We start from the raw sequence: 144,179 nt of genomic DNA, 5'->3' as shown, positions 1-144,179 counted from the left end.
TACCCACAGCTCGTGACCATGGGGGAGGGTGGGGACGTAGATCAACCGGGAAATCGAAAGCTTAGTTTTTACGCTCAGCTCTCAGACTGGTGCAGCGGCTGCAGTGATGCAGTGATGCTCCCGCTCCCTTCTCCCGTCATTCGTGAACACTCGTGAGATATTTAAACTCCTCCACTTGGGGCAAGAACCTGACCCAGAGTGGGCACTCCACCCTTTTCTGGCTGAGGACCCTGGCCTCAGACTTGGAGGTGCTGATTCTCATTCTCACTGCTTCACACTCAGCTGTAAACTGCTGCAGAGCAGTTCCAGAAAAAAACACATTACATAAAAGTTTGCATTAATTTGCATGTTCTTTATGTCACTGACAGAAATCTGACTCCCACAGATTACAGTCAATCTGTCAGTTACTGATACTCATCTCTACCTGTTATAAAGCACATCTGGCCCAGATTCTGTTTCTTCCATTCCAGCTTCCACACCTTCCATAAAGTGAAGAAACCTTAAATTCTCCAGTATTTGTATACTTTTTTTTTTTTTTTACTTTAAATCAGCTGTTTTAATTAACACTTGTTTTAATTAACACTTGTTTTAATTAACACTTGTTTTAATTAACACTTGTTTTAATTAACACTTGTTTTACTGCTTCAGGAAGACAAGACTTTGTTTTTGAAGTGAGATATTTTTTAAGGAAAATTGAGACTCTGTAATTAATATACACTTTATCAGCTTTCATAATTTATGTCTCTTTGAAATGAAACAAATCTGAAAAAAGTTAACATATTTTCTTTGTTTGCTGGTGACACATCCCAAAGCCTCACGTCCACTTTGCACCAATGAGTGAGTTTCTACATTATTTATTTAAGTTTATGTTAAAATGTACTCACATGAAGATAAGAGCACACACACACACACACACACACACACACACACACACACACACACACACACACACACACACAGTTATCTTTGTATTGTTGTTGTATTTTGCACAAACAGGAAACACAACAAACCACAGAGAGGATCGCAGCTCGCTCCAGTTTAAGCAGCTCTGCTGATCTCAAACACTGATTACTGTTTTCTGCATGAAAGAATTATCTTTAGAATCAGCTGCATGTTACAGACATCTTAGGAGTCATGATTGAAAATAACAATTTAAATTAATTAAAATGTAAAAATGGTGCCGTGAACAATGCTGTTGACTCAGCAAGAAGGTCATGAGTTTAAATCGATGATGTTTGGAGTGACTGTCCCTGTGTGTTTACCCTGTAAGCTGTGTATGGTACACGCTGCCTTTAATCCTGTGGCAGCTGGAATTTCTCAAAGTCCATCACGTTTCAATGCAAAAAACAAAACAAAACCAGTTGAATTACCTATAATGTCCTGTTATTTGTTTAAATACTCAAATTTGTTTAATCAATACTAAATGCTGTGGGTTGCAAAGCAACATTATTCTCTCTTTTTACATTCTGTGTGTAGTACAGAGGGTAAACCTTTCACACTGATACATAATACAACTGAAATATTATTAATACGTCTTCAGTGTGTTCAGTGTGAATTGGGGGCAAAATTTCAATTGTTTTAATTTATTGATTCATTTTCAAAAAAAAAGTCTTCAGATCAATTCAACTTATTTGAATTGAACTTGAACTTGTAAGGTAACGATTCTATTAATACAGAGAAAAACCCAACAATCAGATGACTCTCCATGCACTTTGGTGACAGTGGGAAAAAAAGCTCCCTTTTAACAGAAAGAAACCTCCAGCAGAACCAGGCTCAGGGACGGTGTATGTGAGGAGCAGGATTTTGAATTCTGGATTTAACAGGAAGCCAAAACAGGAGAAATCTGCTCTCTCTTTCTAGTTCCTGTCAGGACTCTTGCTGCAGCATTTTGGATTAGCTGAAGGCTTTTCAGGGAGTTTTTAGGACTTCCTGATAATAATGAATTACAGTCGTCCAGCCTGGAAGTAATAAATGCATGAACTAGTTTTTCAGCGTCACTCTGAGACAGGATATTTCTAACTTTAGAGATGTTGCACAAATGGAAGAGGCCGTCCAGGTCTTTATGTCCATAACATGCAACTGTTTCAATTAGATTGATTGTCATTTTAACTGACTTTTTATTTTTATTTGAACTTTATTGAACTTTATTGAATTTTTTTGAATTTTATTTTATTTGTATTGTTTCATTTATTGTTGCATGTGTGTTGTTGCTGCCTGTGTTTGATTGAGTAATTTCTGTAACTGTGAGACCTGGCCAAGATAGGCAGCAGCCTATCAAGGTCTGCCTTGAAAATAGTTTTTTAATCTCAATGGGATCTTCCTGGTTAAATAAAGGTTAATAAAATAATGTCTTAGTCCCAGGATGCACAGAGTGTTTCTTCTTCACTCAGTCAGTAAAATTATAATTCAGATCAGCAGTAATGACAGACTGATTCAATATTGAATCGGTGTGCAACTTTGCCAAAACAATGTCGGACTCTGTAGTTTTCTCTGGTCCCCTCCCCAATCAGACCAGGAGTGACATGTTTAGCCGCATGTTCTCCTTAAATCGCTGGCTGTCTGAGTGGTGTCCCAGAAACGATGTGGGCTTCATAGATAATTGGCAAACCTTCTGGAGGAAACCTGGTCTTGTTAGGAGAGACGGCATCCATCCCACTTTGGATGGAGCAGCTCTCATTTCTAGAAATATGGACAAATTTATTAAACCCCCCAAAATATGACTATCCAGAGTTGGGACCAGGAAGCAGAGTTGCAGTCTTACACGCTTCTCTGCAGCTTCTCTCCTCCTGCTACCCCCCAAAAACCCATCTCCATAGAGACTGTGTCAGCTTCCAAAAAGACAAAAAACAAACTAAAAACCAGCAACAAACAACTTAAACATAAACAATCACAAAGAAAGAACAATACAGTATCCACATCTGAACCAAAGAGTAAAACAGTGAAATGTGGATTATTAAATATTAGGTCTCTCTCCTCCAAGTCTCTGTTAGTACATGACTTAATAATTGATCAACAAATTGATTTACTCTGCCTTACAGAAACCTGGTTGCAGCAGGATGATTATGTTAGTTTAAATGAATCAACACCCCCGAGTCATTCTAACTACCAGAAACCTCGAAGCACAGGCCGAGGGGGCGGTGTGGCAGCAATTTCTCACACCAGCCTATTAATCAACCAAAGACCCAGACAGACTTTTAATTCATTTGAAAGCCTGATGCTTAACATTGTCCACCCCAGCTGTAAAACTCAGAAACCAGTCTTACTTGTTATCATCTATCGTCCACCTGGGCCTTACACAGAGTTTCTGTCTGATTTCTCAGACTTTATATCTAATTTAGTTCTGAGCTCAGATAAAATAATTATTGTGGGTGATTTTAACATCCATGTAGATGCTAAAAATGACAGCCTCAACATGGCATTTAATCTGTTATTAAACTCAATTGGTTTCTCTCAAAATGTAAAAGAACCCACCCACCACTTTAATCACACTCTAGATCTTGTTTTAACATATGGCATCGAACCTGAACATTTAACAGTGTTTCCTGAAAACCCTCTCCTGTCTGATCATTTCCTGATAACATTTACATTTACAATAATTGATTACACAGCGGTGGAGAGTAGACTTTATCAAAGTAGATGTCTTTCTGAAAGCGCTGTAACTAAGTTTAAGAATATAATCCACCCACTGTTATCATCTTCAATGCCCTGTACCAACACAGAGCAGAGCAGCTATCTGAACGCTACCCCAACAGAGGTCGATTATCTTGTTAATAATTTCACCTCCTCACTACGTACGACTCTGGATACTGTAGCTCCTGTGAAAACTAAGGTCTCTAATCAGAAGTACCTGACTCCGTGGTATAATTCTCCATCACGTAGCCTTAAGCAGACGACTCGTAAGCTGGAGAGGAAATGGCGTGTCACAAATTTAGAGGATCATCATTTAGCCTGGAGAAATAGTTTGCTGATTTATAAGAAAGCCCTCCGCAAGGCCAGAACATCTTACTATTCATCACTGATTGAAGAATAAGAACAACCCCAGGTTTCTCTTCAGCTCTGTAGCCAGGCTGACAAACAGTCAGAGCTCTGTTGAGCCAACCATCCCTTTAACGTTAACTAGTAATGACTTCATGAACTTCTTCACAAATAAAAGTTTAATCATTAGAGAAAAAATCACCAGTAATCATCCCACAGATGTAATATTATCTACAGCTACTCTTAGTACCATTGATGTTAAGTTAGACTCTTTTTCTCCAATTGATCTTTCTGAGTTAACTTCAATAATTACTTCCTCCAAACCATCAACCTGTCTTTTAGACCCCATTCCTACAAAACTGCTCAAAGAAGTCCTGCCATTAATTAATTCTTTGATCTTAAATATGATCAACTATCTCTAATAATCAGCTATGTACCACAGGCCTTCAAGCTGGCTGTAGTTAAACCTTTACTCAAAAAGCATCTCTAGACCCAGCAGTCTTAGCTAATTATAGGCCAATCTCCAACCTTCCTTTCATATCAAAAATCCTTGAAAGAGTAGTTGTCAAACAGCTAACAGATCATCTGCAGAGGTTTATTTGAAGAGTTTCAGTCAGGTTTCAGAGCTCATCACAGCACAGAAACAGCTTTAGTGAAGGTTACAAATGATCTTCTTATGGCCTCTGACAGTGGACTCATCTCTGTGCTTGTCCTGCTAGACCTCAGTGCAGCGTTCGATACTGTCGACCATAATATCCTATTAGAGCGATTAGAACATGCTGTAGGTATTACAGGTACTGCACTGCAGTGGTTTGTATCATATCTATCTAATAGACTCCAGTTTGTGCATGTAAATGGAGAGTCCTCTTCACACACTGAGGTTAATTATGGAGTTCCACAGGGTTCAGTGCTAGGCCCAATTCTGTTTACATTCTGCTTCTTAATTCAGATCAAACTGAGGTTATTGTACTCGGCCCTGAAAAGCTTAGAAATATGGTATCTAACCAGATTCTTACTCTGGATGGCATTACCTCGGCCTCCAGTAACACTGTGAGGAACCTTGGAGTCATTTTTGACCAGGACATGTCCTTCAACTCACATATTAAACAAATATGTAAGACTGCGTTCTTCCATTTGTGCAACATCTCTAAAGTTAGAAACATCCTGCCTCAGAGTGATGCTGAAAAACTAGTTCATGCATTTATTACTTCCAGGCTGGACGACTGTAATTCATTATTATCAGGAAGTCCTAAAAACTCCCTGAAAAGCCTTCAGCTAATCCAAAATGCTGCAGCAAGAGTCCTGACAGGGACTAGAAAGAGAGAGCAGATTTCTCCTGTTTTGGCTTCCTGTTAAATCCAGAATTCAAAATCCTGCTCCTCACATACAAGGTCTTAAATAATCAGGCCCCATCTTATCTTAATGACCTTGTAGTACCATATCACCCTATTAGAGCACTTCGCTCTCGCTCTGCAGGCCTACTTGTTGTTCCTAGAGTATTTAAAAGTAGAATGGGAGGCAGAGCCTTCAGTTTTCAGGCCCCTCTTCTGTGGAACCAGCTTCCAGTTTGGATTCAGGAGACAGACACTATCTCTACTTTTAAGATTAGGCTTCAAACTTTCCTTTTTGCTAAAGCATATAGTTAGGGCTGGACCAGGTGACCCTGCATGAAATTATTCATCTCTGGCTCTCTTCTATAGTGAGTCTTTGTCCATTCTTCCTCCCCTGACCCTTTGACGGCCACAGCAGATGGTCACTCCTCCCTCTCCTGGTTCTGCTGGACGCTTATAGTTTGTCAATAATTGACTTGCTTGATCAAAATCTGACAGTATTGTTCATAACTTCATCAAGTTTGACAAGGTCCTCTAAACTACTCACAGCCCGACACCATGACACGGCCTAAACCTGACAGATTGTTGTATACACTTACTGTTGTACCTCTCTCAAGGACGCTTCTTACATAGTGATAAAGATTTAAATTTTTCACTCCATCAGACCTGTTGACACTGATTTAGAGCTGTTCCTGTGTAATTTTACATATCCTAGCCTTTTACAGGTTCTTTGGAAAGTCTTCTGTAAAATTATAGTTAAACATGTGACCTACAGTCTGACGTGCTGTGGTCAGTAAAAATAGAATCATGCTATATAAATGCAAATAATCCAGAATAAAAACAATCTCACTGTGTTTTTTTTTTCAGCTTTTATTACCACATCACACAAAGAAATGATTGAAAGGACAATCTGTTAAACATAACTGTGACATTTACATCATCAAGCGAGACAGAATTTAATTCATTCATAAAAAACATCAGTGACAATATGTAAAGATAACATAAAATCAAACTTTTTGGATCAATCAACAATGTATTAAAGGATAACTTCTATAGAGAGTTATTAACAGATGTATGATAAACAGGTAATATGATATTTATACATGATATACACGCTGAAGCTCAGTGAACTTCAAGTTTCATCCAGTCACACAGAAAGTTGTCCTCTTGGGATTTCTGTGAAGTTTCTGAAAGACAAAACATAAAAAAGAAATTTGATTCATGTGAACTGAACCTGCTTTAATACAAACAGTAAAAACAAACTTCACATGCTGCTGGTTTGAAACCTGACGTTTGTTATTGTCACAGTTTCTTTTCTATCCAGGAGATACAAGAAAAATGACACATTTACATATTATCTAAATATGAAAACTGACCAAAAATATTCCTGCTGTTTTAAAATAAAATGTAACTGTTGATTAAGACGTCAGGTAGCTCTCCTTTCTTTTACCTGGTCCTGTGAGAGAGTTTTCAGGAACCAACACCAACAGAATCATTTTCAAATGTAACAGTTTCTGTTGCATGTAGAAGAAATAAAAGAACAGCTTTTCATACAGACAGAGCTTTAAAGAGTATCAAAGAGAAACCCATGCACTGTTACTGAACCACGCGAGTCACAGGTGAGGACTCTGTAATATCCTCTGCTGCTTCCCACAGGGAATTTTTAACTCTGATAATCTCAAAGGCAAAACAAAAGATTTTATAAGATCACCCAACGTTCATGAGACAGAGTTTAGGAAGTTTGACATTCACCTTGGTTTTATCCACATCCCTGGATTAGACGATCAGGGAAAAAACAACTTTTCTATCTCGAGGTCGATGTATAAACTGGATCTTCGTGTGTCGTCTTGTATCATTTCCACTGAGGCAACACAGCTCCATGGACCGTATTTATCATTTTTTAGGATTTGTTTTGGTCAGTTAAAAATATTTCATCAAATTTTCATGTTTAAATATTGGAAATTATTATTATTTTTGTTTAAGAAGTCCAAACCGTTACCAAAATGATTTTATTGCCTCAACGTGACAGGATGTGGACTATGAACTCTGATCCAGAGCTTTGATTATCCAACAACTCCCAATGGACGTAAAGCAGATTTCCATTTCTAACATGCTCTAAGCTTGTATCACAGCTTGACTGATCCTGGGTTATTCTGCAGTCCTCAAATGTGGAAAATTGGCAAATGCAGGTAAAAGTTTCCCAAATGCAGGCTGCATATTAACTGTCAGTGGTCTGTGTACTAAAACGTTTTCTTCTCATTGGAAAATGAAGAAAAAGGTTCAATAAAGCTCAGAAAACATGTTTGTCTCTCTGTGTGTGATGGAGATAACAGTCGAACATCTCCGCAGTCACCAGGCCACAAACACAAACACGTTACATTTGTTTTGTACTCACACTGACTAATCCACAGCCGCAGAGTCATTATGATGTTAAAGATGATGGTCTTGATGAAGATCACTCTGAGAGCCAGGATGGTCAGAGACATGAGGTTCACCTTTGGATCTGCAAACAGCACAATCAGAAAAATGTCAGCCAACAAACACAAACAGCTTCTTTCAATCCACCTGTTTAATCAGATCTAATACATACCTGGCTCCAAAACATCAACACATTTGCTGTCACCACTGCCTGAAGCTGAAAAAAATCAAACAGATAAAAGTGGTAATTAGCTTCATTTCAAAGTAAATCTTCCTTTTGAGCAGGAATTTCAAATTTCACACTTATAGCAGAAACAACAAAATGTAGTCTGACAGTAAAATACATATATGTAGGTTTCTGTTAAGATTAAAGTGTTATGTACACACGATGTTCTTATGCAAAAGTAGATTCAGTGGATTGGGGAATTACGCATCAAAACAATCTGCTACTTAAATCCAAATGTGAATATCAAGCTTTTGATTGATGACACTTTTCTGAAGTATCAATGTTTTGGTTTTTTTTCCCAATTATGTCATTAATTATATGATGAAAAGAATTTGTATGAATTTCTTGATACTTACATTCACATTTCTCTGCATTTCCGCCTGGAAAAACCACCTGGTTGTACAGATCCAAGTTTGGTGATATTGCCACAGCTTTTGTCATATTGGGAGTCTTGAAATACACATGGCTGGATGTTGCATTGTGTCTGCTGAACCCAGTTGCCAGGCACGCCGCATCGTCGTCTTCTCCCACTCTGAAATAGGATGGCTCGTACTCTGTCCCTGAAAAACACAAACGAACAACTCATGAACAAACTGGAATAATGTGGAATTATCTGCATTTGTCTCAAAACCTCTGATCACTTGTTGACCAAAGAAACGAGGTTTAATCCAAAGAGACGAGTTCACTCACAGACACACTGTGATTCAGACATGGTCAAAAACATCTGAGCTGCCAAGATCAAACTCATCAAAAGGATAATCAGAATGATGCTGCACTGTGTAAAACACGGTTTCTAAACTTAGTAAAACTCTGCTGATGGTGTTTGTAGAGTTTTCCATGTTATTAACACGAGAACACTTTCACTTAATGGCCTTTCCACAGGAAGTTTCTCATGTGGATTTGTCTTCATTTGGTCCACAGCAGGAATTTACTACTTCATCACAACACAATTACAACTTCAGGAAGCAGCTGTTGTGACTCACACGAGTGGACATATATATGTTGAAATTATTTATCTAATATTTTAAGTTAAATATATATTTTTACCAGCGTTATAAAACATGTTACGTGACTCAGTCTTTCGTTTTAAAGTAACTTGTTTAAAGTGCATTCATGGTGTTTGGTGCAGTAGTTTCATAAAAACAAGTTATTTGTCTGTGTTGTAGTATTTAGTATTAAATAAATATAAATCTGTCCACAAATACTGTACTCAATTAAAATATTAAATTGGAGCTTTTCAGTTATGAGCGCCTGCTTGCTATGTATTTATACAAAAGTTTATTTAGTTTCAAAAATATTTCATACCGTGAGGTGACATAATGGTCAGATATTACTTTATATTACATTAAGTGCAAAGTATTTCCTATTGAGATCATATATTTAACTCACTTCTGAATTTAGGAAAATGAAAAACATTTAATAATTTCAGTTATATTTCAGGTTAATCAGACGATCCACTTACTTGAGGATGAAATTAGTGTGATTCCTGATCCAAATATGACTTTGTAATTATTGTTATTCACACTGCAGCTAAACCAGTTACAAAAACCAGTGCAGCTCTTAACCATGTATATGTAAATAATACTAGTTTAGTAAATGTCTGTCATATTGTTTTACTTTACTGTAATATATCAGTAACATTACAAGCATGTTTGAGTTTTTGTTAATTGCTAACAGGATACAATTCTGGTAATAAAAAGCAACCTAACATAAAGTTAATGATTCAGAGATTGTGTTTGCCTCTGAGGTGCACGTCAGGAAAAACAACTGAGACAATGTTTAAAATCATCTCGCTGACTCACTTTGTTTGACCAAAAATTTGGTTCCATCACCAAATATGAGTTTAGAGGCTTCAGATCGCTTCACACATTGTTGTGGTGTTGGACAATTACTGCTCTTCACCACATACAGTTTATTTATTCTTTAAATATGAATCATGATTAAGATCACTGTGTTTAATTTAGTGTAAGACTTTTGAAATGTGACAGAGGAAAAAGGTAAGAAATATAAGTTCAACATCAACACTGTCATTTGATGGGTGTGAAAACATTTGATTTAAAGAGTGTTTGGATCTAGTATGTTGCTTCTGTACACATCAGAGTCACATCATTAAGTTAAAGTATAAACTAACGTGCGCTTAAACGTCTCACCAATTATAATAATAGTACGTTTAATTTCAGATCCTACACGGAGCTCGAGCTGGATATTTTACTTGCTTCCTTTAAACAAGACGTCACCAACAGAGCATGTTTGGGACATGCAACGATAACAAATGTTCATGTTTGAAACTTACTCTTTCGTGATGAATCAGGATTTACGTTTGTTTACTGAGTTCTAATATTTTAGGATGTTCAAAAATGCTGAACGTGTGAACAGAAAAATAATTTACTGATGGAAACTAATTTACATTTAACGACCGCACTGATACGCCCACCCTAAACACTGCAGACAGATTATACGTAAACGCACTTACGTGACTGTACAGTAACTCTGACCCCAGAAGCAAAAACCAGCTTGTTGTTATTACTGTTCACACAGTGAATCAGTGGCATTCAAAAACTCAAACACTCCGTGTTTCACTCAGCTTCTGGTTCTTTTGCTAAATAAATAAACACATTTTTCTGTGTTATATAAAATGTTTTCCATCATTACAACCTAAATCAGAAATTCAGAAACAATAGTTTGGTTTACAGTTTGTGTTTTGCTGACCTGGAAGAGTTTGTTTGATTTAAGTAACATCATCTGTCCAAACAAAGACTGCTGCTCCTGTTCTTCCATCATCGCTCACTAAAATCACTCAGGTCCCATCAAATCCATTCAAGTTAAAAAGACTCAGTCTGGACTGTTTGGGAGTCAGAGCTGACGTTTCCTCTTTTTCTCCACATCACTACTTTATTTTGTTGCTGTAGAAGCTTTTTTCTGAATAACACTTTTTCACTCACTTGTTTGAACTCTCAGACGACTTCCTGAACCAAAAATCAGTTTCCAATTATTACTCTTCACACTATGAACGATCCAGCAACAAAAACCTGCGATTCACATGCAGCAGCAGTGGAGCCCAACAGACAACAAACTGATATTAACTGAGTCACTGATCATGTGTTTACATTTTCCCTTTTCCCCATAATCTCTACAATTTCCTTTTGTTAATTATGTATTTAATTAATCTAATTGGGTAAAAGATCCTTTGAGGTTTCAGGAAAAGTATCCAGTGTTTAAAAGAAAGAAGGAAAAATCAGCCAAATGAAACTGTGAGTAAGGTGAAGCTGATCGAAGCTTAACTGAGGTTAAATGTATTTGTGTAATAAAAAACATGAAATAATAAATAAGCATTAAAAGTCTCGACCATGTAGGAAAATCCCAGCAGGTTGACTCTGTTCATCTGAGTTATATTTGTTTTCAAAGACTTATTTTTCATTACATTCACAGATTTTTGTGTGTGTGTGTGTGTGTGTGTGTGTGTGTGTGTGTGTGTGTGTGTGTCACTAAATGTGATAACAGAATTATCTTTAGGAAATTATAGGATGTTTTTGCTCATGTCATTTAAATCTAACATTAAAAGCCGGACAGAATAATAATATTTACATTTTTAAAGTTGCAGATGCTGATAACGTCTCTTCTGTCAAACATGTGAGATTGGTGAAGTCGTGATTATTTAGAATTCTAACAGTGTGAGATTTACTAAACATCGAACGTTGATGTGCAGTTTTAATGAAGGGAAACTCTTACTCTGATGTATTTTCAGCTCAGTTCCTCGTCCAAAGATCAGCTTTCGTGCCGCATCATTCACACACTGACTTACTTCATCACAGAAACTGAACAGGTCAAAGTGTCACCTGCTGTTTATGGATCGAGGACATTTAAGTGCAGACGTAGTCAGAACCAGTGTCTCTGGCCTGCTTAAACCTTAAAACCAAACATTAAGCTGTCATGTGAATGAAAAGCATTATTTAAGGACATTAGTTCACTCACTCATACCTCGCACCCTTAAAGCTGCACTTTGTAACTTAAATGATTATATAGATATACAGTGTTTGGACTCTTAGAATGAATAATAACTATCAAATTAAAATCAAATTAATAACTAATAACTTCTAATAACGCCTCGTTTTTCTTCTTCTCTTGCAGTAAACACGACTCACTCACTGTCAGAGAGGATGAGTTTCATTCCAGATCCAAACTGTAGTTTTTCATCAGCTGATGAGAAGACTGATCAATAACTTATCTACACCTTACAGGACGTTTGTGTTCAGTGTCATTTTTCTCTTTGCATGTTTTTAGATAAATGATCTTATTTAAAAAATGATTATTTACTAAAAATCATATTCCAAATGTAAAATGAGAAGTGTTCAGTGATGTTTGTTTGTTTCATAAACCTACTTTTCTCTATTTTCAGCTCGGTTCCGTCTCCAAACACGAGTTTTCCCGTCCCATCGTTCACACAGTGAAACACTTCTTAACTTAAACTCAGTAATCAGCTGACATCTTCACAGTAACTAATAACATATATAATTATAAGAGTAATGATATTAACAGCTAAGCACGTTGGATCAGTTGTGTATTTACCTCAAATTTAACCTAAAAGACTGAAACTCAGTGATCATAATCTTATTCATCAACTTTGGTTTGCAGATGAAGCTGATCGTTTCAAGATTATTTTGGGTTGTTGAAATATTAACTTGTAAAATCTCTTAAGAATACAATAAATACAATTACTCCGTGTTGTGCTGACAAACTGTGGCTCTGTAACAGACGTATTAAAGTGTAATGATGTTCAAGAAGACGTCAGGACAAAAGAAAAACGGTTTCAAAGACAGAAAGGACCCATTTAGTTCTGAGTCATGATTAATAAATGATAAATGGCTCACGAGTTTGAATAATCAGCCTGGTTCCACCTCCAAAGTGGAGTTTTCTGCCTCCAGAGTCAGTCACACTGCACGCTGCTGCAAACCAAAAACCTGAACTACAAAACTGCATTTGGTGTAAACGGTTTGTTTGTGACAATAACTGCTGATAACTCAGTGAAGTGTTTCTTACATATAAACTCAAGTTTCATGCATTCAGTCATGAAATTATGAAATTTTGTCCAACAACTTTCTTGAACACATGAAACTATTGTGATGTTTCTTTTAAGTAACTGCAGGCACTTTACATTTACTGCTGAATTATGACTTTTTTCAATGGTTGGAGTTTAAAGCATGTTTTTGTGTGTAATGTTGTAGAGTTAATCTGAATGACTGTTCCGCTGTAATGTTGTGACTGATAACTTCTATACACCATCTTTGGATTATGAATAAAACGAGCTTACAGGCATCAACTGTGAGTTTGGTTTAAGAAAACAAAACCCCAACAAAGTAAATCACATCTGCATCTAATGACAATAATTCACCAGCTGATGTTACAATAACAGCTGACCTCACTTTTACTTAAGACTGAATATTAATGTAGTAAAACTACCTTCAGTCCCATCTACAGTTCAGACTTACTGGTTTCTACATGCAGAGCTGTTCCAGTGCTGAACAGGAGCTTAACGCCGTCATTCACACACTGAGAACAGACTCAGCAAAAACCAGTGAGGACTCAGCGAGGGGCGAAATACATGAAACCAGTTTAAGGCTGGACTTTTGTTCCTGTGTTTATAAAGGATTTAAAGCGACTGGAAATAAAAAACACATATTGTTACCATAAGGTAGACGTGGCAGACACAATGTAACTGTAATTACCAAGGTTACCAAACCTCCACGTACTGAACTACTCCTTTGGTTAAACAGATGGACTTACTGAAGCCTTCACCACAGGTGAGTTTCTAAAGCCCAGAGTCAGTCACACACTCAGAGACTGAAACAGCACCATGAAGTGTGATACATGTAGGGGCCCGGTGAAGAATAACCACAGAGACATGTTTCTGATGTCAGTCATAGTGATTTAGTTCATCATGTTTTTGAATTATATTATGTGATATTTATTCTCCTGTGAGAACGCCATCTGACCATGATGAGGTCAGACTTCATAAAAAACGTAAAGTTATTCCTTTTATTTTTACATGATTTCATTTTAGTTGTTTTGATGGCTCAGCAGGAGAACAGCGAAAGAAATTAGGATTTATTTTAAGTCTTCTTTCTCCAAACAAACAGACTGGTTCGTCTTACACACTTGACTCAATGTGTTTTGGAGTCAATTAATAAAAAAACTGTTTTTTATTAAAATGTTTTTGTTTTTAAATCTCAGAGTTAAACTGATTCTGTTAACAGCTGTTTAAATGTTCTGACGTGTGGCACGTTAAAACTACACGTGACTTTTATAAATCATTCTTTTCCAACTGAATCAAACTCCAACACTGTCATCAATAAACTGTATTATATATCTGGAATATTTGAATCCGACTCACTGCTGTTTACAGTCAGCTTAGTTCCTTTTCCAAGGAGAAGTTTCCAGTTTGCTCCTGAGGCAGTCGCACTGTAGAGCTGATCTCAGCATTAACTGGAGTCAGAATCAAATCACTGATGATGGGACAACTTTGGCGTTTTGAACACTTTGTTACTTTTAGTACGTTTTTTATCTGTGAGACAGTGAAGAGTAACAACATGCAGATGTTCTAGAAACAGACTTTGTGTCTACTTTTACTTCACAGATATCTGTGGACTGCTGGTATAAATGGGGATAGTTAGCTGAGAAACGTCCGCTGTATCATTTCTGTTCCCTAAATAAAAACAACTTACTTGATTCAGTTCTAACTTTTGTGCCCAAACCAAAGACGACTCTGGAGTTTCCGTAGCCACTCACACAACAAAAAACACAATCACACAAACTGACTTCAGTTAAATGCATTTCCTGAGTGCACATGCCCACAAACAACATATCAACTTATTCATAAAACATCTTTGGCTAATAATATTTTACTTTTTATTTTATTTTTTTTACCAAATCTCATTTGGCTTAAAATGAAATATTAATATATATAAAAATATAAGAGTAGCCAAAATCTACACGTGACAGTTATATGCAGGTCAGAGTGTGATGACGTGTATGTCAGGTAAAGATGAATAACATAAGTGATAATTACAGAACTGAAAGTTTAAAGTTTCTGTCCAAATAAGTAAAAGACAAACTCAGATGTTTACAAACACTCACCTGACTGAACTATGAGTTTACTACCAGAACCAAAGACCAGCTTGTTTCCATAGTTATTCACACAGTAACACTAACAGTGACATAAACCTAAGAGATAAGCTCTGACATAGAAACTAAAATTAGTGCTGATGAAATGTGGAATAATCCAAAATGCAGCAATAATTTTCCATGTTTGGACTAACCTGGTTTTTATTACTAACTGTGGTTTGATTTAACGAACTGCTGGTAATAATTCCACTTACTGTCCATCACCGTCATTTTTATGCCGTTCCCGAAAACTATTTTCCAGCTCCCCGTCCCAGTCACACAGTGTGTGTGCGCTCAGCAAAAACGACCTGAGAAGGTCGTCGTCTGTAAGAAGCTGTGCGCTAATCAGTAAAGAACTGCTAGATTATTGGTTTGTGGTAATTTATGTGTTATGTTTTTTATCTTTATAGCTAAAAACCTCAACATAACTAATTATAACATGAAGAATATCATTAAACTGCAAACACATACAGAGGCTGAACTGTGTTTGCACAGATGTGAACAGTTACAGTATTACAGCCATGCGCCTGCTGGGTTTCTCTCTGTGTGTGATTGTAGGGTCTGCCTTACAGTATGAAGCACCCTGAGGTGACTGTAGTTGTGATTTGATGCTGTATAAATAAAACTGAATTGAAAATTGAATCATTACAAGAACTGTGTTTGTGTCTAATAATAATAATAATAGTGTAACATTGTTTGAGATGTGAAAAAGGACTTACTGGAGCTAACTGTCAGTGTAATGCCAGAACCAAAGCTGAGTTTGGATGATCCAGAGAACGTCACACTGTGACTGCTGTCAGCACTTAAACCCAGAGCTGCAGGTGAGCGTGAGTGAACGTCTTCACCTTTAAAGGTGTTTAAATAAATCATGAACGTCTTGATTAATCGAACTGCAAAATGAGTAAAATCAGTTGATTTAAAGTCATTGTCGACAACGCCACATAAAGGACTCACTTGGTGTTTAGTTGTTGCAACACGTGTAACTACTTAGGTAACTAAAGTACATGAAAATTATTTTTAAGTCCAATACTTAATATTTACTAAAGTTACTCACTGGTTACTATGGTTACTTTGGTCGTCCCTCCAGCTCACACAGTGGAGGCAACATGAACGTTTACCCACAGCAACGATGGGCAGACAAGTGAAAACTTTGTCTGGACGTCATGTGTGTATTTTATATATTGTTGTTTTATTGCTGCTTCTCAAACAACTATTTAGCAAATTTGTTTAATCAAACTAACAGAACAGCAAAAATTTAAACTGCACTTACTGGAACTGACGGACAGTTTAATGCCAGAACCAAACAGGAGTCTGACGCCTCCAGTCACACTTGGAGAAATGCTACCACATAAACTCATAGCTGACACATGGAAGAGCAACAGGTAGTGAACACGTGCAGCATGTTTCTGAATCTGAAAATATTTCCAGTATTTGAAAAAGATTAAAACTTTAACACGGGTCCGTTTTGAGTTTGGCTGCAGTTCTTCCAGATAATGATTGAAACATCTAAACTGCTCTGCTTTTCTAACTGTGGTGTCATAGCTGAAGGTGATGTAATGGTCATTAGTGCTCTGATTAAGGACTTCATGTTAAGTATTGGTATTAAATCAAAAAGCTGTTTTTATTCACAAATCAACAAGTAGCTGTAACTGCTGTGGGCAGTGTTTCAGTCCTGCACTGAGCTCTCCTTCTCAGGATTTCACAGTTTCATCACTTTAACAAATGTACAGTATGTTACAGGAAACAGTAACTATATTGTTTATATATTATTTGAATTATTTGGATACTCACTGGCTTCAGTGATTAATTTAACACCAGCCCCAAAGAATAACCTCCAGCTTGCTCCAGTAGCAGTCACACAGTCGCTCCTCTCACACAAATAAGTGATCGACAGTGATGAACACTGAAGTCGTGATCTGTGAGCTGCATATATGGAAAAGCTCAACATGGACGCACAACATCACCAGTACAAGAGATACCAGTGTAAGTGCACCAGTATCACGTATCCAATGCTCAGATAGTAAATGTGTTTTTCCAAATGTCAGTTTTTAGGTTTGTGAGCAGCAGTCAGAGAGGATGTGCTCCAGGCTGTACGTGCACCACTGCTCTAACCCAAACTAACACTTTTATAATCTGTCATTTACTATAAAAGCACTTTGAGCTCTGCTGAAAAGCCCAAACAGAAACGACATCTTTGTGTGGACGCAACGGTTAAAAACAGCTGAATGCATCAAAGGGCTGACTCACAGGGAGCTCGTTTAGCATGTTATTATCTCATATTTCACACAGTGTCAAAGTACAAACTGACACTCACTGCTTTGTAGAGAAACTTTGGTTCCTTCTCCAAAGATCAGTTTGAAGTTTCCTGATCCAGAAGTCACACAGTGGATCTGAGCTCAACACAAACTGGCTGCCACTGCTCACATGTGTGTGACAACACAACAACAGCTAATCTATACGTGGTTTTTCTAAAAGTAAATGTGAACAAAGACTTGTAATGTCCACTTATACAGGACATGCTGCTGATTATCTGCTGGAATGCAAAATGAATTTACTCAACTATAAATTTGAGTTTTTACTTGAACTGTTCTTCCAATAACCATATTTTAGAGGAAAATATTGGTTTTATAGGAGCTTTAATTATTTTAAATCTAAAGATGCAAAATAAAAACAGTTGAACATGATGAAGTTTGTCTGTACAAAGAAGGAACGATGAGATTTTTCCACCTGACTGTCTTTTCAGAGTGACTGTGACTGCTTTACAGTCAGACTGAGCAACACTGTTGGAGGGTTTATTATTTGATTTTATGCACTTGATGTATAACAGAAATGATACTCACACATTTCAACAGTCAGCCGAGTTCCCTCGCCAAAAACTATTTTTCTGTTTCCACTTCCAGTCACACAGTGCGCCGACGCTCAACAACAACTACGAGCTCACAGTTTCATGTGTCAGGACACGTGTGTGTGTTTCCCCTGATGTCTGATACATTTAGTTGATATTTGGACTCTCACAAATAATTATTCACTGAATGATCAAACAGTTTGTTAACATGAAACACTGGAGCAGCTGATTGTCACGTTAACTCTAAATGTTTGACACAGCAGCTGTTTACCGCGCAGAGATACTCACTCGTTTCTACGATTAGTTTGGTTCCTGTGCCAAAGACCAGTTTGTAGCTTCCAGTCAGAGACGCACAGTGAAAGATATCAGCACAACTCCACGCAGAGACGGCTCAAACAGAGCCACAGTTGTCTGTGTAACATATATCGACATATAGACTTTAAAACTTTACTGACAGACTGAACAATTTTACTTGTTAAAATTTACCAGTGAAAATTCAGTTAATAAAAATGATAAAAGTAAAATATAAAACTTTCATTGTGTCCTTCACAGAACGTTGATTTTGTTATAGAAGTTTAAATCATTAGGATTGGACGTTAAAGTCACTGCGATTAACATTTATAAAAATTGTTGTTTCATTATTTGATTTTTATCAGCGTAAAGCGCATCGTCATTATAGTCAGTTTATTCTGATCGTGGTTTATTGTACTGGTCTTACTGGTTTCAGTGTTCAGTCTGATCCCTGCTCCAAAGACGAGCTTGTTGTTTCTGTTTTCCACACAATAAGAAACACAAACTCACGGTGACAGAGCTGCTGTCATCCAGCACACCAGATAACATAATAAATAAATAGAAAATATACGTTAAACCTTTGAATTTCACGATGGATCTTTTTATATCTTTGCAAATCTGCAGTTGAAGGTTTCGCATTTCTAATAAAAGACTTAACTGTTAAAAAAGATCAGAACTCTGGAGATTTCATTTCACTTAATAATAAATGAACTACTGAAATATTAAAGTGATATGTGTTGAATAAAGTGTATATTATGTGTGGCTGATGGAGTTTGGCCGGTCAGACTCACGTGTTTGACCCACAGAACAAAGACATCCATCATTGTTCTCATTCACATGCAGCGAACATGTTTGGAGCTCAAACCATTTAAACATCGTTTGTATTAAGTTTCTGTTTGTCTGAATCCTCAGGATTTCTTTTTCAGTGACGGAGTTTCACAAAAGCTGACTTTCCTCCTACTGTAAACATTTATATATGTGATATATTTAATCATATGGACACTAATGATACCAAGTAACCTTAAGATTAAAATGAATTCAACTTACTGGCAGCAACATGTAGCTTTGTGCCTCCTCCAAAAATCATCCTATTAACATTCACACAGTTCAAAGCGCCAGTGCTAAAACACCATCAGTGCAGAAACGCTGCTGAGATGGACTCCTGAAGCACAAATATATTTTTCAAATATTTCAATCAACTCTCATTAAATCATCATGTTAATCATTGTCTGTGCTTCTTTAAAAGAATCCCCATGGTAACGATGTTACTGATAAACGAACTGGACTTTTCTTTGGTTCCACAGAAAAGCTGAATTGCGGTCTGACTTTCTTTGTACCATTTTTCAGCCCCTGAATGTTGATTTGAATTCATATCATTACTTACAGGTTTCAACGACTAATCTGGTTCCTCCTCCAAACAACATCTTAAATCCAGCATTCACACAACATGAAGCTTCACAGCACAAACCTGGATCAGAGAACTTACTGCTTTCAATGGTTAATCTGGTTCCCTTTCCAAACATTATCTTAAATCCACCATCCTTCACACAACATGTCGACCCTCAACACAAACTCAGCACTGCTGTTTATTAGTTATGGTTTTACTTCTTCAGTGTTTCTGTCAGGCTGGTCTAATATTAACGTGCTGTGCTCGTATTTACTGATGTCAATGTTTAATCTGTTTATTTCTGTAGAACTAAAAGAGTTAAAATTCTCGTTTTTAGGATCTTTTGTTTCCACACGTATCTAAAGACTGACGATTTTCAAAATAAAAGTAGTACATAAGCCTGACATTTACTGAATCAGTTCCACATACGCACGTCTTTCATATGAAAACCACAGTGTGCTCTGTACTTACTGGGTTCTACAGTTAGTTTGGTTCCAGTTCCAAATATAAGCTTAACTCCACCAGCATCCTTCACACAACAGGAAGACCCACAACACAAACGCAGCACCGACTCTGAGTCCTCTCAGAAAGATAAAAACTCATATAATTGATGTGATTACAAGCTGGTTGTGTTTTTTATGTTAACAATTGATTATTGAGCCTTAATTGATTATTAATATTGAGACCAAATAACTGGAAATGTTTTTGTTTTTTTCTAAGAGCTTTTTACGTCTTGCATTTGTGACTTGCTGACACGAGTCGATCTTTGTTTGATACTCACTGCTCTCCACAGTCAGCTCGACTCCCTTTCCAAACATGATTTTCCAGTTTGAGGAAGTAGTCACACAGTTCAAATCATCTCAACAATAACTGGAGCTATAAAAGCATGCTTGTATAAATCTAGAAGAAATATACATATATATTCAATTAAAATGTATTATTAATCAGTTATAAATGTGTGACGTACAGTCAGACGGGTCCTGGATAATGAAACTAGAGGATTACAGTGAATCATACTCACACAAATCAACAGAAAGCCGAGTTCCCTCAGCAAAAAGTATTCTTTGGTTTCCAGTCACACAGTGCAGCTCCCCTCAACAATAACTCTGACACGGTTTCATTTCAGGATTTCAATTTGCATTTGTGTTAGTAGATATTTAAGTCTGAATTAGAAATATCCAATGAGAGGTGAAACAAGCAGTAATAAATGAGAGAACAGGGCGATAGAAACATGGCTCCTATTTTGTGTCATCCACCGGACTTATTATTAGAAAACAGGAAGCTGCTGCGTGAATAATCACATGTTTGAATATTTCGTTTTAGTTCATTTTGAATTCAAACTGGACTTACTGGCTTCAACGTTCAGCCTAGTTCCCGACCCAAAGATGAGCTTGTTTCCAGTATACACACAACAGGAAACACCTCTACACAAACTCTACACAACTAACAGTGCTGCCGCTCATATTATTAATTCATCTGACTCATCTGAATAAATAACACAGTTGTTGATATTGTAAAATAATGTAATTTAAGGCAGAAAGTTCATTATGAAGTTCCTGTGTGTAATTATTATGGAAGCATTTTCAGAAAAACTGAACTGTAAAAAAGTCTTTTTAAACTTTTACGCTCCAAAATTTAGAGAATCAGTGAGAACCAAACAGACTGAAGCTCCACAGCAAACATGGTTTCACACACAGTTCGTACTGTGACCAGTGAGCCAGAGCCAGGAGCCAAAAGCTGAACCTGGAGTTCAGACTAAATCACATTTGACTTTTTCTGGTTGTTTTGTGTGAAACAGCAAAGGTCGAACTTCAGCCTGACGTTTCTCAGAGTCTGTTTTATTATTTCATTGTTCGTTTGTATCCTAACATAGTGATGATTTGTTAAAAAACAACTTTACTTATATTACTTACTGGTTTCAATGGTTAATCTGGTTCCTTTTCCAAACATTAGCTTATATCCACCTCCTCCAGTCACACAATGAAGAACTTCATAACACAAACGTCTCCAATGATTCATGTTGAAAGATTAAATCACTGTTTGGCAGGATTGCAGGTTTCTGGCTACACACCATTCTTCTTAACTTATTCTTATTTTATGCCACTTTGATCTACTGTCTGCATATCATTGGCTTTCAAATGATAAATGATCTGCATCAGTTCCACATACGCACGTTTTTCATATGAAAACAACCGTGTGCTCTGTACTTACTGGGTTCCACAGTTAGTTTGGTTCCAGTTCCAAATATAAGCTTAAACACAGCAGCATCCTTCACACAACAGGAAGACCCACAACACAAACTCAGCACCGACTGGGTTCAATGGTTAATCAACATGTTTTGTATTATTTCCTTTTTGACTGAGTGATTTCTTTTCATGGGCCTTCAGAATAAATTGATAACATTGGCAACATATGTTTGTTTAATTATTAAATATTAATTAATAGTTAAAATTAAAATTATTAAAGTGATTAATTTCTTAAGAAAATGACCCATTAAATACTATATATGCTGTTTATATGCAAGTTTTACTCTGAGCTGTGTTTTTCTTTGGTTTCCAGCTGTTTAAAAATATTTCGTTCTCATTTCAACACTGATCATAATTAATATCATTACTCACTGGGTTCAATGGTTAATCTGCTTCCACTTCCAAATGTCACCTTAGCTGCAGCAAAAGTCACACAGCATGAAACTCCATAACACCAACCTGACACTGAGTCGTGCTGAACTTTGGAAAACATGAATTTCGTATTTGACAATTTTCTCTTTAAATAACTATTTTATGAGAAAAATGATCTGCTATGTTATTTTCATAGTATTAACATGGCATTGATTCATCCTTCGTACAGGTATCTATGTGATGAAATTAAAAGTATTACTGAATATTTCTTCACTCTATGATGGTTTAATGAGACTCAGATGAGGCAATAGAGCATCACTGCCATTGTCCATTTAAATTCACACATTTAATGTCTTATATTGCTTTTAATACTTACAGGATTCAACAATTAATCTGGTTCCACTTCCAAAGGTGATCTTATTCCCACCACTAACAGTCACACAGCACACAGCTCCATGCCACAAACCTCAGCTGTGATCATCTCAAACAAACTATCAGGTAAACACGAAGACACAAGCCAGCATCGCCAAACTAACCAGAACAGTTATTAACATAGAAATTCTGATGTTTAGTGTAAATCTGATATGCAGTACTGTGTTGTTTTCCATACTGAATACAGGAATTCTTAGTTAATGTCTTTGAATGACAAAGACAACATAGCAGTAGTTACATCGTTTCCCCTGATTTCTGTCAAACAGCCATATTTTATCAGTATTCACATATTCAGTCTATTCTGTCTGTTTGTGTTTCTTTTATTTGTCAGTTTTATAATCCCGTTCCTCATTTTCATCACTGTTCATCACACATTAATTAAATTAATGTGAACAACAATATTTGCTGCTACCGTTGCCTTATATGACCTTTATTTAAACACTTACTTGGATTAACGGTTAATCTGGTTCCCCGTCCAAAGATGATCTTATTAGCAACATTCACACAGCATGAAGCCCCATAACACAAACTAACACAAACTAACACAAACTAACACAAACTAACACAAACTAACACAAACTAACACAAACTAACACAAACTAACACAAACTAACACAAACTAACACAAACTAACACAAACACTGGGTAACTGAATTTTGATAAAGAACTTTTTAATTAATAATCACACTGTTCGATGCTCTTTTCTAAGAAACAAATATACATTCATTCTTAATTAGTGTCTATCTTTTAAAAGGTTTCTGCTTCTATTTTAGAGATGCAGGTTTCTAACGTCCCAGCATAATTCATCTCCACTTAATCTTAATTTTATTTTATTTTATAACAGTCAGTTCTTCTGCTGTGGTTGTTCAAACACACACATTATGCAGATGTGTGATTTTAGGGTTGTTTTTAAAAGTAAAAAGTCTTTCAGTAACCATAAAGACTATTCTATGACTATTCTGTCAGCGCTGCACTGAACTGTTTCATGTTTTCTTTTTCGTTTTTGTTCATTTGCTGTTGATTTGACAAACATGTTGAGACTGAATCCTCTAATATTCATAATCACAGATTTTCAATTAGTGGATTTCTGAAGTTAATTTAAACCTTTTCTCATCAACATCTAGCATAACATAAAATACTAAGACTTACTTGGATTAATAGTTAATCTGGTTCCGCGTCCAAAGACGATCTTATTAGCAGCATTCACACAATGAGAAGCCCCAGTACACAAACTCAGCATTGAATAACGGAGCTAAACTGCACTTTAAAAGCACATTTTTTACAGCTGATAATTATTATTCATCTTGTTTTTTAAGCAACAAATATATTTTAATTCTTAAATTTGGTCTTTTTTAAATGTTTCTGACGGGATTTTTCTAGATTTGTTCATTTTATTCTTACTGTTCTTGGGTTTTTGTTTTTAAGTAAAACACATCATCATAATACTCACTGGGTTCAATGGTTAAACTGGTTCCACTTCCAAACATTAGCTTTGTTCGACTGCCATCATTCACACAGCACGAAGGCCTTCAACACAAACTCAGCAACCTTCTGTTAATATACGTGTATGTGATTTAAACTGTTACACCTGGACCTCTGTCCAAACAGTGTGTCGTTACAGGACCACAAATAGTCACACAACATGAAGACAAACACAAAATCAGGAAGCCTGCGTTCTAATTTGCTCCCATTTCCAAAACAGATTTAGTCTCTCAGCTTGATATTTCCTGATTTTCCTTCATGGACCTGAGTCAAGTTACTTACTTGGTTCAACAGTTAATCTGGTTCCACTTCCAAAGATAAGCTTGTATCCACTGCCACTCGTCACACAACATAAAGACCCACAACACAAACTCACCACTGACTTTGACTCAGCTCAGGAAGATCATAAAAAATATCTCTTACAGAATTTATGCTCTTGCATGTTGATATAAATGTTACGAATTATTTCTCAACATTTACCAAATTAATCATGTTGATTTGTTAAATACAGTTAAGTTGTGCTTTAAAAGTATTTTGTATTTATAATCAATAACAGTACTCACTGGGTTCAACCAATAATCTGCTTCCTCGTCCAAATATCATCTTAGTCGCACCAGTTTTCACACAGCATGAAGCTCCATAACACAAACAGCTAATGGATCATGATGCTCATGTTTCATTAGCTGCATAGTTTACTTTAACAAAACAAGCAAAGAACGACCGTGTGAGAAACATTAATAATCTGCAAATTTGGATTGTTGGTGTACAGCTGACATGAAGAACATTTATTTCCATATCAGTGAATTCTTTGTTGCTAATGTGATAAAGATAACAAACGATTGTTTTTATTGTACTTTTGATGAAACTCAGATGAGACTTTAAAACTTTAACATGAACACTATGTTCAGTCAGAATAAGGTGTGATATAGTTTATGATTTATATGAAATGTTTCTTTTACTCACTGGATTCAACAGTCAGTGTGATTCCTCTCCCAAAGAAGATCTTATTCTGATTTGTAGCAGTCACACAACAAGAAGCTCCATAACACAAACTGAGCAGAGCTAAAGATCAGAACTGAGACGTGAACTCTAAACATTCATATTCAGACGTGATTAAATCATCGAGATCCTCTCACATGTTTTTACATGTTGCTCTGTTCTTTGACCTCACATGGTTGCACTGGTGATGCTGGTCATGATTCACGTATAATTAGGTTTTAATCAATCAGTCCATCAGCATGCACTGTGTTTAAAGATGATTCGATTTAAATATAAATACAAACAATATGTTCCACTGCATATAATTACTTAATTACTTAATTACTTAATTTCACTGTCTACAGATTTTGGTCTTTTACTACACAACATGATGTTTTGTGCATATAAAATCACAAATTTAATTACTTAGAATATTTTGGTGTGTACTTACTGGGTTCAACAATTAATCTGGTCCCCCTCCCAAATATCATCTTATTTCCAGCTCCAGCATTCACACAGCACGAAGCTCCGCAACACAAACTGAGCACTGGTGAACTTCATTGATCAACAGCGATTTTGTCTCATTTAAGACATTTGTTTATTAGAAATACTGCCATCATTATTGCATATATATTTACCTAACTGGTATTACTGGTATACTGATGATTTTTATGTTCAGTCAGTGTTAAATATGTTATTCACATTTACTGAAGCATTAAAAGTCTATTTTTAGTGTTTCTGATTTAGTATGTAAGTCTAAAAAAGTAAGGTATGATTTATGATTTATATTAAACACTTTTGTACTCACGGGATTCAACAGTCAATGTGATTCCTCTCCCAAAGATGATCTTGTACGGACTTGTACCAGTCACACAACAAGAAGCTCCATAACACAAACTGAGCAAAGGGATGGACTGAGCTGCTGAGATCTTAATTCTAAACATTCATATTGAGATTTGATTTAATCATCCTCTCACATGTTTTTACATTTTGCTGTGTGATTTGTCCTCACATGATAATGTGCATTAAAGTAAAAGGATTATACTGGTGATGCTGGTCATGATTCACATATATTAGGTTGTAATGAATCAGTTCATCAGCATGCACTGTGTTTAAATATAAATATAAATAAAATCATGTTCCACTGCATATAAATACTTACTGGTTTCAATGGTTAATCTGGTCCCACTGCCAAAGAAGACCTTATTAACACTGCCAGTATTCACACAGCATGAAGCTCCATAACACAAACTCTGCATGTGACCAACTGTGATCCACTTATATCTTTGTAAAATAAAGGAAATCAAATTTCTAATATTAAGATTTGAGCTTTATTCACTTTTGTATTTCAGATTATTTCTAAAGAACGCTCATTTGAGTTTCCCCTGTTATTAATAGATTAGTACTTCTTAATCAACTTAAACCTTTATTAGCTCTGTGAGCTGTTATTACACCACAGCATCATGTAGATCAAACAAAAACTCTTAATTTGTGAAAATTTGATGTTTTGAAGTTTTCCGCTTGACAACAGTGTTATATATTTCTGGTTTGGTGAGAGATATATTAACCCTGATTTTCATAAATATCAGAATTGAAATGGTTTCAATGATAGTTTTAGCTCCGCTTCCAAATAAGATCTTATCCTGACTTTTAGCAAACACAAAACCATATATTCTAATTTACTGACATTTTCAGTTTCTCAGCTTGATATTTCCTGATTTTCCTTCATGGACCTGAGTCAAGTTACTTACTTGGTTCAACAGTTAATCTGGTTCCACTTCCAAAGATAAGCTTGTATCCACTGCCACTCGTCACACATCATAAAGACCCACAACACAAACTCACCACTGACTTTGACTCAGCTCAGGAAGATCATAAAAAATATCTCTTACAGAATTTATGCTCTTGCATGTTGATATAAATGTTACGAATTATTTCTCAACATTTACCAAATTAATCATGTTGATTTGTTAAATACAGTTAAGTTGTGCTTTAAAAGTATTTTGTATTTATAATCAATAACAGTACTCACTGGGTTCAACCAATAATCTGCTTCCTCGTCCAAATATCATCTTAGTGGCACCAACATTCACACAGCATGAAGCTCCATAACACAAACCAGCTAATGGATCATGATGCTCATGTTTCATTAGCTGCATAGTTTACTTTAACAAAACAAGCAAAGAACGACCGTGTGAGAAACATTAATAATCTGCAAATTTGGATTGTTGGTGTACAGCTGACATGAAGAACATTTATTTCCATATCAGTGAATTCTTTGTTGATAATGTGATAAAGATAACAAACGATTGTTTTTATTGTACTTTTGATAAAACTCAGATGAGACTTTAAAACTTTAACGTGAACACTATGTTCAGTCAGAATAAGGTGTGATATAGTTTATGATTTATATGAAATGTTTCTTTTACTCACTGGATTCAACAGTCAGTGTGATTCCTCTCCCAAAGAAGATCTTATTCTGATTTGTAGCAGTCACACAACAAGAAGCTCCATAACACAAACTCAGCAGAGCTAAAGATCAGAACTGAGACGTGAACTCTAAACATTCATATTCAGACGTGATTAAATCATCGAGATCCTCTCACATGTTTTTACATGTTGCTCTGTTCTTTGACCTCACATGTTACACTGGTGATGCTGGTCATGATTCACGTATAATTAGGTTGTAATGAATCAGTTCATCAGCATGCACTGTGTTTAAATATAAATATAAATAAAATCATGTTCCACTGCATATAATTACTTACTGGTTTCAATGGTTAATCTGGTCCCACTGCCAAAGAAGATCTTATTAGCATTGCCAGTATTCACACAGCATGAAGCTCCATAACACAAACTCTGCATGTGACCAACTGTGATCCACTTATATCTTTGTAAAATAAAGGAAATCAAATTTCTAATATTAAGATTTGAGCTTTATTCACTTTTGTATTTCAGATTATTTCTAAAGAACGCTCATTTGAGTTTTCCCCTGTTATTAATAGATTACTACTTCTTAATCAACTTAAACCTTTATTAGCTCTGTGAGCTGTTATTACACCACAGCATCATGTAGATCAAACAAAAACTCTTAATTTGTGAAAATTTGATGTTTTGAAGTTTTCCGCTTGACAACAGTGTTATATATTTCTGGTTTGGTGAGAGATATATTAACCCTAATTTTCATAAATATCAGAATTGAAATGGTTTCAATGATAGTTTTAGTTCCGCTTCCAAATAAGATCTTATCCTGACTTTTAGCAAACACAAAACCATATATTCTAATTTACTGACATTTTCAGTTTCTCAGCTTGATATTTCCTGATTTTCCTTCATTGACCTGAGTCAAGTTACTTACTTGGTTCAACAGTTAATCTGGTTCCACTTCCAAAGATAAGCTTGTATCCACTGCTAGATGTCACACAACATAACGACCCACAACACAAACTCACCACTGACTTTGACTCAACTCAAAAATATCTCTTACTGAATTTATTGTCATACGAGCTTACATAAATATTTTAGCTGCTGATTTTTATTTTTTATCTTTTATCTTTATTTTTATCTACAATTGTTGTTGTTGTTTTCATGTTACAAGCATTGTGTGTAACAGAACAGTCGTTAGCCTTAAGAGTCCATTTCTAACACTGACACCAAATAACTGGAAATGTTTTGTTTTTTCAAAGAGCTCATTATATCTTATACGTTTGACTTGCTGACGTGAGTCCATAAAAGGAAACATGTGATTTGCATTTTTGTCACATGAACTGTGTCAGATTATTCAATATTCAAATGCATTTGCAGATTTGTTATTATAAAATCTCTCCATCAAATATATCACATGTATATAGAATTTTAAAGTGAACTGAGCTTTTGTTTGTGTTCCAGTGATTACGTTGTTATTTTATTTATTTTATATTTACAGTTGTCATTTTAACACTGATTATAATCAATAACAGTACTCACTGGGTTCAATCAATAATCTGCTCCCTCGTCCAAATGTCATCTTAGTTCCACCAACACTCACACAGCATGAAGCTCAGTAACACAAACAGCTAAACCAAACAGGATTTTCATGTTTCGCAAACACGTTGATGTTTTCATTAAAATAACTGCAGTAAAAATCTGCAAGCTTAGATTTATGATGTACAGCTGATACTAAAATTAGTTATTTTTATATCACTAAATTCTTTATTCAGGTCAAAGATAAGAGTCAAACAAACTGTATTTATTGTACTTTTGATGAAACTCAGATGAGACTTTAAAACTTTAGCATGAACACTATGTTCAGTCAGAATAAGGTGTGATATAGTTTATGATTTATGTGAAATGTTTCTTTTACTCACTGGATTCAACAGTCAGTGTGATTCCTCTCCCAAAGAAGATCTTATTCTGACTTGCACCAGTCACACAACAAGAAGCTCCATAACACAAACTCAGCAGAGCTAAAGATCAGAACTGAGACGTGAACTCTAAACATTCATATTCAGACGCGATTAAATCATCGAGATCCTCTCACATGTTTTTACATGTTGCTCTGTTCTTTGACCTCACATGGTTGCACTGGTGATGCTGGTCATGATTCACGTATAATTAGGTTTTAATCAATCAGTCCATCAGCATGCACTGTGTTTAAATATAAATACATAAATAAAATCATGTTCCACTGCATATAATTACTTACTGGTTTCAATGATTAATCTGGTCCCACTCCCAAACAAGATCCTATAAGCATTGCCAGCATTCACACAGCATGAAGCTTCAGAACATAAACTCTGTGATCCGTATTTGCAGAATATAGAAAATTTAATTTTTCATATTAAGATGTGAGCTTTTTTAGATTTTGTATCATGAAGTGTGTGATTCACACAAAAAATAATTGTATTTATAGTAGTAACCCAACATGAACTCCATCAAATAAATTAGCTGTGGATCTATTTTAGTGTTATTTAGAAAATAATAATTTCATATATTTATTTAGTTTTTTAATCCAAAGATTAATGCAAATTCATTGAGTAAAACCTTTATAATATATATATGAGTGACTATACTTTATCCTGCAAATACGATGACATTGTGTTTTCCACAACAGTGTTATGTTACTGGTTATATGGTTTTACTATTATTATTATTAATATGAAAACTTACTGGCTTCAGTGTTTAGCCGGGTTCCACTGCCAAAGAATATCTTATACTGATTTGCACCAGTTGTCACACAGCATGAACCCCCATTACACAAAGTCCCAGTAAGGAACTGAACCAAACACATAGAAACCAGTAACATTTTACAGTTGAAAAGCAATTGTACTAAAGTGTTTCTACAGTAAAGGTAAATGTACTTAACTGATGTTAACAGTGGTTTGAATTTATTACAGATAAACTGCACTCAGTGCTGCTGTCAGAGGCATCTCTATGATAATATAAATAATAATTATAATCGATGTCAAAGCACTTACTGGGCTCAGCTGTTAATCTGATCCCTCTTCCAAAGATCAGCTTATTCTGGTTTGAATTAGTCACACAACATGACACACCAGCACACAAACCAGTAACTGACAGGAGCCAACAACAGTTAAAACAATTTGAATGAAAAGACTCAACTAACTTTACTTATTTGTCTTCTAACTCATCCTTCTTTAAACACACGGCTGACTTGTTTACTCAGTTATTTCTAAATGATTTTCAAACATTATATTTTTTTAAATCAATTCCACTCAAGTTACTTCAAATTGTAACTTTTAAAAATTATTATTATAATACCGCAACTACACACAAACTGGGCTACTGTTTTTTGTTTGTTTGTTTTGTTTGTTTGTTTGTTTGTTTGTTTGTTTGTTTGTTTGTTTGTTTGTTTGTTTGTTTGTTTGTTTGTTTGTTTGTTTGTTTAAAGGTAAAAACAATTTCTAAGCATATTTCATGCTAAACCATTAAAACATATATCAGCACTTACTGGGTTCAGTGGTTAATCTGGTTCCAGTTCCAAAAATGATCTTATAACCACCTCCAGTTTTCACACAACATGACGCTCCAGCACATAAACTGTGCTGTAACATCAGACGCCTTTAGAAATGCTTTTTCTCCTCTCAGAGTGAGGATATGTCAAAACTGTATTTATATTATATTATATTATATATTATGCATCTATATTTAGTAGAAATACTGTGTAAAGTCATAACATCCACTTTTATTTTGTGTCTTTGTGTCTTATTTTTGTATTTCAAAGTAAATGTGCTTTGGGTAAGATTTCTTTTTAAATTGACAAATGTTCAAATTTCAGCATGTCAGCCACTGACACTGACACATCTGCTTCATCTTCAGGGAATTTCCTGCGTAACCTGCTTTTGTATTAAAAATATGATTCTAAATGTTTACTTTTTACTTACTTTGTTCAATATTTAGTCTGGTTCCTCTTCCAAAGGTAAGTTTCTGTAAGCCAGCATTCACACAGCATGACGCTCCCTCACACAAACTGAATCAAACTCCATTCAGAGAATAAATTCGACTCTGATGAGCTTTTTGTACGAGTGTTTGGTTTTTCTGTCAAATTGGTGTATAATTTTTCCATTTAGTGCAAACTTAAACTTAAACATTAGTTTTACATTTTAATCACTTTTCAGTTTCTACGAAACAATTGGAGGTCAGAGAGTTTGCAGCTATCCTTTTGTTGCTTATTAGATTATTATTGGTTTACTTGCACTCATATACATGAACAATAAACTTACAGGTTTGGATGGTTAATCTGGTTCCACGTCCAAAGATGAGCTTGTTTGTATTTTGAGTCACACACAGTGAAACTCTGTTGCACAAACTCAAAGCCGTTCACATGTGAGACTGGTGAAGAATATTCAGCTAATATAAGTTTGAAATAAGGTTTTATTTGTTTGTATTTTTATAGCAACCTTTCCTTAACAAACTGTATTTGCTTATTATTATTTATCAATAGCAGTACTTACTGGGTTCAATCAGTAATCTGGTTCCAGTTCCAAAAATGAGCTTAAACTGATTCCCAGTAGACACACAATGTGATGCTACACAACAAAAACCCAGCAGTGGCCCTTTACTACTCAGAACAACTTTGTAACACAACAGTTAGCTGTCATTGTGTAATTGTCATTGTTCAAGATCTGCATCTTATTTACAATATGAAGGAAAACAACTTTGGTTTCATAAACTTCTTTAACTCACAAACAAAAGGTAAAATATTATTCTGCTGTCTGATGTTCTACTGAAGGGAACTGGATTTAAGTTTCAATCAAAGTAATCTTCTGTTATGTGTCCATAGAAAAACCTGCAGTGAGTTCTTCCTACTATTGCTTGTATATTATAAATATAAACTTTACATTACTTACAAGATGTATTTGCGTTGAGTTTTAACACTTTGAACATATTTATTATGCAGAAACACAAACTGACTTACTGTCATTAACATATAGTTCGGTGCCGCGTCCAAAGATAAGCTTGTTTGCACTCCCGCTGTATGTCCCACAGTCTGCAGCCTCAGCACATTAACCTGACTGACTGCAGCAAACTGACAGTGTTTATGAAAAGCATTAATACTGTTTCATTTTGTATTAAATCTTTTTGTTTAAATAATTACATTTATTTATACTAACAAGCAAATTCTTGGTGAAATATAGAGGGTTTCAAAAATAACCGAAAACATCAACTTTAAAGTTTCCCAAACAAAGTGGAAACATCAGTGTCATCATCACCTTTTTAAAGCTAAATCTTCAACAAGATCGAGTCAGGTTAAGTTTATGTTAAGGAGATAAAATCTGTCTCTTCTTTGCTCTCAAAGATTTCCAAAATAACAAACTTCTGGAGGGCAGTGCTGCTGTTTATATTATCCATCAATAAAAAGCATTAACGTTAATCAAAGTGTTTGCAGTAATGAAAATAATTTTTAGTAATCCTTTCATGCACTTACTGGGTTCAATCATCAGGCTGGTGCCGCTTCCAAAGGTGATCTTATATGCACCAGTATTCACACAGCATGAAGCACTGAGACCAAAACTAAACCATTCACACAAGCATGTTTTTACATTTGATACTTTACAGGAAAGTCCTGTCTGTAAATCGTAACTTTAAATTTCATTTAAGATGTTGATTTGACTTTTTTTTTTGCACTTTGAATGATTTTTTATACTTTGATTGTATAATAAAATTTGTCTTTTTTCTTTTCATGCACTCAGTGTTTCACCACTAAACCAAAGAGTTGAACTTACTGTCATTAATGAATAATTGAGTGCCACTGCCAAAGATCACCCTGTAGTTCCCACCAGTGTTTGTCCCACAGTCTGCAGCCTCAGCACATTAACCTGACTGACTGCAGCACACTGACAGTGTTTATTCATTAATACTGTTTTAGCTTTATATTGAATCCTTTTGTCTAAATAATTACATTTAATGAAACTAATAAACACATTATTTGCTGAAATATGCAGTAGATGTAAGTTGGACGTGTTTGTACTGCACTGATGTGTCTTTGTTTAATGCACATTCAACATGCACAGATTCAGCTTATTTTAATGTTTTCAAATAAACTAGTTTCTCATTTGGTTTAGTGGATGTCTTTAAAAGTTTCACTACATTTAAAGTGAGTTTGCACAGACATATGTATGTATGCAAGTATTGATATATTAAATGATGAATGTTAGATTTACTTACTGGGCTCAACATTTAATCTGGTTCCCTTTGCAAAGATGAACCTGCTTCCAGTATTCACACAGCATGAAGCAGCAGAGCCAAAACACAGTGATGAACTCATCCAAACTGCATTATGTGACCTTTGACCTGCTGTTTAGTTATTATACACCATTAAAATATTGATTTTAAAAACTTTTGAACATTTGTTTTATGATCCACATGTGAGTAATCGTCAGTTAAGGTGCATTGATGATGTATATCACTTCATACTTCATATACTTGGGTTTCCATCACTAAAAGAACTGAACTGAACTTACTGTCAGTAACGTAGAGTTTAGTCCCACGTCCAAAGATAATCTTGTTGCTACCACTGCTGTATGTCACACAGCATGAAGCTGCAGCGCATAAACCTGACGCACTCAGTGTTTCCAAAATAACCAAAAACATCAACTTCAAAGTTGAAGTGGAAACATCAATGTCATCATGACCTTTTTAAAGCTACATTTTAACAAGTTTCACTTTCAGTTAATCAATAAAGATAAAATCTGTCTCTACTTTGCTCTCAAAGATTTCCAAATGAACAAACTTCTGGAGGGCAGTGCTGCTGTTTACATTACAGTGACGTTATAAATGTGTATCTTTCAATAACAATGCATTAAAGTCCAAAGATTAGCAGTAATAACAATGTTTCTGGGTGATCCTTTCATGCACTTACTGGGTTCAATCATCAGGCTGGTGCCGCTTCCAAAGGTGATCTTATATGTACCAGTGTTCACACAGCATGAAGCACTGGGACCAAAACCAGTGACAAACTGAACCAGGCTCCATTCACACAACTGTGTTTTTACATTTGATACTTTACATGAAAATGCTGCATTTAAGATGCTGATGTTAACTTGTTTTTGCACTTTGTAGGATTTTTAATGAATAATTAAAGTTGTTTTTTCACACACTCAGTGTTTCACCACTAAACCAAAAGAATTGAACTTACTGTCATTAATGAATAATTGAGTGCCACTGCCAAAGATCACCTTGTAGTTCCCACTGCCGTATGTCCCACAGTGTCCAGCCTCAGCACATTAACCTGACTTACTTACAAATACAGCCTTAAAAACTGTTAATCCCATTCAAATGGCTACAAAGAGTCTGAATATAATGTGACTACAATGTTACCCTAATAGTTACTATATTACTCTGTTACTTTGGTTCTGCATCACTGAGGTGATTTACATTCACCGTGATGTTGTTTGTATTCCTCACTGAGATAATAAGTCTGGATATAAAACAAGGAGCAGCTGTGCGTGCACATCAAATATACAAGATAACCCAAACATCATGTCTGCTTGTACATGTGTAAGTAAGAAAACTTGTTTCTGAACTGAACTTACTGTCGTTAATGAAAAGCTTAGTGCCACGTCCAAAGATGAGCTTGTTTAAACCAGATGTCACACAGTGTCAAGCCTCAGTGCAAAAGTCTACAACTACACAGATCTACTCAAACCTGCACCGTAACTTAAAAAAATAATAAAAGTTTCGAGATAAGTCTATTATTATCTACTTTATTGAGTTATCTCATAAAAAGCCAAAGTATGCACTAAGATTTTGTTTAAATGCAGTGAAAGGAACAGCATCTTAAAAATGTTTGAAGGTCATCTGTCTAATCACTAAAATCATACTGAAAAACTGCTGTGTGTCATTTTCTAAATATTTCACCTAAAGTTGCTTTAAAAAAACTTCCATATAAATAATATTTTAAGTTGTATCAGAACTTACCAGGTTCAACGGTTAACCTGGTTCCTGCTGCAAACAACAGCTTTTGCCCAGAATTCACACATCATGAAACTCCAGAACACAAACCCAGCATCAACTGAGCCAAGCATTTAGGAAATATATAGATGTATGTATAAATATATTTAACATTAAAACACTGCAAATATGTTTCAACAGCTGTTTATTTTAATGTTATTGAGTATGGCATAAGCTCCTTTTGTGTTTTCCTTTTTTTATTGCTGGTGTTTGTATTATTGGAAGATTAGATGTTTTGTTTTTTGTTTTCATTTATAAACTCCATAAATGGCTGTAAATGTTGTTTTTAACCTGAACTAACTTCACTTCAAATGACCAGTTTACCTGACCCTTTACAATAATACATGCAACTACATTTTTCACTTACTGGGTTCAATGAGTAAACTGGTTCCTCTGCCAAAGATGATCTTAGCTGCACCTCCAGTATTCACACAGCATGAAGCACTGGGACCAAAACCAGTGACAAACTAAACCAGGCTCCATTCACACAGCCATGTTTTTCACCACTAAAACCAAAGAATTGAACTTACTGTCATTAATGAATAATTGAGCGCCACTGCCAAAGATGATCTTGTTAACACCAGAGCCGTATGTCACACAGTGTCCAGCCTCAGCACATTAACCTGACTTACTTACAAATACAGCCTAAAATACCGTTAATCCCATTCAAATGGATGCAAAGAGTCTGAATATAATGTGACTACAATGTTACTCTAATAGTTACTATATTACTCTGTTACTTTGGTTCTGCATCACTGAGGTGATTTACATTCTTTTTGTTTGTATTCTTCACTGAGATAATAAGTCTGGATATAAAACAAGGAGCAGCTGTGCGTGCACATCAAATATACAAGATAACCCAAACATCATGTCTGCTTGTACATGTGTAAGTAAGAAAACTCGTTTCTGAACTGAACTTACTGTCGTTAATGAAAAGCTTAGTGCCACGTCCAAAGATGAGCTTGTTTAAACCAGAGCCAGATGTCACACAGTGTCAACCCTCAGTGCAAAAATCTACAACTACACAGACCGACTCAAACCTGCACTGTAATCCAATAACAACAATAATAATAATAATTTGGGAGATGAGCCATTCTCATCTGTTATTATCTACAATCCTTCTGGGCAGTGCTGCTTTTTAAATTACAGTGAAGTTGAACGTTTGTATATTTTAATACAAAGCATTAAAGTTACATTTAAATATTAGCAGTAATCATAATATTTCTTTGGTGTTTTGCGTTTTGTAGAATTCGTAATACTCTGAATGAATAAACAAAGTTGTTGTTTTTTCATGTACTGAGTTTTTCACCACTGAAAGAACAGAATTAAACTTACTGTCGTTAATGAATAATTTAGTGCCGCTGCCAAAGATGATCTTGTTAAAATTAGTGCCAGATGTCACACAGTGTCAACCCTCACTGCAAAAATCTAGAACTATAGACGTATTCAAACCTGCACCATAACTCCAGAAATAATATTATTTTGGAGATAAGTCTGTTATTTTCCACTTTATTGAGTATGTTGTTGCACATTAAGTTCATTTTGCACATTAAGCTCCTTTGTACATCCATCTACATCCACATCTGCATACCTCGCTTGTCTTCACTTACTTATTTTTGCACTCATTTATTTATCTTTAATTATTTTTATCCTTATTTATCTTGGTCCTTCAACCTAACTTGGCATTTGTGTTTGGACAGCAAAGGAAGAATTTCATTGCACAGAGAAATACTATTTCCTCTGTGCACATGACAATAAACACTTTGAATCTTTAATCTATTGTATAATCTCCTTTTTATTTTTTGTTTTCCTTTTTATTGCTATTATTATTAGAAGAAGATTAGATGTTTTTTTTTTTCATTCATAAGCTTCACAAATGGCTGTAAATATAATTTTTTTTTTTTTTAACTGGAACTAACTTCACTTAAAGTGGTCCGGTGGAAGACCAGTTTAGCTGACCGTTTACAATAATACATGTAATTACATTTTCCACTTACTGGGTTCAATGACTAATCTGGTTCCTCTGCCAAAGATGATCTTAGCTACACCTCCAGTATTCACACAGCATAAAGCACTGGGACCAAAACCAGTGACAAACTGAACCAGGCTCCATTCACACAACTGTGTTTTTACATTTGATACTTTACATGAAAATGCTGCATTTAAGATGCTGATGTTAAAATATTTTTGCACTTTGTAGGATTTTTAATGCTCTGAATAATTAATTAAAGTATTTTGTTCCATGTACTCAGTTTTTCACCACTGAAAGAACGGAATTAAACTTACTGTCATTAATGAATAATTTAGTGCCGCTGCCAAAGATGATCTTGTTAACAGCAGAGCCAGATGTCACACAGTGTCCAGCCTCAGTGCAAAAATATAGAACTACAGACGTATTCAAACCTGCACCTTAACTCCAAATAACAATAATAATTTTGGAGATAAGCCATTCTCTGCAATTATTAACTACTTTGTAAAAGTACTTTATTGTACTTTTATATCACAAAAAGGTTTGCAGTAAAATCTTTGCCTAAATGCACTGAAAGGAACAGCAACAACAGTTTAATCCGATCTGTCTTTAGTAATAAACGTCATACTGAAAAATCACTGTGTTGAAAACATTACATTTGTTTTGTTACAAGTTCCTTTAAAAACCTTGCATATAAATAATATTTTAAGTTGTATCAGAACTTACCAGGTTCAACGGTTAATCTGGTTCCTGCTGCAAACAACAGCTTTTGCCCAGAATACACACAACATGAAACTCCATAACACAAACCCAGAGACAGCAACTGGACCACGCTTGTGTGTTTACATTGGAGACTGTTGCAGAACATTACGGTCAAATAAGATTAATATTAATCATATTATTAATAAACATTTAACATTAACGACTGCTATAAATGTTTTATGATGACAAATCCTGAAAAACAATATTTCATTTTTATTATTTCATTATTGTTACTTTGTATGGTAAAATGTACTCAAAAACTAATTTACTTCATTATGTTTAAATTGGCGGCTGCACTTACTGGGTTCAATCAGTAATCTGGTTCCACTTCCAAAAATGAGCTTACGCTGGTTTCCAGTAGACACACAATGTGATGCTACACAACAAAAACTCAGCAGTGCCCGTCTGAACCCAGCCATTTAAGAAAACATCATTTTAACAACTGAGTCCGTCCACTTTAAAGTTCAGATGGTTCTATTCAATCAGCTATGTGGTAAAAATTAACTCCAGAATAACCAGTTACCTCCCAGTATATGACTGCCATGTTTTCAGATCTGCATCTTATTTTTATATCTGAAGATAAAACAATATTTACTTTGTTTTATAAACTTCTTTTGTCAGACAAACAAAAGAAAACACATTATTCATCTGACATGACACTGGAAAACCAATAGGCTGCTGTTTATACATTAAAACTTTATACTTTTAATAACTACTTTGATTTGTTTGTATTGAGTTTTATTTATTGAATTTTAAATCTTTTTTTATGAGGTCAGGATTTTACTTACTGTCACTGACATACAGTTTGGTGCCGCGTCCAAAGATGAGCTTATCTGTGTTGTAAGTCACACAGTCTAAAGCTGCAGCACACAAACCGGACTGACTGCAGCAAACTGAAAGTGTCATTGTGACCTTTTAAGCGCTAAATCTTTTGTTTTAACAAAAACATTTCAGTTAATCAATAAAGATAAAATCTGTCTCTACTTTGCTCTCAAAGATTTCCAAATGAACAAACTTCTGGAGGGCAGTGCTGCTGTTTACATTACAGTGACGTTATAAATGTGTATCTTTCAATAACAATGCATTAAAGTCCAAAGATTAGCAGTAATAACAATGTTTCTGGGTGATCCTTTCATGCACTTACTGGGTTCAATCATCAGGCTGGTGCCGCTTCCAAAGGTGATCTTATATGTACCAGTATTCACACAGCATGAAGCACTGGGACCAAAACCAGTGACAAACTGAACCAGGCTCCATTCACACAACCATGTTTTTACATTTGATACTTTACATGAAAATGCTGCATTTAAGATGCTGATGTTAACTTGTTTTTGCACTTTGTAGGATTTTTAATGAATAATTAAAGTATTTTGTTCCATTTACTGAATTATTCACGACTAAAACGAAATAGCTGAACTTACTGTCATTAATGAAAAGCTTAGTGCCGCTGCCAAAGATCATCTTGTTAGCACCATATCCAGATGTTACACAGTGTCCAGCCTCAGTGCAAAAATCAACAGCTATATAGACGTATTCAGACGTGCATCATAACTCCAAAAATAATGCAAAGTTTGGAGATCTAACTCTAAGATTTGCACTATGATTTTGTTTAAATGCAGTGAAAGGAACAGCATCTTAAAATGTTTGAAAGTCTTCTGTCTAATCACTAAAATCATACTGAAAAACCAATATGTGTCATTTTCTAAATATTTCACCTACAATTTTATTACAAGTTTTATTACAAGTTACAAAAGCTTCAATATAAATAATATTTGAATATGTGTCAGAACTTATCAGGTTTATTTTTATATTTAAACACTGAAAATATGTTTCAACAGCTGTTTATCACAATGTTATTGAGTATGGTATAAGCTCAGTTTTTATATGTTCCTTTTTATTATTATTATTATTAGATAAGACTTTTTTTAGTTATAAATTTCATAAATGGCTGTAAATATTGTTTGAAACCTGAACTAACTTCCCTTCAGTGACCAGTTTAGCTGACAGTTTACACGTAGTTACATTTTTCTGATTTTCAGTCATATTTGTGTTCAGTATCAGCACTTACTGGCTTCAATGAGTAATCTGGTTCCTCTGCCAAAGATGATCTTATTGAAACCTCCAGAATTCACACAGCATGAAGCTCCAGCACACAAACCCATGTTGTCACGCACAACCAGCTAACGCTGTAATTTAAACTGTAGCAGTTTGGTTTGTTTTTAACATGCTTCTTTACAGTCTCTGTGCTTTTGTTTTCCTTTGTTAAAAACATATAATAATATTACAAAATCACATCTACACTGCAGTCAGTGATTGGCCAGCTTCTAAAGACAATCGTGTTTACAACTACAGTTGTTTTTATAACTGAAAATCAGCTGATAGTTACATGATGACAGTTTATAGATCAAATGTAAATTGTAAAGAAATATTTTAGAGATGGACATTTTCATCTGTGTTCATTATGGTCTTGATTTATAAGGTTTTTATGACTATCTGATATATTTATGTAGTGTGTAAATTTTATTTTGGATTATTCTGAATCTACAGTTTAACGTACAGTAAAAGTGCAACACACATGTCAGTTTGACAGTTTCACCTGTTTTTCCTTTAGCTTCATTATTGTTGTCTAAAAATTAATATTCATGTTGTATAACAAGCACTTACTGGGTTGAATGATTAATTTGGTTCCTTTTCCAAATATGATCTTATTTCCACCTGCAGCGTTCACACAGCATGAAGCTCCAGCACACAAACTGAGCAGGTGGTTGACTGGATCAAACTGACAACCTTACACATGATTGTTTAAGGTTGTGATTTGTCAAACATTGAATGTAATTGTGTTTGTTTGTTTTTCTCATTTGTTTCAAAAAAGCCAAATTATTTTGGTGCTAATCAATTTTTTTACAATCACAATTTTTCAGACACATTTTTCTTTTAAATTGTTTATAGATGCAGAACACAAGTAAATAAATAAATAACTGATCTCTGTCAACACTCACGGGGTTCAATGATCAGCCTGCTTCCTCTACCAAAGATGATCTTTTGCGTATTCACACAACACGAAGCTCCTGAACATAAACTCAACCTGATCCACTGGATTCAAATCTGTTCATATCTTTAGGTAAAATCATCATTGAAAAATATTTATTTATGTTTAAAGCTGACAGTTGTTGTAAGTTGAAGTGTCATAATTATTATAATTATCACGTGTCAGTCTTTGAGTGTCGTTTTGAACCAAACATCTGGACACATGAATATTCAGCTCTCGGTTAATGAGCTTGTTTTCTTAAAAACAGCTGTTTTACATGTATGATAAATGTAAGCTCTATTTTTACTTGGGTTATAAATGTGTTCAGTTCTGTGATTTTACTGTTATTATTCAGAAACAGCACATGAACAGCATCTGGCTTTTGTCTCTCTTCTGCCTGTTAGTGACTCGGCTGTGAAACACTGGATAACATTCAGATATGTGAGATCGCATGTTGTAATTCCAGAAACACACCTCTGTCCCTCAGGCATCAGTCACTAACCTGGCTCCACTTCCATAAACAATCTTAGATCCACTTTGTTTACTTTGTACCAAACAGTTTTCACCAAACTACAAATGAATGTCAGAAACTCTTAACAGACACTCACTGCTGTTGACTATCAGTGTGGTTCCTTCCCCAAACACAATCTTCCATCCTCCACCAGAGGATGTAGTCACACAGTATTTATGACCTAACACTTAATCTGAGCCACATCACCTCCACAGCGTTCAGCTCTAAGAGCCTCAAATTAACATTTTTTTTTTCTTTTACACAAACATATAAACATTTCCACTGATTTAGGAAACTTTGGGGGGTTTAGTAGTCTTTGTCACAGCTTGCAACAGAATGTGCGGTTATATGATCACAGTCAGAGACTGATGCAGAAAATTAAATGTGCACCAACAGCAGCCTGCAGGTTTACTGTAAGTAAATGAGCTTCAATGAGAATAAAGAGATAAAGATGAGCAGACTTACAGGTTTCAACAATCACTTTAGTTCCTGTTCCAAACACGATTTTACCGACACCAGAGCTCTTCACACAGCAACACACTGCCTGACAAAAAGCACAACTACACCAACACACTCGTTCTTCTCTGATGTTCTCAGGATTTAACAGCATCGCTGAGAAAATCACTGAGTATTCAGACCAGAACACAACAAGCTGAAACATCAACGAGACGCTTGAAACTGCTCAGACTTCAGCTCGATTTCATCTGTTTCACACAAACTCACAGCTGTTACTGAAACATCACCAAGCTGAATGTGGCAAACTCGCCTTTCTAACAACTGCAGACTATTTATTTGGACTTTTATTTAATGACTCACTGAACATCAAACATTAGACAAAGAGCTTGAGTCACTAATTCAGTCTAACCTGTCAAAGTGAAAACAGTTATTAATAAGACTGATTATTGTCTGTTAGTTAGAAACGTCTTACTTGCTTCCACAGTCAGCAGAGTTCCTTTACCAAACATCATCTTCTGTGCTGCTCCAGTCTTCACACAGCACAAACGGGCTCAGCAAAAACCAGCAGCCTGCAGCAGCTGCTGAGCTCCAGTATAATATGTTCATGATGTTTATTTTCTTACAACTATTTGTCAGGAACAGTTTGATGTCCTGATGTTACGACTAACACGTAATCTGATTTTTTTAAACAACACCAGCTGCTGTGTTTCTCGCTGTTTGCAGATAACATGTTTCTAACTCAGTGTTCAGCACCAATAACCAAACAGCAGCGTTTCACCTTTACTGTTCACACTCACTAAAAACAGCTCAAAACTCAAAGACACAGTTAAACTGTAGCTTTTCACCTTCAGTCCGAACGTCCTCATGAAAACGTGTTTAATGTTCGTTACCTGTAGCTTTAACTTAAAAATTAAACTTACTGCTGTGGACGTTCAGTCTGGTGCCCGATCCAAACAGCAGCTTGTTATAATCAGTACTCACACCATGAGAGGCAGCGTGACAAAAACAGGTTCCTGGCTGCTTCTGTGTCTCGCTTTAATAAACTGTCCTGGACTAGAAACATGCTGCAGTATGTTGTGGGTCAGAATCTGTCCTCACAGTTAGAATCTGAAAACAAACATCTGAAATCTCGTGACTGTTGTTGGTGTTGAACTTACTGCTGATCCAAACAGCAGTCGCCCGTGAGAGCCGGTCTTCACACCGCGATGTGAACCAGGAGCTCAGCAGCACAGCCTTCACACAGACTCATCCCATTTTAATTTAAAAAAGGGCTCAGCAAATGTTTAACTCCACTAAATCAAACTTGTAAACCTCAGACATTATCAATATGATGTACAATTGATGTAAATTTTTGTTTTTCCTCATTTATTTACAGAAAAAATTATTTTAAGTGATCAGTTTTTGATCCTTTGATCTCTTCATTATATTTATTCTGATCTTTGTTTTGAAGTTTTGATTGAATCCATGACAGAAGTGAAATAAAGACGTGACAGCACTTACTGGCTTCAATGATTAACCTGCTTCCTGCTCCAAAGATGATCTTTTGCCCAACATTCACACAACACGAAGCTCCATAACACAAACTCAGCACAGCGTACCTTCATCAGCGTCTTTGACTTTTTTATGAATGAACATGAACAAACTTCTAAAGTCGATCACGTTGGTCAGTTGTGTTTATTACGAGTTAATGTTTTTGTTGTGATCGTGGTTTATCTGAAGTATTAAACAGATGGATCGTTGGCTTCAGAGCAAACAGACTTCACTTCACATATGAACATTTCACGGCTCTGCAGTCACTTTCTGGGCCAACAGTAAATAATCTAACTGGAGTTTTCTGACCTCTTTCTATTTGCTCTGATGGTTTTCTGAATAAAACAAAATGTAAATTCTGACATTTTCCTGTAGATCATGGAAATCGTTGAAAGTGATCCAGAGTGGATATGTTTGACGAGTCCTGTATGTTTGATGAATGTTTTTACTCTTCATTGTTATTCTAATTGTACCTGTAAAAGCAGCGTTTTATTTTAATGCTCAGTTTGCTTCATATTCCAGCGTTTAAACATTTGGTGTTGCTTTGTGGCCCAAATTCAAATCCATTCATATTTAACACACTGCAGATGTTTCACATCTGTTTGCATTACTGCAGTCAACTTAAAACCATGCCTGTTGCTGCCACTTATATATGGAAGTGTATCAGTACTTACTCGGCTCAACGGTTAATCTGATTCCTCGTCCAAAGTTAATTTTTTCTGAGCCAACATTCACACAACATGAAGCCCAATAACACAAAGTCAGGACAGGATCAGCTGAGCCAAACTCTGTGTTTGATCTTTACATTTAAAAACACAGAAGTTTAACATACATGATAAACATAAGCTCAGCTATTTTCACTACAGTGAAGAACAAAGTGTTTTATCACAAGTTTGTTCAGGTGATGTATTTTCTCCTTTTATTCTTTATCTGTGTTTATTTATCTGTATAAATGTCACAGAGATATTTGTAATTTAGAGATAATTTCACATTTCTCGCTGATCTTCTGACCTTTGAGGGGTCAAAACATGTTGATTTAATGTCCCTCAGCTGTAAACACTGGTCCTCATTTAAATGTGATTTTCACAAATCGAACCTGATTTTGCTTGTTTGCCATTAAAAAAAGGAATAAACAATAAACATTTTCAGCACTTACTGGTTTGAATGATTAACCTGGTTCCACTTCCAAAAACATCTTATACCCAGTATTCACACAACACGAAGCCTCATAGCACAAACTTAGCAACTGAACAAAAGCTCATCTTAGACGTGATTTCTGACTTTTTTAACTACTTTTGACTTTTAACTATGTTATTTTATAATTATTAATCAGAACTGTCGTAGAAATATTTATATTTACAGTAACTGTACTGCATATAGTATTGGTGTCCGTGAGTAATCCTTTGTTAGTTGAAGTAATTACTGTATTTTTGTAACTGCACATTTTACAAGAAATCACAGATTGTGTGATTTTATGCAAATTTAAAAATACATGTAATTTTTTTTAATTTCTTTACTTAAAATGTTTTGTCAGTTTCTACTTTTGCTTTGATCAACTCTGACCTTCACACACTCACTGCTGCTGATGATCAGTGTGGTTCCTTCCCCAAACACAGTTTTCCATCCTCCGGTGGAAGACGTACTCACACAGTGTTACTGATCACACACTTAATGTGAGTGCAGATCAGCTCCACATCACTCAGCTCGAAAAGGCTCAAATGAACATTTTATCGTCTTTTACACAAACCTATATATTCTCTGTTTCACTGTATGTAGAGGGAAGGCTTAGCTTTAAATACTTTACAAATACCTGACTGTGTCCAAGCAAAACATACAGGAGATAACTTACTGGACTCGACCGTCACTCTGATCCCAGAACCAAAGACCAGTTTCTGGTAGCTTCCAGTTTTCACACAGCAGCAGATGTCGGTGCAAAAACTGCAACACATCACTTCAGTCTGTGTGAGACTGATATAATAATCTTAATATACTGTCATGTTTTCTGAGTTTGGTCTTTGAACTGAAGATAAGAAATGAATTTTGAATGCACAGCAGTCCTGTCACCACACAGCTGAACGTCTCTGATGAACTTTAGTTTTTAAGTGTTTATTTATGATCACAGTCAGAGACTGATGCAGAAACCTTCTGATTAAATGTGCACCAACAGCAGCCTGCAGGTTTACTGTAAGTAAATGAGCTTCAATGAGAATAAAGAGATAAAGATGAGCAGACTTACAGGTTTCAACAATCACTTTAGTTCCTGTTCCAAACACGATTTTATCGAGACCAGAGCTCTTCACACAGCAACACACTGCCTGACAAAAAGCACAACTACACCAACACACTCGTTCTTCTCTGATATTCTCAGGATTTAACAACATCGCTGAGAAAATCACTGAGTATTCAGACCAGAACACAACAAGCTGAAACATCAACGAGACGCTTGAAACTGCTCAGACTTCAGCTCGATTTCATCTGTTTCACACAAACTCACAGCTGTTACTGAAACATCACCAAGCTGAATGTGGCAAACTCACCTTTCTAACAACTACAGACTATTTATTTGGACTTTTATTTAATGACTCACTGAACATCAAACATTAGACAAAGAGCTTGAGTCACTAATTCAAGCTGACAAAATTTTATTATTATTGTCTGTTAGTTAGAAACGTCTTACTTGCTTCCACAGTCAGCAGAGTTCCTTTACCAAACATCATCTTCTGTGCTGCTCCAGTCTTCACACAGCACAAACGGGCTCAGCAAAAACCAGCAGCCTGCAGCAGCTGCTGAGCTCCAGTATAATATGTTCATGATGTTTATTTTCTTAAAGCTTTTTAAGTTTAATGCAGTTGTTAGATTGTGGACAGTTATCATGATTTCTTATGGTTCTGATATTATTTTCACTCTGCCAAAAAGAAAGAAAAGATTATTAAATACTAAATATTTTTTATGTTTATCTGTATCTGTTTGTTTGGATTAATGGACGCTGCCATCAGTTTAGTTCATTTCCAACAAGTTTAACTGAACACATAAGCTCATTCTCTATGTCAGGTGTGACTGTTACATCATCACAAATCGAGGGAAAGGCTGATTAAACGAGTGTCATGATTCTGCTGAATACGTTTAGTAGAAGAAGAAAACTACATTCCAGCAGCTTTAATAATTGAATTGAAACTTACGGCTCTGGACGTTCAGTCTGGTGCCCGATCCAAACACCAGTTTGCCATAACCGCCCCCAGTATTCACACCATGACACACGACGAAACAAAAACCTGGTTCTGCTTCTGTGTCGTTCCTTCTGTTCTATTAAATTCTTTGCTGGCAGAAACGTTCCTGAGCTGAAGGTGATTTTCACACTGACTGTAAAGAATCTGCGTTGACGCCGTGCTTCCACTATTAGAATATGAAAAATAGAAATTCAGTCTTGTGACTGATTCTAGTGTTAAACTCACAGACGTGGACATTTAGTCTGCGCTGATCCAAACACCAGTGCTGTGCTTCCAGTATCCACACCGTCGACTAAACCATGACACAGTTTTAAGCCTTTAGTTGTCTGTTTGTTACTAAACTGAATCCAAGTGTTTCAAAGATTTCTTCTTTCTTTACTTCTGTGCTGCCAGTACATGAAAACATAACTTTTGCTGTTATGTTTGTTTTGTTTTCATAATATTCTCTTCATGAAACAAATGTAACTTTTACTGTTGAAACAAGTTACAGTTACATTTCTCTCTCTTTAGAATAAATGTTTAAGTTATTAGATGATTTCATATTTTCTTTTATCAGCAGATTAATGAAACTTTCAGTCTAAACTGACCTGATTCGACCATCAGCCGAGTTCCTCCACCAAAGATGAGTTTCTCTGCACTTCCTCTCACACAGTGACTGACAGCTGACTCAAATCCTCACACAGTCTTTCTACTTTTGTTTTGGTGTAAACACAATCATTAAGAAATATTCACTGAGACATTATTATAGACAGAAATGGCAGCAATGCTGAGATTGTTTGTTTTTGAAGAACCACCTTCATCTCACCGAGCAGACGAGGAGTAAAATGTCTGACGTGGAGACTCAGTATAAAACATTTTGGCTGCTTCTACCATGAAGTCCTGTCAAAATTAAACTGGTTAACAGGCTGTGAACTTGACAGCGGTGCAGCATGACTGAACCGCACTGACAGATAACATGACGGGAGATTGTAGTTACAGATCTTCTTTGATTAGAGTTTTTATTTCCAGTCCTCGTTCAGGAGAATATTTTACTTTTTACACTGAAATGAACTTTTTTTCTGAATGAAAACTTTACGTCTCTCATAGAAAAGAATCTGTGACAGGTTCAGGACCTAACCATCGTTTCTGCATTACAACAGTTTCACTTTGACTCGTTCTGATGGCGAAACCTTCACACGTGTTGAACTGGACTTTGAGCTCTAAAAATAAAATCATGTTGTTCTGCACATCATGTCCTACATATTTGTTAAATATATATTTAAGCTCACCGGAGTTGACAGTCAGTCGAGTTCCTCGGCCAAAAATCATTTTCTGTGCATTTCCTTTCACACTGTGACTGATCGCTGAATAAAAACCTCCCAAAGTTCAAACTCATGTTTCAGTCTTAACTTTGAATCGTTTCAGGTTTTGATGATTGAAATATTTTCATTGCACTAAAACAGGGATTTACCTTTTTAAAGAAACCTTAATGACTAAATATAAATCATTAAAAACTGAACTGTGTGTTGGATTAAAGTATTGTCTCCTCTGATTTTATGTTTTAAGTCTATAAAATCGATAAAATCTTACCCGATTCAACGCTCAGTCGAGTTCCTCGGCCAAAGATCAGTTTGTCTGTAGTTCCTCTCACACACTGACAAACAGTGTGATAAAAACCTCACATTCATCTTTTAGTGAAAGGTTCCTGATGATTCGTTTTTAATCCACTGACTGGTTTCAAATGACAGAAACATGTGTTTAATATTATGGCAGTGAACAGCTGGAGGCAGCCGTGTGGACAGAAAGACAAAGTTAATGTTGAACCGTCCAACATGTAATCAGGTCTAATTACAGCTGCATCATAGTCACTGATAAACAGCTATCACACACGTTTGTCCTCATTTTAAAGTTCAAACAAACATTCGACTTTCAGCAGAATCATTATTTAACAGTTTTCTGTTTGACTTAGTTTTCAGCTTCTGCTACTTAAATAAGTGAAAATATTCAGTGTTTTGCAGAAACTTTAAATAACTTGGGTTAAATGTTGTTTAAGTTCATGTGTTACTGACAGATCTGTAAAAATCAGGCTTTCATTAAGATGCATCAAACACATAATCCTGGATGATCACAGTATTTAACATTTTCTGTGATCTGCAGCTTCAGTTCATGTTTTACATCATTTAAAGTTACTTACTGGACTCTACACTGAGTTTTACTCCTGGTCCAAACACGGTCCTGTAGCCTCCCTGACCAGTCACACTAAGATACAGCGCTCAGCAAAAACCGCTGCCTGCACTGGGACCAGTTTAACTGCTCAGTTTTCTCCCATCTGAGTCAGAATAATACAAAACTTTAACGTCTGCTCATCACCTCTCATTTTTCCTCCTTAGCCCTACAAATGTAAAAAACTGTAAAACTCACAAACCTCACTTTCACCAACAGGAGTCTCAGTTTATCAGTTTTTATAACGTTAAGACTTTTTGTTCAGCATTTCTTTTCAGAATGTTTTCCTTTTTATTTATTGTCATTTTTCTAATTGATTTAGTTTAAATTATTTTCTTTCCCTACTTTTTTCTTTTTACTCCATCCTGGATTTGCTCACCTCCTAAAACTCATTTTACTTAACTTTGCTTGCACATACAGTCTGCATCAACTGAAACTGAAGCTTCTTTAATGAAACATGTGTAAAATCATGAAAATAAAAAAGTCTTACCGCTTTCTACCATCAGTTTGGCTCCACTGCCAAAGAAAACTCTGTTCACGCCCTGATTATTCACACAGTAACAAACACTGAGACAAATACTGCTGCACAGTTTAATCACGTTTCACATCAGGTCTTTGTAGAGTCTCAGTGTTTGGTTTGTTTTTACGTTAAAAGTCACATAAAATGAACAAATGTTATTTATTTCCATTTGCAGCCAGTTTGCACCAATAAAACCATCAACACTAAGACTAACAAAAGTATTTTTTTAATCTTACCAGTTTGTACGGTCAGTTTGGTTCCTCTCCCAAAAGTCATTTTGGTTCCTGCTTGATTCACACAGTAACACACACACCGGCAAAAACTGCTGTGTGCCAGCATATCTATGTCTTTTTATCCGTATCTATGTTTACTCCATGGTTCTTCATTCTGAGCTAATTTCAGCAGTAATTGATGATATTTCTGTGAATCTGAAAACGTTTCTGAACCTGTTTGTCATCATTTTCTGTCCTCGGCTGCAGTTTTTGACACGGTTCATTTATTTGTTGATGGATTTCACTGCAAATGTCTCTTTTTTAAGTTCCGCTTAAACTCATTTTGACTTTCTTTGTTTTCATCTTTTGAATTTCTCATCAGTTTGTTTAATAAACTGGAAAAAGCAGAGCTGATATTTGTTCATTTTAATGCCACAGAATAAACTGTTCTCTCCTTTCTGACAGGATTACTGTCTGCAGCTGTTTGCATCTGCAAAGTGTGAAATCATTAAAAGAAATCTGAGTCTTACCAGCTTCTACAGTCAGTTTGGTCCCTTTGCCAAAATTAAGTCTGCCGGCTGCTCCCTGATTATTCACACAGTAACAAACACTGAGACAAATACTGCTGCACAGTTTTTATCTCCCATCTGTCCTACTTTATGTATCTGTTAGTTATTAATCACGTTTCACATCAGGTCTTTGTAGAGTCTCAGTGTTTGGTTTGTTTTTTACGTTAAAAGTCACATAAAATATACAAATGTTATTTATTTCCTTTTGCAGCCAGTTTGCACCAATAAAACCATCAACACTAAGACTACCAAAAGTATTTTTTTAATCTTACCAGTCTGTACGATCAGTTTGGTTCCTCTCCCAAAAGTCATTTTGCCTGCTCCCTGATTCACACAGTAACACACACACCGGCAAAAACTGCTGTGTGTCTGTGTTCACGTCTGTTTCTACTCCACGGTTCTTCATGTTCATCTAATTATAAGAGTCAGTTATTTTGTTTCTGTGGATCTGAAAACGTTTCTGAACCTGTTTGTGATCATTGTCTGTCGTCAGCTGCAGGTTTGGACACGTTTCCTCAGTTTGATTTGAATTTTCTTCTTGTTTCTTATTCGCTCCAAATAAAGCTCTAATAAACTCATTTTAAAATTACAGCGAAAACAAAACGACTTGAAGTAATTTCATGAAAATCAGCATCTTACCAGCTTCTACAGTCAGTTTGGTCCCTTTGCCAAAATAAAGTTTCCTTGCTCCCTGATCAGTCACACTGTCACACACACGCCAACAAATACTGACAGGGCTGAGCTCGTTTCACATTTCTGCTACAGTGTTGTTGTTTCTTATGTTCGTCTCTATTTGTATCAAGATTTGTTATTCTCTTGATTTCGTTTTATTTATTTTTCATCTTTTGAATGTTTTTTTTGTCAGATTTTTTGGATGAAAGCAGAGCTGATATTTGTTCATTTTAATGCCACAGAATAAACTGTTCTCTCCTTTCTGACAGGATTACTGTCTGCAGCTGTTTGCATCTGCAAAGTGTGAAATCATTAAAAGAAATCTGAGTCTCACCAGCTTCTACAGTCAGTTTGGTCCCTTTGCCAAAATAAAGTCTGCCGGTTGATCCCTGATTATTCACACAGTAACAAACACTGAGACAAATACTGCTGCACAGTTTTTATCTCCCATCTGTCCTACTTTATGTATCTGTTAGTTATTAATCACGTTTCACATCAGGTCTTTGTAGAGTCTCAGTGTTTGGTTTGTTTTTTACATTAAAAGTCACATAAAATAAACAAATGTTATTTATTTCCTTTTGCAACCAGTTTGCACCAATAAAACCATCAACACTAAGACTAACAAAAGCATTTTTTTAATCTCACCAGTTTGTACGGTCAGTTTGGTTCCTCTCCCAAAAGTCATTTTGCCTCCCTGGTTATTCACACAGTAACACACACTGTGACAAATACCTTGTTTGTATGAGGACTAAGCTTCTATTTGATTTTCACTGAAACCTTTTGGTTTTTATTCATCTTGTTGTTTTTGCATGAATCTGTATTTGTTTCCAGATTTCATGCTGATGTCTTTTTGATGATTTTTATCTTTTGGTTTACTTGGTTGTTTCTGTTTGGAAATCATTTTATAAATGTGTTCATATGTTTTACTTCACGATCTGCAGCCTAAATTCAACTTCAATGAGACAAAAATGTAAATCATGAAATAATAAAGAAATCTTCTTCTTACCAGTTTGTACGATCAGTTTGGTTCCTTTACCAAAATAAAGCCTGTAGTTTCCCCCCTGAGTCACACACTAACACACACTGTGACAAATACTGCTGCTCCCGTTATTCTCCAGATGTTTCTGTTTATTTATTCTGTGTCATTTATAATGTTGCACTCAGTCTCATTCTGTGTTGTTTTCATCTGTTTAAACCAGTTTAGTCGTTTCATCCCAACATTTAAACTCAGGATCACCAATCGTGTTTTTAACTGCGTTATTTTCCCAGACAGTCGTCAGCCTGCAGCGTCAGCCCATCAAACTGAGCGAAAACCTTTCAAATATGTAATATTCAATAAATGCAAACAGTGATTGCAGACTCTGAGCTGATCATAAAATCGTAAACCCGACTCCACGTTAAATCTTACCCGTCTCTACGCTCAGTTTGGCGCCGCTGCCAAAGACAAGCTTGTCGTTTCCTCTCGTCACACTGCAGCAAACGCTGTGACAAAAACTGCTGCACCATGTTTCAGGTCAGCTTTAGATTTTCACTCACTTTCATGTCGTGCTTATTTCTTTCATGAATCCGTCTAACACACGGTGCTCGTGTATCCATGGTTACTGTCTGCAGAGTCTGGATGGTTTCAGTAAAATATTAAAACATTTAACCGAGTCGCTCGTTTCACAGTGTTAGTCATAAAAATGAAGAAATATAATCATCTTACCAGCCTCTACTGTCACTTTAATTCCTTTGCCAAAATAAAGTCTGCTGTTTCCTCCCTGATTCACACTCTAACACACACTGTGACAAATACCACTTTTGTCTTTCACAGCTTACATTTGATGTTTTCACTGGAAATTTAACTTATTTCATATTTTTATGGTGTTTATGGACAAATTTGCATCTGTTTGTGCTTCTGTTGGGTTCATTTATTAACTGATCTCATTGTTTTACAGTAGCATGAGTCATATTTTTATTCACGCTGTTGAACATTTAATCGTTTAATCAACAAATCTGAATTCATTTTAAACTCTTATTTTATTTGCATGTGTTTGTCTGTGTTGCTCACAGCCTGATTATTTCTATCAATCAAAATCTGTCCAGTTCTATAAATACACAAATGCAACACACACATAAACTGTCTATAGACGCACAAAAACGAAACACTAAAGAAAGCAAACGTCCTCCTACCTGTTTCTACAGTCAGTTTGGTTCCTTTGCCAAAGTAAATTTTGTCGTTCCCTCCAGTCACACAGTAACACACACTGTGACAAATACTGCTGCGCTCTGTTCCTGCTGTTGTTGTGTCTCTTCGTTAATCTTCAGGACATCTGTTTATGTGTTATTTTAATTATTTGTCTCAGATATTCAAACTTGTGTCGCAGTTTTTACTGTTTTTGATGTTTTTTTCACTCAATCCGAACGAATCAGACAAAATTGAAAGCGAATAAAACTCCTGACTGCAGGTTCTGTATTGACGCTTTCTGCGCTGTTTTCATTCAGTGTTTGTTTCTTCTTCTCTGAATGTTTCACATTTTGTGCTGAGCTGAAGCTTCACACTGTGAGCTGATGTTTCTCACTGAGACTGCATGAAACCATCTCAGTTTGCACTAGTTAGAATCTACAAAAAGTAATAAATTTAAAAAATACAAATGAAAGTTATTTTTAAAGTCTAAAATCATTTAAGCAAAGAAAACTCTTACCTGTCTCTACAGTGAGTTTGGTTCCGTTGCCAAAATAAAGTTTGTCTGTCCTCTGATTCGTCACACTGTGACTCACACTGTGACGAATACTCACGGACTCGTGTGGATGTCAAATATTCAGATTTTCTGTCCGTGATCAGTGTTTTTGTTCCTCCTGTCACCTTCACAGTTTGCATTTGTTTGCTTTTCTTGCATGAACTGGTCGTTTCTCTGATGACAGTGTGAAACATTTAGATAATTACACATTCATCAAAAGAAGCTTTGCTATCAAAGAGTAAAACGGATCTTTCCTCCATAAAGATTGTGTCTTTCACTGTTTTCTGTGTTGCTCCATTTTGTTTGTACAAGACTTTGTTTATCCTGTTTTGTTTGTTTGTTTTTACGTAGAAATAAAAATTTTTTTAACACTGTTTGTTCAAATTAAAATCATGTAAACTGAAACTTACCCGAGACGATGTGGAAGAGTCACTGTGCTCGTTTTCAGATATCCACCTTAATCCTTCAGACTGAGTCTAACCAAACACGCTGTCTGTGTTACTCTGGATGAAGCATCTGTGTTTGCACAGCTCACCTGTGTCCCCTGATCCAGTTATTCCCACGAGTGCCACCTCTGTCAGAGGGGTGTGGCCTAAAACCCAGATTACAAAAGTTCAAATTTACTTGTTTTTTAAAGCTTTTAAGAGCTCACACAGGTCACAGTGCGGTGCAGAAATAATCAGCGTTGCATGAAAGGATTATTCTGTATAAACGATCTCCAGCTCCTGTGGCCATCAGTGAAGTTTAGCTGTGTTACAGTTTAAGACTAGAACTGAAGTTCAGTTCAGCTGATCGTTGGAGTTGTTGTCAAACATCAAACTTCCTCTAAAAGTGAGTCAGTCCTGCAACACTTACGTGTTCACATCACATCAGACGTAAACATGTTTACAGCCTCGATCTTCATAACAGCTGATTTTAAGCTTAATGTTTGCATTATTGGGGGCGTGGCCTCTTTGACTGACAGGTGGATGGTGACACAGGTGGTCTGCTCGGCTTCACCTCAGTTAATTAGAGTCCCTGAACTGGACCTCTGGACCCGGTTTGTGCTGTTGGAGCCTTTTTAATGACCAATAATAACCAGCGACCAATAATACAGCTCGCTGAGCGGCTACTGGCACTAACAGAGCTTTTATTTAGATGTTGTACAAACTAGTATCTGCGTTAGCTTTTAGCTATCACCTGATTAATATTTGGTGATAATCCACTCTGTAGTCATGGTAACCTGATAACAGGCTGCCCAGCAGGTAAACTATGATGTCACTTCCTGTTGAGAGTTTGTCTGGATAACAGGAGGAGGTGCCCACAGTCAGACGGATGCACGGCAGAGAGTGATGGAGGCTAATGTTACCATATTTTTAAAAATGTCTGTTAACTGAAACACGTGATGGAAATGATTCAGTCAAAAATGAGTCATTAGTGTAAAAGTAAAAGAAAAATGAGCTGAAAGTTTAAAACAAGATGACTGACAAACAGTTTGAAGTGTGTGTGTGTGTGTGTGTGTGTGTGTGTGTGTGTGTGTGTGTGTGTGTGTGTGTGTGTGTGTGTGTGTGTGTGTGTGTGCGTGTGTGTGTGTGTGTGTGTGTTACACATAAACTCACAGTGTGTTTGCAGGAAGCCTGACTGTCTCTTGGATCTCTGGACGAACGCCTCCTCTGCTTCCTTCTCTCACACACAGACTCATCCAGGACTACATTTATAGTTTGTGTGAGACGCAGGAAGCAGGAAGCAGAGCTGATGTGACCTGTTTCTCAGACAAACTTCACCTGTGGCCTAAAAACAGTGTGAATAAAAGATCCGGCTGTTAGTGAGTATTTTGGGCTCTGACCCAGTTTGCAGAATAATTTGAGCTTAATCCAAGTTTCCATGTTTGCTAAGTACAGTTCAGTCACAGCACTGCCAACCTAATTCATCTGACTCACATTAGGCGGGCCTGTGGCAGTCAGACTCAGCCAACATCATCAGGCCACAATGCTGTAAACGTGGGCAGGTGTGCAGGGCCCAGCATACCTGATGCTCTCCCTGTCCCGTCCTCTGGGGGGCAGAGTCTCTCTGTGGCAGCTGCGTTTGTGTCACTTCTGTTTTTAGAAACAACTCTGACAGGTTTGAGTTTTCAGGGTGAAGCTGCTCCAGTGTTTGGTTGATGTTTTATTTGTGGGAGCATGTAAACAGATCAATACCAAATGTCCATAAAGCAGCACGATAACGAGGTTTAAGATTTACATGGAAATCAAAGATTCCTGCATCGAACAGTTTATCATTTATGCATCTGTGAGCTTGAAGAGGAGAAACCTCCGGCAGCTTTTACAGAGCCGAGCGCTGAAATTCTTACAACCATCAAAACAGGACATTTGTCTCACGAAAGTGTTTTAAACATGTTTTTCTGTTTGTTGTATCTGATTTTAGTGTGTGCTAAAAGTCAAAGTTAATTAACAATAAAACAAGAGAATTGCATGTTTTCCCTTCAATGATCAGTGTGATGCTGTAATGCGTAACTCGCTGTGAAAGTGTTGCACAAAGCGTGCGAGGAAACGAGCTGCTCACAGCTTCCTGTCGATGTGAAACTGAGCTTCTTGTTGGTTTCTGTCTGATTTTATCTGCAGCTTCACGTCTGACTGTTCAGCTTTCAGTTGAACTGTGGTTTCAACTGAAAGCAGGAAGACTCAGTGAAGCACGATGAGGCAAACGGGGTCAACTGATGACGACGTCACAGGTCCAACAAGACGGACACTTCACCTGTGAGCAAACTTAAACTGTAAATGATCCGATTGGAGGGAAGCTTTTAATCAAAGAGCAATCCTTTATTTAACCCTGTGGCAGCTCACATGCTCTGTGAGGGTGCAGCCACCAAAGACCTGCAGTGACTGATGATGCTGCCCAAGTTTCAATCAGTATCAGAAATGGAAGAGACGATTCAAACACAAGCAAGTTTATTTTGTATTAGAAGCAAACGACGTTTCAGTGAGAGCGGAGAGTAAAACGTACAGACAAAAGTCAGATACAAACGATGTTGTTACAAACGACAGGAAGTAAAACTAAACGTAATGTTTGTACAAACAGCTGACAGGTTGTATTTACAGCAGGACGAAGCAGAGTGAAGACGAAGCTGTCAGCACAGCTCGCCTCACACTTTCACACATCAGCAGATTTAACACACGACATGGTTCTTCTTGTTGAGACCATCAGGGCCTTTCATGTTGAATCAGTTCACTGGATTCATTAATTAGTCTTTGTTCTTTCAAACTAATGTTTAAAGGAAAGTTTAGCTCCAGATGGCGACGTCAGCGAGCTCGGCACAGCCACGCTGCACGCTGACGTCAAGTCTTTGCTGTATTTTGTATAAATAATTTGAAACATTTAACAGATTTTATGTTTCTGGTTTAATGTTTTTTGCATGTATTTACAACAAAATGATAAAAATGTTTCAGGAGTTTCCACGTTTTTCCTTTTGGGTTCAAATTTCTGTGTTTACTTTTAGATTTTGTTGGAATTTGAAACGTTGCTCTTATATGAAGGCAAACGATCCTAAAATCAGACCCAAAAATGTTTGTGCTATAAGTGTGAATTTACAGGAGACTTCCTGAACGTTTGTGCTTTTATCAAAAACAGGAGAAAGAAACTGAAGCTGAAGCTCTGATCTGATGTCGCCGACCTGCTGATGGACTCAGACCAGCAGACCTCTGATGGTCAGGATGGTGTTGAAGGCCAAAGTCTTGGTGAACAGCACTCTGACTCCGTTCATCACCAGCAGGTAGAAGTTGAGCTTTGCTTTTTCTGCACAGAAGAGAGACAGGCGCGTTAGCTCGGACTGAATCTTTGACACCAACACGACTTCAGCAGGAAGGTAAAAGAGATGAAAAAGGTTTCCTGTGTCGATCGTCACCACAGATCGACACAGAGACAAAGGACACAGAAGAAATTCATTTTCACGACTGCAGTTTAATTAATAAACACAACTCTTTATATTTATGTTCCTGCATGTTGTTTGTTAACGTGAACACATCAGTGTGTTGTTCTCTGCACGGATGCATCAGCACTCACACATGAGACCGAGGCTGAACTGATGTTTTATCATATTTACACTTTAGTTCTATTTTACTTTTATTCTCTTTTCTTTTGTTTTTTTGTTGTTGTTTGTTTTTTTGGAAATGAAACTTTGAGTAAAAAGCAAACAGATTTTCTGCTGCTCTCTGATATGAACTGCATGTTTTGTGTTTGTGTGGCTGACATTATATATTATATATAATATTTGAGGTTACACAATAATCTTTCATTGTGTGAATGAATTCTAAATCTTCCCGACAGCAGTGATGCTGTTAGTGATGACGATCTCGTTCATGTGACTGTGGAGAAGCTGAACGTGTGCAGGTGTGTTTGCACGCTCACCTGGGTAGACGCTGCTGCAGGCGTCATCTGTGTGGAAATATGAAGTGCATTAATCACAAACACGCTCGATGAACTGTTACCCGAAATAATATAAGAAGCGTTTAAATTTCAAATGTCAAACAAAGTCTCAACCGTCTATGACATGAAATCATTTTATTGATCTTTTTTTTATTAATGACCATGTTTGCATGTTTGTGTTAAAAATAAAAGATTAAAAGTGTCTGAAACAAACACAGCTGAAGTTTAAGGTTTATGAGTCTCACACTGACGTTACTTATTGTTTCAGTGAGTTTGTTTTCATACCAGCTTCGTTATTGGTGGAGACTCCTAACAGCTCGCAGGAGTGGATGGTCTCGTTGCTGAATCCAACAAAGTAGTAGCTTTTAGTCTTTGTGGACAGAACGGCGTTGCTGATGTTCACGCTGACTGGGCCCCCCCTGACATTCATAATCATTTCTCCTTCCTTTGGATAAAAATCAGTGGCCAGACAGACCTCTGGGCCCAGAGCATCAGCGGGCAGCGGTGGATAAGCAGAAGGTGCCAGAGGGCTCAGAACGTGAAGGGACGGGGTCGTTTTAGGTCGATCTACACAGCAAAGCAGGACAAACCAAAACCACACAGACAAAGTTATAAAGTAGAAAATAACCAAGTTTCAGTGTCCACAAGACAAACGTTAATGTTTCAGCTTTAAAACAGGTTCATTTATCTGACATTTATAAATGAAATCTTATGAAACACTATAACTCCAAACATGATGACTCAGGTGACCCTGAATCCTTGATTCTACATTTAGAAGTGCTGTGATCGATATTTCAGTTCTGTTACTTTATTGATTGTTGTGCGTTTGTGTTGCAGTTTGCAGCTAAGAACAGTGCGCTCGTGTCCAGGGTGTCTAAATGTTAGTAAAGACTGTGCGATGGAGAAGACACACAAAAGTCTTTCCCCAAATTCATGTTGTATAAAATTTGTACATTAAACTTCAAGGATAACAAAATAGTTTTAGTTGTTCTTTGTACATAGATCAGCTGTTTAGTCGCCTGCTCTGACATTAGTTATTAAGTTTGTGTGTTTTTTATGAGCCGACTGTTTGACACGAAGCTCCTGTGGACACAAACTAACAGTCAAACTGAGAGGAAGCTGACAGTGAACTGAGACGCTGCTCGCTCCGCTCCGAACACTTTAATCATTTTATTTTAGGATTTAAGAGTTTGACACAAACACCGTGACATTGAGCCAATAACACCCAGCCATCATGTAGCATGTTTGTTTGTATTTCACATAACTAACGATGAGTTCTTTGACCTGAGAGTCAAATTTCAGTCCGACAAAAATAAAATAAAATGATTTTGGTCCAAACAGCCAATAAATGAAAATCAGAGGTTGAATGTTTGAGTAAATATTAAACTTCTTTATTTCTGTTGTATAAACTTTATTTTCAGATGCACTTATCTTTGTTTAATGCAGCGTCCACACTATATATCATCACTTGCCGACGTACGTTCGGCCAAACTGTTCAGTTCTGCTTTTTTATGCTTTACACATAATTTATGACATAATCACATGTGAGTGTTTCCTTGAAAGCTTGGATATAAAAACAGGTATTATCTGTGCCGAACCTTCAGTGCTTTAATTTGATGTTTTTGACGACAACTGAACTTTTCTCACAGCTTTTACCTTAATTTTCAGTTCAGACAGTAACAATCAGAAAGTCACTGTGAGCTCATGTTGAAGAGTCAAGTGTTCAACTGCCAAAACCTGAACTTCTGTCCTGTGTAGTATTTATTTATTTATCCAGGATTTTCTTTTCTCTGTGCCAATTTGCAAAAGCAGCTTCATGAACATGATGCATTTTCTTTTATTTACGTCACTAAAATTGTACGCATATATAACTCTTCTGCCTTTTTTGTGCTTTACAGTCCTTATCAGCAGCTTTCTGTTACATTTTGTTTTGTTGTTTGTTTGAACAGACATTAAATATATCTTTACTATTTGTACTCATTAATATTTTCAGCAGACTCATCAAAACAAAGACGTTTCAGAGAATTCAGGCCGACTTTGTTTGATTTTATATTTTAAAAACAGAATTTCAGATTTTTAAATCTGACAGTTTGTTGGTTCGTTGACATGTTTCTGTAGCTAATGTTCAGCTTTTTTTTTCTTTTTTACTGCCGATTATTCTCCTTTGTTTTACTTTTGGCTTTGCTCTGTCATTATTTGCAGAGTTACAACACACCAGCTACATGTTGCAGCTGACTTGACTCTATTTTGGACACTTTCACACTTTGAATGAACAGAAAACAGGATTTAAGGCATTTTCAGGACATCCTGTGTCAGGCAGAGCAGCTCTGTCTCACAGCAGCTCGTCGTCACATCGCTCCACTACTGATCCATCAAGTTCAAGCTTTAAAACATAAAAACTCTGTTTTGGACTAAACAGACCTTTGAAAGGAAATTATTTCTCACTGTATCAGCCAAGAAAAAGGGATTTTTCTTACCTTTAGGGGTGACGGTGAGAGGGATCGGATTTCCAAATGTTAGTGCATCACAGTGTTACAGCCCCGTACAAAAACCTCTCGGCTGTCAGAGGTCCTCAGAGCAGCTCAAACACGTTCAAAAATCCACTTCCACAGGACAGACACTGAGCTGTTACACCAGAGGAACAATCAGAAAGTCATTTGTAAGTTTTCATCAGGTTAAAGTACAAATATAAAACCGTCTACCTGCACATAGAGCAGAGGCGTGAGGGTCAGAAAAGTGAAGAAATATTCATTTCCATGTAGAATTCGAGCTGCCGAAGACTCACCTGAAGCAGATGTTTTGTTTCTTGATGTTTTTCTGAACTTTGGCCGATTCCATGTTTTAAAGACGGTTCAGATGAAGCTGCAGGGTTTTTGTTCAGCTCTGTGTGGATGTTCAATCACTGTGGACCACCCCAACACAGTGAAAAACCCTCGTACAAAAACCTGTCACAGCAGCAGGAGGAAGCAGATGGGAGTCGCTGCCACATGAACAAAAACTCACTGTGACTGTTTCTCTGTGACTCTGTCTTTTACTGACGGCTTTACTTCATTTCTGCATGTTAGGAAATAAATGCTGCAAACACATAAATCAAAGTTTCAAATACCTTTCACGACCTTATTGCACTTCACTGTATTTGATTTAACAAATATCTTGAAGCACACTGAGGAAGAGGAGCTAAATGAAGGACATGAGAGGCCGTCCAGGTACAGGTGATACACAGAAAAGTCATCAAGGAAATCAGAAAGAGCAGGAAAATACAGAACACGGAAAAAGATGAACAAAATTAAAGATTAAACACCAGGAGAAACAAAAACGCTGGTAAATGTGCTAAAAATGGATTATTTGTAGTACAAGGAGTGCGAGGCAGGTCTATCCTGTGCAGGCTGATAGATGAGCACAGGTATGGATGGATGGGAAATACTGGAAGGGCAACAACACAGTGTGTGTGTGGCACAAGGCTGCTGAACCGTCCATCATCTTCTTCCAGTTTCCTCTTATTTTGTTTGAAATCCCTGAGAATGAATTCGGCAAACACTAGGTTATATTTATCTTTGCTAAGAAAAACCGCAGTTCTCTCTTTAGCTAGCAGACATGCACACAAACAGTTTATGATATTTGTCGAGATGCTGTTTGTTGGACCTGCCGTTGCTCGCCGACTTCCTCAACTATTAAAACAAATTGTATCACCTGCTTTGGAGTTTATAGAAGGTGGCCATCTTGGTTTTCCTTTGCTTCAGTTTGATTTTCTTGTAGTTACCTTTAGTTTAAGTTAGAGTTTGTCATTGCACCCATTCATTCTTTTTGACCAATAGCAGACCAGTTCTTGTGAAAAATCCAGGTGATCAATTCCAGGATCATCTTTGTGCAACATAGTGCTAAAGCCAGGTGGAGAGAGAGCGTGGACCCAAAGACAGTGCAGAGGCAAGTTTGGTTTTCACTAGTTTATTATGCATTTACAAGTTATGGTGATGTGATGTAGTGTGAAGGATCTCTGTTTCTGCTGCACAAGGGACAACGAGTCTCCGAGGAAAAGACACTGCAACAGAGGAGAGAAGAGTTGATGATCGGAGGGGAGAAAATCAGAAATCTCAGTAACACAGGTGAGGTGAGGGGCTAACTTGAATCTGCAGGTGAGTAGACGTGAGGGGAGGGAATCAGGAGAAAGCAACTTCCAAGCTGTTTCCAGTATTCCAGCAGCCAAGGAGGCGAGTAACTCAGCATGAGAAGAGATACAAGTTAGTTTCAATCAAAAACATGCAGAGAATTTCTTCTTGGCCTGGTGATGATGTTAGGATTGAAAACCTTTGTTTTGTTAGTATAAATAAAACTGTTTTATTTATGTTTATATACACACTGCAAATGTGCTCAATGAGTTGGCGATCCGTCTTTTGAAGGTCGAAAGCGTCGTTCGGCGTGACTGTCCGAACTGATATTGTAGGAACTGTATTGCAGAGGGTTGTTCGTAACACACACACACAGAAGATGGTTAGAATAAGTCTCTGGGTTAGAGCGTCCGTACAAGATGTCCTGAACCAGAACTTAGAATCAGTAGAACAATGGATAATAACATTGTGCTTTTCTGTGACAGAGGAGGAGGAGATACCAGACATTATACTTCCCTTAGGCAGCATCATTAGAAGACATAGCATACATTTTCACTGCTATGCAGATGACACCCAGCTCTATCTGTCCATGAAGCCAGATAACACACACCAAAGAGTTAAACTGCAGGAATGTCTTAAAGACATAAAGACCTGGATGGCCGCTAACTTTCTGCTTCTTAATTCAGATCAAACTGAGGTTATTGTACTCGGCCCTGAAAAGCTTAGAAATATGGTATCTAAGCAGATTCTTACTCTGGATGGCATTACCTTGGCCTCCAGTAACACTGTGAGGAACCTTGGAGTCATTTTTGACCAGGACATGTCCTTCAACGCACATATTAAACAAATATGTAAGACTGCTTTCTTCCATTTGTGCAACATCTCTAAAGTTAGAAATATCCTGTCTCAGAGTGACGCTGAAAAACTAGTTCATGCATTTATTACTTCCAGGCTGGACGACTGTAATTCATTATTATCAGGAAGTCCTAAAAACTCCCTGAAAAGCCTTCAGCTGATCCAAAATGCTGCAGCAAGAGTCCTGACAGGGACTAGAAAGAGAGAGCAGATTTCTCCTGTTTTGGCTTCCTGTTAAATCCAGAATTCAAAATCCTGCTCCTCACATACAAGGTCTTAAATAATCAGGCCCCATCTTATCTTAATGACCTTGTAGTACCATATCACCCTATTAGAGCACTTCGCTCTCGCTCTGCAGGCCTACTTGTTGTTCCTAGAGTATTTAAAAGTAGAATGGGAGGGAGAGCCTTCAGTTTTCAGGCCCCTCTTCTGTGGAACCAGCTTCCAGTTTGGATTCAGGAGACAGACACTATCTCTACTTTCAAGATTAGGCTTCAAACTTTCCTTTTTGCTAAAGCATATAGTTAGGGCTGGACCAGGTGACCCTGGATCCTCCCTTAGTTATGCTGCAATAGATGTAGGCTGCCGGGGATTCCCATGATGCATTGAGTTTTTCCTTTCCAGTCACCTTTCTCACTCACTATGTGTTAACAGACGTCTCTGCATTGAATCATATCTGTTATTAACCTCTGTCTCTCTTCCACAGCAGGTCTTTATCCTGTCTTCCTTCTCTCACCCCAACCGGTCGCAGCAGATGGCCCCGCCCCTCCCTGAGCCTGGTTCTGCTGGAGGTTTCTTCCTGTTAAAAGGGAGTTTTTCCTTCCCACTGTCGCCAAAGTGCTGCTCATAGGGGGTCATATGATTGTTGGGTTTTTCTCTGTATCTATTATTGTACGATCTACTGTACAATAGAAAGCGCCTTGAGGCGACTGCTGTTGTGATTTGGCGCTGTATAAATAAAATTGAATTGAACTGAATTGAAATGAATACCAGACGAGGTCAGACATGGACGGGGAGGACTTGCAGGAAGACAGCAAGGCTGCCTCTTCCGTGTGGGAGCAAGATAGCCTAGTAATCTTTGTTTTTGTCTCACTACAAAGTTGTACAACCCGTTGAGGGTTATCCTTCTTATAAAGCAGGCTGCTGGTTCACACAGAGGTCCACGGCTCTCTGTAAACTTCTCATTTCAACTGCCAAAGCAAATTAAATCTTTTTCAAAGACAGAACTTTCTCCTGAAGTTCGGTCTGAAAAATTTGAACACAACAAAAACCATAAGGTAGTTAATGGACTGGAGGAGAGTTGGTGGAGATGCTGATCTTAAATGCTCCTCCTACTGATTGCCAGCAATGAAGAACAGGTGGACCAGGCAGGTGTGGACTCCGGGCTCCAGCCAGAGTGGGCGGACACTGCAGGACCAGGCTGGAGCAGTGAACACTCACTGAGCACTGAGGAAGCATCTAGTCAGACAGCTGAATCACCTCAGTGGGCTTAGATTTTTCTGTTTTATCAGTTACAGTTTCCTTTGTGTTCTGATGTTTGAAGGATACTGAACTTGTTTTTTAGTGCAAACCTCAGATGTTAAACCAGCCAAAGCTCCCTGCAGTCAGTGAGGTGAAAATCTCTTATCTATCAGTTATTTTGCATCATGATAGGAAACCTCGAAGCTGCGACAATGGCTTACTAAATTAGAGATCTACAAATTAGCACAGAGAGCTACACTACAAATCAATCAATCAATCAATCAATCAATCAATCAATCAATCAATCAATCAGGGCTTTATTCGCCACGTGCAGGTTGCCCTGCAGTGAAATGTGTGTGTGTGTCCAGAGTTCAGCTGAGACAGTGTCCTTCGCCCTGCCAGGCTAAGTAAACAGTCTTCCAGCCAACCCAGGTGGCCTTGCATGGAATGGGAAGAACAGTCATCACACAGTTGTTATCAGGGTGTTTTGTTCAGCTCCAGCCTTGAGACCACAGCTGGCGCCGAAGGGATAGCCGCATTATGATGGTGGTTTTTTCTTTAGTGCGAACAACTCATGAGAATTTCAAAGTTCTCTCAATCTCCCGTTGGAGAGCAGCGAGCTTCTCCATGATGTTATCAAACTTATGCTCTGTGATGTTGTCATTTTTGTGCTCAAAGAGCTGATTCTGAGAACTCACGACCGCCGAGAGCTTCTCCAAGATGTGATCCAACTTTCGCTCAGAGGTGTTATTCTGAGTGTTATTCTGAGTGTTATTCTGAGTGTTATTAGAAATCTCAGCTTTAAGCTGCCGTGAACACTCAGAATAACACTCAATGAGCCCATTTTGAGAGCTCACGCCTCGTCCCATCGTTTCAATCCCAGCGGGCAGCATTGTGGGGGTTTGAACAGCCGGTTCCACTTTCTTAATTCTTCGATAAGTCAGGGCCAAGCCAGCTCCGATCAGCAAGAACCCTGTTACCATGGTTCCAAATAGGTAGATATCTTCAGCGTCTTCGATCGACAGTTAAATGAATTTCAACACAGGTTTTCTTTGGATTCATTGGCTCCACAAAACTAAAACTACACTCAGACATAACAGATATCACAACAGAGGTCATCAGCTGTCAATGTGCAAGATCATGTTGTAGTTCATTTGACTCCTAAAATGATCCCTATGAGTGCTGCCTAATAAAATGAAATACAGATGATGATGATGATGATGATGATAGAATATAAATAAAAGTTGAAATCTGTAAAGAACATTTAAAAATATAATAAAATGTAACACTGTTGCAAATAAGACAATCTGCTGCAGAGAATCTGCATTCTGGTCATTTAGTGCACATAGCGGTAAAATAAGCTTTTTAATTCTAGTTAATTCTTTTGTAACTGAGGGAGCGTGTGCTCTCAGTGCTGCTGTTTCTAATGCGATGCCTGCACGTCTGACCTTCAATATTCAAGCTTACTGTCCCACAGCCTTAGAGGAGATGCGGGAATCACTTCAGTTTGTTTGGAGATCAAAGTGAAATGGATCGACTGAACAGGATTTCTTGTTGTGTTCTTGCAGCTGCAGTTCCAGCAGCAGAAAAGAGACTTAGCTGTCATGAACTGGCTACACTGGTGGTAAAACCAAGTCAAGAGCAAAACCCAAACAGGGAGACGGGGAATGGTTGTGCTTAAAAGTCTTTTATTAACAAAGTTAATAGAAGTTTGTATGTTGCATTGGCAGGACTGACTGGGAGCCGCACAGAGGAGGTGCAGGGTAGAGGGCAGAGACCAGTTAGGAATAATCTTTTCCAGAAGATTGCACAGAGAAATAATAAAAGGCTTGAGCCACGGTGCTTACTTTCTGCCTTTCAGAGGAAAAGCTGGAGAGGAAGTCAGGGAGGTCCACTGATCTGTGTTACCACAAAGGAAGGAGCGGTTGGAGCAGGAAGGTGAGCTGCTGAGGTGACCGTCAAGGAGTAGTTAGAGAAGTGGACTTACTTACATTAAGTCCATGTCCAATATGTAATTATAACTACAATATGTTTCAGTGAACATGCAAATAAACAGATCTTGTGTCCAAATATACACGGACCTCACTGTGCTGTTTAAGACCCACACATACAAGACGGGAATATCTTTACTGTCATTGTACAAGTAGAGCAAAATTAGTACATTATATAAATAATATACACAAAATAAATACAAGGAAATGTGAACTGATAAGGCCAATCAATATAACAGACATAAAGTAAATGTGGACACCAGTCCCTGGGGTCATGATATAGTAATACATCAAAACTAAGCTTTAACTGCATTTAATACAAACTGATGTTATTGTCCTGTATTATTGTTTGGTCGTTTGTGCATTTTGCTGGTATACTTTGGGTGACACATCAAACCAACCTCAGTCACCTCCCTCAACTTCTCCACCTGCCAGCTCAAACCTGCAATGCTAAAACTTACCTGGATTCCAACCAGCATCCTGTTCCTTTCAAAGTAAATCCCTACACACCTTCTGTTCTCACTCACCATTACAGCACTTTGGATTTAACACTGGTCTCCAGTCTCTAGTGGATTTCTTTCCCTCAGACCTGCAAGAACCCCTGAGCATCAGTCTAAGCTGAGCATCAGTCTAAAAAAGGGGCTTCAGAGGTTTTACTGCCATGCTGAGCAAAATTACTATTGTAATTATATTTAAGTGGTGTGTTCTGAACAGGCTGAGCATCATAGGAATAACAAAGAGCCTCCTGACCTTCTTCACTGAAGTACCAGCTGCTATCCACAGGATCACATCGCTGTCATCTTCTGAATTCTTTTTTTATGCTAAATCTCAGTTTCACCTCAGGAGACCGATAAATCTGTTTATACTGTGCACAATATTATTTGATCTGTAAGATTTAATGTAGAATATTGCACAATAAGGGCCTTATTTTTAATATTGTTCTTCCTTTTTGCATAGAGTTACATTTACTATCTCTGTTTTTTATCTTTTACTGGAGTGACCACACCAGTGTTTTGCAGTTAAGCAGCAGGTTTCATTAGCAGCCAGCAAGTCACGACTCAAACGAGGGAAAGTCTCGTTTAGCATCAGGAGATATCTACAACATAAAAGCTGAGGTTAGAAACTTCACACATAACTCATGTGATCTCAGGAACCATGCTCAGATATAAAGAAAAGCTTGTTGGGAGTTTTTGTAAAGGTGTCACACTGACTTCAGTCACTGTGGTACGTCGACACGGTGAAAAACACTCGTACAAAAACTGTTGAACTGTTTCTCTATGGGAGAGTCGCACAAGCAGCTGAACGTGGGTTGAGGTTTCTTCTTATCAGCCTGTGTGGCTTGTTTGAAGAAAGGAGGATTTTTATCTGATGCAACTGAACATCAGTCAAAAAAAGTTATTTTAAAGGTGAATTCAAACATTTGACATGTTTGCACTCAGATTAACACAAATGTTTTCTTTTTGTAGCTTTTTGACTATTTTCATTGTGTTAAACTGTCATGTTTTCTTTTATAAAAATAGAAATATTTCCATAAAATGCTAAAAAGTGTAGAAATTAATGCATATAACTTTATCATCAAAATGCAGCTAATTCATTGTGTGATGCTCAAAATCCTCCTAATGTTAAAGGGGAGTTTTTCCTTCCCACTGTTGCCAAAGTGTTTGCTCAATTGCGGAGTTTCTCTGTATTATTGTGTTTTAATGTGATTTGGTGCTATATAAATAAAATTTAACTGAACTGAATTAATGTTGTGTGGATATGTTTCTTGCTCTCTCATTTCATTTCACAATCAAGTAATAGCACTGCCACACAAAGAGCTCTGTCCATGGTTCTGAAAGCCTACATGCATCTCTGTGAATGCCTTTGTTTTTGTTGTTGTTTCGTGTATCTGTATAAAATGTACACAGACATTTGAGCCAGTGTGGATGCTAACTTTACTGACACGAGCTGCCAGATTTCATAACATAGGCTCTGCTCCAAATCTGGGAGATCCAAGATCCTGTTCTAGCAGAATTAGGTATTATTTATAGTCTTAGTTTCCAATTGTTCCTTGTCAGAGTGGCTGTTTGTCTCCCTTCTATGTGACTTTCTCATATTTGATCCTGTGTGTGTGTGTTTTTGGCTTCATTTGAAGAATCTCAATGTAGTTGTCTTTGGATTGTTTTCTTAGACTTTGCTGAAATAAAAGTTTTTGCACTTACCTGTTTCATGTGTTTCGGTTCTCTTCCTTCTGCGTTTCATGACAAATTTTGCTTTTAGTTATGCTCTGTGTTTAATTTTTTCTTTTTGTTTTCTGAGCTGATTTATTTTTCCTGTTGTTTCATTATTTTTTCAACAATATATTTGTAATATTTATAAACAGTATATGAATTATCCCTGAACCCTGAAACCATACCTCTGAACCTTTGAGGAAGGCTGTAAGAGCCTAGAAGATGCATTCTTGCTAGACTTTTGGGAAAAGAATCAGTTCATTGTCAATATTAGGAAATCACAGGTAGGAAGGCTTGGCTGTGCAACAACATGAATAAAGTTAAAATGTATACAAACAACACAATGTCCAATCAAATGACTCACAGATTCAAAGCAATATCCATGCCAAAAAAGTGGAGAACATTTTTCAAAGTGGTGATTTTACACTTCATATGAAGACTCACAGGGAGAGACTTTACCCCTGCAACACCGGTGAGAAAATATTTAAAGGCATGTGCACATATACAGGTGTACAAAAACATAGTGAGTGAAGAAGAAACACTCAGTGCATCATGGGAATCCCCGGCAGCCTACATCTATTGCAGTATAACTAAGGGAGGATTCAGGGTCACCTGGTCCAGCCCTAACTATATGCTTTAGCAAAAAGGAAAGTTTGAAGCCTAATCTTAAAAGTAGAGATAGTGTCTGTCTCCTGAATCCAATCTGGAAGCTGGTTCCACAGAAGAGGGGAGGCACGTGAGTTAAGGAGATGTAGTTATTTTAGGTTACAGTTCATAATGCACTGTCCAAAGTAGTCTTATCAGTTAAAACGGAAAAGAAAGGTAACTGTGGTCTTCAAATTGATTCTATCCAGGCAGAGAAAACATGGGATGCATGTTTGACCATTAAAAACATGGCGGATGTCAAAAAATATCAGTGAGCAACATGATCTGGACTACAAACAAGGTAACAAACAGCCACACTCTCACTTCTGACACACAATGAAAGGAAGAACTCAGCTATATCTGGAAGAAACAACTGCATCAGTCAGACAGCTGCAGAATAGGATCAAATGGAACAGAAAATATTTGCCCACGTGAATCACAATACACAGGACTTGGAATATGAAACAGTTTCAGACAACAATTAAAGTATCAAAGACGACTGCTGCTACAAATGAAGAGTACAATCAGAGGAATAAAACTGAGATTAGTAATTATCCACTTTAAATGTAGAAGCCTATAGGCTATATTTAATCATATCAAAGAATGTTTTAACCAGTTTTCACATCCATTCAGTGTCAATGACTTATCTGAAACTTGGATTAATGTGGAAAAAGGAACAGACTTTGAACTGGAGGGTTATGAATTCACATTTATAACTCTGCAAAACAAAGGTGGAGGAGGAATGGCCGTGTATGTGGACAAATCATTGAGATTTAATGTGGTGGATAAGATGACAACAGTGATTGATAATGTACAGGAATGTATAACATCCCTGTACATTATCTATTTATGAAATCTATCAAGAAAAAAGTAAAAATGTAATCACTGGCTGTACAGAGCTGCCACTCGTGCCGTCAGGAAGGAATGCAGGAAAGCAGAACGAAAATGGAAGAAAGACAAGCTCCACATCTCTTACCAAGTGTTTAGAGATTGTTTTATTAACTATCAGCGCGCCATCAAGGTAGAAAGAGCAACTTATTTCTCCAAGGTTATTACTAAGAATTCTGGTAATCCTAAAGTTCTATTCAACACAATCAACTCTGTCCTGCATCCCACCACTTCAGCCATCTGAGACTGCCTCACACACTTCTGAGGATTTTCAAAAGTTTTTTACTGAAAAAATTGATAATATCAGAGCACATATCCCACTCCCATCCCAAGACCCTTCGAAAACACCTACATGTTCTTTCTTTTTCTCCGAATTTAAACCAGTCTCATTATCCCATCTTACTGATATAATAATGCACATGAAACCAACTTCTTGCCCCTTGGATGTGTTACCTACACCATTTCTCAGAGATGCGCTATTGTAAAGCATCTCAAATGGAGCTGTTCCTTATTCGTTTAAACAAGCTGTTGTCCAGCTGCTTCTAAAAAAAAAACCTGGTTTGGACCCGTCAGTTCTTGGCAATTTTAGACCAATCTCTAAGCTACCATTTTTGTCTAAGGTTCTCGAGAAAGTTGTCCTCCACCAATTATCCTCATTCTTGGACACACATAATATTCTGGATAAATATCAGTCTGGTTTCAGAGCCTTCCACAGCAGAGTCTCTACTGAAGGTGTTCAATAATGTGCTTTTAGCCGCTGACTCTGGAAAAAGTACCGTTTTAATTCTTCTAGACCTGAGTGCAGCATTTGGTAGTGTTGACCACACAATCCTATTAAACTGTCTAAAAAAGTGTCGGCATAGAAGGAAGTTATAATTTAAGGGATTTTGAAAAAGCCTTTTTATTTCTGTGAGTGGAGCGAAGCTGTGGAACAGTTTGAGTTTGGAGCCGAAGCAACGTCCAAACATAAAGCAGCTCAAAGAGTTAAACAGATATGATGTTCATGAGTTATAATGAAAGGAAATTGATGAAATTCAGCGAATATTTCTGTTTAGGAAGTTTTATGGTGTGCTGTATATATTATATCAGAAATATGTTTGTTAATATTACTGCAGATTATATCAGTAAGGAAGCTGATGAAATACTGACTGATAACTTATGGTGAAGGGGTGGGATTAAATATGCGTGTCCTTCAAACTCTTTTTCAATATGTAACTGAATCAGAACAAGTGAAGCAATGTTGAAATGTATTGGGGGGGTTTGTATACCATTTTTTTCTCTTATTTTCTTTGCTAAAGCCTTCAGGATCAATAAAGTTTTATTGAATTGAATTGAATTGAATTGAATTAAATGAACTTTGTATATTTTTACATAATCAAAATAAATTAACAAACAAACAAACAAACTTTTGAAACTGATACTTTATGCAGATGACTGAAAACAAGACCTACGTGTCAGTGTCTTCATTCATCTCCCTTCACTAATTCCCTGGTTTTAGGGCACAACACATGAACTAGTTTTTCAGCGTCACTCTGGGACAGGATATTTCTAATTTTGGAGATGTTGCACAAACGGAGAAAGCAGTCTTACACATTTGTTTAATATGCACATTGATGGACATATCCTACTCAAGAACAACTCCAAGATTGCTCACAGTGTTACTGGAGGCCAGGGTAATTCATTCCAGAGTAATAATCTGGCTAGACAACATCTTTCCAAGAATTTCAGGGCCAGCTACAATAACCTCCACTAATATAAAATCTGTAAAATCTGTAAAAAAAAAAAAATGCACATCAAATGACACACATCAAAGATTCTTCGAAGCCCAAAAATGTGTGAAAACTGGTGATTTTATCATATGGATGAACAACTAAGAAACCATACCCCTGGAAAGATCTCAGAGAAAATCTGTAAAAGCAAACTCCATACCACACCAGTGACAAGAAATATACATGTATCAAAGCATCAAAACATCAGATCTCAACGATTTAAGATTAGTGTGAAGCAGCATTCTTGTGAAAAATTGGAAAAGTTTCATTGATTGATGATTTGATTATTCATTTTAACACTCACATGTGTGAAACTTTACTCTGGGAACACCTGTGAAAAAAGGTTTAAATGCATAAAAACAGTGAAGCATTCACATAAGATATCAAAGACACATTATTGCCAAAGCAATGAGCTAAACACCTACATGACACACAGGGGAGAGAAACCCTAACCCTGCAACACTGGTCAGAAAAGATTTAATGACATGAGACCCCTCCACATTGCTTATGATTTCTCTAGAAAAGAGTCCTGAACACATGAATCATAAGCGATTTTAAAGATTCGGAGATATATTTGTGTATACCAAATATAGTTTGACCATCACATTATTGCTCAATGATTTAAACCCAAAGTCCTACCAAAATGTGAGAACTCATGCAAATGGGAAACCTTACCTCTGCAACACTGGCGAGCAATGTTTTACACAGGTGGTGGAAATTATCCATCCATCCATCCATTTGCTTCCGCTTATCCTTTTCAGGGTCGCGGGGGGCGCTGGAGCCTATCCCAGCTGTCATAGGGGGAGAGGCGGGTTACACCCTGGACAGGTCGCCAGTCTGTCACAGGGCTAACACACAGTTAGGTAATTTGGATTAATCAATTAACCTATCCCCACAAACTGCATGTCTTTGGATGGTGGGAGGAAGCCGGAGTACCCGGAGGGAACCCACGCAAACACGGGGAGAACACGCAAACTCCACACAGAAAGACCCCGGCCTGATGGTGGAATTGAACTCATGACCTTCTGTGCGGCAACAGTGCTAACCACCGTGCCACCGTGCTGCGGTGGAAATTATTTCAGAAGTAAACATATAAGCAATAAATAGTAATTATTTATTTCTTATATGTTTATACAACCTTCAACTTCATCAAAGTCACAGATACGTTTAATAGGTATCCTTGATGTTAGTGACTTAGTTAAGAAAAATTAAAGTCATCGACTGAGTGAATATTTTATTTTCCTTAGAGCTAAGCAGTGCCCAAAGCAGTGAACAAAGGCTTCTAATCAACCCTTATGTCCCATGACAAAAAAGCAAAACAAGGAGGACGTCTGAAGGGCAATGGTTCTCAGGTGGAAATGGATGGGGTGCCCACTCTAGGTCAGCGAAGAGTTGCTGCCAAGAGTGCAGACGTTTAAGTATCCCCAGGTCTTGCTCCTGAGTGGCAGAAATGAGCTTACTTAACTTGGACATCAGGTGAGTGACCTCCTGTGATTAATTTATGTTGTGTTTTATGTCCCACAAATTTCTTTTGAATTTATTTTAACAACAGACTTTGTGTGAAAGTAAACTGTTAGTCTTCAGTTTTAGTCTTTTTTTCCACAGCTCTGAACAGTGGAGCTGAAAGTTGTAATTTCAAGTTTTCCCCTGGACATCAGCAGCTTTTTCACTTGTTTTCAGTCTCGTCCTCGGGCCTGACCATTTTCAGAGAATTGCTCTTTGTTTGTTAGACCTCTTAAAGATGCCACACGACTCAGTGAAACACTAGAAAGGTTCTTAATTCAAGGGATGAACTCAAGATTTGTGTTTACACATAACAGACGTTCCTCCCTGTCCAGGATGTTACATCCTCATCATTGAAAGAGTGTCCACTGGCCTGTAGGTGTGAATAGACTGACGTGTGTGTGTGAGTGTTGTGTGTTTTATAGATCAAAGAAAATGTAATGGATATACACTTACATAGAAATGTATTGTTCTGCTTATTAGTTCAAACCTCTCACTAATAACTATTAGTATGGTGACACCTGGTGGGATTAACTGGATATGACAACTAATCGCCGATGAGTCTCTTACTACTTATAAGAATTCTCCAAATAAGACCAAAAATCATTACATAATCTTTGCATCTTGAGTCTAAAATCAACCAGAACAAAAACACAAGGAAACGTGTCAGTTGCTCGTTATTGTTTCTTTACCCTAAATATGGTCCGACTCGAATAATGTTCATCATTTATGCACGAGTGAGGCCCCACAGTGACTCTGAAAAAAGATGAGTATGAAAACTGTGACGATTGTAGTTTTTATTTCTCATTGTTTCTATTACCTACATTCTTTAATTGTGAAGATGAGTTTTTGTGAAGAGTTTAAATAAGTGCATCACACGGCTCCTTATTCTGGTGATTTTGCTGAACCTCAGTGAATATCTAATATCACACATGAATATCTGGTCCTAAAACAGTCATAGTCAGTCATATTTTAACTTCCCTCACAGAAAGTGTTGACACTGAATCATAAACTGCAGATCTCCTTATAAATAGATGATTAATCCTTAATTCATCTTTCAGAGAGCAGGGAGATTTTTTATTAGAATTTTTAAAAACTGTGTTTTGGAGAAAAACATCTACTTTGACAAAATATTATGTCCTGTTTTACCTGAAACATGAAAACATTACAGCCATAATGATTTGAATATAGTTTACTGAAAGTGAAACTATATGTTCATGTATAGAAGTGTACCTTGTACTGTCCTCACTGTTATATTGTGAATAAAACATACTTGTGTACTTAATAATTAGATCTATAATAATCAATGACAATCTAACATTAGGTTAACACACTTGGTTGGAAATCACTCTCCACACTAAACCTGTGATCTCACACAAAAAACCCAAAATGGCTGAAAGTGTTCAAACATTAGGAACAAGCAGAGACGTCTGCTTTCAAATGCAAACATGCATCATGTCAGATTGTTTCTCCTGGACTTCTGCACCAAACTGTCCCTGCTGGATCTCCTCCCTCTGGAAGCTCCTCACTCCTCTTGAACAAAGATGGATGAAAATGTGACCTCTGACCTCAGTTAAGCCTCCGGGAGCAAGTTAGTCAAACTTCAGATACACAGTGACCTCTAGTGGCAGTTGAGTGACGACACAGCAGCTGCGGTTTCTGAAAGCAGGTTTAACAGGTTTGGACTCACTTTAAATGAACGAAACAGTTCAGACGTGCAGGAAAGCTTTTCTCCAACGTCTCTGCAACGGTTTTTAGAACAATAACTTCCACTGTCATAGCAAAGATCAAACTTTTGGTAGGTCTCTGGATGTCAGGTGCCGGAGATGAAAGTGAACTTTCATGTATTACACATTAGCTAACAAGCAAAAGGTCCACAGTCTGAGGAAAGGCATGAAACCTCAGACACGTGGAACGACTGTGGGATCACTTCTCAATCAGGGAGCAGGTGAGAGCAGCTTCTCCACACCAACTCATAAAACCCACCATAAAGTACCACAATGTGAGCTGGCACAATGAATGATTATTACTGAAAATGATCTTTAAAGTCATCCATCATTTACAGCTGGAATGTAAAGTTGCATTTAGGAGAAGAATTGTATTTTATCTGAGGCTCTTTCCTCCTCTGCTGAAACACAGATCAAGCAGCAACACATTAAACTGATGGTTTGTGATGGGAGCAGCTGAACATTTGTTTCCGAGATAAAACTGTTTTAATTTTGAGCCCACTGAGGTGGATGTTCCACACACGGGCTACAAATTACCAGTGGGCAGGTGTAAACCTTGTGTTATTTAACACAGCCGTATCTCGTGATGAAAAATCTACACTGTCTCCTAACAAACTGCAGAGGTTTAACAGTGTGTGGCTCCCTCTAGTGGATGTTGTGGAGTATTCTGTTGTCTTTGCTCCAAAGGTTTTTGTACAGAGTTTTGCTGTTTCCTGTCACTGTGGGCCTCACAGTACAGTAGTACACAGCAGAGTCAGACAGCTGAAGCTTCTGGATCTTCAGAGGAGCTGACTTTTCTGCTTTGTTGATTTTAGCATCAAATCTGTCTTTTGGAAACTCCTGATCATTATCTTCTGTTCCTGTAGTGTCACGTCTTAAAACATACTTTGGAAAGTTGTTTATTTCTTGTTTGTACCAGAACAAATATGGAAATGGATCAGATGTTTCATAGCTACATCCAAGTGTAACTGTGTCTCCTTCAGCAGCAATGACATCTCCTTGTTCCTGGATCACTTTGTCTTCTCCTTTACACTCTGAGGAAGAACAGAACATGCAGAGGAAGAGATGGATCAATAAACATGATTAAAAACTCACCATTAATCAGACTCACACATTTATTTAAGCAGAGGAAACATGTTGATGTTTGTATCTCACCAAAGAAAAGAGCAGCAAGAATAATCCACAGCCAATGTTCCATCTGTACAACAAGGTTTAAATCAACAGGAGAAACTAGCTGATGTTCAACATTCAGTCTGAGAATTGTTCTCTTCACAGCAGCACTTATTATTGACACAATGGTTGAACACAGTGCAGAAGGAGAGCCCCGCCTACTGGATGATGTCGCCCTCTGTCTCCTCTTTGAGTCTCACTTCTCTCACTTCCTCTTCCTCCTGGTTCACAGACTGTTAGCAGCATTTGAATCACTGTGAGGAGGGAGGATGGAGCACTTTGCACTGTGTGCACAACGAGCCAAATGTTCTCCATCACTGAGCTGCTTAATGCTTCTCATGCTTAAAGTGAGACTTGAAAAGCTTTGATCACGGTTTAAATGATTTGGATTTATGAAGCTGTATTTTTCTTTAACACAGAGCAAAGAAAGAACAGAGGAGCTGCAGTGAAACAATAAGTGAAAAGAACAAAAGTAAACCATAAAAGTTAAAGCAGTCGTCTGTAGCAGCACCAGGACTCAGAGTTAATAAACCAGCTGCCACATGTGGCTGATTCTATCCTGGGGATAAAGTGAGATTTGGCAGGTGGGTTAACCATCAAATATGGACTGATTCTTATACAGCGCTTTTCTCAAAGCGCTGTATACAACACGCCTCATTCACACCCACTCATACAAGCACTTCTAAACTCAAGTGCAAACTAATAAACACTGACACTCCAATGGATGCATGGGAGGGCAATTTGGGGTTAGTATCTTGCCCAAGGATATCGAACTAGTAGCTGATCTGCTCTACCACGTGAGCCACAACCTCCCCTTATAAATAAGGGACAGACGCACAACACGCAACCAGCTGAGCTTAGTGTTTGTCACAGCTGGGGCTGCAGTCGTGTGGTGTAATGAGAAAAGGATCCACAATGCAGGCACTGGCTGGGGTGCGAGTGAGTGTTTATTTGTAATGAAAGTAAAGTACAAAAACAGGAAATAAGGAGCAGGGAGCAACTAAAGCCTAAACTGGGAACACTAATAAACAAAGCTGAAAACATGAAGCCATGCAGGGAAAGGAGAGCAGAGAGATGCGAGGACCAAACACACAGACGGAGCGACGACAAACAGAGGCAGACACACTATAAATACACACAAGGCAATGAGGGAGTGACACACAGGAGGGGAGCACAGCTGAACAAAGCAAAACAGGAAATGCACAGACTGTTTTACAAACATAATCTCAGAGACACGAACAGGACACCGGAGAGGACACAGGTAGGGACGACAGAAACACTAAAGACTCAAACCCTAAGAACTAATTCGAAACAGAAGAAACTAGAAAATAATAACAATAAACTCAAAACACTGAGACAGCAACCCAGGACCACAGTGTAAATATGCACTGTATGTGACGTTGCAGGTCACTAAACGGGACAGTTGGCAGCTCTACAGGTGGGGAACCCACATCAGGTGTAGCAGTGCAGCACGGACTAAAGAAAATATTAAAATAAATAGAATAACTGAGACTGTGAGCTTCAGCAGGTGTGTTTGCTTTGTGTACAGATGAGCTGCTGCTCTTTGTGCAGACGGGCTTTGAAGCAGCCTGGCGTCATCTGCAGGGGTTTAATGAGGCGAACCACAGAGGGGTTCATGCGTCATGTCAGAGCGCTCTGTCCACACATTCATCAACATGTGTCCTGCTGCCTTCAGGTGTCTGCAGGGCTTCAGTGTGACAGAAATGAGGTGCAAACTGAGTCGCTGTCTGTGTGTGTGGGTGTTACTGTGGGTTTGTAAGGACTCTGCTGCTTCGCTCCTTCAGGGCTCTGCTTTGCAGTGTCGGTGCTGCTGCTCCTGACATTAAACCAGAGGCTGATGTTCATGCATTATACCAGAGGACGAGGTGAGAACATTGTTGCTGAGGCCACAAGAACTGATTATGTTAAAGACTTACTCTTGTTTTATCCTTCAAACATTTTTCAATTTCATTCAAACTACAAAGACTCTTATGTTTCCTCACAATCCAGAGCAGTTTAACAGTGTGTGGCTCCCTCTAGTGGATGTTGTGGAGTATTCTGTTGTCTTTGCTCCAAAGGTTTTTGTACAGAGTTTTGCTGTTTCCTGTCACTGTGGGCCTCACAGCACAGTAGTACACAGCAGAGTCAGACACTGCAGCAGAGGAGATCTGAAGGTCCAGACGCTTTTTTCCAGACAGTTTTGTGGAGAATCTTGCAGCTGATTTTAGAAACTCTGACTTTCTTGAAATATTCATCCCTGATATGTGGATCAGGAACTCTGGCGGTTTCCCTGGATATTGTCGATACCAGAAGAAATTATCATTGAGATCTGCATCTTGGGAATAAGTGTAGGACAGAGTGAGAGTGTTTCCTTCTACAGTGGACTCTTCATCCTTGACTGCAGTGAGTTGATCACAGCTGACACCTAAAGGAAGAGATAAATGTTGTTAAAGACGATGTTAAACTGTGAGCGCCTGTTCCAGTGATTTCTAGCAAACAGATCCTTTAAAGACATTTCTTCTTCCTGCTTTAACCGACCTGTTAGTGTGATCACAAACAAAGGAAACATGAGCCAGTAATGCAGTGACAGCATCTTCCACACACTATCTGTTCTGTATGCTTCACATATTGAATGTATCTGACAGTGGGAGTCCTTTTCTGCTCTGTGACAGTGTTGCTCCTCCTTCAGCCTCTTCCTCCTCTCATATCTCTGCATGTTACAAACACCAAAACCAAACCTCAATACATGTTACAGCTTTCAGCACAAACTCAGAAACCTCCAGTGTTTTTTTTCCTTTGTGTTTCATACTTTTGGATTTCGTCTTGTACTTAGTAAATAAAGACTGACTGGCACAGCTGGATTCATGCTTTCTGGCTGCTGTGGCATGAACCTGCCACTGGGCGTTGGGCTATTGTCAAGCATTGAGTGTTTTCTGTGTTCTGGAGTTATTAAGATTAAATCGTTGCAATTTGTTTTCACTTTAAAATACTGTGTGAATGTGTGTCTTACTCACTGAAGTGAACATTGATGACTGATGATCATGTTTATGATTCAGGAGTAAATATTCAGTCCGACCTGGAAATGTTTCCAGCGGAAATTCATGTTAACGGTTCTACTTCGCCGGAACTTCACTGTGACACCGGGCGGAAGTAAACAAAGAAAAAGCAGAAGTACCGTTAGCTTTCCTCCTGCTAGCAGCTAGCTGTTGGAGTAACATGTCTGCTGTTCAGCGTCTCAGAGAGTTTATCAGCGAGGAAGAGGAGGAGATGATGGAGTCTGAGGAAGACTCTGGTGATGAGGAGCCTCACAGAGCAGGTCTGAGCTTACAGCACAGCTGAAGGTAAATTCACATAAATGTCTATAATAACAGAAACGTTCCGCAGTGATCGCACAGTTCATCGGTAAGCTAACAGCGCACATTTCTGTGGACGCTGCTCTACAATCAGACTGAGCAGCTGCTCAACACACACATTTATTTAAAGGCACGGAGGGTGTGTGAGCCTCTGAAGGTTCCACGTGGTACTTATTTCGAATAAAAATAAGTACTTCTGTCAGCAGCGTGTCTGTGCGGAGGAGGAGGTTCTCCCTGAACAGCAGCTCTGGAACCAGGAGAGGAGCTCCAGTGTGGACCAGGAGGAACCGGAACCTCCACAGATTAAAGAGGAACTGTGCAGCAGTCAGGAGGGAGAGCAGCTGGGACTGAAGGAGGAGACAGATACCTTCATGGAGTTTGAGTGCAGCACCAACGATGAACACACAGGTATCGCCCAGCATGCAGCAGCAGTGTGTGATTCTCTGCTGGTTTGAATGAACTCCGCATGAACAGATCAGAACAGCATGATCAGAGCGAGCAGATAGCCCTGATAGGGTCGTCTAAAGTGCACAGCAGCCCCACCTGCGCTTCAGACCTGCTGTTTTCAAAAGGCGGCCAATCACAGTGAAGTTGGATTAAAGGATAAAGGAGCTAAAACATCATGTTTCAGGATGAGCTGAGGGGCTGCAGCAGGTCCAGTGTGACGGCCTCCTCGCTCACTGTGAAACATTCAGAATCCTGGACGAGCGCTTTTGCCAGTGTCATTAAAACAAAGCTCACTTTATAACTATAAATACATATATATTATTTATTAAAGTGTAGAATAGAGCAGGGCGATATGGCCAAAAATATTTATCACGATATATATTTGAAAATTTGCGATAACGATATAACTGACGATATAATTGATGCGAGACAAAATACAACTCCACAACATTACTAGTGCAAAAAGACAACCTTCCATTTATTTTCACTTAAACAAGAAGCTGGTTTTTATGTACATTAAAGCTTTATAAAAATGTAACAGTGCAAATGCAAATTTCTTGCTGAAAGTTTAACCAAAAGGCATTTCCAGTAGAAATGGGCTGACATATCCTGAGCATAACCATGTATAATATCCACTGACGTTAAAAAGAGGTGCTTTGCAACATTAAACTGCAGTGTGCAGTACGTATTTTTCGGACCATAAGGTGCACGGGATTATAAGGCACATTAAGCGAAACAAAGCAGTCAGATAAATCAAACTTTATTAAACTCATTCTTCTTGCTTCCTCCACTTCTGTACCATTGATTCATTAATGTTGAATTCTCTGGCAGCTGCTCTATTCCCATGTTGTTGCAGTATATTAATGACTAACCTCGTATTGTGGATGGATTATCTCAGTTGTTCTCCTGACTGAAGTTTGGTCCGTTTACAGCATCCTGCCATGAGATTGCATTTGTCTCTAACCATGAGGAACCTTCACGTTAACTTTTATAAGTGGGAAAGTGTTAGTGTTCATCCTCCAGCTTCACTGTTTATGTTATGCTAACATAGCTGTGTCGCTAGCGATCACGTAGCACATCATTATATACCAGCTAGCCCAACTTCAGTAACCCTACAAACATCACTGCTGTTTAGTTTCCTGTCTTCATTTATGTTGGAAGTGATAGCAGAGCTGTACGTTTGAATGTTTTCAGAAATCTCTCAGTCAGAACATGCTATATCATGCTTAGGTAACTAGCGAAACTAGCGAGCTAACTTCCGCTAGCTTCCTGCTAACTTCTAACTCCGTTAAATGTAATAACTTTTGTTTTCATGGATGCCTGGAAGTTAAACTTCATAGTTACACCTGGTAAAGCAGCAATGCTGATCGTTTTATTAAAGATGAAAGAATTGAGACAGTTTTTAACTCTCAGTGATGCTGCAGTGTTGTTTGACCTGAAGCATACGGAGCTTAGGACCCAGATTACTCCCAGATTTAAGAGCATCTTAGTCCGACAAATACGACAATAACGACGGCCGCTTGCATGTTCTGCAAAAAAATGTGCTTTGTCGTGTATCTGACGGACAAACACCAAGTTGCACCATTTTTACAAACCAATTGTGGTTCATCTGTTTCACTCAACAATCGGCCATGTGCGTATGAAAACAAAGGCACTGCGCATGCGCGTTTTACTCATATTCTATCGCGATATTTCATTTTCCTATCGTTGCCTAACATTATACCGGTATTACCGTGAACGGTATAATATGGCCCAGCCCTAGTGTAGAATATAAATGTTTTACATACTCATAGTTTTCTTTTATCGAGCTCAGTCCAGACCACACAGCCGTCATGTTGCCACCAACATCGATGACTTTCATGTGATTTCTTTGATTCTAAAGTGTTTGTAGCATTGAAGTGTGTGTCAGTGTGAGCTGTACACACGAGTCAGTGATGTGGTTTCTCTGACTTCGTTCTGATGTTTGATGTGACTCAGCGTCTTCAGTTCACTCTGTTTGTAGCAGACTGACAGCAGGTCTCAGGTCTCCAGGCTGGTTTCCAGTTAAAGTTAACATTCGACTTCTGTAACACAGTTGTGTCATGGACCCAGTCATGTGTTACATTTACTGCACGGAGAATCTCTCTCTTACACTGTGATAGTTCCATCTGAGGCATGAAGCACAGACGTGTAGCCCACATTAGCACCGTGAACTGTGACGACACAAAGACAGAGCACCGACTGACTGACTGTCGTTTCACTGTTACGCCGATGAATCTCAAATCTACTTTCCTTTTTAAAAAAAATCTACAGACTCTTTAAAAATTGCTGGACTGCCTTGATGACATGAAATCATAGTTGGCATTACATATTTTGAATGTAAACGGTCAAAATACTGAGATCGTACTATTTAGACCTTCTGACCCTCGTTCTTCTCTTAAGGTTGACCTTGGCGCTCTGGAAAAGTCCAGAACTCTCTTTGATGGCAGTTTTTCATTTGACAAACAAATAAATTCTGTTGTAAGAGCCAGCTCCTTCCAGCTCAGGGCCTTTGGAAAAATTATGAACATCATGTCATCAGCTGACTTTGAGAAAGTGATCCACACATGCATTTCATCCAGGCTTGACGGCTGCAACAGTCTTTATTCTGGTATCAGCTCTGCTGTCTCATCTGCAGCTAGTTCAGGATGCTGCAGCTCGACTCCTCACAGGCACTCGTAAACACGACTGTTACGTCAAATTGTTGAATGTTGTCATTGTGTTTCTTAAATTTGTCTAAGTTCAAACTATAAGATCAAAGACATTCCTTTGTCTCTGACCACCTCTCCAGCCACTCGGTGCTGGGGGAGGTTTTATTGCAGATACATTCTATCTGAAAGATCTTTTTCTTGTGTTGTAAGCGTCCTGCTTTTATGATCCTTTTGGTGATCAGAAGGACACACACATAGTGCCTTGTCCTAGATCCATTTGGGGGTTTTAGGGTGGGAGGTGTGGGATTATAATAGTATTTTATGCCATGTTAGACCCCTAATTAAAGATTGTGAATTATTATGTAGTTTTAGTTTGCATTATTCTCCTGAATTAGAAGAAGCTGATAACTATTGCATTTGTTAGACTGATTTACATTACATTAGACTGCTGATTTATTGTGAATGAATGATGTTGTTTTATGATGCATTATACTGCTGAGTTATAAGAAATACTGTTCGCAGAAAGTCATCGCCTTATTTGTCTGATTAGCAGAGAACAGAACATGCTGGAGCTTCCTGCTCCATCTCAGCAGGAGCAGATAAACAGGGAGCCAAGGTCGTAGCTTAGGCGCTGTGAGAGAAGGAATGTGAATGTTTAGGCTTTTATGATTAGGTGGGGGCTACTAGAGTCTATAAGAGTTTGAGCAATGCTCCACCATTTTGAGATCTGAGGCTGTCTGCATACGGTGTCCATCTCCCACGCGTGTGATCATTAAAATCATTGTTTGACTGAACCCGACCGGACCAGTGTTGTTATTGTGGTTTTTCCTCCTGTCTCCATCCCCAATATTTGAATCCATAACAGAGGATCTTGTGTAAACTATTGTGTATTGTAACTGTCATGTCAATAAATAGCTGCGAGGAGAGCTGCTCTTTGAAGGATTTGGGCTAGAGACAGGTGATGAGCATTATGCTCCACCGCCTGGTTCTGACCAAGGCTTCCCTCGTTAGCGAGTTAAAGACCAGTTGAAGATGTTCTGTTTTGATTTGTTCTTCATGAGGAATAAGTCTCTAAACTAGCGGGGCCTGTGGAAACACAGACTCAACAACGACCATATTTCCCAGTCTTGGCTCGTTTACACTGGCTTCCTGTAGTTGTAGAATTGATTTTAAGATTTTATTGCTTGTTTTTAAATGGATTGGCCTCCTTGTCCCTCTCTGATCTTCTAACTGAAAATACTCCAAACAGAACTCTCAGGTCCGCTGATAAGTTGCTTCTGATTGTTCCTAGCAGCAGCCTGAACCTCAGAGGAGACGAGACTTTACGATTGCTGTGCCTAAACTTTGGAACAGTCTGCCTCTTCAGTTAGCGTCTCTCCAACACTCCACATTTTTAAACTCTGTCTGAAACACATCTTTACTCAGCAGCTTCTAACTGGGACTCTGTTTTGTTCTCTTTGTGTGTGTTCGCTTTAGTTTGTGCAGCACTTTGTTCAACCTGTGTTGTTTTTAAATGTGCTTATAAACTCATAATGCTGATAATGGTTTTAACTGTAAATATATAAGAGTGACCCTTTAACCCAACACCGAGAGCCTGCTGAATCACACACACTGGCTGAGTGTCAGAACTGGACTCTGCTCTGAGTTTTTGGATCTATTTTTTGCTTACATAAGTAACCTTTGTCTCCTCTCTCTTTGTTCCTCCAGACGTCCCACAGCAGCGTGTGCCCTCACTAACCAGGAGAGGAGCTCCAGTGTGGACCAGGAGGAATCAGAAGCTCCACAGATTAAAGAGGAAGAGGAGGAACTGTGCAGCAGTCAGGAGGGAGAGCAGCTGGGACTGAAGGAGGAGACGGATACCTTCATGGTGACTGCTGCTGAGGAAGGAGAGCACAGTGAACCAGGAGGAGACGAGGAGCAGCTCCTCTGTCACAGCTCTGCTGAAGCTGAGAGTCAGCATCTGGAAGGAGGCAGGAGTGCAGACTCGGGAAAATTAGAAACAGAAGTGACAGCAGGAGGTTCCCCCCCATCAGAGAGTCGGTGTAACTCTGACACGGGTGAAAAGCCTGTAAACTGTGATGGTTGTGGGAAGGACAGAATCCACACAGGTGAATTTTGTCTCGCTCTCACCTGAGCGTCCACGTGAGAGCCCACACAGGCGAGAAGCCGGATTCATGTGAAACACGGAAAAAGGAGAAATCCATGTGAAAGGTGGACTGTTTCCATGGCAACTTTCTGTCTGTCCTAGCACAAGATGCTCGTACAGCAGAAACTCTCAAACTCAAGAACAGTTAAGTGATGGGAGCGCTATTCTGTGAAACGGAGTAAAGGCTTCATTTAAAGCAGTGAAACAGGAAAAGCTGCGCGTTCAGCAGTCACACGACTACAGTCTGATTTTATCTGTCTTTGCATCCTTTTTATTTCTTTTATGCTTCAAATTGTGTAATAAACCAAATCAGATGATATTTGTCTTTTAATGTGACTAAACCTAAACCTACAGCTGCCTTCTAACTGAGCTGTTTCAGGACGTCCCAGGTGCTGTTAAGAGTTTTAACGTCCTGGTTTTATTTTGGATGCTTGCTTTACTTTGCACAAATTATTTCACAAAAACTTGTAATTTGGTGGATGGAAGGTGGGGGAGAGGTCCTTATCTACACAGTGGTGGTAATTGTTCTGACCATTAGAGAAATCATCATGTAAATGAAACTGTGTAAAGCACCGGTATAAATAAACAAAAAGCATTCTGATATTGGAACAGCCAGCTCGTAGCACTCTCAAAGAGTAGATCCCTCCTGCCTGAGTGCTGGTGCAGCAGAGGGGAAGTAGGTCACCCTCCCTCTCTCACCTCCAGCTGTTTTCCTCCCAGACTGAAAGAAACCAGTTCAGCAGCTGTCTCCAGTGATGCAGCCCAGATGTTTGTAGTGTATGTGTATATTAAACTGTTTCCTGCGTGGGTCTGGTGTCACTGCTTTGTTCATAATGGCCTCTCTTACAGTGAACATGAACGTGGATTTATATTCTCTTTACAGCTTCACTAAGGTCTTGAATATTTAAACCTTTATTTTGAAAATAAGTTAAAAAAAACCTCTCCAGCTGTCTCGCCCTCTGACGTCATCATTGTTTCTTTTTTTTCTTTTTTTTTTTGCCTGTCCCGTTTGGCTCTTTTGCATCAGAATTGTTGTCTAAAGGCAAAGAAAGATGCCCAACGGATTTACTTTACCAAACTGACCATCCCAGCCTTGCCGTAATGGTCCATTTGATTCACCTTTTATTGTTTATTTTATTTTCACTTGTTGAATACGGGACAGACTTGACTGGAGGAAAGAAGGGGAGAAAGAAAGAGGGAAAGAGAAACAGCTGAGAAGAGGGACGGGGGAGAAGGGCAAAAAACAAAAACCAACAGAACGGGCAGAGAAAAAAAAAATGCATATATCAATCACCTGGATCACCTGCTGAGAAAGAAAAAAGAAAACAAGCAGAAGAGAACAAGAGTAATAGAATAAACAACATCACAATGATATATGGGAATATGACAGTAAATACTAAATATTACACATTATTGTGCAGCACATAAGATCAACAGAACACAGTGTGCTTTGAGGTAGCAGCCAAAAAGGGTGTAGTTTGTGGGTGTGATCACCCGTGTGTACACCTGTGAGCATGGACGCGCTTGTTTTTAGCAGTCATCATTGTTTCTTACTGGTCTGTTCTTTGTTTTTATCTCATCTTTCATTTTCTGCTCAGAGGTCGACGCAGTTAACGGTCTCCGGAGGGCAGCGCCGCGTCATATCCGGTGGAAGCACCGGCGAAATACTTGGACTGAACCAGAAGTGTGTTGTGCTGTGTGTGAGCCGAGTGTGTGAGCTGTGGCAGTAACACGCTGTTTATGTATTTATGGCTCAGTTTGGTACATTTAAATAGGTTTTAGGAAGAAAGAAGGACGTTTATTCCAAGCGGAACAAAGTATTTGAACATCCTCCTCCTGCCGGAACTTCAGAGCGGGACATCCGGTGGAAGTAAACAATGAAAAGGCGGCAGTATGGTTGTTCCAGCGTGAACTTTTGGAGGCTTTGTGCTGTGTGTGAGCTGAGTGTGTGAGCCGCGGCAGCAACGATGCCTTCAGTTCAGTATCTGAGAGAGTTCATCAACGAGCGACTAACTGCTGCTGCTGAACAAATATTCTTGGAGTTTGAAAAAACGATCGTCCAGTACGAGGAAGAGATCGACCGTCAGCGCAGACTGCTGGATATCACCTGGAAACCCCAAATCAAGCTGCACAGGACAGGTGAGTGTCCCTCTGAGGGAGGATCCTGATCACAGCTCTGCGGGACGTTTCTGATTGTGAGGACTTTTTGGAGATGTGAGCTAACAAAGAGCAAACAGAGGACAGGACTGCGCTGCGCTGCGCTGCATTCAAACAGCAGCTGGTGGATTTGAGCTTTTCTCTGACCTGGATCACTCAATCAGTTCCTTTATGTTTGCTGTCAAAGTTGGAAAACATCAAAAGTCGAGCTTCAGAGCACATTATTTATTCCAGATGGAGTTTATACATATAAATATAACGTTTATATAAATGTATGTTTCCTGTTGCACTTGTGAAAGTTGCAAACAAATGTTGGAAACATAAAGTCGCTGTGCAATAATAAAATATCTAATGTGACTGATCTGCAGGCTGTTGCTCGTCCTCAGCGCTGTGATCTGCTGCTGTGCTGAGGACTGTTTGAAACCAGTTCCACTTTATCTTCATCTAAACACACCTGTTCTGTCTGTGTGTGAATCAGCAGCTGTTTGTGGTGCTGGAGGGGTTTGTGTAGCTGTACCAGGCCCTATCCTGGAGCCGGGCCTGGAGTGAGTGTCTGGGGGCCACAGCCCATAAAAAGCTGCACGAGGGGCTTTAGGGGTTCAGTTCTTTGTGCCTCGAGCAGTTTCATCTCTGACCAGTCTGGCCACAGAGGTGAGGAAAGCCACTTCTCTGGTGGACGAGCGATACCAGCAGGATGTAGTCGGGCTTGCCAAAACGCACAGCTCGTGTTATAAAACGAAGCTGTTGGAGACGGCTGCACTCTGGCCTGGATTTGCCTTCTGTGGCCCTCGTATCCCCTCTGTGGGTGTTTCCACAGGACAAAGTGAGGATTCAGAGGTGCTCCTGCAGGAGGACGGGTTGGACTCCACCCTGGGCCGTTTGCTGTCTGGGGTGCTCCCGCTCCCTCCCCCTTTTCCTGTCTGCTCTGCTGCCCTAATCTGTAAAGTGAATCCAGGCCTCGTACTGCTGTAACGTTTCATGCTGGAGAACGGTTTGACATCTCGTTCAGCTTCCACGGCTTCAGATGAATTTTCACTCATATTTACTTTTTGTGAATTCATCATTTTCTGCAGGGCGTCAGACACTCGGAGTAAAACATCGATTCATCATTTCTGCACAGATCACTGACCTTTGTTTCCATATTGAACCCAGAATCATTCAGGCTCCGTGATTAAAGGTTTGGAGTATGACAGTTGCATGTAGTGTAGCATCATCTTCTCATACAGCAGTGACTTGTGTGTGATGCATGGAGGGTGTGGGAGCTTGCACAAGTGATGCAGGTTATCTGTCGTGGAATTTTCTGTTAATGAAATCTGCAACACCGTCAGCTGTGGTCAAGCTATTTTACTTACTGCATGCAGGAGAGCCAACACACATCAAATATCAAAGTTCACAGTCATGGGAGCTCTTATCCTTTTATACCCTCACACACAACTCTCAGTATCTTTCAGTTACAACAGGTTTTTGTCACACAGCCTGTTGCTGGGCAGAGAGCAACTCCCACTATCTTTTCCCAGGAAGCTCCTGGCACTGGTCTTCTTGGGGGGTTTGTCCTTGTACACTCGAACAGTTAGCAGATAACTTAGTGAAACATCGTTAAGCAAAGCTAAACAGTTTTCACCAGGTCACACTGACACATACATACAGTTCATCTAATCTAAATGTGAAAACTAGAATTTTCCCATTACACTCTTTAACAGAAAAGTGCTTCATTTTATTCTAGTTTTTGCTCTTATACATACTTATGGCTGCAGTGAATATTTACTCAGTTTTCTCTTTTTCATCACATCAATTTTAATTTTCTGTCTCTCCAGACGTCCCACAGCAGCCTGTCTGTAAGGAGGAGGAGGAGGTTCTCCCTGAGCAGCAGCTCTGGAACCAGGAGAGGAGCTCCAGTGTGGAGCAGGAGGAACCAGAAGCTCCACAGATTAAAGAGGAACAGGAGGAACTGTGCAGCAGTCAGGAGGGAGAGCAGCTGGGACTGAAGGAGGAGATTCATAGCTTTACGGTGCCTTGTATGTATGAGGAAAGTGACGACAGTGAATCAGAACTCCTCGGGCAGCAGCTCCTCTCTCCCAGCTTTCCTGTGGCTGAGTCAGAGGATCATGAAGGAAGTAAATATAGAGATTTAGGAGTAACTGAGAATGCAGAGGTGAAGCCAAAGAAGAGAAATCACAGTGAAAATGCAGAGAACCCTACACTGCCAATGAGTCAGTGTAACACTGGCACAGGTAACAAGTATGTATCATGTGATGTTTGTGGAAAAGCCTTTAAGAAAGGGTACCAAATGAGGATCCATCAGAGAATCCACACAGGGGAGAAGCCGTATTCTTGCACCACGTGTGGGAAAGGTTTTACTCAAAGTGGTAGTTTGTTGAGCCACATGAGAACCCACACGGGGGAGAAGCCGTATCTGTGTAACACGTGTGGGAAACGTTTCAGTCAGAGCAGCAGGTTGTCCATCCACACCAGGATCCACACTGGTGAGAAGCCGTACCTTTGTAAAACCTGTGGGAAGGGATTTAGTGACCCGTCGTCGGTTAAGCAGCATAAGGTGGTCCACACAGGGGAGAAGCCGTATCTGTGTAACACGTGTGGGAAACGTTTCAGTCAGAATAGCAGTTTGTGGGCCCACATGAGAAGTCACACAGGGGAGAAACCATATTTCTGTAAAACGTGTGGGAAGAGTTTCAGTCAGAGCAGCAGGCTGTCCTCCCACACCAGGATCCACACTGGTGAGAAGCCATATCCCTGCAAAATGTGTGGGAAAGATTTTCGCTCTCAGTATCATTTGACTGTACACGTGAGAAACCACTCTGATAGTAAGCCTTACCCTTGTAACACGTGATGTTTCCAGTGTCCATTGGAGAGTCTGCGTCTTTGTAGCGTAACTTCACAGGATGAGATGGCTGCTTCCAGCTGCTGCTCATGTTTGCACTTCCTGGGTTTGTGTCTCCAGCTGAACTGAAACAGCAACCTCTCACTTGGCTAGCAGCTCTGTTACTCATCACACTATGAATCCTCTTATTTCACCGGTCAACAATTTGTGTCTAAAAAGGCAGTTTCTGAACTGCAGGCTGAACCGCTGCTTTGCTCATAAGTACTATAGTCAACTGGGTCTGGTTCTCTGTGTACCAGCAACTAGACGGATCACTGGCAGAAGCACCAGAGCTAAACAGGACTGCAGCCATAGATCACGTGTTTTACTGGGTATCAATCTGGCAGTGATATAAAAAGTCTGATCAGTGGAAATCAGTTCCTGGGTTCTGTTTTCTATAAAAGCTGTTTTGTAGGATTTCTTTGAGACTCTGGAAGAAAACATGTTCGATGACGTCTCTGCTTCAGTAGAATCAGAGGCAATAGTGTAAATATGACAAAGATGCAGCTCTGATCTTCCGCCTGCATCGAGGTTTTCTTCTTTACCTCCATCACTCTGTTTGCACCTGAACGTTTAGTGGAAGATGTTTGGTTTGTGTCCTCAGTGATTTTTGGATTGAAGTCAGATGTTGAAGTTTGTGTTTCAAGCATGCTTTGTTTTGTGTTCACATCTTTTTAAACGTTTCCGTCTTTAGAGCTGACACTAACAAACTGTACGAGCTGTTTGACGTGTCGATGTGAAAGGATCTTTATAAATAAAGTTTCCTTCCACAGCAGCTCTGTCTCTGTCTCTGATCTTTACTGCTTCATTTCTCTGTTGTCTTTGTCATCAGTCCAATGACACAAGAATCAGAGGTTTAACAGTGTGTGGCTCCCTCTAGTGGATGTTGTGGAGTATTCTGTTGTCTTTGCTCCAAAGGTTTTTGTACAGAGTTTTGCTGTTTCCTGTCACTGTGGGCTGCAGAGCACAGTAGTACACAGCAGAGTCAGACAGCTGAAGCTTCTGGATCTTCAGAGGAACTGATGTCTTGTTGAGTTCAGCATCAAATCTGTGTTTTGGGAACTCTTGAGCGTTTTCAGTTCCAGAAGCATCTCGCCGTAAAACATATTTCAGATAGTCGTTCACGTCCTGTTTGTACCAGAACAAATATGCGTATGTAGAAGTTGTTTCATATTTGCAGTAAAGTGTAACTGTGTCTCCTTCAGCAGCAATGACATCTCCTTGTTCCTGGATTACTTTGTCTTCTCCTTTACACTCTGAGGAAGAACAGAACATGCAGAGATGGATCAATAAACATGGTTAAAATGGTAAATGGCCTGTATTTGTATAGCACTTTACTAGTCCCTAAGGACCCCAAAGGCCTTTACATATCCACCCATTCCACTGGTGATGGCAGCTACATTGTAGCCACAGCCACCCTGGGGCGCACTGACAGAGGCGAGGCTGCCGGACACTGGTGCCACCGGGCCCTCTGACCACCACCAGTAGGCAACGGGTGAAGTGTCTTGCCCAAGGACACATCGACCGAGACTGTCCAAGCCGGGGCTCGAACCGGCAACCTTCCGATTACAAGGCAAACTCCCAACTCTTGAACCACGATCACCCTCAAAAAGTCACCATTAATCAGACTCACACATTTATTTAAGCAGAGGAAACATGTTGATGTTTGTATCTCACCAAAGAAAAGAGCAGCAAGAATAATCCACAGCCAATGTTCCATCTGTACAACAAGGTTTAAATCAACAGGAGAAACTAGCTGATGTTCAACATTCAGTCTGAGAATTGTTCTCTTCACAGCAGCACTTATTATTGACACAATGGTTGAACACAGTGCAGAAGGAGAGCCCCGCCTACTGGATGATGTCGCCCTCTGTCTCCTCTTTGAGTCTCACTTCTCTCACTTCCTCTTCCTCCTGGTTCACAGACTGTTAGCAGCATTTGAATCACTGTGAGGAGGGAGGATGGAGCACTTTGCACTGTGTGCAAGGACAACGAGCCAAATGTTCTCCATCACTGAGCTGTAGGGATGGGTATCGAAACACGGTTCTTGCTGAGAACCGGTTCCCACTGTTTCAAGTCCTTGGAATTGTTTGCCATTTTTGCAAACGATTCCCTTATCGATTCCAGTCGCCCTGAATGACGTCACCACGTTGAGTAGCGTCATTTACCTGGCAGGAAACACGGCGCCTAAGCGGCTCAAACGCTCAAAAGTTTGGTTATACTTTACGAGAACGGATGACAACAGGGCAACTTGCAATACTTGCAAAGTAGATATTTCATTTAAGGGAGGAAACACTACGAATATGCAAAAGCATTTGCTCACAAAACACACGATGACCTTAAATGAATGTCGTGTTTTTAATTCACTCCGGACTCGTGAATCTCAACCCAGCAGCAGCGGTAACGTTTGCACGTCCTCTCCCGTTAATGCAGCAGGTAAATAATCAACTAACAGTGCATATTATGTTAGCGCGATCTGCCTTATTACAAACCTGCCATTACTGTGCATTTAGTGACCATGATGAGAGAGACAGAGTCTGGCTCAGATGCTGGCAGTTCTCGCTGCAGTCTACCGGTAGCGTCTCCTTTCAGGCAGGATAGACTAATGTCAACGAGCAGTGACTCAGTTTGTGGTCAAAGGCTCGCACCCATTTGCCACAGCAGATGATTTTCGGTAAGTGAATGTGTTTAATTGTAGGCAGGGACATTACTGGATATTCTTGTGTAATTGCTACAGAATAATTTATGTTATACTTTGTTATTGCTACAGAAGAATATTTATTTTATTATTTTACATTTACAATTTTTTTCCCCGGGGTCCCTGTGACACCCCATTGAAGAGCCGTAGGCTGGATCTCTTAAGATCTCACTGTTGGGTTTGTAAGGCCATGTTACTCCTACATTTCTATCTTGTTCAAAGAGAAGATATAAAACAAAGTTCTGAGCTATTCGACCTTAGTGTTCTCCTTTTTTAAAGAGAATCGATAAAGAATCGAATCGTTAAACAGAATCGAAAATGGAATCGGAATCGTGAAAATCTTATCAATACCCATCCCTACTGAGCTGCTTAATGCTTCTCATGCTTAAAGTGAGACTCAGGGTCAGATATTTCTGCAGATTATTTGTGGTTTGTGTCTAACGATAACAATAACAGGAGGTTTAATAAGACTCATCACTCATGTGTTTCAGTATAACAAACTGAGGAACTATATTTTAGCAAGAGTTTTCACTCAGGGGAGGCACGCAGCCATGAAATAAAGCAACACACACACACACACACACACACACACACACTAGCTACATGCTTTATGGGATCAAAACAGAAAATTTCCTTCCTTACGATGAGAAATATAACATTTAAATCCAAAAATGAGTGTCTTGGAGGAAGTCTGTCATGCCATCCAGTTTACATCCCCCAGATCTGCTGAAATCAAACCTTTTCATTCATGATAATCTCGTATTTACACAAACAAAATTGTGCTGGAACTTCACCATGTTACACCAGACGACAGAGCAGAGAGTGTTATTGTGTGTGAGCTGAGTGTGTGAGCTGCGGCAGCAACGATGCCTTCAGTTCAGTATCTGAGAGAGTTCATCAACGAGCGACTAACTGCTGCTGCTGAACAAATATTCTTGGAGTTTGAAAAAACGATCGTCCAGTACGAGGAAGAGATCGACCGTCAGCGCAGACTGCTGGATATCACCTGGAAACCCCAAATCAAGCTGCACAGGACAGGTGAGTGTGTAGCCGTAAGACTGGTGGACCTAAATCTTCACCACCACGTCTGTTCACATACAAGAGGAAGGGGAGTGAGCGGGTCAGCGCTCAGAGCACAGAAACTTAGCTGGCTTCAAACACCATTTATTTCCAGGATAAAAAAAAAAAAAAAAACCACAGCCAGAGTCACAAATACAAGATAAAATTCCCCGTATACAATAAAAATAGTGTTGCAACCCGCTAAAAACCCTGCCGGCAGAAATAACTATACACTATTAAAACAAGGCTTAAAAAATATTTTCCACATGCTAAAATTACCTTCCCACAGTTCCATAATCCCACAGTCCAGCCACACATGGGCGAATGGTCCTTATCTGAAAGAGACAGGAGAGGAACTTCTCTTCCGGTATGGTAAAACTCGCCAGCAGCAGACCAGGGAGGAGGCTCCTATCGCAGACCTGTCTCCTCCTGACAGCGCGTCGCCGCACAGTCCCGCCCCACTCCACACCTGAACACGGCCTCCCTTGTCTCACCGTCAGATGCAGGCAGAGGGGCATCCCTGCCCTGTTGTGAATTGCGGCCATCGCCACCCACTGTTGCCGTTCCCGCCATTGGGACTGGATCGCCGAACGACTCGCGGCACCCCACAGTCAGGCAGCAGTTCCTTCCACACACACGTGCGGGCTTGCACGCGCTCCTTTTTCTCCTGCTCACCCTTCGTGCGTCGCTCCTTCTTCTTGTCTCTGCGCTCACTATCCCCTTTAACAGGTCAACCTGGCGGCTGATAGGCCACCTTGGGGAACGCCCCCACCTCACAGGTGCCTACAATTGTCTGTTTAGTCCACAGTGGATTAAAGGAACATGGTACAACATTAACACACATAATATAAATATGAGGATAAAACCATGCAGTATAAATATCAATAAACAAACATGCAATATAAATATCACAATAAAATCATGCAAATATAATCAACACTATGTACCAATACACAGATCGATAAAACATAAAAACACAAATTTCCACTGTGTGACAAGTGTCCCTCTGAGGGGGGGATGGGGCTCATGTAAAACTAGAGAATATTTTAGACACAGAGAATATTCACTGAAATATTAATAACCTGTTAGCAGAGACCGAACGAAATATGACGAAGTGTCAGGACCACATTAAGAAAAATATTATTGATCATTTAGAGGATGAAGTCTAAATGTGCAGGTTTCAGTTGTTGCTCCTGCTGCGGTTCTCTCTATAAAATGCCTAAGAAACTGGCCCTCTGGTTCCTGGGACCCTTTTCCATTCAAGACATCCTGAATCCTGTAACGGTCCAGCTGGCCCTTCCTCGCAGCATGAAGGTACATAATGTCTTTCATGTCCCCATGGTGCCCGCCCGGTCGACGAGTCAGTGAAACAAACTGATCAGCTGTCCTGTGACATAACATCCATCCTTTTTACTGGCTGTAACCATGACGACGACACATCTGTCCATGACCAGCTGTTTCATTTTCGACAAATCGGGCCTACTCTTCCTGTTGAGCAGACGCAGCTTCTGCAGCATCTCTTCAGCATCCTCGTGCTGATCGCCTCTCTGTGTTTATGAGCTGAAGACAAATCATTTCCTTCCTTTAACTAAAGCTGATTCTGAAGTACGAGCTCTCTGACTCAGAGGAAACAGGAAGTTCGCCTTCAAACAACAACTGCAATCTCCACATCTCAGCTTTTTCTCAAAATGATCAGTAATATATATTTTCCTTAATGTGGCCCTGGTACTCCATCGTAAATATGTCGAGTACTGATCTGAGACCAGTGTTAGTTGAAGAGACTGTAGTCATCACTGCGAGAGGAAGATGACAAACTAAAACTTAAAGAGTGTGTTCACGCTGTCCGTGTGATCTATTTGCAGAGGTGAGAAGTAATGAAGTACAAATACTTTGTTACTGTAGAAATCTGTATTTTACTCAAGTATTTATTTTTCTGACAGCGTTTTACTTTCTTTTTACTTTGCTAACATGTTGTAACAGGTCATTTCAACTTCACTTAGATCATGATTTCCTCCTGTCCGAAACCATAATTATGTTGGCTATTGATTCTGCCCCCGATGAATCACTACATATCTAGCTGGAGAGGCTCATGCATCACTGTGATCCTGGGAGCTGTATGGTCTGGAAAGTAGCCTTCATGAGGCGTGTTCAAGTGTGTGGATCCTCAGCACTGCAGACTGGTTTCTAGGATGTGCAGCATCACGTCACTGATGGGAAGCACTGCTAAATTAGGCATGTGTTGGCTATAACAGATACCTCAAAGTGGATCATAAGCGTACTTGGTAGTAGAGAATCTAAGGCCAGTGTTCACAAGGGTATTGGTGCCTGTCATGGGAGCAATCTAAAGACCCGCTGGTGGTCATGGTAAGGACTGAAGGGGGGTTTTCTTAGGGATCTCCTGAGGTAGCAGGTGGGAACTGAAGGGCTGTGGCTTGAAAGCTGAGGTGTGAGAATAGTTTGGAGAGACCTTTTGGTCTGTTTAAAGCAGTTCAGGAGAGCTGTCTGCATTCAGCCAGGAAGTTGATGTAGACTGGGGTGTGTCCGGTGGTGGAGGGAGTCTTTGAGAAACTCCTGAACATAAATGTCCACTGTGAAGGCAACAAAGCACAAAAGAGTCCTGGAAATTATGAATTATCAAGGTGGGAATATAGATGTCCAGATGTGTGTCCCAATCATCATATTACTAAAACGTCTCTAAAAATTGATATTTTTGGAAAAGCCTGTAAGAAAAAGTCTAGAATGAAGAAACATCACAGAGTCCACGTGGGTGAGAAGCCTTATCCATGTAAAACATGTGGGAAGAGGTTCAAAGCTGTCATTTGACTCACCACAAGAGGGCACTCAAAGAATCCTCACATTTGAAAGGTCGCATATGGAGTCACACAGGCAAGAAGTTGTGTTCATGTGTTGTGTGGGTTAGGAAGGAGATTGCAACCATGGATACAGCTACTTAGACTGTTTTAGCTTGAACTTACATATGAAATGACATAAAGACAAATCAATGGGACGGAGTTCTGTCAAGGTCGCAGGTGAAAGAGACTGAGGAGGAGCTTCTTCCCGCAGCCGATACGGTCTCTCAATCACACCACCACACAGTACTGACCCACACATATGGTTCTTACACACACACTGGACATTCTGGACATTGTTTTCACTTCATCACTTAAATCACTTTAAGCATATTTGCACTGCACAAGACATAATGTGGATTGCACAACACTGGTCACTATATTCTTCATTTCCAGTTAATACTTGTACAGGTGCTGTTATTGTGTGTGTGTATATATATATATATATTTATTTATTTATTTATATTTCTTCATACATTCTTATATAGTTCTATATTGTGTATTTTGTTGTACAGTTATTTTATTTTCAACTTTAATTTATATATTTTATCTTATTCTTTCCCAGTTAAATTTACCCTTCATTCTAATTTGTGTTGTACAGTTATTTCATTTTTAACCTTAATTTTTTATATTCTATTCCTTCCTAGTTAAATTTACACTTTAATTTTTCATATTTATTTCCTATCTTATTCATAGCCTTTTCCTTTTTTTTTCTTTAGGTCACGAGCAGTTGTCCAAGCATTTCACTGCATATCGTACTGTGTATGACTGTGTACGTGACAAATAAAATTTGAATTTGAATTTGAATTTGAATCCCGACACAGCTCGATGAACTGATCCTCCCTCTGTGATGTAGAGCAGGAACTCTGGTCTGGATCTCTGGTATTGTCGGTACCACTGGATATTGTTGATAAGACCATCATATGTACAGGTCAGGTTGATGTTTCCTCGCTCTGCAACAGCTTCTTCAGCACGTTCCTGCTTTATGCTGTTCATGGAGCCCAAAGCTGCAAATGAATGATTCATGTCAGTCAGTCTTTTTCTTCCTTTGTGAGCATAATGAGATGAAGAAATCTGCTAATAATAACTCTGATCAAATCTTGTCACCATGAGACTTTCCTGTGTTCTAACACTCACCTATGCAGTGAGAGAAAAGTACAAACAGGTAAAGGAACATGTTTCAGGTGCTGAAGTCACACAGCAGATGAACAAAGTTCAGCAGAATGAAAAGACTAAGCAGCCTCTCTGCTGCACAGCCTTCTCCTCAACATCAGGCTGGCTGAAACCATCTCATTGGCTGAGTTCAGCATCAGTGAGTGGAGCCAGAGAGAAACCTGGATTCAGGGTCACCTGGTCCAGCCCTAACTATATGCTTTAGCAAAATGGAAAGTTTGAAGCCTAATCTTGAAAGTAGAGATAGTGTCTGTCTCCTGATTATGAAACAGGAGACAGACACTTGGAACCAGTGCTCAGTCCACCCCTGTACGTCCTCTTCAGCTACGACTGTGTCCCCTTCCAGAGCAACACATCCATCATTAAGTTCATTGGCGACACAGCCATCATGGGGCTGATCACTAGTAAAAAGGAGGCTGCTTACAGGGAAGAGGTGGCTCAGCTGCTGTCATGGTGCCTGGAAAATTATCTCTCCTTAAATGCTAAGACTAAGGAGATGATTATTGACCCAAGAATCAGGAGAGAGCAGCACGCCCCACTATACATCAACAGGACTCGGGTGGAGAGGGTGAAGATCTTCAAATTCCACAGCACTCACATCAGTGAGGATCTCACCTGGACCCATGACACACAGTAGATCATCAACAAGGCTCAACAACAACTCTTCTTCCTAAGGAAGCTGAGAAAATCTGGATTAACCTCTAAACTGCTCAGCAACTTTCACAAATGCACAGTGGAGAGTATCCTGACAAACTCCATCACAGTGTGGTACGGGAACAGCACCACTCAGGACAGGAAGGCTCTCCAGCGTGTAATCGACTCATCTATGGAGTACCCCTCCCACCACTGCAGGACATTTACAACACTCGGGTCCGGCAAAGGACTCACAACATCATCAAGGATAGGCCCCACCCACAGCACACACTGTTCACACTCCTGCTATCTGGCAGTCGCTACAGGAGTGTGAAAGCAAGGAAGAACAATCTCAAAAAGAGTTTCTATCCATCAGGCTGCTGAATCACTGACTAATTGTCAAGCTGTAACCACAGTGACTCTGATAAAACAGGAATTAGCAGAATCCATCTGATATGAAGCTGTGCTTTGAATACCACTTCCCTCCTCTTTGAAGAGTAGTCAGATATCTGTGTTCAGGTTTTTGTACAGCCTCTTCTACACTTTGTATCACTGTGTTTGTAGAGCACAGTAGTAGAGAGCTGTGTCTGCCAGGGTTAGGGCTGCTATGGTCAGATTAGTTGTTGTAGGTGAGGTTTCTGATTTATAACGTTTATCAGGAATATATTCACCTGTCTGCTGTCTCCTTCCTTTCCAGAGTATAAACTGAGGAGCCTGAAGGTCAGAATGATGTCGGTACCAGTGAAGTAGAGGATAACTTGAAGTTGTCTCATAGCTACATGTGAGTTTGACAGATTCTCCTTCTGTTGCAGTGACTTTATCTCGTTGAGGAGTGATTGAGTCTCCAGCTGTTAGTCCTGGAAAAAGTAGAGAAAATGAAGCCATCAGACTAACATTGTCCATGAGGCTGAGAGGAGAAGACAGTGGAAATGAGGAAAAGTAGGACAGAAGTAAAAATCTACAATCCTCCAGACCAATGATTCATTTCTAGCAGAGTTCAGAGCAGAGAAAGAAATGTTGCGTTCTGAGAAAGAGACAAAAGTTCACCTATGAAGTGAGATGAAAACAAAAAGAGGTGCAGCAACATGTCTTTGGAGCCGCTGAAGACAGACAGACAGCACATGAACAATGTTCTTCCACTGCAGCAGATTCACCAGGTTGTGCTTTTATTTCCTCAAACTTTTTGCTCTCCAGACAGAAATCATCTCATTGGTTGAGCTGGACGTATGTGGGCGGGGCCTGTGGATGATTTTGAACCTCCAACATCGAAGTGAGTGAAACAGTAAAATATACAGTGATGTTAAGTATTAAACATTACTGACAGGCTGGATTCAGTAGGATTGATCACTCTTTCTGTTAGCAAATACATGAATAAACCCTTTTTCTATTTTACGCTGCTCATGTACGCCGACACTAACACAAAAACTGATTTCCATCCACGATTAGATGAGACATGAGTTGAATATCATGAGACAGTTTGCAAGATGAAATTCACAGTGTTTTATTCATGAACGATCTTTTTCGTCACTGTTTCATGTTTAGAATCTGTTCGGATGTATTTTTGTTATTAAGAAATCCAGAAAAAATATCCCAACTAAAACCTCAACGATAAGAACTTTTTTCAAGGCGGAACGAGTAAAATATCCTGTTTTGGCGGAACTTCCCTTGTGCAACAGTAGACGGAAGTGAACTGCACAAATGCGGAAGTAGCATTAGCTTTGTTCCTATGTGACCGAGCCGAGTGTTGTTGTGTGAGCTGAGTGTGTGAGCTGCGGCAGCAACGATGCCTTCAGTTCAGTATCTGAGAGAGTTCATCAACGAGCGACTAACTGCTGCTGCTGAACAAATATTCTTGGAGTTTGAAAAAACGATCGTCCAGTACGAGGAAGAGATCGACCGTCAGCGCAGACTGCTGGATATCACCTGGAAACCCCAAATCAAGCTGCACAGGACAGGTGAGTGTCCCTCTGAGGGAGGATCCTGATCACAGCTCTGCGGGACGTTTCTGATTGTGAGGACTTTTTGGAGATGTGAGCTAACAAAGAGCAAACAGAGGACAGGACTGCGCTGCGCTCCATGCAAACAGCAGCTGGTGGATTTGAGCTTTTCTCTGACCTGGATCACTCAATCAGTTTCTTTATGTTTGCTGTCAAAGTTGGAAAACATCAAAAGTAGAGCTTCAGAGCACATTATTTATTCCAGATGGAGTTTATACATATAAATATAACGTTTATATAAATGTATGTTTCCTGTTGCACTTGTGAAAGTTGCAAACAAATGTTGGAAACATGAAGTCGCTGTGCAATAATAAAATATCTAATGTGACTGATCTGCAGGCTGTTGCTCGTCCTCAGCGCTGTGATCTGCTGCTGTGCTGAGGACTGTTTGAAACCAGTTCCACTTTATCTTCATCTAAACACACCTGTTCTGTCTGTGTGTGAATCAGCAGCTGTTTGTGGTGCTGGAGGGGTTTGTGTAGCTGTACCAGGCCCTATCCTGGAGCCGGGCCTGGAGTGAGTGTCTGGGGGCCACAGCCCATAAAAAGCTGCACGAGGGGCTTTAGGGGTTCAGTTCTTTGTGCCTCGAGCAGTTTCATCTCTGACCAGTCTGGCCACAGAGGTGAGGAAAGCCACTTCTCTGGTGGACTAGCGATACCAGCAGGATGTAGTCGGGCTTGCCAAAACGCACAGCTCGTGTTATAAAACGAAGCTGCTGGAGACGGCTGCACTCTGGCCTGGATTTGCCTTCTGTGGCCCTCGTATCCCCTCTGTGGGTGTTTCCACACAGGACTACTTTCCTGTGCCTCTGGGTCGGGGAACAGGTCCTGACTGTTGTTTGGATTTGTGCACTGCATACAGAGCACCCAGCATGTTTCAGTCCTTTACTGTACCCTTTAAAACCCAACAGTTAATGCCTGACTGTGGTCACGCTGAATCCTGATTGGTTGACAAGCTGGCTGAAACAGAGATGGAAAAAGTATGAAAAAACAGAAGATCAACAAAAGGACGAGCTGTGTCTGCAGTGGACATTGTTCACTGCTTTGGACACTCGGTTTGACTTCAGCTCGTTGTATGTTAGAACCTCTCTTCTCTGCGCCTGGCTGATGAAAACAACAGAAGCACAGGAGCCACAGGCTGGGTGCACTTTGGACGCTGCCTCGATGATCTGTGCAGGTAGTCTGTAGCTCCTACGGTCTGCCACCAGGCTGCCAACGGAGAATCACAGCGAGCCCAGAACACAACTGTGGGACCATCACTGTGGCCGAGGTCACTAAAGCAGACACACGGTAAGGTTTGAACGAACATATCGACCATCAACGATCGGCTGAGCCTTTCGCGGGCCAACATACGGAGCCATACAGGGCTACTGGGCGGACCACTGTGTGTAGACTTCCCTTGAGTCGGTCTGGCATTCTTCTGTCACAAAGGACACCAGTGACCATTTTAACCAGACTGCATCTGTTCGTGTTCGGACATCGTAGCTGATGAGCCCAGAAAGAAGCTGCCTCTAACCGTGTTTATCTGTCTCACACACTCAACCAAACAACAAGTGCAAAATTAAACAAAAAGTAAGTTAAAAATTAAAACGTCTCTTCCAGCGAACATTAAAAAATCTCTGATGTAAAGTCTTTTGTGTGATTTGGCGCATTTCAAATAAATAACTAAATGATTGAATAATTGAAAGAGCATCTGTATTAAAACTGAAACAACAGACGGTCAAATATAACCTCCAAACAAAATGTATAAATTCTAAATGGGTGAATCAGTCTGTTCATGATCGCTCTGCCCATCAAAAAGTCACCTGTGCGAGTATATCACCTATGATTGGTCATTGGACTGACAACTGTCCTGGAAATATTTTCACATATCCCCGAACCTGAATACACGGCCGGGTAGGATGGATGAGAGTCGCCCCTCAGGGGGATTACACGTCTCAGTTCTTTGTTTTGGACTGGGAGAAGGCAGCAAGCCCTCGGGTGTCCTGTGGGGAGTGTTTTGGGAGTCTGGGATGGACAGTTTGGTCCTTGTGTGAATGCAGGTAGAGCTTGGTTCACACTGTAGTCAGAAAGCAGACCCGCTGACTCTGCTCAGAACTTTTATGGACACAACTTCAGCTGCAGCCAGAAGGCTGCATTAGACGGTGACTTTTAGCTTGCAGTGGGGTTGTTCACAGCTGAGTGGGAAGCAGCAGGAAAAAGATCTGAGCTCAGTCAACAAGGGGAGGAGCGACCCCTCCAGGTCAGGGAGTTCAAGTTCCTGCCAAGCTGAGGTCTGTCAGTGTTTATCTTAACGCCTTGTGCACGAGTTAGGGAACGGAGCAGGAGAGTGACAGATCTGCAGCGATGCAGATGTTGTACTGTCTGCCTGTGGTGCTGAGTGTGAAAGCAGAACAGCAAAGAACAGCCGGTCAGTCGCTCCTGTGTCTGATAACGAGCTGGTCCGCCCGGTGGCAGGTCAAACAGTCACACACAAGCACGTTGTTTGCACGGAAGCACCTCATTCTAAAGGGAACCTCGGGGGGACGAGGAGCACCAAGAAAGCATTCTTAACAACAAACGTAATCGGACACCAAATCGTCCGACCCGGCTGAACATTTTACAGACGCTAAGGAAGCCAAAGTGGCTCAGAGTCGATTTCCTGTTGTCTGGTGTTGCAAACATGCAGCAACATGATGGAAACACGCGACATTTGTGTTGTTCAAGATGCTTTTGTTTGTTGAAGGAAAATATGTCAGCAGCTCATTTTCAGCTAGATTTTTGCGCCTCCGTCAGATCCTCTAACTTAGTGCAGTTTGGGGGAAATTGTTGAATAAATATTTGTTTGCCTTGAAAAGTTTGTTTGTATATGAACTCATCAAAGTAGAATGCAGTCGGTGCTTCTGCAGTGGTAATCGGTGCCGCCTGAGGCGTCTGTCATGTTCACACTGCTGGCTCAGTTGAATTTCTCTGACAACTTTTTGTTTGTGTGTCTCCATTTGTGCCTTCAGACCTCCAACAGCAACATGTCTGTGAGGAGGAGGAGGTTCAGCAGAGGAGCCGAACACAGTCTCTACAGATTAAAGAGGAACAGGAGGAGCTGTGCATCAGTCAGGACGGGGAGCAGCGTGCACAGAAGGAGGAGACTGGTACCTTTATGGTGACTGTAACTTATGACGATCTCAGTGAACCTGACCTGGACAGCGACCAGCTCGGCTCTCGCAGCTCTCTTCTCTACGAAAGCCGAGATCAGGAAGGAAGCGAGAGTTTCGATTCTACTTCAACTGCCACTAGAAACATAAGTCAGAGTAGCAACGCAGAAATCTTTCCCACATCAGAGAGTCAGTGTAACACCGACATAGTCCCCAAATCTCTAAAATGCAATGTTTGTGGAAAGGTCTTTAAGCCTTTTAGTGACCCGTTAGCATTTAAGAGACACATGGCAGTCCACTCGGGCGAAAAGCCGTACTCCTGCAAAACGTGTGGGAAAAGTTTCACTAAAAATAGTACTTTACTGGGCCACATGAGAGTTCACACAGGGGAGAAGCTGTATTCTTGTGAAACGTGTGGGAACAGTTTTACTCGAAAAGGTAGTCTGCTGGTGCACATGAGAATCCACTCGGGCGAGAAGCCGTACGTTTGTAACGCCTGCGGCGAACGCTTTTGTTACTTGTCGGCGCTTAAAAAGCACAAGGCGGTGCGCACGGGCGAGAAGCTGTATTCCTGCAAAACGTGTGGGAAAGGTTTTACGGAGCGCGGCAATTTGTTGGTCCACATGAAAATCCACTCGGGCGAGAGACCGTATACTTGTAAAACCTGCGGGAAAAGTTTCACTACAAATAGTACTTTACTGGGCCACATGAGAGTTCACACAGGGGGGAACCTGTATTTTTGTGAAACGTGTGGGAACAGTTTTACTCGAAAAGGTAATCTGCTGGTGCACATGAGAATCCACTCGGGCGAGAAGCCGTACGTTTGTAACGCCTGCGGCGAACGCTTTTGTTACTTGTCGGCACTTAAAAAGCACAAGGCGGTGCACACGGACGAGAAGCCGTATTCCTGCAAAACGTGTGGGAAAGGTTTTACGGAGCGCGGCAGTTTGTTGGTCCACATGAGAATCCACTCGGGCAAGAGACCGTATACTTGTAAAACCTGCGGGAAAAGTTTCACTACAAAATGTACTCTGTTGGTGCACATGAGAATTCACACCGGCGAGAAGCCGTACTCGTGTAAAATCTGCGGGATGAGTTTCAGTAAAAATGGTGGTTTGTTGGTGCACATGAAAACTCACACAGCTGAGACGCTGAAGTCGGACATTTCTGTGGGAAAAGACTCTCTGTGAGGTTGTTGTTGTTGTTCACCTGGTGGCCAGTTAAAAAGGCAGGGCCATGTGTGTGTGCATGCATGCATGTGTGCTTGTAGGAAGGGATTATAGTCAAAGCAGCCAGTGTGAGAAACAGTAGATGCAAAAGAAGCGTGAGAACATTACCTGGAAAACAGCTGGGAATTTAAGAAGAGTAAGATGAAGAGTAAGCAACAGGCAAACCCCCTTCTGTCACTCACACACACACACAGTCCTATACAAAACATGCTGGGTCAAACTCAACTGGTGCTTCCGTACTGACTCATTTATTATTTGTATCACAGTCTGGGAACCTCTTGGAAAGTTCTCTTTAAGTTATCAGGCACAGAACTTCATTTAATTCCTGTAATTTTGAGAAATAAATTATTCTGAATGAACCAAACAACATTATGGGTTAACTAATTCACAAATAACTCCCACTTTCTAGCAGCACTATACCCTCTCCTTCTACACTTGGACTGTCTTAATGGAGACTTTGCTGGTTTTGCAAAGTCTCAAATACTGATTATATGTTTATATGAAGTCTGACACAAGTTCTCTACAGTACACATTTGTTTTTATGCTCAAAGTGATGGCTGGAGCTACTTTTTGTTTTTCAGCTTGTTTAATGGTCCTCTTCATTCTAAAGAAGCCGATATCGTTTCTTCAAATTTGGCATCAACTGTTAAGATGAACTGATTCAACTCAACTGAAAACATCTTTGTGAATATAACTGAAGAATTCCAAACTTCTCAAAAATGTCTTATTTATGTCACTGATGCAAACTGCAGTTTGACTAGTTGGCAAGAAAAACCAAAGGATGTCAATTCTAGCTGTTTGTGTGACGGTAAATAAAGTGGATGGGAAGAAACCGCTTCTGCATTCTCACATTACACTCGAAAGAGGAAGTAATCCCTTGTTTACTGCAGGTTTGCTGGCAGAAAACACAGAGAGGATGACTCGACTGTGTTAATGTGTTCCAGGGCTCCAAGCGTACAGTTAAACACTCACAAGTGTAAAACGGGAGCGCTGTAACTCGAAGTATGAACTCGGTCTCTCTCGTGAGCCTGTCATCTATTATCTTTCACACAATATACAAATATGGTAAAAAAATATTGCTGAATGCAGACGTGCATATTCCTTCTTATTATATCTGTGGGAAACATCCAGGATGTTGAATATGGATGAATCCATGCAGCACCAAAAAAAAAAAAAAAAAAAGATTGGACTGGTCCGTCAGTTTGAGCTACCTGGTTCTGCCTCGTCTTCTCTGGTGATGCTGGGATTCCCTGTGCATCCACGTGGTGGCCAAACCATGAAAACGTATCACCATAAACAGTGGATTTTACTGCAGTATTATGAATATACAAACAAACGATAGCGTATAAAATAACATTTCAACGTCCGATATATTTCGTCATATTGCACAGCCCTAACTATGATGCAGGCTGTGCCATCTTGTTTTTGCACATGGTTAAATAGAGTAACAGCAGGTGAATGATGTCAGGACAGCGTAAGATTGAAGTTGGCGTGTGTTCCCCACTTTAATCTACAAAACCCAGACTCACAGCTGAAGATCTGTTTTTGATACTTTACATTTCGGGGCAAGTCGTGCTGCCTGCGCAGCCACGAAGGGCTCGTTATTGCCCAGCTGCTCTCTCTGAAACAAGCACGCTGCATGGGTTAGATCACAGATTACAGCAGACCCCAGCCAAATGTAACATGACTGTTAGCATCACTTGTTTCATATACTGATAGTTCAGATTGTATTTATTAGAGAAACAGCCGCGGTGCTGTCAGCGCGCCTGCACAGACACTACGTACTGTAAATATTTCAAACCACAGACGAAGTCTCCACGTTTCGTTTTGTCTGCTCAGCAGTAGCTGTGTCTCACACACGTGTGCTACACTCTTCATGTTTGCGTTTGTTGTGAGTCGCTGTGCGTCAGTGGACACGACTGTATTTATTCATTAGTTTGCTATAAAGGCTGTCCCTGACCCTGCCTGCTTTCTGCACAGATGTAATTTATATAATATCCGTACGATAAAGCTGTAAGTGTTTCCTGCTTGTGTGTTTCTGTGGTGTCCTCACTGCTACATTAATGTCTAATCGTGCAAATCTAAAAACCGGACAGGTGGAGAAGCAGCGCGTCAGCTGGTTTCCTTGCTGACCGCAGGCACACAGACGTGAGGTCTTCCATCAGTCCGTGTCACGTTCTCATGTTTGACTGAAGTCTGTGTTATTGTCTCGGTTATTTGTGGATTGAGCGCCAAAGCTGAGGAGCCCTCTCGAGCTCCCTGGCTTCTGTTTGAAGGACGTCTTGTGTTCACACTACATCTTCAGAGGTGACACTAACAAGATGAAGACCGTGTTCAACACGCTGTTGTAAAAAGCTCTTCAGAAATAAACATTGTTTTGGCCTAAAGTGTTGATAACTCGAGTAACCATCAGGATGTGGAGCTGAAGACACAACAGACCTCACAGTGTAGCAGGTTTGTGTGCTGCCTGTTAAGGCTCCTACAGGCTTCGCAGGCTTTGTCCTGCTGCATTAAATGTTTGTAGACTTGTGATCTGCATCCTCAGAGGTAAACTCAAAGTACAGGCATGAAAAATGTTTTTGTGCGATGATTTGAAGCAGCTCTGCTCTTCTGGCTGCTGCTGTCTCGGGTGGACTCGTCACAGCTGTGCCAGACGAGTGAAGAGAAACTAGACTCTACCTGACAGACCAGAGAGGTTTAACAGTGTGTGGCTCCCTCTAGTGGATGTTGTGGAGTATTCTGTTGTCTTTGCTCCAAAGGTTTTTGTACAGAGTTTTGCTGTTTCCTGTCACTGTGGGCTGCAGAGCACAGTAGTACACAGCAGAGTCAGACAGCTGAAGCTTCTGGATCTTCAGAGGAACTGACTTTTCTGTTTTGTTGATTTTAGCATCAAATCTGTCGTTGTTGAACTCTTCAGATTTTTCTGTTGTTTCTGAGAAAGATTTCAGCATATACTTTGGGTAACGGTTCACTTCTTGTTTATACCAGAACAAAGTGGGGCCTGTTCTTGTTGTTTCATATCTACATCCAAGTGTAACTGTGTCTCCTTCAGCAGCAATGACATCTCCTTGTTCCTGGATCACTTTGTCTTCTCCTTTACACTCTGAGGAAGAACAGAACATGCAGAGGAAGAGATGGATCAATAAACATGATTAAAAACTCACCATTAATCAGACTCACACATTTATTTAAGCAGAGGAAACATGTTGATGTTTGTATCTCACCAAAGAAAAGAGCAGCAAGAATAATCCACAGCCAATGTTCCATCTGTACAACAAGGTTTAAATCAACAGGAGAAACTAGCTGATGTTCAACATTCAGTCTGAGAATTGTTCTCTTCACAGCAGCACTTATTATTGACACAATGGTTGAACACAGTGCAGAAGGAGAGCCCCGCCTACTGGATGATGTCGCCCTCTGTCTCCTCTTTGAGTCTCACTTCTCTCACTTCCTCTTCCTCCTGGTTCACAGACTGTTAGCAGCATTTGAATCACTGTGAGGAGGGAGGATGGAGCACTTTGCACTGTGTGCACAACGAGCCAAATGTTCTCCATCACTGAGCTCCTTAATGCTTCTCATGCTTAAAGTGAGATTCAGGGTCAGATATTTCTGCAGATTATTTGTGGTTTGTGTCTAACGATAACAATAACAGGAGGTTTAATAAGACACGATTACTCATCACTCATGTGTTTCAGTATAACAAACTGAGGAACTATATTTAAGCAGGAGTTTTCACTCAGGGGAGGCACGCATCCATGAAATAAAGCAACACACACACACACATTAGCTACATGCTTTATGGGATCAAAACAGAAAATTTACTTCCTTACGAAAAGAAATATAACATTTAAATCCAAAAATGAGTGTCTTGGAGGAAGTCTGTCATGCCATCCAGTTTACGTCCCCCAGATCTGCTGAAATCAAACCTTTTCATTCATGATATTTATGATAATCTCGTATTTACACAAACAAAATTGTGCTTCCTCTGCTGGAACTTCACCGTGTTACACCAGACGACAGAGCAGAGTGTGTTGTGGTGTGTAAGCTGTGGCAGCAACGATGCCTTCAGTTCAGTATCTGAGAGAGTTCATCAACAAGCGACTAACTGCTGCTGCTGAACAAATATTCTTGGAGTTTGAAAAGACGATCGTCCAGTACGAGGAAGAGATCGACCGTCAGCGCAGACTGCTGGATATCACCTGGAAACCCCAAATCAAGCTGCACAGGACAGGTGAGTGTCCCTCTGAGGGGGGGATGGGGCTCATGTAAAACTAGAGAATATTTTAGACACAGAGAATATTCACTGAAATATTAATAACCTGTTAGCAGAGACCGAACGAAATATGACGAAGTGTCAGGACCACATTAAGAAAAATATTATTGATCATTTAGAGGATGAAGTCTAAATGTGCCGGTTTCAGTTGTTGCTCCTGCTGCGGTTCTCTCTATAAAATGCCTAAGAAACTGGCCCTCTGGTTCCTGGGACCCTTTTCCATTCAAGACATCCTGAATCCTGTAACGGTCCAGCTGGCCCTTCCTCGCAGCATGAAGGTACATAATGTCTTTCATGTCCCCATGGTGCCCGCCCGGTCGACGAGTCAGTGAAACAAACTCATCAGCTGTCCTGTGATATAACATCCATCCTCTTTACTGTACAAGGCTGTAACCATGACAACGACACATCTGTCCATGACCAGCTGTTTCATTTTCGACAAATCGGGCCTACTCTTCCTGTTGAGCAGACGCAGCTTCTGCAGCATCTCTTCAGCATCCTCGTGCTGATCGCCTCTCTGTGTTTATGAGCTGAAGACAAATCATTTCCTTCCTTTAACTAAAGCTGATTCTGAAGTACGAGCTCTCTGACTCAGAGGAAACAGGAAGTTCGCCTTCAAACAACAACTGCAATCTCCACATCTCAGCTTTTTCTCAAAATGATCAGTAATATATATTTTCCTTAATGTGGCCCTGGTACTCCATCGTAAATATGTCGAGTACTGATCTGAGACCAGTGTTAGTTGAAGAGACTGTAGTCATCACTGCGAGAGGAAGATGACAAACTAAAACTTAAAGAGTGTGTTCACGCTGTCCGTGTGATCTATTTGCAGAGGTGAGAAGTAATGAAGTACAAATACTTTGTTACTGTAGAAATCTGTATTTTACTCAAGTATTTATTTTTCTGACAGCGTTTTACTTTCTTTTTACTTTGCTAACATGTTGTAACAGGTCATTTCAACTTCACTTAGATCATGATTTCCTCCTGTCCGAAACCATAATTATGTTGGCTATTGATTCTGCCCCCGATGAATCACTACATATCTAGCTGGAGAGGCTCATGCATCACTGTGATCCTGGGAGCTGTATGGTCTGGAAAGTAGCCTTCATGAGGCGTGTTCAAGTGTGTGGATCCTCAGCACTGCAGACTGGTTTCTAGGATGTGCAGCATCACGTCACTGATGGGAAGCACTGCTAAATTAGGCATGTGTTGGCTATAACAGATACCTCAAAGTGGATCATAAGCGTACTTGGTAGTAGAGAATCTAAGGCCAGTGTTCACAAGGGTATTGGTGCCTGTCATGGGAGCAATCTAAAGACCCGCTGGTGGTCATGGTAAGGACTGAAGGGGGGTTTTCTTAGGGATCTCCTGAGGTAGCAGGTGGGAACTGAAGGGCTGTGGCTTGAAAGCTGAGGTGTGAGAATAGTTTGGAGAGACCTTTTGGTCTGTTTAAAGCAGTTCAGGAGAGCTGTCTGCATTCAGCCAGGAAGTTGATGTAGACTGGGGTGTGTCCGGTGGTGGAGGGAGTCTTTGAGAAACTCCTGAACATAAATGTCCACTGTGAAGGCAACAAAGCACAAACCACAAGAGGGCACTCAAAGAATCCTTACCTCTGTACCACCTGTGGAAAAGATTTATTTACCCCTCACATTTGAAAGGTCGCATATGGAGTCACACAGGCAAGAAGTTGTGTTCATGTGTTGTGTGGGTTAGGAAGGAGATTGCAACCATGGATACAGCTACTTAGACTGTTTTAGCTTGAATTTACATATGAAATGACATAAAGACAAATCAATGGCAAGGAGTTCTGTCAAGGTCGCAGGCGAAAGAGGACCGAAAATGCGGAGCTCAGGTTAGCAGGGAGAAGATTGCGTTTATTTACAGTCTCCAAAAAAGGTGTCACAAACAGTTAAAGGTGCTAAAAGGTGTTCCAGTTAAATCCCCAAGTGCTCCTTCGTCTGTGCAATCCCGTGTGTGCGTAGTGCTTCCTGATCCTCCTCGCCGAGCCAAACTCCTAGGTGAGGAGAAAGCAAACACTGAGTTAGCAGAGCTCTTAAACCGACTATCAACTTCCCTTAAGTAACGAATGCTACCGGCTTGGAATAATAATCCAACATCGACTGTTGCCACCCATCTTCCTTATATACCACAGCTCTAAGATGGAGGCTGATTAGAAGCAGCTGGCAGAGCGATCAAGTGGAGGTGAGGCTATAGCCGTGCGGAGGAGCTTCCGGGTGGAAGGCTGTCCGAGCCACGCCCTACCCGGAACCGCGAACTTCCATAAACAAACCCAAAGCTGGGAGAGAGGAGAAACCGGGAGAAGCTACACACAAAATTCCAGATCGCCCGGGGAAGACCGTCCGACCGTGACCAGTTCGCTGTTTTACAAGAATATAGTCTTGTGAAATCTGTTTTTACTTTACTGTATACACACACACACATGCACACTGTACACATAAACATTAGAAAGAGTCCTCAAGAAGAAGAGGCGCTGGTGAGCCTTCTTGACCAGCTTGGAGCAGTTGGTCGTCCAGGTGAGATCCTCGGAGATGTGGACTCCCAGGAACTTGAAGCTGCTCACACGCTCCACAGCCGTCCCCTTAATGTGGATGGGTGGATGTGGGTCAGCATTCCTCCTGTAGTCCACGATGAGCTCCTTGGTCTTCTCGGCGTTGAGCAGCAGGTTGTTTCTGTCGCACCACTCAGCCAGACGATCCACCTCCTCCCTGTAGGCGGCCTCATCGTTGTCACTGATGAGGCCAATCACCGTGGTGTCATCTGCAAACTTAATGATGGTGTTGGAACCATCAGCAGGTCTGCAGTCGTGGGTGAAGAGGGAGTAGAGGAAAGGGCTCATCACACAGCCTTGTGGTACACCGGTGTTCATTGACGACCTTCTTATGGCAGCTGATTCTGGTCTCCTCTCCATCCTTATTCTCCTTGATCTGAGTGCAGCCTTTGACACCATCTCTCATCCCATTCTTCTTAGCAGATTAGCTTCTATTTGTCTCTCACATACTCCATTAGCCTGGTTTAAATCATACCTGTCTGACCGCACTCAGTTCATTCAATTAAAATCCTTCACTTCTCAGCCTTCTCTTCTATCTACTGGGGTGCCCCAGGGATCTGTCCTCGGGCCCCATCTTTTCATCCTTTACCTTCTTCCACTTGGACATATTTTTCGTAAATATAACATTCAGTTCCACTGCTATGCCGATGACACCCAGCTTCACCTCTCTACCAAACCCGATTCTACTCTTCCTCCACCCTCCCTCACCCTCTGCTTAGCTGAACTCAATTCCTGGTTCTCCTCCAACTTCCTTAAACTCAACAGCAATAAATCAGAACTTCTCCTGGTCGGCACTAAACGATTGCTATCCAGAATTAACGATTTTTCTCTCACCATCAATAACTCGCTGGTCCCTATCTCTCCCTCTGTGAAAAGCTTGTGTGTCATTCTCGATAGCACATTATCCTTTAATTCACATATCAATGTCACACGTGCAGCATATTTTCAACTCCATAACATCAATCGCCTCCGCCCTTTCCTCACTCCTCATGCCACTGCCATTCTCGTCCATAATCTTGTTATCTCTCGAATTGATTACTGTAACTCACTATTATTTGGCCTCACACAAAAATCCATTAACAAGCTGCAACGTGTCCAGAACTCTGCTGCCCGTATTATTACTAGGACTTCCTCTACCCACCACATCTCCCCAATCCTGAAGCAGCTTCACTGGCTCCCGGTTAAATTTCACATCCATTTAAAAATAATCCTCTATACATTTAAGGCTATTCATTCTCTCACTCCACCATACCTCTCCGATTTAGTACAGATGAACTTCCCATCCCGGTGCCTCAGATCTTCATCTTCTCTTTCTCTCTCTGTTCCTTCCGCTCGTCTGATTACAATGGGGGCGGGGCTTTTAGTTGCTCTGCCCCTCGACTTTGGAATTCCTTACCCCCTGACCTCAGAAATATTAGTTCATTCCCTCTTTTTAAGTCCACCCTCAAAACTCGTCTGTTTAAAATTGCTTATGTTTAAACCTCTGTATGCTCTTAACTTTTATCTGTTATTCTTATTATTGTGTATATTTCCAGTTTTTGTGTTTTTATCTGTTGTACAGTGTCCTTGGGTGCTTTGAAAGGCGCTATTTTTAAATAAAATGTATCATTATTATTATTATTGTGATTGTAGATGAGCAGCGGTTATCCAGCCGGACATGTTGGGGCCGGTTGGTCAGGAAGTCCAGTAACCATTTGCAGATGAGGGAACTGATGCCCAGGTCTGTCAGTTTCCTGATGAGTTGTGAGGGGTGGATTGTATTGAATGCTGAACTGAAGTCTATAAACAGCATTCTGGCGTAGGTGTTGTTGTTGTCCAGGTGTGAGAGGACAGAGTGCAGTGCGATGGAGACTGCATCCTCTGTGCTCCTGTTCTGGCAATATGTGAATTGGTGGGGGTCCAGGGTGGGGGGGAGACAGGATTTGAAGTGTGCTAGGACCAGCTGCTCTAAGCACTTAGTGATGATGGGGGTGAGTGCTACTGGGCGGTAGTCATTGAGGCAAGATGGGTTGGAGTTTTTGGGTATCGGGACGATGGAGGTGGATTTGAAGCAGGCCGGTACCACAGCGTGGGCCAAGGACAGGTTGAATATGTCTGTGAGCACTCCTGCAAGCTCCCCAGAACACGCTCTGAGAACACGCCCGGGGATGCCATCGGGACCTGCAGCCTTGTAGACATTGATCCTGCTCAGCACCGCTCCTACATCGGTGGGGGAGAGAGTCAGAGGTTGGTGGTCTGGCGTCATGTTGGTTGTGGTTGTGGGGTTCCCTCGCTCAAAACGAGCATAGAAGTTGTTGAGCTCGTTGAGGAAGGAGACATCAGAGGATGCGGGGGAGGGTTTGGTGGTCCTGTAGTCTGTGATGGTCTGGAGTCCTTGCCACATGCGTCGGGGGTTGGAGTTGGAGAAGTGTTCTTCTACCTTCTTTTTGTAATGTGTTTGGCTTTTTTGATGCCCTTCTTTAGATTAGCCCTGGCTGTGCTGTAGGCGTGTGCATCTCCTGACCTGAAGGCGGTGTTGCGGGCCTTCAGGAGGAGACGAACATCCCGGTTCATCCAAGGCTTCTGATTGGGGTACATGGTGATCCGTTTCTGGGTGGTGACACTGTCTGTGGTTTTGGAGATGTAATCCAGTACAGATGAGGCGTACTGGTCCAGGTCTGTGTGGGTGAACATATTCCAGTCTGTGTTTTTAAATCTGTCCTGGAGCACTGCGTCTGTCCCCTCTGGCCACACTTTATTTGTCCTCAGAGACATGTTGGTGGAATCTGGGGAGGACCGTCTTTAAGTTGGTGTGGTTGAAGTCGCCAGCAACAATAAAAGCAGCCTCGGGGTGTTTATTCTGGTGTTTGTTAATGGCTGCAGAAAGTTCTTTCATGGCCAACCTAGCATTAGCGTCGGGGGGTATATACACTGCAGTGAGTATGATCGAAGTGAGTTCTCTGGGGAGATAATAAGGTCTGCATTTGACCATTAAAAACTCTGCATTAGGTGAGCAGTGACTCTCAGTAGTAGTGGAGTTCATGCACCAAGCGTTGGTAATATAACCTGAAGAAGGAGCTGCTGACCGTCTTCTACCGCTGCTCCATTGAAAGTGTGCTGACATATTGCATCGGTGTGTGGTTCTCCAGCTGCACCACAGCACACAGAAAGGCACTCCAGAGGGTCATCAACATGGCCCAAAAAATCATTGGACATCCTCTTCCCTCCCTGAAGGACCTGTACAGCACTCGCTGTCTCAAGAGGGCACGCCGCATCCTACGGGACGACACACACCCAGGACACCGGGTGTTTAAGCTGCTGCCGTCTGGCAGGAGGTTCAGGCTGCTGAGGTCCCGAACAAACAGACTCAAGGACAGCTTTTACAACAGGGCAATAGCCCTGATCAATGCTAACAGCTGACCTGACTGGCTACTTCCCTGGACTTTTTTTGGGGGGGTTAACAAAACAGTAATAATAATAATATTTATATTTATAACACGGTGCAATAATGATTAATGTGCAATAATAACAGTGTGCAATACACATACACTTCTTCTTCTTTTTTATACTAAGTTATTATAGTGTGTTGTGTTGTTTGTGTGGCGTTGTGATGTGTCGTATCGTGTCGTGTTGTGTTACATGTAGTGCCGACGTAGGACAGTTTTCCAATTTCATTGTACTACTGTACTATGTATGACTGTGCAATGACAATAAAGAGTTATCTTATCTTATCTTATCTTATCTTTTTCATATTTTTCAAAAGCAGACATGCTGAAGGTTTGGAGATGAAAACACTGCTGCTTTGTGTTATATGGAAATCAGTCCATTAAACATCCACCACACATTCTCAGACACAGCAGATTTATGGATTTTTTTTTTTTTTTGGAAAAACTTTGTCTATTATGAAATCATCCAAAACCTTACCTACATACTTGGATCATTTCAAGGTTACAGACTCTCAGATTACTTAGCCGTCGACCACGTTTCACTGTTTTGATTTGCTTTCGTGTTTCCTGTCTGAACGTTCCTGCAGTTGGTTTGTGGTTGATGTGGATTTGCTGCTCATGTGAATCCTCCCACAGTGTTTCATTAGCAGCTGTAACCACAGTGACTCTGATAAAACAGGAATTAGCAGAATCCATCTGATATGAAGCTGTGCTTTGAATACCACTTCCCTCCTCTTTGAAGAGTAGTCAGATATCTGTGTTCAGGTTTTTGTACAGCCTCTTCTACACTTTGTATCACTGTGTTTCTAGAGCACAGTAGTAGAGAGCTGTGTCTGCCAGGGTTAGGGCTGCTATGGTCAGAGTAGTTGATGTTGGTGATGTTTCTGATCCATATCGTTTATCAGGAATATATTGACCACTGCCTCCTTTTCCTTGTTTCCAGAGTATAAACTGAGGAGCCTGAAGGTCAGAATCATGTTTGTACCAGTGAAGCCAAGCATTACTATAACTTGTCTGATATTTACATGTGAGTGTGACAGATTCTCCTTCTGTTGCAGTGACTTTATCTCGTTGAGGAGTGATTGAGTCTCCAGCTGTTAGTCCTGGAAAAAGTAGAAGAAATGAAGCCATCAGACTAACATTGTCCATGAGGCTGAGAGGAGAAGACAGTGGAAATGAGGAAAAGTAGGACAGAAGTAAAAATCTAAAATCCTCCAGACCAATGATTCATTTCTAGCAGAGTTCAGAGCAGAGAAAGAAATGTTGCGTTCTGAGAAAGAGACAAAAGTTCACCTATGAAGTGAGATGAAAACAAAAAGAGGTGCAGCAACATGTCTTTGGAGCTGCTGAAGACAGACAGACAGCACATGAACAATGTTCTTCCACTGCAGAAGATTCACCAGGTTGTGCTTTTATATCTTGAAACTTTTTGCTCTGCAGACAGAAATCATCTCATTAGTTGAACTTGACTTTTGTGGGCAGGGCCCACAAAATAGTGAAGTCAGTGGAAGAGAAAAATATACAGAACTGAAAAAGTAAAAAGTGGTTTAACAGTGTGTGGCTCCCTCTAGTGGATGTTGTGGAGTATTCTGTTGTCTTTGCTCCAAAGGTTTTTGTGCAGAGTTTTGCTGTTTCCTGTCACTGTGGGCCTCACAGCACAGTAGTACACAGCAGAGTCAGACACTGCAGCAGAGGAGATCTGAAGGTTCAGACGGTTTTTTCCAGACAGTTTTGTGGGGAATCTTGCAGCTGATTTCAGAAACTCTGACTTTCTTGAAATATTCATCCCTGATATGTAGAAGAGGAACTCTGGTGGTTTTCCTGCATATTGCTGATACCAAAAAAAGTCATTACCAGGAGAAATTTGGGGATAGGTGCAGGACAGAGTGAGAGTGTTTCCTTCTACAGTGGACTCTTCATCCTTGACTGCAGTGAGTTGATCACAGCTGACACCTAAAGGAAGAGATAAATGTTGTTAAAGACGATGTTAAACTGTGAGCGCCTGTTCCAGTGATTTCTAGCAAACAGATCCTTTAAAGACATTTCTTCTTCCTGCTTTAACCGACCTGTTAGTGTGATCACAAACAAAGGAAACATGAGCCAGTAATGCAGTGACAGCATCTTCCACACACTATCTGTTCTGTATGCTTCACATATTGAATGTATCTGACAGTGGGAGTCCTTTTCTGCTCTGTGACAGTGTTGCTCCTCCTTCAGCCTCTTCCTCCTCTCATATCTCTGCATGTTACAAACACCAAAACCAAACCTCAATACATGTTACAGCTTTCAGCACAAACTCAGAAACCTCCAGTGGTTTTAACCTTTGTTTTGCTCTCAGTGCACTTTTGGACTTTTAAAGGTGGGGCTGAAGTCAGACGATTGGCTGTAAGAAGTTCAAATTTCAGAGAGACCAGAGAACTCAGCCACTGCTCAACGGTGGACTTTTAATTTGTTTTGATATTTTTGACATTTTCTCTGCTCATTTGTGCCATGTTGGATCATAAATCTAAGACTCAGTTTTCCATTGTTGTGCTGATGAGTTGCAGCCAAATAAGCTTATCAGGGACGGAGCACTAACTTTAGAAGATCAACAATCTGTCCGTCCTTAAAAAGAAGGAATGCACTGATCAGCTCAGCAACAATAAAAAGGCCCGTAAGACTAAAAAGACAAGTAAAGTGCATAAAGTGGTTTTGGTAAGAAAAATTCTTCAGTGACCAAAGTCAGTCAGCTGATCTCAAACCAGCAGAACTGCTTTTCACTCATTAATAGAAAACTGAGAAAGAGACCCGCAGCAGCTGCAACAAAGGGCTGCAGATGATGTTAAGGAGGAAACATGATGTCCACGGGGTTTGGAGGAAGGTTCAGAGGAGGTTGGGGATCATTGGTATCGCACATCACTAGTATCCAGCTCACAGAGCGAAGCCTGTATCGGTGCGTGCGTCGCTTTAATAAAAAGTCACGTGATCAATACAGCGCACTGCCAACGCGCCAAACGGTGTTTAAAAGGTACCGCATCCCAAAAAAACAAAATTACTCTCGCAAAGAAAAAAAAACATCTCTCTACAAAAAATAAAAATGCACATCTCTCCATAACGAAATGGAGCACGAAATTTCTGTTTCTGCAGTGTGGGATCATTTTGATCTTTTAACTGCAAATATGGTAACTGTGTGTCTTTGTTTCAGTGTAATCTATCAGGACAGGAAAAACAGCAATGTGACCTGCAGTGGGAATTATTCATTTCATTTTATGCAGGCTAAATGTCGCAGCTTTCTTTCACAAACAAAAGCACCTCTCACTGTTTAGGCATTACAGAGCCAAACGTGAAAATGAGACAAACACACCGAGAATGAACACAGGTCGGCCTACATTGAGCAGCTTTATCATTTTTTGAATTAATATGTGTTTTATTATTTTGAAATCAATCATCTAGGAAGACTGTTCTGGACCCGGCAGTCCTGAATTTTATTATCAAGGACTGCCGACCCCTAGTATTGTGGCAGTTGTGCACATCTGTGTTGGGTGTGAAACACTTTCCACAAAGTCACACTGCATGTCATGGCTCGCTGTGTGGCAGGCAGGATGAGGACCCAAAATGCAAACTCACGGACTCAAGGGATAAACTCAAAATCACAGCTTTAATGCTGGAAGGCAGATCACAGGAAATACAAAACTTAAACTGGGAACCATAAACGAACACTCGCAGAGAGACACAGGGAAATCCACGCAGCATGAGGGAGAACGCGACACAGAACTGAGGGAGACGCAGACATAAATACACAGAGGGTTAACGAGGGAAGTGGGAGCACACGGGGAACACAGGTGACACTGATAATCATAACGAGACAGGGCGGGGTGAACATGGCGTATACAGGCGCGAGAGGCACAAAGTAACACAGGAAGTGCATGGGGGTTCAGACCGGAGGAGAGAGAGCACAGGGAGAACATAGACATAACGGGCAGGGGAAACAGGGAATAAACACAAAGAGGGACGAGGGCTCATGAATACACAGAGGGGCACACAGGGGGTAAGAGTCATGAAGGGAAAACACTTGGGAACAACACAACAGGGCAACTCAGGAAACATGGCCTAAATAAGGAACGAAATACAAAAATACAGGAAACTAAGAATACTGGGACCACATGGCCCAGGACCATGACACTGCAGACAGTTTGGCCCAATTCAAAAAGGACATGATGGATGACTGGGCCATCATTAATAAGGTGTCTCATGACCGATGCAACAACAACAACTCTCCAAATTCAACATTCAGTTTGCTTTGCACACAAACTCAATGTATTAGTCAAGAAATCATGTGATCAAATCCCTGAACTTTCATCCATAAGAGACTAATCTAGACAAATCGTATCATTCTTCAGATCCAGCACCGCAGCCAAAGGAAAGCTTGCTCAAGTGCAGCAGCAGGTGGGACAGCCCGTCTTGAAACTTATCAACGACGTACCAACACGTTGGAACAGCACATATCAGATGCTGTCACGGCTACATGATGAGAAAGAAGCAGGCTGGGTATCTGTTGCTTCTCTTCCAGCAGATTTAACTCCACTTACGGCTGATGAGTGTGACATCGTAAGGGAAGCACTTCTTGTGTTGGTCCCTTTCCATCAGGCCACAGTGGAGTTGTCTGAGGAGAGGTTCAGGATCAAAGGTGATGATGATGAGAATGCTATATTTGGCACTTGAGCTGAACTCTTTACATCTACACACAAGCAGCCACCCATCTCCATGACCAACTGAGGCGTCGTGTCACAGACACCGCTTCTAATCTGGAGTCCTTCAGTGTATTGACCTTTCAGACCCCAGATTTATAACACTTGGATTTCGTAGTTCCTCCAAGTGTAGTGAGACAGTCAATCGCCTGAAAGTGGAGTGTGCTGCAGGAATTGCCTGCACAACATCTGAGCCACAGCCTGGACCATCATCAGAGCAGTCACCTGTTCCAGGCAAGTTCAGTATTATTTTGATGCCAATGTGTACTAATAATGCATTTTTTTATTATTTCAGAAAACCTGTGGCAGCGGCTCGATGAAGAAGTTGGCAGACAAACAACAGCGGACTCCATCACTGAGGTCCAGCGCTACTCGGAGGAGAGAAACACTCCACGATCAGAGGATCCTTTAACGTACTGGGGAACAGAAGAACATCTTATCAGAAGCTTTCCCACCTGGCTTTACAGTTTGTGTACCTGCAGCTTCATCTGTGCCTGTGAGCGTGTTTTCCAAAGCTGGGGAAACGGTGTAAAAAAAAAACACAATAGACTGAATGCAAAAACTTATTTTTCTGAATAAAAAGGAAACTCAACAGTGATTTTTCACAAAGTGATTTTTCATGTATTTCCAGTAGCACACTTAAAACATGTCAGAGGACATAATAAACAGAGCAAATTGATATGAATGATATCACTTTGCAGGATTTCCTGTCAACATGGCCACAGCGCTCATTCTGGGGTGCACATGCTCTGCGCTGAATCTGCATAATGACGGGGGACGGAGTGCAGCGGGACTTTGCAGGGTCCATACTTTAAGTCCTGGTGATTTGGTGGAATGATGCTTCTCATCTTATCTGCTGTGTCACTTTAGTGACTGAGCCTGAGCCGTGATGTTTATCCGGCTGACTTCAGGTTGTAAATATGAAAAGAGCTGATGACAAACAGCGTTTCGCATTCGTGACATTGTGATTGGGAGCTAAAGGTTTGAACCTGAGAAATAACGTTTAAAATGTATAATTGGTGGGACTCTTGTTTTTAATGTGAGTGATATTCAGAACATGACGTGATCGAAATAACTTGTTTTTCAGACGGAGACGTAGAAGGAGGAAAGAAAAGTAACTGTGCTCCTCTGGCGGAGCGGCACCGTGCGGCACCAGGCGGAAGTAAACCAGGAAAAGCGGAAGTGCCGTTAGCTTTATTGACTGAGCAGGAAGTGTGTTGTTGTTGTGTGAGCCGAGTGTGTGAGCTGAGTGTGTGAGCTGAGTGTGTGAGCTGCGGCAGCAACGATGCCTTCAGTTCAGTATCTGAGAGAGTTCATCAACGAGCGACTAACTGCTGCTGCTGAACAAATATTCTTGGAGTTTGAAAAAACGATCGTCCAGTACGAGGAAGAGATCGACCGTCAGCGCAGACTGCTGGATATCACCTGGAAACCCCAAATCAAGCTGCACAGGACAGGTGAGTGTCCCTCTGAGGGAGGATCCTGATCACAGCTCTGCGGGACGTTTCTGATTGTGAGGACTTTTTGGAGATGTGAGCTAACAAAGAGCAAACAGAGGACAGGACTGCGCTGCGCTCCATGCAAACAGCAGCTGGTGGATTTGAGCTTTTCTCTGACCTGGATCACTCAATCAGTTTCTTTATGTTTGCTGTCAAAGTTGGAAAACATCAAAAGTCGAGCTTCAGAGCACATTATTTATTCCAGATGGAGTTTATACATATAAATATAACGTTTATATAAATGTATGTTTCCTGTTGCACTTGTGAAAGTTGCAAACAAATGTTGGAAACATGAAGTCGCTGTGCAATAATAAAATATCTAATGTGACTGATCTGCAGGCTGTTGCTCGTCCTCAGCGCTGTGATCTGCTGCTGTGCTGAGGACTGTTTGAAACCAGTTCCACTTTATCTTCATCTAAACACACCTGTTCTGTCTGTGTGTGAATCAGCAGCTGTTTGTGGTGCTGGAGGGGTTTGTGTAGCTGTACCAGGCCCTATCCTGGAGCCGGGCCTGGAGTGAGTGTCTGGGGGCCACAGCCCATAAAAAGCTGCGCGAGGGGCTTTAGGGGTTCAGTTCTTTGTGCCTCGAGCAGTTTCATCTCTGACCAGTCTGGCCACAGAGGTGAGGAAAGCCACTTCTCTGGTGGACGAGCGATACCAGCAGGATGTAGTCGGGCTTGCCAAAACGCACAGCTCGTGTTATAAAACGAAGCTGTTGGAGACGGCTGCACTCTGGCCTGGATTTGCCTTCTGTGGCACTCGTATCCCCTCTGTGGGTGTTTCCACACAGGACTACTTTCCTGTGCCTCTGGGTCGGGGAACAGGTCCCGACTGTTGCTTGGATTTGTGCACTGCATACAGAGCACCCAGCATGTTTCAGTCCTTTACTGTACCCTTTAAAACCCAACAGTTAATGCCTGACTGTGGTCACGCTGAATCCTGATTGGTTGACAAGCTGGCTGAAACGGAGATGGAAAAAGTATGAAAAAACAGAAGATCGTAGGTGATGAGCCCAGGTAGCAGAAAGAAGCTGCCTCTAACCGTGTTTATGTCTCACACACTCAACCAAACAACAAGTGCAAAATTAAACAAAAAGTAAGTTAAAAATTAAAACGTCTCTTCCAGCGAACATTAAAAAATCTCTGATGTAAAGTCTTTTGTGTGATTTGGCGCATTTCAAATAAATAACTAAATGATTGAATAATTGAAAGAGCATCTGTATTAAAACTGAAACAACAGACGGTCAAATATAACCTCCAAACAAAATGTATAAATTCTAAATGGGTGAATCAGTCTGTTCATGATCGCTCCGCCCATCAAAAAGTCACCTGTGCGAGTATATCACCTATGATTGGTCATTGGACTGACAACTGTCCTGGAAATATTTTCACATATCCCCGAACCTGAATACACGGCCGGGTAGGATGGATGAGAGTCGCCCCTCAGGGGGATTACACGTCTCAGTTCTTTGTTTTGGACTGGGAGAAGGCAGCAAGCCCTCGGGTGTCCTGTGGGGAGTGTTTTGGGAGTCTGGGATGGACAGTTTGGTCCTTGTGTGAATGCAGGTAGAGCTTGGTTCACACTGTAGTCAGAAAGCAGACCCGCTGACTCTGCTCAGAACTTTTATGGACACAACTTCAGCTGCAGCCAGAAGGCTGCATTAGACGGTGACTTTTAGCTTGCAGTGGGGTTGTTCACAGCTGAGTGTGAAGCAGCAGGAAAAAGATCTGAGCTCAGTCAACAAGGGGAGGAGCGACCCCCTCCAGGTCAGGGAGTTCAAGTTCCTGCCAAGCTGAGGTCTGTCAGTGTTTATCTTAACGCCTTGTGCACGAGTTAGGGAACGGAGCAGGAGAGTGACAGATCTGCAGCGATGCAGATGTTGTACTGTCTGCCTGTGGTGCTGAGTGTGAAAGCAGAACAGCAAAGAACAGCCGGTCAGTCGCTCCTGTGTCTGATAACGAGCTGGTCCGCCCGGTGGCAGGTCAAACAGTCACACACAAGCACGTTGTTTGCACGGAAGCACCTCATTCTAAAGGGAACCTCGGGGGGACGGGGAGCACCAAGAAAGCATTCTTAACAACAAACGTAATCGGACACCAAATCGTCCGACCCAGCTGAACATTTTACAGACGCTAAGGAAGCCAAAGTGGCTCAGAGTCGATTTCCTGTTGTCTGGTGTTGCAAACATGCAGCAACATGATGGAAACACGCGACATTTGTTGTTCAAGATGCTTTTGTTTGTTGAAGGAAAATATGTCAGCAGCTCATTTTCAGCTAGATTTTTGCGCCTCCGTCAGATCCTCTAACTTAGTGCAGTTTGGGGGAAATTGTTGAATAAATATTTGTTTGCCTTGAAAAGTTTGTTTGTATATGAACTCATCAAAGTAGAATGCAGTCGGTGCTTCTGCAGTGGTAATCGGTGCCGCCTGAGGCGTCTGTCATGTTCACACTGCTGGCTCAGCTGAATTTCTCTGACAACTTTTTGTTTGTGTGTCTCCATTTGTGCCTTCAGACCTCCAACAGCAACATGTCTGTGAGGAGGAGGAGGTTCAGCAGAGGAGCCGAACACAGTCTCTACAGATTAAAGAGGAACAGGAGGAGCTGTGCATCAGTCAGGACGGGGAGCAGCGTGCACTGAAGGAGGAGACTGATACCTTTATGGTGACTGTAACCTATGACGACAGCGATCTCAGTGAACCTGACCTGGACAGCGACCAGCTCGGCTCTCGCAGCTCTCTTCTCTACGAAAGCCGAGATCAGGAAGGAAGCGAGAGTTTCGATTCTACTTCAACTGCCACTAGAAACATAAGTCAGAGTAGCAACGCAGAAATCTTTCCCACATCAGAGAGTCAGTGTAACACCGACATAGTCCCCAAATCTCTAAAATGCAATGTTTGTGGAAAGGTCTTTAAGCCTTTTAGTGACCCGTTAGCATTTAAGAGACACATGGCAGTCCACTCGGGCGAAAAGCCGTACTCCTGCAAAACGTGTGGGAAAAGTTTCACTAAAAATAGTACTTTACTGGGCCACATGAGAGTTCACACAGGGGAGAAGCTGTATTCTTGTGAAACGTGTGGGAACAGTTTTACTCGAAAAGGTAGTCTGCTGGTGCACATGAGAATCCACTCGGGCGAGAAGCCGTACGTTTGTAACGCCTGCGGCGAACGCTTTTGTTACTTGTCGGCGCTTAAAAAGCACAAGGCGGTGCACACGGGCGAGAAGCCGTATTCCTGCGAAACGTGTGGGAAAGGTTTTACGGAGCGCGGCAGTTTGTTGGTCCACATGAGAATCCACTCGGGCGAGAGACCGTATACTTGTAAAACCTGCGGGAAAAGTTTCACTAAAAAATGTACTCTGTTGGTGCACATGAGAATTCACACCGGCGAGAAGCCGTACTCGTGTAAAATCTGCGGGATGAGTTTCAGTAAAAATGGTGGTTTGTTGGTGCACATGAAAACTCACACAGCTGAGACGCTGAAGTCGGACATTTCTGTGGGCAAAGACTCTCTGTGAGGTCGGCTTCCTGTCACCTTCTCGCCGTTGTTTTCTCTGTTCGTACCGGTGACCACGCTAATGTATCTATTTAAAGATACGTGGGCAACCAGCTAGGAGGCGCACTTTCCAGCTTTAACACAGACTCTAGACGCTGACCTGTGTTTGTTTCAGAAATGAGAAGATATGAAATCGAGAGAGGCAGCAGGAGTTTGTTTCTTTTTGTCAGCATGAAGAGAAAGATGTGTACTCGTTACCAGCACTGAATCAGATGTAGCTGTGATGAGGGCTGTGCGGTATGACCAGAATCTCCTGATAGAAGACATTTCTCATCCTGATAACCATAAATATCACAAAATAGAGCTTTTTCTGTAAACTCTGTGAATCTCGGGCAACTCGACCTGTGGGAAGCGTTTCCAGCTGGACGTCGAGTGTTTTAACCGTGTTAGATAGAAGTTGTTTCTTTGCGTATTTATTAAACGGCGTGCTGCGGGGAGGAGCCTGTTCTGATCTCTGAGTCTAAGGCTACGTCCACACGTACCCGGGTATTTTTGAAAACGCAGATTTTTCTATGCGTTTGCACCTTTCGTCCACACGTAAACGGCGTTTTTGGTCACTGAAAACGGAGATTTTTAAAAACTCCGGCCAGGGTGGATATTTTCTAAAACTCAGTTGTTGCATTTACGTGTGGACGAGAAAAACGGAGAAAACGCAGCGTCAAAGGTGTGCGTCTTTTTTGACGTCACACTGTGCGCCACGTTATTGTTTCGGTGGAATGAATTTCTACAATACTGTTACTGTTAATTGTACTCTCTGCAGTGTTTAAATGCTTACATATACACACAGTTACTGTCCCTCCACACATACGACTCGGTTCTGCTTCTATGCCCCATCTTTGTTTACTTTTTCCCACGAGGCTTCTAGACTTCTGATTGGCCAACATTTCTGCACGGTTAGGAATCTAGCGCCACCTGCTGCTTTGGCATGTTCATAGCAGCGTTTTCCTTCATTTCTGCCTTTATGTGTGGACGGGATTATTTTTTAAGGCAGCACGGTGGTTAGCACTGTTGCCGCACAGCAAGAAGGTCCTGAGTTCAATTCCACCATCAGGCCGGGGTCTTTCTGTGTGGAGTTTGCATGTTCTCCCCGTGTTTGCGTGGGTTCTCTCCGGGTACTCCGGCTTCCTCCCACCGTCCAAAGACATGCAGCTTGTGGGGATAGGTTAATTGGATAATCCAAATTGTCACTAGGTGTGAATGTGCGAATGAATGTGAGTGTGAATGGTTGTCTGTCCCTGTGTGTTTGCCCTGCGACAGACTGGCGACCTGTCCAGGGTGTACCCCGCCTCTCCCCCTATGACAGCTGGGATAGGCTCCAGCGCCCCCCGCGACCCTGAAAAAGGATAAGCGGAAGCGAGTGGATGGATGGATGAAAACGGAAACTCTCCGTTTTCAAAAATACCCGTGTACGTGTGGACGTAGCCTAAGGTTCATTGTGAACACCGACGGCTCGTTTTTGCTTCTCGTCCGTAAACTCTGTCCACACTCTGTCACCTGATTCTTGTGTGGCTGGTTGAAGAGGTTTGCTGTGTTTGAGTCTGAGCTCTGCACCATAATTTGCGTAGTCAGTTGTTTCATAACCAAACCATGTCCGTGTTACAGAGGCGGCCCAAAGTTTAGGACTAAGGTCCTGGATTTGATTGGACTGGTCCGTCAGTTTGAGCTACCTGGTTCTGCCTCGTCTTCTCTGGTGATGCTGGGATTCCCTGTGCATCCACGTGGTGGCCAAACCATGAAAACGTATCACCATAAACAGTGGATTTTACTGCAGTATTATGAATATACAAACAAACGATAGCGTATAAAATAACATTTCAACGTCCGATATATTTCGTCATATTGCACAGCCCTAACTATGATGCAGGCTGTGCCATCTTGTTTTTGCACATGGTTAAATAGAGTAACAGCAGGTGAATGATGTCAGGACAGCGTAAGATTGAAGTTGGCGTGTGTTCCCCACTTTAATCTACAAAACCCAGACTCACAGCTGAAGATCTGTTTTTGATACTTTACATTTCGGGGCAAGTCGTGCTGCCTGCGCAGCCACGAAGGGCTCGTTATTGCCCAGCTGCTCTCTCTGAAACAAGCACGCTGCATGGGTTAGATCACAGATTACAGCAGACCCCAGCCAAATGTAACATGACTGTTAGCATCACTTGTTTCATATACTGATAGTTCAGATTGTATTTATTAGAGAAACAGCCGCGGTGCTGTCAGCGCGCCTGCACAGACACTACGTACTGTAAATATTTCAAACCACAGACGAAGTCTCCACGTTTCGTTTTGTCTGCTCAGCAGTAGCTGTGTCTCACACACGTGTGCTACACTCTTCATGTTTGCGTTTGTTGTGAGTCGCTGTGCGTCAGTGGACACGACTGTATTTATTCATTAGTTTGCTATAAAGGCTGTCCCTGACCCTGCCTGCTTTCTGCACAGATGTAATTTATATAATATCCGTACGATAAAGCTACAGGCTTCGCAGGCTTTGTCCTGCTGCATTAAATGTTTGTAGACTTGTGATCTGCATCCTCAGAGGTAAACTCAAAGTACAGGCATGAAAAATGTTTTTGTGCGATGATTTGAAGCAGCTCTGCTCTTCTGGCTGCTGCTGTCTCGGGTGGACTCGTCACAGCTGTGCCAGACGAGTGAAGAGAAACTAGACTCTACCTGACAGACCAGAGAGGTTTAACAGTGTGTGGCTCCCTCTAGTGGATGTTGTGGAGTATTCTGTTGTCTTTGCTCCAAAGGTTTTTGTACAGAGTTTTGCTGTTTCCTGTCACTGTGGGCCTCACAGCACAGTAGTACACAGCAGAGTCAGACAGCTGAAGCTTCTGGATCTTCAGAGGAACTGATGTCTTGTTGAGTTCAGCATCAAATCTGTGTTTTGGGAACTCCTGATCATTATCTTCTGTTCCTGAAGTGCCACGCAGTAAAACATACTTTGGAAAGTTGTTTATTTCTTGTTTGTACCAGAACAAATACGGATATGGATCAGATGTTTCATATCTACATCCAAGTGTAACTGTGTCTCCTTCAGCAGCAATGACATCTCCTTGTTCCTGGATCACTTTGTCTTCTCCTTTACACTCTGAGGAAGAACAGAACATGCAGAGGAAGAGATGGATCAATAAACATGATTAAAAACTCACCATTAATCAGACTCACACATTTATTTAAGCAGAGGAAACATGTTGATGTTTGTATCTCACCAAAGAAAAGAGCAGCAAGAATAATCCACAGCCAATGTTCCATCTGTACAACAAGGTTTAAATCAACAGGAGAAACTAGCTGATGTTCAACATTCAGTCTGAGAATTGTTCTCTTCACAGCAGCACTTATTATTGACACAATGGTTGAACACAGTGCAGAAGGAGAGCCCCGCCTACTGGATGATGTCGCCCTCTGTCTCCTCTTTGAGTCTCACTTCTCTCACTTCCTCCTGGTTCACAGACTGTTAGCAGCATTTGAATCACTGTGAGGAGGGAGGATGGAGCACTTTGCACTGTGTGCAAACACAACGTGAAAGCACAAATGTTCTCCATCACTGATGCTTCTCATGCTTAAAGTGAGACTCAGGGTCAGATATTTTTTTTAGATCATTTGAGGTTTAAGCGTGACATCCTCAGAAGGCTCCAGAACATGTGACTTGTCATGTTTTACAGTTGTTTTTGTCAAAGCAAAGAAAATGTAGTTTTGCACGTTTTTACAGCACGAATTCAAAGCAACATAAACATTGAGAAATATCATTTTTAAGACCAGGAGCACCAAAAACATCACAACAGATTCAAAGTAGTTGATCTTTCATGTGAGCTCAAACTTAAAGAGTATTCTGAAGTTTAGGTTGAAAATGAATTCATGATGGTCAAGTTAGTGTTTGATGTGTAGAATAAATATTCCTTCCTACTGGAAATTGTTTTGTAATATCTGGAGACATTTAAAAGATGTGGAAGCAAACGTCACTGAACGAACGTGCAGGAATGCCTCCACAGATCAGAGGAGAGCAGGTGGTCTCCAGGGTCATGGACACTTTGAACCACTCTGGGGAAACAGGATGGATATAAAGCTTTGTGTGGACTGTGACTCAGACGGTGTCAGAGCAGCTTAACCCTTGTATGGTGTTCGGGTCTGTGAGACCCGTTTTCAGTTTTTTTCAAAAGAAAAATTAAAGAATTAATTGTTTTTTCAACCTGAAACTCATTGGCTTTGGCTTATTTTCTGTGAAGAACATAAATCCAAACTAATTTTCAATGACCTCATACTGTACCTCCCCCCACGCATTTACATTACATACAAGGTGTTCGGGTCCACTGGACCCAGGTCTAATAAAAGTGTTGAAAGTGCAGGTCCTGTGTTCCCACACTCTGTCTTCCTCCTCTCTGGTGCTGCTGATAGTGTTTTCTTCCCCTCCTGCTCCGCACAAAGTTGCAACATTGTTGAAAATTCAACTATCAACACCGTCTGCTCTGACATTCCCACACATTTTACCCTCTTTCTTGAGGGATCCAAATTTTATTTTCTCATACCCTGTCCCACCTGCAAATTAGGGGCATAATACTATAAATAAGACTTTGCCAGTGTGGTTCTTTATCACAACTGATCAAGATGGCAAAAGATTATCTGCTGCGAGGGCCATCCAGTTGATTTTGGAAGAGAGAGGAGCTTCGGATGATGATGTTGACAAAGAGGTTTCAGAATATTTCACATTTCTGAAAATTCAGAGTCTGACAGTGACTTTGAAGAAGAGGATGAGGTTGAGCATCATTTAGTAACAAAACGAAGACGAGTACCCCATCTGCAGCCAGCTCCAGGACCAGAACAAGCCCACCAGACAGCAAGTGAAGAAATATGGATGTCAATAACTGGTGACATTGAATGGTCTTCTTGCCCAAGAAATGAGCCACCCTGCAGAGCTGTTACTGTGATAAGCCAGGGCCAACACGGCTGACAGTTACTCATGTGCAGGACATCAAGTCTTCATTTGAGCTTTTCATCCCAGATTCCATCCAGAAAATTATTCTGGATTGCAGTAATCTAGAAGGACGGTGTGTTTTTGGAGAGAGGTGGAAGGAGATGGACCAAATTCATCTAAGAACCCCAAAGGCCTACTTTGGGGTTCTTATCCTTGCAGGAGTTTTCAGGTCCAAAGGGGAATCGACAGAATCCTGTGGGATGCAGAAACTGGCACGAACCTTTCCGTGCATCAGTGTCTCTGGAAAACTTCCACAAAATTTCCAGGATTATTCGTTTTGATAACCGAGACAACAGACCAGCTCGACGGCAGAGAGACAAGCTAGCTGCCATCAGGACAGTGTGGGATAAGTGTGTGCACCACCTCCCCCTGTTTTACAAACCTGGGCCTAATGTCACCATTGATGAGCAGCTGATCCCATTTAGTTGTAAAACATATTGCTTCACGTGTAAATGTGTTGTGTCTTTCCACTCACTCCACTTGATTACAACTGATTTATTTTTTTATAACATTTTATTTAAAAAAAAAACCAAAACAAAAAAAACCCCGAGAAGCACATTAATTCATAAATGTGATCTAACAAAGGTAAAGGGAAAAAATTAACCATGTTTGCTGTTCATATGGTTTGTAATTGGGATGAAGTAAACATCTGTTGAGTAATTTAACATAAAATTGTTTGATAGTGTTAATTTGGAAAGCCAAAACTCTAGCGGGTCCACCAGACCCATGAACACTGGCTGAGTAACAAAAATATGAACACCACACAAGGGTTAAACATCAGTGAACAGCAGCTTTACCAGGAATACGTCCTGATGCCACAGTGTTGGAAAAGAAGGAGAGCTTTTACTTTAAACTGTACATAAAGGCATGCAGATCAGTCAGACTGGGGTTGTGTTCATTGTTCCTGAGGTTCATGTTAACATACAGGGAAGGATCAAGGGTGGATGATCATTATACACCAGAGAAACTCACAAGACTGTTACCTGTTCAATATACTGCAGATACAAGCCAACAAACACAATCATTCTGTAAATAAGGAATGAAGCAGTAGATCAGCCTGCAAAGTAAGCTCCACAAAGCTGCCCCTCTAATCAGCTTCAGACACACAGAAACACAAAGGATGATGAAGCAGAAACGATGCAAAAGCAGTGGGTGGAGGAAAAGGAAGGATGACGGTGTTACAGGACAGAGGAAAGCAGGAGAGATGAGTCATCAGCACTTTGGACGCCCTGGTTTAAACAGCAGGAAACTGTGACAGCTGTGAGGAAACAGCTTCTTTTTCTCAGTGACGCTGGTCCACACTCCACGCCAGCAGATGGCGCTAATGCACCATTTCCATGTTTTCCAGCCACCGGGACAGCTTCCCTGTGACACGAGGCGGAAGTGAAGAGGAAACGCTGCCAGTATTGTTCGCTTTCCTCCGGGAGCTTCAGCAGGAAGTCGGAGCTGTGGTGGTCTCTCCGCCGGATCTGTGAGCTGTCGGAGCCGCGATGTCGTCAGTTCGGTACCTGAGAGAGTTTATCAACGAGCGACTAACTGCTGCCGCCGAGGAAATCTTCCTGGAGTTTGAAAAAACCATCGTCCAGTACGAGGAAGTGATCGACCGGCAGCAGAGGCTGCTGAGCATCACCTGGAAACCCGAAACACAGCTGCACAAGACAGGTGAGCCTCAGCCTGACGCAGGGGAGGAGCTTTTGTTCCCACCTGAGCCAATCAATGAATCAGAGCCAGAACACTTTATTAACCCAGCCTGATTTCTTATAGATGCTCAGCTATGATGTAAACACTGAAATGAGGTCCTCTGTTCAAGGTGCAGCATATGAAATGTTAAACAACACTGTTTACGATAAAAACGAGATATTAGAAGTGAAAAGGTGTCACAGCGAGCAGGCGTGAAGCCCACTCAGGTATTTCCTGTGGAATGAGGCTCCTGCTGTGCAGCACGTCGTGGAGAGGAGGTGCAGACAGCCGGGCTCCGCACCCACACCAGCCTCGCAGATCGGTGTGCTGAGTCTGTTGGTGTGTGCTGCACCGACCACCACACACTCACCTGAGCACTGAACTGCAGGCCACACGCTGTCACACAGATGGCCAACTGTTCATGTGAGCGGCGAGGCATCCACCCGCACCGCTGTCAGCTCACCACCCAGTAAAGCCAGCCCGGTGGTGCTGAAGGGACTGCAAGAGTTCAACATGATTCTCACGCAGCTCGTCAGCTGTCTGTGTTTTCAGCACAGATGTGAGGCGTGACCTTTGACCCTTTGCATGTTCAGACTCATCCTGAAGATGCACTAAAATACTCCACAGAGTGGGAGGGCAACATGTTCACTCTGTGGAGCCTCATTAGTGGTAAAAACAATATATTTCATTAGTGGTAAAAACAATATATTTGCTCTGAACTGTTTTTGTGGAATTCTCAGATTTCTTGTCTCTTTCTGTCCCTCCAGACGTCCCACAGCAGCCTGTCTGTAAGGAGGAGGAGGAGGTTCTCCCTGAGCAGCAGGAGAGGAGCTCCAGTCTGGACCAGGAGGAACCAGAACCTCCGCAGATTAAAGAGGAACCCGAGGAACTGTGCAGCAGTCAGGAGGGAGAGCCGCTGGTGCTGAAGGAGGAGATCGATACTTTTATGGTGACTGAAACTTATGAGGAAAGCGAGCACAGCGACTCAGAGCCGGACAGCGATCAGCTCCTCTCTCACAGCTCTGCCGAGAGAACCGAGATCCGAGACCAGGAAGGAGTCCGCAGCGCAGATCCAGGAGCGTCTAGAAGTCACAGCAGCAACGCAGGAGACTCTCCGGTGTCAGAGAGTCCGTGTAACGCCACCGCAGGGGAAAAGTCTTTAACGTGCGGCTTTTGTGGGAAAGCCTTCAAGAACAAGTACAAGATGATTGATCACCACAGAGTCCACACGGGTGAGAAGCCGTATTCTTGTGAAACGTGTGGGAGGAGTTTCACTCAGAGGGGAACGCTGACCGTCCACATGAGGACTCACACAGGCGAGAAGCCGTATTCCTGCAAAATATGTGGGAAAGGTTGCACGGTGAGGAGTAATCTGATGGTCCACATGAGAACGCACACAGGTGAGATGCCTTACCTGTGTAATACCTGCGGGGACAGGTTTTCAGACTTGTCGACATACAAAAGACACACGACCGTCCACACGGGAGAGACGCCGTATTCCTGCGAAACGTGTGGAAAGGCTTTTAACCGAGGCAGCAATCTGCTGCGCCACATGAGAACTCACACAGACGAGAGGCCTTATTCTTGTCAAACGTGCGGGAAAATGTTCACACGCAGTAATCATTTGTTGCGCCATATGAAAATTCACACGGGGGAGGAGTCCCAGTAGTGGGACTGTTAGTGGTGCTGGTCACAGGTACTTTAAAGCTGTCCTTATACACAAAAAGGAAAGAGACAAATGTAATCCTGTCACACCAGGATGCTCCAAGTATTATTCCTACAGTGTGTAAGAATGAAAACGTCCAGTTCGAACATATTCAGGAGTGACTGCAGCCTCCGAGTGACAGGTGGGAACCTGAAAGTGGGAATTCGGGATGCACAAACCCAACTAGTCAATAGTTTTTTATGGGATATCCATCATTTGGATCATTGTGTGTGCTGCAGGCTGCTCTCATATTATTCTCTATGACATCCTCACAAAGACCAAAGTCTGTGTTTGTATGTGTGAAACAGGAATAACACTTCCCAAGTCTGCGAGTCCGTCAGGGTCTGCTCGAGTCCCAGTGACTTAACCAATCACAGCAGATGGCCCCGCCCCTCCCTGAGCCTGGTTCTGCTGGAGGTTTCTTCCTGTTAAAAGGGAGTTTTTCCTTCCCACTGTCGCCAAAGTGCTGCTCATAGGGGGTCATATGATTGTTGGGTTTTTCTCTGTGTGTGTTATTGTAGGCTCTACAGTATAAAGCGCTCTGAGGCGACTGTTGTGATTTGGTGTTGTATAAATAAAACTGAATGAAATCATCAGGCGCTTTTCACGAGTTACTGTGGGGACATCCACGTCCCTGCTGGGTTTTTGAGATTAATCCCAGGCAGTTTCCAACCCACAGAAAGCTCTCCAGGATGGGGAGCAGCAAAAACGCATCATCAATGTCTCAATAAGTAACAAAGTCGTCAGATTAAATATAAAAGATAACGTTTATGTAGCCAGAACAAACCTTTGTTCTAAACCACAGAGCTCAGCTCACACAATGTTTCCCACAGTGAGAGGTCACATGATCAGGCATCGAAGCCTTCAGGGGCGGTTTGGTGTGATTTTAAGTGTAAATGAATTATAACCTGATTTTCCTCAGTACAGCTGAATATGTGGAGAAACAAACTGTAGGAGCTTTTTGTTTTTTAATAGATAGAAAAAGTTTTAAATATATGTTTGTTTGGGCTGTTTGATTGTTAGAGGGACGGATATTTAATCTCTTTGAGCTCATTTTTGTTCGTTTACACAAGTTTATTGTTAGATTTTCAGAATCCACCCAACAACAGAAGAAGCAGTGTTAGAGGTGGTGGCAAAAGCTGAAGGCAAAACATTCATATTAAAACAACTCATGATCATTGTGACAGTAATAAAGTGTAAAGTCTGGAGGTGGTGACTGTGTGCTTCAGACTCCCAGCCAGGACCCGGCTCCTCCCACGGCGGGACCTGGCTGGTGGTGTTTGCAGGGGTGGCTGGAGGCCTCTCTGAGGGGCCCACGCGAGGCCCAGCCTGCTCCGTGGGAACCTGTCAGAGCCGAGGAAAGCAGAGTTTGGTTCATCTTTCCTCCAGCTTTAATTCACAAGCTCACAGGTGTGGATGAAAGCAGTGACTGTGACTTACTGCATTTATAGCTGTTGAATACAGTCATTGATTTTATTGACTGTTGTTTATCTCATGCATGCATCAAATAAAGTATTTAATCTGTAAAACCGTCCTCTGTTTGACTTCTTTAAACTGCCAGTAGCTCGTCCTCAGTCATGGACAAATGCAGATCTGTGTCAGCTCCTTATTGGAAGCTTCTAAGCAGTTTTCTCTGAACACACATGAACATTGACTTGGCAGTAAAAGTTGACACAGCCTGAAACCTGTGCAGGACCAAAGCTGTGTGCCAGTGAGATCAGAGCTGCTGTCAGCCACAGTGGTGTATTTGGGGCTCGGCCTGTAGGGGGTGCTGGTGGTGACTCTTGTACCGTTGTGTGTAGTCACACCAGTATAATGTGACGGCCAACCTGGGCTTCTGTACTGGGTTGCCATGGCAGCTCTCACCAAGATGAAATGAACAAATAAACTGCACACACACGTTTTACTGCCCAGGCTGCAGCAGTGCCCTTTGACCTTTAGCTGCTCACGGTCCGTCCTTCACCTTTAAAGGCTCCCACAGACTCTGTGTCAGGATCCACACATGCAGCAAGCTCATCATCGTCTCAGAATACCATCACCACGGAGGAATCCACACAGGTGAGACGCTGTGTCGTCCTGTAACACAAGGGAAACGTTTCAGACAAAATACAGATTCAAGAACTGCCTGGAAACATGTTTCAGTCTAAAAGCAGCTTCAGACTAATAAAGACCAGAGTGAGAAGTTTGATTCAGAGTCATGTGTTGTATAAATGCTAATGTTTGTTAGTGTGTTTTTATGTGCTTTTATGTTTGGTTTGTGGTTGATGTGGATTTGCTGCTCATGTGAATCCTCCCACAGTGTTTCATTAGCAGCTGTAACCACAGTGACTCTGATAAAACAGGAATTAGCAGAATCCATCTGATATGAAGCTGTGCTTTGAATACCACTTCCCTCCTCTTTGAAGAGTAGTCAGATATCTGTGTTCAGGTTTTTGTACAGCCTCTTCTACACTTTGTATCACTGTGTTTCTAGAGCACAGTAGTAGAGAGCTGTGTCTGCCAGGGTTAGGGCTGCTATGGTCAGATTAGTTGTTGTAGGTGATGTTTGGGATCCATAACGTTTATCAGGAATATATTCATAACGACTGCTGTCCTTTGCTCCTTTCCAGAGTATAAACTGAGGAGCTTGAAGATCAGAATCATGTCTGTACCAGTAAAGGTGTACATAATCTGATGTTGTCTTATAGCTACATGTGAGTTTGACAGATTTTCCTTCTGTTTCAGTGACTTCAGGTTGTTGAGGAGTGATTGAGTCTCCAGCTGTTAGTCCTGGAAAAAGAAAGAAGAAAAGTAGTGAAATGCAGTCTGTATATCTGCTTAATGCAGCAGCTTCAACTAAACTTTAATCCCTGTTCTTAAACTCACCTATAATGTGAGATAGAAGCAAAAAGAGGTGCAGCAACATGTCTTTGGAGTTATTAAAGCCAGACAGACAGCACATGAACAATGTTCTTCCACTGCAGCACAATGACCAACAAATAATGTCATTGGATGAGCTCAACTTCAGTGGGCGGGGCCAGTTTAATAGCTCAGCCAATCAAATAGTTTTGTGCTTCCACAGCAGCTCTGTCTCTGTCTCTGATCTTTACTGCTTCATTTCTCTGTTGTCTTTGTCATCAGTCCAATGACACAAGAATCAGAGGTTTAACAGTGTGTGGCTCCCTCTAGTGGATGTTGTGGAGTATTCTGTTGTCTTTGCTCCAAAGGTTTTTGTACAGAGTTTTGCTGTTTCCTGTCACTGTGGGCTGCAGAGCACAGTAGTACACAGCAGAGTCAGACACTGCAGCAGAGGAGATCTCCAGATCTGCACGTTTCTCTGTTTTGTCAATGTGAGCTGAGAATCCCGACACAGCTCGATGAACTGATCCTCCCTCTGTGATGGAAAGCAGGAACTCTGGTCTGGATCTCTGGTATTGTCGGTACCACTGGATATTGTAGATAGAACCATCATATGTACAGGTCAGGTTGATGTTTCCTCGCTCTGCAACAGCTTCTTCAGCACGTTCCTGCTTTATGCTGTTCATGGAGCCCAAAGCTGCAAATGAATGATTCATGTCAGTCAGTCTTTTTCTTCCTTTGTGAGCATAATGAGATGAAGAACTCTGCTAATAATAACTCTGATCAAATCTTGTCACAATGAGACTTTTCTGTGTTCTAACACTCACCTATGCAGTGAGAGAAAAGTACCAACAGGTAAAGGAACATGTTTCAGGTGCTGAAGTCACACAGCAGATGAACAAAGTTCAGCAGAATGAAAAGACTAAGCAGCCTCTCTGCTGCACAGCCTTCTCCTCAACATCAGGCTGGCTGGAGTTCTGCAGAGAGAGACCATCTCATTGGCTGAGTTCTGCATCAGTGGGTGGAGCCAGAGAGAAACCTGTTTAGAGTCTTTATGAACAGCGAAACATCTGCTGGTTGTTTTTACAGCTGTCCTTGTTGCATGTGTGTTTCTTTCAGACTGAAACGTTTTGGGAGGAGAGTATTTGAACAACTAATAAAAATAATAATTCACTGAGATTTAGAGATAAATCTGTTCCTACACTGTTATTAACACTCGGAGCACTGAACGTATCCTATTATGTTTTGGACATGGCTGTGATAGCTGAAGGTGCCATGAGAGAGTGTGTGGTAGATGAGAGAGTTTCCTCCACTTGTGTTCGTTTATGAGGAAGATGTGACCAGAACACAGTGACTGTTAAAGCAGGCGTTAGAAAAACGTACTAGATATGATACGTCTTTGTTTAACACATGAAATATTGTGAGAAGTCAGAATTGTGTGTCGTGGCTCTTATCACATGTAACCGAAAGCACAGCAAGTTCCCAGGAGATACAACTCCTGAGAAAGTCCTCCTACACATCTGTCCCAGGGTGATATGCAACATGCTACACAAATCCTCTTTGTCTGTAGAAAAGAAGCTCGCTGAGCCGTCCCCAGAGAGCGCTCGCACAAAGTTATGGTTGCTGCTGCTGCTCACTTGAAGTCACTAAAAGCTTTAAAGTCACATCTCTTGTGTTTCTCCATTTGTTGAAGAGTTGTTCCAACAGCTTGGTACCTCGAGCCGGACTCCACATCTGTCCTACTCATTCCAACAATGTCTGGAAGGTGAGGTCAGCAGCAAGGGAGGAGTCGGAGAGTGATGAGATCTGTAACTACATATACACTGGAGAACCAGAGGTGTGGAGAGCGATGGCCTGAATCCTACAACAGGTCGGAAAAACCTTTTCTGTAAGAGCGTAAGACTCATAAGACGGTCAGGGAGCACAGAGTGTGCACAGAAAATGACACATAATAACAGCACATAATAATAGTTATGATAGGAATCAAAAGAATAATAATAAGTACAAAAGGTCAAAGGTCAGCAGTGTCTCCAGACAGTCAAAGGGGAAAACTGATGAACTAGCAGTGTTAACAAACGCAGGTGAAGTCATTTCATCAACAGTTTGGTCTTTTTGTCCAGCTTCCATGAGCTGGAGGATGCTCCCCAACCTGACTCCACTCTGTCTGTTCCACAAAGCAGCTTTAGGGAAGGTTGAGGCTAAACAGTAACACATGTAAGGCAGCCCCATTCATGGATTAATCACCAGAGTATGTTAGAGTTATCTGATGAACTGAAAATGTAAAGCTTGCATGTGACTCCCTTTAAGTGTGTAAACGATGTGAAGTTCAGATGAATTGTAGCCGATGATGCTGAGATCCATTCACTGATTTCCACCTTCACACCAACTGTGTAGTGCAGAATAAAGACAGCAGAATCAGTGTACTGTCAGTGTAGAGGATGCAAATCAGCCCAGAAACATCTGCTTACGTCCATCCATCCATTCTCTTCCACTGATCCGATTTAGGGGGGCGGAGCCATCCCAGCTACTGTAGGACGAGAGGCGGGGCACAGCCTGGACAGGTCACTGGTCTATGGCAGGGTAACACAGAGAGACACACAACCATTCACACTTATGGGCAATTTAGAATCACCAGCTAACCTAACCCCACTAAGCGCACGTCTTTGGACTGTGGGAGGAAGCTGGAGCACACGGACAGAATCCTCGCAAACACCTGCTCACATCTGGTTGAATTCACATTACAAAGAGCAGTGAAGCTCAGATCAGCTGATCACAGCCTGTACTTGAATCAAATCTACTGGAGCTCTCAGCAGAAATGATTGTGAGTTTGATTCTTTTCCCCACACTGAGCCACTACAGCTGATTTTAGGGTTCCCACCTGCTGAATCCACTTTAACCTGTTCTCTGCTCATTTTCCTGTGAGAGGCACAGTCACTCTCTAATGGAGCCAACAGAAAACAGAAATGTCTTCATTTTCCCTCTTTTTCTCTGCTCATGTTTGACTTCACTGATTCAGTCTAATGAAGTGATTCTAATATAATTCAGATTTACACTGAAATAAAGTTTGTGTTCCTGTGTGCTGATATCATTCATTTACATTAATGTAGCACAAGGTTCAGTTAACTCTGCACTTTTTCCTTTTGGAGTAAAGAAGTTGATGGAAAAAGTCCTGGATGTCTGTACTTTACCTACAACCACCTCTGTGGGATCAGTGATCAATCATTTATCATGTTGTTATTGATCAGTGACAGGTTGATTTCTGTTGGAGAGAAAGATGAAGATTTGAGTAAAGATGAGACTGAAATGGTTTAACAGTGTGTGGCTCCCTCTAGTGGATGTTGTGGAGTATTCTGTTGTCTTTGCTCCAAAGGTTTTTGTACAGAGTTTTGCTGTTTCCTGTCACTGTGGGCTGCAGAGCACAGTAGTACACAGCAGAGTCAGACAGCTGAAGCTTCTGGATCTTCAGAGGAACTGATCTGATGCTGGAATCCAGTGTGGATGAAAATCTCTCCTTGAACTCGTCTGCTGTGTTTCCATCATCCCTGCTAACACGGCTCAGGATGAATTTGGGGCTGTTGTTTCCATCCTGTTTGTACCAGAAGAGATTAATATTTGATGAGCTGGTGTTATACTGACAGCCAAGTGTCACTGTGCCTCCTGCAGCAGCAGTCTCTTCTCCTTTTGCTTGCAGCACGTTGTCTTTTTGTGCTCTGCATTCTGTAAAACACCAACAAACAGTATCAGTGTGCTGTTAAAGAATCACGTCAATGTTGATATCAAAGAAACAGAGTTGTGTTCATACCGAGGCACATAGCAGCCAGCAGCACTGAGATGAACAGAGGCGTCATATCTGCAGTGTAGAGTAACTGTGAGCTACAGCAAGTATAAAGAAGCTGTGATCTCTCTGTTTAGTCCTCATCAACACTAAGTTGGTGGATTAGAAGGAGGAGCCTGATCACAGTGACAGGACTCATTCACAGCCCTGTGTTATTCCCCCTGCTGACAGCTTCACACTCAGCACGTCTTTCTGCTGCTTTCAGTGGATATTTGCTCCTATTGCAGGAAGCAGGTTTAACAGACTGAACTGTGAGTCGAGGAAGAAAGAAATCATCAATGGAGCTCTGATACAGGGTTTACCATGGCGACGGGTAAACAAAGAGCAGAGCGTCCTGTAACAATGGCTGGTTATAAACAAGTGCTCTTTAATTAATGCAGCACATAACCTTAATCGTAAAGGTAGCAGGGTGTTACATGTTTTCCAGTTCGCCATCTTAACTCTGTTTTCTAACTCTGTATTTTCAACAGCACTTTTTCATGACAACACCCTCTAATGGTGCAATATTGTAAAACACAACAGCTCCTCCCTCTTTATCAAAGAGACTTCATCGTAAAAAATTATCACCAACTAGCGCAGCACCAAGATGAAGTAATTCAACATTTAGCAAATCAACAATACGCTTGTAAACTTAAATAGTAGTAACAGCTGTAACATCAGAATACTACAACTAGCAAAGCTAAGTAAACCTGAAATTATGTTGCACTACTATGTAAAATGAAAAAAGAAATTATTATTCCACTTATTTCCATTTCATTTTTTTAGTTCCTAGTGCACTGGCAGCAGTAAATCAGTTCTGTTAAACTAAAATAGAACAATTAATAACATTTCTCTAATTTCCTTTTATCAAGAAAAACCATTATGATACAATATAGTCTTTGTGCCAGCGAGGCTTGTACTTGACGCGTGGCAGTCTTCTGGCAGTAGGTGAGCCAGTGTGGTGCAGCCTCACAGCGTCAGCGTTCTTTTCAGTCTCTGGGCGACAGCGTGCTCGATGAGTGGCATCCCAAATCTTTCCATCACTCAGCAAGAAGGCCTTTGAGCCTTTGAGCCTTTGTTACTGTTACAGGAGTAAATCTGGGATGTCCTTTGGCAACTTTGTGTGATTTCCTTATCCTCACACTCTCTCCTGGTAGAAAAGAAGGTTTCCGTGACGCCTACCATCAGTGTAACGTTGCATTTTCAACTGACGTCTCTGAACTGAGTGACGTGCAACAGTGGAGACACAGCCAGCAGAAGGCAAAGGGAGTACATCCAGTTTAGTACACATCTTCCTGCCATACAGGAGTTCATAACAACAACAACAATCTTTATTTATAGAGCACATTTAAAAACCAGCGGTATACCAAAGTGCTTAACATAAGAGACAGAAAAGTAACACAAGTAGGGGAGACCGGGGATAGTTGTAACATTTTTGACATTTCTGTCTGTAAATTGAAGCTCGTTTAAGGTAGTGGATTCAAAATGTAATGCAAAGTATTTACATGTCTCTGCTATTAAATAGTGCAGCTATTTTCTCTGCAGCACAATTACCCATTGCATGGTGTGGCCTCAAACACAAAGAGTGAAATGTTACAATTAACCCCATAGTCTGGGTTAGTTGTAACACATCCTGGGGTGAAATGTAACACAATGAAATAAGGGTACTAACAAAACATTAACATGTAATCTTTGTTTATTCAACACATGAATGCACTTAGAGCCATTTATGTAGCTGTGTGTGTGTGTGTGTGTGTGTGTGTGTGTGACAGAATGCAGAAATCTAACTTTTGAACATATTCCAACCCCCCAAAAAGACAAATTATGGAATTTTCTGCAACTGAATATTTCATTAATTTTGGTTGGTCTTCCTTGAGTTTGGCCTCATTGGCTCAGTGGGCATTATAACCTACAACTCTTGCAACAACTTTTGAACATAACAATGAAGCTGAAAAATTTTGTTGTGCACCAGCATCGCAATTCCATTACTTTTTACCATGGCTTACTTTGGTGTGGTTTGCAAAGTGCTTCAGAAAGATGAGGAAATCTGTTTCTTGCACCCATCCTGATTTATTTCCACTACCAGTACTTCCTACTGGTCCATCTCTGACACAGTGGTCTGCATAATGTATGTGTGGGAACACAAACAGTGGAGGAATTGTGTTGCCAATGGCATTAACCGCATATACAAATGCGACCAGTGAACCTCTCTCTGCTGGTGTCGTTGCCCCAACTTGTTTAATATAAGTTAAAGTAATAGTGTGGTAAGTTGTAACATCTGCATTATTGTTACAACTAACCCAGACTGTTGCTGTTACAACTGACCCAGACTCCTATAGCCATGAACTAGCTAACATTACAGCCAACGGCTAAAACATTAGCACTAAAGACCTACACAGAATATATCCCCATAGACATACAAATAACATAATTTAAGTTTGATGAGTATAACTGCAAAGCAGATAATGCTATTACACATTGAAATAAAGTAGAAAAACTTACTTTTTGGCATACAAATTACTTTTTTTCGTGTTAAATTGTCTGTGTTTGACAAAATGTGCTGATTTTTCACATGTGATAGCAGAACTGAGTTGGGCATGCACAGGATGAGTCACATCATTTGAAACTTAGCCCTGATTGGAGAAATTGGAAGTGTTACAACTAGAGATGGCACGATACCACTTTTTTATGTCCGATACCGATATCATAAATTTGGATATCTGCCGATACCGATATGAATCCGATATAGTGTTTTTTAATCAACAAAACTGTTTTTTAAATATCTTGCTGCATTTTGTATAAGTTCATACTCAAGTTTAAAACAACAACTACACTAAAGCTATTCTGTTATACCTGTATGCAAAAAAAAAAATAATTCATAGTTCAGCAATACTGATCAATCTAATAAACTTAGACCTACACCATCCTCCCTATTCTGGTATTTTAAAGAGTACTTAGCAGAAATATTAAGCAACCTAACTAATAGGGTTCCAACTCCCAGCAACAACAAAAATAAATAAATAAAAAATAGGGAACCACCCCTCACGCTCCACCTCATGATGCTTAATCGACGTAATCAACCTTAATTTGATGCAGTGTGAAAAAAAATGCACAGAAATCAATTATTTTTCAAGAAATATTAAATAGATTCAACATCTTTCTTCAACAAAATTGCAGACTGCACAGATGGTACCTTCCCAAAGGAAAAAGTACTATAGCTTACTAGGGTATATTAGACTTAATAGTCACTATATACAGTAATGGACTTCTATTCATTTTACATCAGATTAAAACTTTGGGTGTCAGATAATTATTTATTAAAAGCTCGACATTTTAAATGAGAATAAGAAAGAAAAGTATGTCTTTGTGCCCCCTTTTCCCTGTTAATGCCCTATCGGCCCCCCTGGCTAAACTTTGCTAGATCAGCCCCTGCACAGTTACGTCAGCTGTAGAAAAAGATCCTGGCGTAGAAAGTAATATTAAATACATTCTAACAACAGCTGATCAAGCTTAAACGTGCTGCTGTTGTTCAGCCGCTGGTTTCCTCTTTCTGGTGCAAAGTGGGCCAAAAACAAACAAGAGACACGGACTCGCGACAGAAAAGCCGATCAGCTGATCGTTAAGCAGTTTCATGATTGAAGTAGCAGCAGGAGAGGCAGTCGTTTGTTAAGCTTAACGCAGGAATGCTTTACAAACATTCAGAGATGGACTTACACACTTGCTTTACTTCTCTCGGGATAACTTTGTCGGAGATGAAATGCCAGGTTGCTAGCGAAGCTCCACATGCTATCCAGACCACCGACAGGTCCTGCATGCCACAGCCGCTCTATCACGTGATGCATACTGCTCCGACGTGCTAACGTTCTGAGGCGAGTTACGGCGCGTTGCAAGTTTTGTGAGGTGCTTTTGTGATATTTAATGGATCGGATTACATTTTTTATTTTTCTCCGATATCCGATCCAGTAATTTAGGTCAGTATCGGACCGATACCGATACGTAATATCGGATCGGTCC

The 144,179-nt window shown here is 40.4% G+C and overlaps 6 protein-coding genes, 1 long non-coding RNA gene and 1 gene segment (V, D, J or C); 5 read left to right on the top strand and 3 right to left on the bottom strand.

Annotated features, from left to right (window-relative positions):
- Nucleotides 1-6,160: 6,160 nt before the first annotated feature.
- Nucleotides 6,161-15,354, bottom strand: LOC146686853 (uncharacterized). The gene is made up of 5 exons (XM_085440294.1): nucleotides 15,324-15,354; nucleotides 8,307-8,510; nucleotides 7,897-7,941; nucleotides 7,702-7,809; nucleotides 6,161-6,493 (listed from the first exon to the last, which is right to left on the bottom strand). Coding segments are annotated over exons 1-5 (375 nt in total). The 5' UTR covers nucleotides 15,340-15,354; the 3' UTR covers nucleotides 6,161-6,491.
- Nucleotides 15,355-56,881: 41,527 nt separating this feature from the next.
- On the bottom strand, nucleotides 56,882-61,335 carry trdc (T-cell receptor delta constant). The gene is made up of 5 exons (XM_085440296.1): nucleotides 61,158-61,335; nucleotides 60,850-60,997; nucleotides 58,658-58,939; nucleotides 58,355-58,381; nucleotides 56,882-57,742 (listed from the first exon to the last, which is right to left on the bottom strand). Exons 3-5 carry the CDS (start codon nucleotides 58,806-58,808, stop codon nucleotides 57,633-57,635), a joined length of 288 nt encoding a protein of 95 aa, XP_085296422.1. The 5' UTR covers nucleotides 58,809-58,939; nucleotides 60,850-60,997; nucleotides 61,158-61,335; the 3' UTR covers nucleotides 56,882-57,632.
- An 18,481-nt stretch (nucleotides 61,336-79,816) lies between these two features.
- LOC146686851 (uncharacterized) lies at nucleotides 79,817-86,120 on the top strand. 2 transcript variants are annotated; one of them, XR_014916584.1, is made up of 3 exons: nucleotides 79,817-80,038; nucleotides 80,257-80,458; nucleotides 84,874-86,120. It is a non-coding gene; the product is annotated as an uncharacterized LOC146686851 (long non-coding RNA). The 2 variants fall into 2 exon arrangements; XR_014916583.1 differs by having other exon boundaries at nucleotides 80,254-80,458.
- Nucleotides 86,121-86,505: 385 nt separating this feature from the next.
- Nucleotides 86,506-128,592, top strand: LOC146686848 (uncharacterized). Of its 2 annotated transcripts, none has more exons than XM_085440258.1 (3): nucleotides 86,506-87,245; nucleotides 121,360-121,566; nucleotides 124,121-128,592. In XM_085440258.1, the coding sequence occupies exons 2-3, from the start codon at nucleotides 121,395-121,397 to the stop codon at nucleotides 125,119-125,121; spliced, it is 1,173 nt and encodes a 390-aa protein (XP_085296384.1). In that variant the 5' UTR covers nucleotides 86,506-87,245; nucleotides 121,360-121,394; the 3' UTR covers nucleotides 125,122-128,592. The 2 variants fall into 2 exon arrangements, with proteins under 2 accessions (XP_085296384.1, XP_085296383.1); XM_085440257.1 differs by having other exon boundaries at nucleotides 121,347-121,566.
- LOC146686850 (uncharacterized) lies at nucleotides 87,245-91,122 on the top strand. Its single transcript, XM_085440251.1, has 2 exons — nucleotides 87,245-87,451; nucleotides 89,284-91,122. The coding sequence occupies exons 1-2, from the start codon at nucleotides 87,280-87,282 to the stop codon at nucleotides 90,315-90,317; spliced, it is 1,206 nt and encodes a 401-aa protein (XP_085296377.1). The 5' UTR covers nucleotides 87,245-87,279; the 3' UTR covers nucleotides 90,318-91,122.
- On the top strand, nucleotides 93,880-105,305 carry LOC146686849 (uncharacterized). Its single transcript, XM_085440300.1, has 3 exons — nucleotides 93,880-94,083; nucleotides 100,553-100,714; nucleotides 103,746-105,305. Exons 1-3 carry the CDS (start codon nucleotides 93,912-93,914, stop codon nucleotides 105,074-105,076), a joined length of 1,665 nt encoding a protein of 554 aa, XP_085296426.1. The 5' UTR covers nucleotides 93,880-93,911; the 3' UTR covers nucleotides 105,077-105,305.
- A 2,927-nt stretch (nucleotides 128,593-131,519) lies between the features above and the next one.
- On the top strand, nucleotides 131,520-135,061 carry LOC146686847 (uncharacterized). Its single transcript, XM_085440265.1, has 2 exons — nucleotides 131,520-131,790; nucleotides 132,576-135,061. The coding sequence occupies exons 1-2, from the start codon at nucleotides 131,619-131,621 to the stop codon at nucleotides 133,475-133,477; spliced, it is 1,074 nt and encodes a 357-aa protein (XP_085296391.1). The 5' UTR covers nucleotides 131,520-131,618; the 3' UTR covers nucleotides 133,478-135,061.
- A 3,791-nt stretch (nucleotides 135,062-138,852) lies between these two features.
- LOC146686846 (T cell receptor alpha variable 38-2/delta variable 8-like) lies at nucleotides 138,853-140,199 on the bottom strand. The segment is given in 3 exon segments: nucleotides 138,853-138,921; nucleotides 139,755-140,068; nucleotides 140,154-140,199. Coding segments are annotated over 3 exon segments (429 nt in total).
- Between the last annotated feature and the right edge of the window lie 3,980 nt (nucleotides 140,200-144,179).

Source organism: Copadichromis virginalis, linkage group LG18 (genome assembly GCF_057382275.1).
Source record: "Copadichromis virginalis isolate Kocher_CV1m ecotype Utaka linkage group LG18, C_Virginalis_male_GT1.1, whole genome shotgun sequence".
Taxonomy (NCBI): domain Eukaryota; kingdom Metazoa; phylum Chordata; class Actinopteri; order Cichliformes; family Cichlidae; genus Copadichromis; species Copadichromis virginalis.
This window is presented reverse-complemented; position numbering and strand designations above follow the sequence as displayed.

Bases quoted from the DNA above. Each gene is read 5' to 3' on its own strand.
- LOC146686853 (XM_085440294.1), bottom strand. The intron at 7,942-8,306 runs GTAAGTATCAAG...GATTTTTTTCAG, and splicing joins AAATGCAGAGAAATGTGAAT to CTTCAGGCAGTGGTGACAGC. The intron at 7,810-7,896 runs GTATGTATTAGA...TGCTGTTTGCAG, and splicing joins TGTTGATGTTTTGGAGCCAG to ATCCAAAGGTGAACCTCATG.
- trdc (XM_085440296.1), bottom strand. From the start codon at position 58,808: ATGATTATGAATGTCAGGGGGGGCCCAGTCAGCGTGAACATCAGCAAC. The intron at 58,382-58,657 runs GTATGAAAACAA...ATTTCCACACAG, and splicing joins CTCCACCAATAACGAAGCTG to ATGACGCCTGCAGCAGCGTC. The intron at 57,743-58,354 runs GTGAGCGTGCAA...TCTTCTGTGCAG, and splicing joins CTGCAGCAGCGTCTACCCAG to AAAAAGCAAAGCTCAACTTC.
- LOC146686850 (XM_085440251.1), top strand. From the start codon at position 87,280: ATGCCTTCAGTTCAGTATCTGAGAGAGTTCATCAACGAGCGACTAACT. The intron at 87,452-89,283 runs GTGAGTGTCCCT...CTGTCTCTCCAG, and splicing joins AATCAAGCTGCACAGGACAG to ACGTCCCACAGCAGCCTGTC.
- LOC146686849 (XM_085440300.1), top strand. From the start codon at position 93,912: ATGCCTTCAGTTCAGTATCTGAGAGAGTTCATCAACGAGCGACTAACT. The intron at 94,084-100,552 runs GTGAGTGTGTAG...CGATGCCTTCAG, and splicing joins AATCAAGCTGCACAGGACAG to TTCAGTATCTGAGAGAGTTC. The intron at 100,715-103,745 runs GTGAGTGTCCCT...TTGTGCCTTCAG, and splicing joins AATCAAGCTGCACAGGACAG to ACCTCCAACAGCAACATGTC.
- LOC146686848 (XM_085440258.1), top strand. From the start codon at position 121,395: ATGCCTTCAGTTCAGTATCTGAGAGAGTTCATCAACGAGCGACTAACT. The intron at 121,567-124,120 runs GTGAGTGTCCCT...TTGTGCCTTCAG, and splicing joins AATCAAGCTGCACAGGACAG to ACCTCCAACAGCAACATGTC.
- LOC146686847 (XM_085440265.1), top strand. From the start codon at position 131,619: ATGTCGTCAGTTCGGTACCTGAGAGAGTTTATCAACGAGCGACTAACT. The intron at 131,791-132,575 runs GTGAGCCTCAGC...CTGTCCCTCCAG, and splicing joins AACACAGCTGCACAAGACAG to ACGTCCCACAGCAGCCTGTC.